Genomic DNA, 119,683 nt, shown 5'->3' with positions numbered 1-119,683 from the left:
CCTAACCTAACCCTAACCCTAACCCTAACCCTAACCCTAACCCTAACCCTAACCCTAACCCTAACCCTAACCCTAACCCTAACCCTAACCCTAACCCTAACCCTAATTTTTTATTCAAAATAGAATTAAATTGTATATTAATTATTATATAAATCCTATAAAACAAAGGAAAATAAGAAATATATTTTATATTATACATTTATATTATAATATAAAATTAATGCGATATTAGGGTTATTTTTCTATATAAAAAAAGGCTGTATACAGATTTTATAGCGTAAAACGCAACTCACATAAGAGGTAGGTCCCTATAGCCTAGCCGTTCTAAATAGTCATGGTCTGAAAAAGGATGTTAATAAAATCAATCAATTAATCAATCAATAAAGAATCCTTCAAGAACTCTTAGAGTTGCTTTCACATCAGTATTATTAAGTCGTGTAAGGTAGCTTGATATGAGATGTCAGCAAGTAGCTTTGAAGGAGATCGGTATGTATAAGCTACTTCTCCCAAAGTTTCCAGATCATGTTATAGCCACGTAATGTTGGAGGAACGAATAATAGTAGCGCTCTTTCAAAGTTCTCAGCTTCGAAATCTTCGAGTAGATCCTAGAGTGAAAGAGCGTGTGTCATTTTCACAATATCACTTGAGAAAGAGAAAAATAAAAATTATGGGAAATTTCGTCGAGAAGAATCAATGTGATGTTGTGATGTGATGAAAATTGTGAATTCGAAAATGAAAAGGGGGAAAGGGAAATCTTTAAATAAATATAGTATACGGGATAACATATTAAAAATTCCAATTTCCAATATGATTAGAATAGAAGGTAGTAGAAAGCATACTTGTGTAGACAAGGAAATTCACTTAAAGGAATTTACTTTAAGGGAATGACTTTTATATAATAATAATTATATTAAAGATATTTAGGCAAAAACGAAGGAGACTAGCTTTTTCAATAGTACCTATATAAGGTCTATTATTCTCTTTATTTAACTAGCTTTTTAGATTAAATACAAATAGATATTTAGAAGTCTATATATAATGGGAATTATATTTTCTATATTTTTTTCAAACTAATATTAATTAGTAATATTACAAATTATTTAATTTATTTATTCAAAATACCTTTTTATTTTTATTTCTTTTATTTTCTATTATTAATATTATAATATCCCAAGTAAATGCTAATACTGATTTTAAGCAAATCAATAAGAAATCCAATCCTAATAAGAAATCTGATATTAGTAAGAAACCGATTTCATTTAATAAATCTATTGGTATAGGAGGGTATATCGATATAACAATCAATAATACTGATTCTTTACAAACAGATTTCAGTACTTTTTATTATAAAGATCTAGATATAATTAATATTCTTTTTTATTCTCAATCTATTACTTCCTTTAATCCTTATATTCCTCTTAACAAAGCAATTAAAAAAAGAAAAACTTAGGAAATTATAAAGGAATTGGAATTCAAAAAAAAACTTTAGAATTATTCTTTTCCAAAAAATCTCAATAAAGTTAGACAGTTTTATAAAGAATATATATTCAAATTGGAAATAGAGTATTATATTAATAAATACTTTCTTTTTAGAAAGATTATATACTTGAATATAAGAATTATCAATATATCTTTTTAGAATATAGTTATATCTGATTTCGATTATATTTATAAAAGTATACTAAAGAATATTAACAAGTTGATATTATATAACTTTTATATAATTTTGTGATATTATAGAATTTATATTAATATCAATACAAATATCGAGAATACTCTTATAAAAGTATTTAATTATAATAAATATTATAATTAGATTATAAATCAATTTCTGGAATATTAGTCTAATGAAATACAACTATTCGTATTAACAAAATAGACTTACTTTCCTATTGGATTTGGTTTGAGATTATAAATCGAATTTCCTGAATCTCAAAATAATAATAAAACTAGTTAACTAACTTTATTAAAATTTAACAAAATTATAAGTAATTCAATAATAGAAGAACTAGCTTTATTTCAATCTTTATTTCAATCTGGGGATATACAAAATATATCTTTACCAGATTCTAGGGTTTTATTGATTGATATTCCTATAAAATTATCTAATAACGATAATAATTCAGATAATAATAATAATAATAATAGTCGAAATAATAAAAGCAATAAAGGTAGTAATAGAGATAAAAACAAAAGTAATAATAAAAATAATGGAAATAGAAATTATTATAATTATTCTAATTATTGAAAAAATAATTAATACAATCAGAATCATTATCTTATTAATCTCTTTAAGATTTATAAAAATAATAATAAATATAAAAGTATTAATAATTCTTTTTAATTAAAAATCTTCATTTTTGTAAAGTATTATTGTAGAGTATTTATATCAATCAAAATGATTTTGATAATCTTTTCAATTATATTTTCAAATATAATTAAAGACTTTTATTAAGCTAATTTCAATACTCTTTCTGAGATGTATGAGGGTGTATATAAGATAATAATCAACAATTTCGAAGAATCTAAATATTAATAAAATATACTTTTCAAATAAAACAAAATCATTTTCAAAAACTATATCGAAAAAAACCCAATTAAAAAATCTCAAAAAATATTTAATATAATAATTACGGATTTACACTTTATTTAATATACTATTCCCAGAAATATACACAATTTCTAATTATATTATATTAAAATCTTATCTATATATAATAGTATTTTGAAATACTATTCTGCAATATACAATCCTTATCCGACTATTATAGAGTTTATTAATTAAATTAAACAAGTTATCGATTTTTATCAAAAAGCATTTTCGAAACAGAATATATCATTTGAGATATTTCTTATAAATCGATATTTCTATAACAATAAATCTTTAGACTCCTTTTTCCGAAAACCTTATAATAAATATACCGAACAATAACCTTTTTCTATACCAACTGATAAGAATAAGAATAATTATTACTTCCCTAATTATAAGAAAAAGGGCTATAGATATTATAAGTATATATAGAAGAAAAAAAACCAATTTAAAACAGATTATTATATTAAATACAACAAATTCAATAATAAGAATTTTATAAAGCGATATAAGTAATTCATTATTAATATTAAATAAAAAGATAATTAAAATAACAATAATAATAATAATAATAATAATAGTAATAATTATCTTATTAATCAATATCTTACTAATACAAGCAGTTCTAAAAAAGTTTCCAGAACATTCTTTATTTTTATAAATACTTGTAATAGTTTTTTAGTAGTAATTAATTTCAATAATACTATAAGCACTTATAAATTAATAGTTGAGATATTTAATATAAACAATAAGCAATACAATATTGATATATTCTTTAATATTATAATCGATATGAGTACAACTAAGAGATTATTTATTGAATACAATTAATATTTAATATAGAAAAAGATCGAGGATATTGAATATAATATAGTTATTATTGAATAAGTAATAATTTAATATAGTATTAGAGTAATAATTTCTATCAATTCGTTTTATATTAAACTTTTATTTAAAAAGATAGAATAAAATATAATAAAAGCTAATCTTTCATTCTTACTCTCTTTAATCGATATAGATAAACTTAAATTCAAATATAACAATCTTAATGATATCATTATTACATCTAAAGGCATCTATTCTATATATTAATAATTTAATTATATATTTCTACTATAGAATATTAATATTAAAGAATTAATTAATTATTTTATTAATAATAATAATTACTATCTCACCGAAATTAAATTACAACAAATTCATTATCGATTCAGCTATCCATTTATATACAAGTTTTATAAAATACTCAAATATTTCAGATATAATAAGGACTTTGAAATAATCAAACAATTTATTAAGTTTTGTTATTATTATCAAGCCTATAATAAATCACCTAATAAATTCAAATTCTTTTTATTTAATAAGGATTTTGAGTTTAATTATACTATATTTATTGATATACTTTATATTAATAATAATCCGATCCTATATATTATTAATAAAGTTATATATTTTCAAGTTATTTGATAACTAAACAATATATCTACAAAATATATATAGAATAAACTCTATAAATACTAAATTAATACATATATTGATTCATCAAAATATATTACTTATAATATTAATATTAATTTTATCGGAAAAGAGTTTCAATAATATACTATATTAATATCTATTTAGATAAAGATAATCCCTATAAAGATATATTATTCGATTGATATTATTAAGAGATTTCATATATTATTATACAAATCTTACGAAATTATTTATAAAGAAATTCATAAATTCGATATTCGTAAGGCAGTTATACTCCAAATAACTATAAAAGCAATTAACGATATTATTAAATCTGATAGTTTAATACCTACCTTATTTGTTTTTGGAATATTTCCCTATATAATCGATACTAATTCTTTAATACCTATTATTCAACAATATATTATTGCAATCTTTAAAGCTATAATAAAGATTCATAGATTATATAGTTCTATATAAGTATAAAAGGTTTTAAATATATATAATAGATTCTTTATAACTATATTTTATGATTTATTATTAAACAATAAGGTTTTGATTTGAAAGAAGGGTAATGGAATAATTATTAGTAAATAGAAAGGATCTTTTTCATTTATTAATATAGAAGGAAAAATATATACTCTTGATTTATTTCATAAATCTATAAGATTTAGATCTACATCAATAAAGCTATATTATAAGCAATTAGAAACTAGATGTATTGAAAAGATTAAAGAAATTGATTATAATATTGATTTCGAAATAACTTTACTAAAATCTGGTAAAGTTATATTGCTTTTCTCAAAAACAATAGTTATATATACAACAAATCCAAAAAAACCCTTTTTAGATTTATCCAAAAATAATTAGATTTTTATTTCGATATCTTTTTTACAAGTGGTTATATTTTAGATTCGAGTTTATATACAAAATTACTATCCCAAATGTTTTGCTATTAATCCTAAGGATTCTATCCTGTATAAAGAATTCAGAAAAAAAGAGATTGATAGATTGATAATTAAAAATATATTCGAGATTATATTACTTTTGGATATTCTTTTTGATATACAAATTTTCAAATTACAGTTTATCAATAAGATTAAGAATAAGGAAATAGATATTAAATTCTGTAAATCAAGATTAATCATTTAAGTATATAATAATACTGATAAAATATTTATATTAATATAATCTCTAACAATTCAACAATTGTATTAATATATTTTAGTTTTACTAACTATAAATATTCGAAAAATAGGTATAGGAATATATATTCGAAATATTATTTAAACATATATTCAATTCATTTCGAATTTATATTACACCTTTTATATTTATACTCCAAAAGAGATGAATTTATTAATTAATATAATTTTATTAATTATTAAATTATTATATAATATTCTTAAAATAGAAAATTATTGGTTTTGAATATACTATACCTATTACTATAAGAAGCTTAAAATGTAGTAATCTATATATAACCCTTATTTATTGTATATTAGTAATAAGAAAACTGGATTTGGTATTATAGGATTTTAAATAGATAATATACTTATTATTGGGGATAATGTATTTATATAAATTGAAGACAAATAATTCAAATAAACTGGTTTTATAGCTAAAAATTACAAGAAATTCATTTATAACTATCTATTAAAGTTTAATAATATCATTCTTACTTTTAAAAGCAATAATATTCATCTCGACTAAAAGAAGTAATACAATAATTTACAGCTTATATCTACTAAAACTATGAATATATATAATATATATAGCAAGGTTTAGAAGTATACTTCTATATATGAATAATATATTATATAACAAGCTTATAGAGTATATATTATAATTATATATTAATCTAAAGCATTTTTCGATTTATCTATAACAATGTAAATAATTCAACCTAACAAGAATAATGTTATAGTATTAAACAAATATATTTAATAATAAAAAGAAAACTTTACTAAAAAACTCAAATGTATATTATTTAATCTAAATTCATTTAAGATTATTATCTTTACTGATATCTTTTTTATAAATAATAAGAATTATTTGTTTAAATAAATTATATAATTATAATAATAAATAAATATAATAATACTAATATTATTTATTAATTATCTATTAAATACAAAAAAGTTATATATAATATTTTAATATTCAAATTATATAGATTAGTTTAAAGATTTAATATTAATATAGCAATTACTTCTACAATTAATACTATTCTCGGTAAAGAGATTTTATTAGTTTTATATACTGATTTCAAGTTATTATATAACCTATTTATGAAATTAGGAATAATTAATGAAAAGAGATTAATAATTGATATTATAGCATTACATCAATTCTATAAACAAAAAAAGATTATTAAAATGATTTGAATTAATGGTTCAATCAATTTAATTAATATAATAACAAAAGAAAAGCTGTATTAAGCTTTTATTAATCTAATCAATATAAATAAGATTAATATTAAGGTAATAAAATAAATAGAATAGGATTAAGGGAAGGGATTGGTTTTGTTAATAAAAAGTTAGGGATTTTAACCAGCAGATAAAGGATATTTATAATTTTACAAATTTCTTTTCTGTTATTATATTTGAAATTATAAAAAAAAATTCCGAGTATATAGACAAGGAAATTTATTCAAAGAAATTCATTTTAAGAAAATGATTTCTATACAATAATAACTATATTAAAGATATTTAAACAAAAACGAAGGAGACTAGCTCTTTTAATAATGCCTATATAAAGCCTATTATTCCCTTTATTTAGCTAGCTTCTTAGATTGAATATAAATAAATATTTAGAGGCTTATATATAATAGGAACTACGTTTTTTATATCTCTCTCAAACTAACAATACTAAACGCATTAGACGTATTGAGTAATTATTTTGATTGATATACTCAACTAGATTGTATATAGCTTTTAATAAAATATATACTACACTTAATATTAATAAACCTATCTATTCTATATATATTTTCTACTACCTATTCGTTTTATATTCTACTGCATCGATTATTGCTCCAAGGCGTCAATTTTGTACTAATTATTACTTACAATTGACCCTAGTAGATTTCACGGATCTCGGCAAGTAAGGTTATGAGAGTGTTCGCATATAATTTTTAGTGGGAGAGTTATATCTAGGATCCTCGGTTATGTATGTTAACGTTTAAGTGTATTTCTAATCTTTACCATTTTTGAGGTGTGGTTGCTTGGATTAGAAAGGTTGCAGATATTTGTTAATTTAAAATTGATGGATGGACTGGTGGTAATTGTCTAGTGCAGAAGCGGACTCTGATGGTTGTATTTTTTTTACATGTGTGATTGATTAGTCCATAGAATTTCTAGAGTAATACTCGTATTAAGTACCTAGGTATCTAATGGTGATATGAAGCGGTCAGGAATGGTCGTGGAAGAGATGCCGTTGAAGAATGACGTTTCTTGTTTCACGCTTGATGTTCTACTACATCGATAATTGTTCCACTGCGTCAACGCTACCAAATTGTCCGGGACTCTGAGAAGTAGGGAATTATCTGCAGATGATTTTGACGAGGAGAATTCTATAGAGATTAGATTCTAAGAAATTCCTAAGATTGTTTTCTAAAGTTGAACTTTGAAATTCTCAAACAAGACGCAGTTGAACAATTGTGGGCATGGTGGTTCTCTGTCAGCGCAAATAAAGCTGACCTACGGCACAGTATGGTTTCTGACATCTCCTCATACTTCGTATGTTTTGAACTTATCTTGGTCACATATTTATTCTTTTAATCAGACTTTATTGTTATCACTGGTCAGTAGTTATGGCTGTCATTTTTATTTGTATGTTTCCTTGTCAATTAAAGGTTAAGGGTCGATATATGATCTATCAAAATATAATAACGAGATTAATGATTTACTTGTTTATTTATGTTCTAGGATGATTTGTATGAAATAAAAGATACAGGAACTGGACTGAAGAGTTCCGGCCGCTTAGCACAAGAATTTCCTGAATCCTCAGATGTAAAATGTTCTAATAATCCTTTTGATTTTTAATTGATTTAGACATTCTAGTATAGAATCAAAGGTAAAGGCTTAAAACATGATATTTCGTAGATTAATATGACTGAAAATAATAGAATTTTATAGTAAACACTTGTAATAGTACTTTTTTATATTATATGAGCTAAACTTCTTTATGATGGTGTAGTACTTAAAGAAGAAGAAGAAGCATTCGATACTTCTTCTTCTTCTTCTTCATATTTACGTTGATAAAAGCTTTACCCTGGTTTACCGTAAACTCTTATATCTAGCTGTAAAAAGACATCTAGTTGTGAAAACGTATCCTTGATTTATCGAATTATATTAGGATTAAACCTCTCCCCTGTAGTAGTAGATTCTATAGTCGATAAATCTACTAATTCATCAATCACTATAAATTCTTATGTATTTATTCATATATTAAGAAAATCGTTTTTAGAGTATTAATAAGATCAATAATTTCGTACTAAATAAATAAATTTTAGTCTAAAGAGATTTAATTAAGTTTTTGAATTTGAATTTGGAAAGTTAAAGTTTTAGCTTTAGATAATTCTTTGAGAGAGAATAATCTATATATATTCAAATTAGATTAATTTTTGTTACAGGGTATATATATAGTAGTAAGCTATCAGGACTTCGATCCCTGATACTGTGCCAGATACCAGAGTGAATACTACAGCCCCCTCTAGCGTGGTTTTACTAGCTTTCTAGCACCTTAAATAGCCTCAATCTTTTATAGGAATACAATTAAGCTTTTTACCCCCTTTAATATATATTTAACCTCTTTTCTGGTGATCTATGTAGGAACAAAATAGATATGGTTTTCAATCTTCTCTTGATTTCTTTCAAGTTATAAGGTATTAGTTCTGAAAGATATCTTTTTAAATATTATAAATTGCTTTATTTTTTTCAATATGATATATTATAATTCTTTACGATATCTTTATTGATGGTTTGTAAGCTGTAATATCTTTCAAAAAAAAAATTTTATTTCGATTTCTTTATTTCAATCTTTGAATAGTATTATTTTTCAAAATTTCTCAAACCTCTTTCAAAATTATCTTTTTGAAGATCTTATTCGAATTACTTTTCGAATCTCCTTTCTTTTTTCAACAATACGATATTCGATTTTTCAATTTATACTATAAGTCAATCTACAATTACTTTTTACGATATCATTTTAAGTTTATATTTTTGAGAACATTATTAAAGCTATTTAGAGGCTTTAGAGTAGCATTGTATAGTGGCTCAATATCAACTGGGGACTCTATCGTGGTATAGAATATCCAGATCATTTTAATGTTTCCTTTCGAATCCGAATAAGTTACCTTTCTATGCCTACCTTTAGTTCTTCGATTGTACGTCACATATAGTTCAGTTTCGACAGGGATATCGCATACAATATAACAATACAACAGGAAAGACAATTCAGGCTTCAATATGCTAGGAAGTTGGAGAGTGGATGGTGTATTACGGTTCTTAGCTTGAAAGCTAGTTCCATTTTCGAGGCAGTTGGCCTTACATTTCAGGGGATAACTGGATTTTCTATACGGGGGCGTATAGTTCTTTTTTAGGATGGACTAGATACCAGAGTGAATACTACAGCCCCCTCTAGCGTGGTTTTACTAGCTTTCTAGCACCTTAAATAGCCTCAACCTTTCATAGGAATACAATCAAGCTTTTCACCCCCTTCAATACGTATTTAGCCTCTTTTCTGTGCCTTTTGGACAGATTGCGTGCGTGGCGTAGTAGTAAAGCTTACAACTCCTATTGTGTCCGCTTACGTAACAATTTTCTATTTATTCAATATATTCTGTATTTTTTAGTATAATAATAAAACTTTTAATTGAAAAATAAATCGAAAATGAATAACAAGAATAGAAATCCCCTCCCCTTTAAGTTTTTGATTAAAGTCTTTAACTTATACTTATTCCCCTCCTCTTTTATTTGTTCCTCTTCTCCTTTTCTTAGCTCCTACACTTACTCCCTTACTCTTTTTAGCTCCTACGCTCATTCTCTTCCATTCACCTCCTCTAAATACTAAAACCTTAAAGCCTAAATTTTAACTTTATTTATTGAAATTCAATAATAAAAGGATTACAAAAAATACCGATTCCATTCATAACTAATAATATAATCTATTCGTGAATAACGAAAATATCATTAATATTGTAATATATATATGAAAAATTTATATAGGAATTTATATTGAATTTCTCTTCGATTCGAGTGACAGCTCTATATCACAGGGCTCTTTTGTTTTCTTTAAATCATGTTAGTAAATTTACAAAATTTATTAATAATAGATTCATTTATTTATAATGGCGGTTGAATTGTAAAGTTAGCGTCGGCTAAATCGCAGGGTTTCAATCTAGTTGCGGAACCGGTTGTATGTTTATATGTGCATCAAGCCTCCAAGTTGTAGGAAATAATACCTACTGTTACAATACATCGGCACTCACTAAATAATTAATCAACAGTTTGTGTCCCCTCTCCACTCGCCCCCCTCGGCTACTTGGAGACGCTATACAGCCAGACGGAGAGCGCAGCGCCGGCTCCTCCAAGAAGGTAAGGCAGCATGTTGCGCCCGGCCTGGAACACAATCCTCCCGAACTCACTCATCTTTCGGCGCTGCATCTCGCCACGTCATTGACACGGGGGAATGGCGCATCTGGGATGGGCTTATCGAGGAAGCGGCACAGTGGCTACCAGCCCTGGCTTAAACTATATTCGAGCCTCCGCTCCGCGGGCACCATCTGGCGGATGCGGCTGTAGTATGCGTCATAGAAGGCTCTCGCCTTCTCGGTGGTGATATCGCGGTACATCTGCGTGCCAAAGGCGCCGTTGACCATCTTTGAGACGGCGTCGAACACGCGCGTCCCGGCTGCCCGATAGAGGGCGTGGACCAGCGCCAAGGCGAGTGAGTTGCCCGGGATATCCTTTGATAGGACGGCGCTCGCGAAGCTGGCCCACCAGGCGTCAAAATCCCGCTGCACTACCACCACCTTGGCCTCGGGATACGTGCGGATCATCTCCTCGGCGAAAAGCGAGGCCAGGTCGGTGACGACGTCATAGTTGGGGAACAGCCGCTCCCAGTCGGCGCTGGTGAAGGGTGGGGGCACGGGCTTCCGCGCGCCAGGCACGCTCGGCCACGTGGCCTCGGCCGCGAGCTCTAGCCCCGCATAGTCATCCCACGAGTCCATCTCGAAGCCGTGATGCGCGCGCAGGCCGAGCATCTCGTAGGCGCGCTTCATTGATAGTGTACCGGTGCGCATGAGGCCCGCATGGATCACAGACAGCGGCCCGTGTCGCTGTTCGGCCATTTTGCGCTTTTATGCTTTGTGTCTTGTAGTATGCTGGAACTAGTAAAATTTCTACTCTCGGCGGATGGTGCTTAGGTAGGGCGGCAGTATTCGGCAACATGAAGAGGAAGTTCTTATACTTATTATATTAGCAATCTTCCTGGCATACTGCTAATTACATTATTCAGACCAGGTAAGCACCTATACGGGTGGAGGGCAGGAAGTATTCGCCCGGGTGGATCGCGCTTTTAGCTAATTAAATGCCTTATTCTTGTAACTTGCCCCATAGTAAGCAGCATAACAGTAGCTCGCAATCGACAGAAAAAACCGAATATTAATCCTGTAAAATAAACAAAAATTTGAAAATGATTCTTTTTCAAAATTTAGTATTAATTTGATTTTATATTTTAAATCTTTTTAAATTAATTTATAGAAGCTATAAGCTAATAAATAAGTGTTTTTTAAGATTTGAAAAGATTATATTAAATTGTTATTTATATATCAAATTTTGATTGAGGTGAAGATTTTTGATGTTCGGTTTTTTCTGTCGGTTGCGAGAGTGGGTACCTGCTAAGCTACAATCCTCCAGGATCCTATTATAGCCCCTGTATGGGCCTATGCACAGTCGTAACACTCAGCTTTAGTCAGCCTTCTTTGCTTGGCATGTAAGATCCCTAGGTTGTTGAATGTAGAGCGCGTCGACATATGCTCCGGACCCGAGGCCTTCTCTTTGCTCTGCAGCGGTGCCAAAAAACTACCATGGCAGTGGCGGTACTGTACAGATTATAATACTGGGCCGGAGTTTGTACCATTATCGGTATGGTACCATTGTCAATGCAGTACCGCAAACACGGGGATCTACGGCCGATGCGCGGCCGTAGATCTCCGACTCGGGAGTAGTCACGGGAGCGCTAGCACCCCCACCGGATATATAAGGAATCCTTCGGATCTTACTCTTTCATCAAATTAACCAATACAATGCTACCTTCCTATACTACTGCGATTTACAGGCCTTTGGGGTTGCTAACCAGAAGCTGCAAAACATGTCAATTTGGCCTCTGCTTTGTTTTGACTTCCATTTGAATAAGTACAATCTTAATCTGGCTTCTTCTTACTTTGACTTCCTCAATTTGACTTGTCTTGATTTGGCTCGAAGAAACCTCTCCAAAAGGATGTACTGAGCCAGTGACCCCCTGGCTGGTCGCGCATATTTGTATGCGGCTTCTCAGGAGGTCTTACCTGTCTGGCCCTGGTGGCTCACTGTGAATTTACAACCCCGGCCCATCCAAGAATTCAGTGTCAGCCAAAACTTCCGCCTTCCTGTGTACCCCCTCCCTTCTGCCATCTACCTAGAAAAGTGAAATCGCTCTCAGCTGCCACCACGATACTTATTCGACTCCGTCGTACCGCGATTTTAAGTCTGCATTTATCCACCGGCTTTCATCTGACTCCAATTGACACGAACCACAGTTCAATCTGGATCGTTTGTACTACAAATTAATGAGTGGGCGGAGGTAGCGATTCGGCCAGCGAAGGTCAATCTGGCGGACCTCTCGGGTTGACCGTGCCCTGCCCGCAACCTCACATACCCATGGCAACGCTTGCAAACGAGGGCGACCAGAGCGACGGCAGCCACGGAAACAAGTCTATCAACAAGACAAAACGGTCAAGATGGGCAACGCGCAAGCTGACGGTCAAGAGCAGCCAGGTCAAGCGGTTGTCGCTCCTGAGCCGCACGAACAATAAAAGACACTCCAACGAGAACAAGAAGGCGTCCGGAGGCTCCGAGTCACTACAACAGCCAAATCAAGGCGATGGCGGCCCAGAAGAAGAGGAGACCGAAAATTTCGGGCCCGGTCCCAGGACTCTATATTTCAACCTGCCGCTCCCTGACGACTTGAAGGACGAGGATGGTGAACCGGCGCAAAAATACGCGCGAAACAAGATACGCACGGCGAAATATACGCCGCTGTCCTTTTTACCCAAGAATCTTTACTTCCAATTCCACAACATAGCCAATATCTTCTTCTTGTTCATCACTGTACTTGCTGTAAGTTCGTTCTGACGTGAATGGGCCTCCCCATAAACAACGAGAAGCTCACAGTCTTGGATTAGTTCTTCTCTATATTTGGCGTTAACAATCCCGGCCTCAACTCTGCTCCTTTGATATTCATCATTGCAATCACAGCAGTCAGGGATGCTATTGAGGATCGGCGGCGGACCATCTCGGATAAACAGCTCAACAATTCCCCAGTATATCGGCTGTGCGGCTGGGATAATGTCAATGTGAAGGAAGACAACGTATCGAGTTGGAGAAAGACGAAGAAAGCTACCTCAAGATTTCTAGACATCATTTGGCATTCCGTCGAGAGCTTATGGAAGAGGAAAAACCAGGCGATGAGGGCTAGCGGCATCGGGCATGATCGTCCCCGCGCGTCGATCGAGACGAAAAGGACCCGTCCGGAATCTATCATATCCCCCTACACGAAGAGACCTTCGTTTGTTTCGACCCGTGAAGATATCCAGATGACGCCAGTTCCGTCTCCAGATCCTCGGCCGGACCAGCTTCAGCCGCAGCCTCGGCTCCAGGACCCCCGGGAGCAGCCAACCTCGGCCTTGTCCTTCCAGCCCAGCGAGGTCAACATACGAACAGCCAAGACAGACTTGATTAACTATGACATTCAAGCCCCAGGCAAAGCACGCTTCCATCGGAGTACGTGGAAAGAACTGCAAGTCGGTGACTTTGTGCGAATATATAATGATGACGAGTTCCCCGCCGATGTTATCATCCTGGCGAGCTCAGATCCTGAAGGCGTCTGCTACGTCGAGACCAAAAACCTGGATGGGGAGACCAACCTGAAGTACCGGCAGGCTCCTCGCTGCGGGCGATCTCTCAAGCATGCGAAGGATTGTGAAAGAGCACAGTTCCGGATCGAAAGTGAAGCACCAGAACCCAACCTCTACAAGTATAATGCCGCCATCAAGTGGAATCAGAAGATTGCAGGTCAATCGCATGAGATGTCAGAACCTGTCACGATCGATAACGTCCTCTTACGAGGCTGCAATCTGAGAAATACGGAATGGGCCCTCGGCATCGTCATATTCACTGGTCACGACACGAAGACCATGATGAACGCAGGGATAACCCCTAGTAAGCGGGCTCGCATCTCCAGGGAGCTAAACTTCAACATCATCTGTAACTTTGGCGTCTTGTTCATCATGTGCCTTATTGCCGGCATCGCTAACGGCGTCGCCTGGGGACAGAATGATGCATCACAGCATTATTTTGACTTCGGGTCTATTGGAGGATCACCAGGCATGAGTGGGTTTACCACGTTCTGGGCGTCCATTATCCTCTTCCAGAACTTGGTTCCATTATCGCTCTATATCTCGGTCGAGATCGTGCGAACTCTTCAGGCCGTTTTCATCTACAGCGATAGAGAGATGTGGTATGATCCGATCGAGCAGCCGTGCATACCGAAGTCATGGAATTTATCCGACGACTTGGGTCAAATCGAGTACATCTTTTCCGATAAGACAGGGACTCTGACCCAGAATGTCATGGAGTTCAAGAAAGCAACTATAAACGGGCGGCCCTATGGCGAGGCGTACACCGAGGCCCAGGCTGGAATGCAGAAGCGACTGGGAATCGACATGGAAAAGGAAGGTGAATTGGCAAGAGCTGAGATCGCCGAGGCTAAAGTAAAGGTGCTCAAGGATCTTCGGGAGCTTTACGCCAACCCTTATCTGCATGATAAAGATCTAACCTTTATTGCCCCGGACTTCGTGGAGGACCTCTCTGGAAAGTACGGGTCTGAACAACAGCATGCTACCGAACAATTCATGCTGGCACTTGCGCTCTGCCACACAGTCATCGCTGAGGAGGTCCCAGGAGACGTGATGACATTCAAGGCACAGTCACCGGACGAGGCCGCACTCGTCGCAACAGCTCGTGACATGGGCTTTACGGTTCTCGGAAACACTAGTGAGGGCATAAATCTGAACGTCATGGGCGAAGAGAAGCACTACCCCATCTTGAACGTAGTCGAGTTTAATTCGTCCCGTAAGCGTATGAGTGCTATTGTCAGGATGCCAGACGGTAAGATTGTACTCTTCTGCAAGGGTGCAGACAGCGTCATCTACTCACGGCTGAGGCGGGGAGAGCAAGCTGAGCTGCGTAAGAGAACCGCTGAGCATCTCGAAATATTTGCTAGGGAAGGTCTCCGGACCCTCTGTATTGCAGAGCGGGTATTGGACGAAGAAGAGTACTACGGCTGGCGTAAGATACACGATGCTGCCGCCACAGCACTTGAAGAGCGCGAGGAGAAAATGGAGCAGGCAGCCGACTTGATAGAACAAGAAATGACACTATTGGGTGGAACAGCCATTGAGGACCGACTACAAGACGGAGTTCCGGATACCATCGCACTATTAGGTGACGCAGGCATCAAACTCTGGGTGTTAACCGGCGACAAAGTGGAGACGGCAATTAACATTGGATTTTCGTGTAACCTCCTGAACAACAACATGGAGCTTATTCGTCTTCGGGTCGAAGAGGATGAAAACGGTAACACTCCGGACGAGGAATTCATTGGCCTGATACGGGCTGAGCTTGACAAGCATCTAGCGGTGTTCAACCTCACAGGGAGTGACCAAGACCTAGCGGAAGCCCGACATAATCACGAGCCACCAGGCCCAACGCATGGCTTGGTAATCGACGGTTTCACCCTTAGGTGGGCACTGGGTGACGAGCTGAAGCAGAAATTTCTCCTCCTCTGCAAGCAGTGCAAGTCGGTTCTGTGCTGCCGCGTCAGTCCGGCCCAGAAAGCCGCTGTTTGCGCCATGGTGAAGACAGGTTTTGACGTCATGACTCTATCGGTGGGAGATGGTGCAAACGACGTTGCAATGATTCAGGAGGCAGATGTGGGTGTCGGTATCGCGGGAGTCGAGGGTCGCCAGGCCGTCATGTCGTCCGACTACGCTATTGGCCAGTTCCGATTCCTCCAGAGGCTGATACTGGTTCACGGTAGATGGTCTTATCGAAGACTGGCCGAAGCTATCAGTAATTTCTTTTATAAAAATATTATTTGGGTGTTTACACTCTTTTGGTTTCAGGTCTACTGTAACTTTGACATCACCTATGTTTTCGACTACAGCTATATTATTCTCATTAATCTGCTCTTCACCTCAATCCCGGTCGTCCTTATGGGCGTTTTTGATCAGGACGTGTCGGACATTGTGTCGCTAGCCGTGCCTCAGCTATATCGTCGTGGCATCGAGAGGCTGGAGTGGACTCAAAGAAAATTCTGGTAAGCACCAACCCCGTGACTATTTGGTATATTTCAGTGCACTAATAATGGTGACAGGCTCTACATGGTTGACGGCTTCTACCAATCCATCATGTGCTTCTTTATTCCGTACCTTACCATCACTAATGGCCCGTTTGCTTCCCTCAACGGTTTGGATGTGTCAGAGCGAACACGCCTTGGCTGTTATATTGCGCACCCGACCGTGTTTACCATCAACCTGTACATACTCATCAACTTGTACCGGTGGGACTGGCTGATGCTTCTGGTCATCGCCGTCAGTGATCTGTTCATCTTCTTCTGGACGGCCGTCTACGGATCCAGCATATCTGCGGCAGCCTTTTATCAAGCGGCGCCACAAGTATACGGGCAGCTATCGTTCTGGGCAGTCATGCTCGTTACGCCAGTCGTATGTATACTCCCTCGATATGCGATCAAGGCGCTGCAGAAGGTGTATTGGCCGTACGATGTCGACATCATCAGGGAGCAGGTACAGCAAGGAAAATTCGATCATCTCCAACCGACCAAAGAAGCGGAGGAGAAGGGACCAAGGAATACAGCCTCGATATCATTGGATTCGTCGAATAAGGGCAAGCACGCGCAATATCCCAGCGTGGACGAAGACAGGCGACCGATCTATCCACCGTCAGTTACGACGCATAATACGCGGGCACAGAATGGCAGCGACGGAACCAACTCCACGGATCACAATGCACCGTCGGTGGAGATGCCGGTTCGAACGTCGATAGACAGAGCCAGACCTTCGTATGATAGAATTAGGGCCTCGATGGGTCAAGTGAGGGCGAGCTACGAAGCTAGCCACGACTTTACCACAGCGGCAGGACTCACCAGGATCGAGTCGTCGCACTCTGTGAACAACTCGCGCAATCTTGCGGCGGCCAACAGCAGTCGAGGTTTCATGCTGGGGCGACGTTGAGGCCTCTCCATTATATCCAACAAGAGCAGACACTGAGGATCGCGGCTACTACGAACACCATTCACAACTGCGCAGTTTCCTTAATCACTCCGTCACTGTACACGGGGAAGAACGATGTGGTGTTTGGAGATACCATTTCCGGGAGAAACGTGGTCGACCCGTCTATAAGCAGTATCGTTTTCGGCTGCTGTGCAACCAACGTCCCTATGCGCATCAGGTTTGCTGATAGCTCCGGCCAGCATTCGATCCTTCAACTGTTGAACCAAGTGCGAGATCAGCAGCGGAATCGCATTCCTCATGAGGGTGTTGGTTTCCGTTCAATGATCCGGGAGTGTATGGAGTGGTCCCCGGCTACTCGCCTTACCTCCGTCGTCAATCACCGACCAGCCAAGCCAGCGGCCAAGTCAGCCAGCGGACAAATCGATTTCCAAGTGAGCACAATCACCACTGAAATGAAACCACTCACGACTTGGTACGATCTCGCTGTCATCTCCCAGGAGAACGATGGCACTGTTGAGATGAGTCTGGGTTACTCGACAAGGGCATTCCACCTGGATACGGCTCAGGCGCTGCTGGAAGATCTTGCCGACACTGTTCACATTCTTTTGAATGCTGGGCCTTCTAAATCTGACCAAATCGCCCTTCTTGGCACAGAAATGATGCCAAGATCTTCCTTCAATTTCGCCTTGTTGCGACCGGTTAGGAGTTCTAAAGAGCAGAGTCCAACCCAAAGCAGATCAAGCAACGCCATTTCGACCAACAAACTCGACGATTCTAGTCTCAGTATTCTCGATACAATCTGGTTCTCCGTCTTTACTTCAAAATGAACAACAAGCGTGGGAACGTTACCGCCCGATGCGCCTACTCCAGACATATGTTACCTGCCGTTCTACCAACTAGGAGGCGACCTTCTCGATGCCGCCCATTTAATCGCCATAATACAACGCAGGATTAAGACCACCCCCGAAGCGGAAGTGAATGGGGACGCCATTTCAATTTCGCACGCTCAAGTGACAATCGATGATGTTCTTCATCATCCCAGTCTAATGGGATTTGCTAGCGTTTTGAGTCAAAAACAACTTCATTTAATTTAGTGTGCTTTCTGTTGACTATACACTAGATTAGCGTATATCCTCCCCATCCTGTATATAGTACATTAGTTCCCACTAGACTTTTAAAATCTAATCTTTTTTCTCCTCTTCTCTTCCTGACCCCAAAATCTACACTCTCTTTTGTTATAAAGCAAGTTTCTTCATCATCTATCAATATAAAACAAGTTTTAACCCCTTTCCTATGGTCAACTCACTGATCAAGCATTTGAATGGAGTGTTGTAAGGCTTATTAGTTGTAGTGAGACAAAACGTGCACACGATTGCCTCTTCTTGAAGGGGTATACTCGTATATTCCAGAAAACCGAAGGACTAAGAGTCGTATTGTGAGGTTGTGAATGTAGGTGATCTTCTTAAAAGCCAGGTTCTTACGAACTGGTTTTGTGCGCTCGTAAGAATATTCAGAATTGCTTATCGTACTCATATCGAAACAATCTGAAGAGGTTCTGTTGCAGCAGAACCTTTTAGAACCCTGGTGTGGCCGCTAGTGATCACCGCCTGGCAGAAAAATATAATTAGTGGAATTACTTCCGAAGTTAGCCCTTTTTTTTCTACAGACTTTTAATTTTCAGTTTAACTCATACCTCTCCTAAAACACATTTTGTCGGAATAGAGAACCATGAGTTATTAAGCACGTGATGAATTGGTTCATCTTCGTCACGTGTGTGGGTGTAACTTCCCCACGTTCGTTCTGAACCTTTATCTGTCTCTTCGTGAGAAGAAATGTGCTTGGACATTGTAGTTATGATATCTATAGCGTTGCTTTAATTGGTTTTGTTTGTTGTAAATCTCACATAGAAACATCTCGCTCTAATCACTTTAATTCATCCATCTATCATGATCAGCCTCGAATCCCACATGCGTTGGTCATTTATCAACAACGATCAACAATAAAACAAACCAACCAGTCCGATATCTACAGATAAGAAAATTCCAGCTCATCTATACAGTGGCAATGCTACGAACGTGGGGTCCCAACCCGCTCTCTTTCATCTCGTCATGGCATAAGAGGTCAAATCTGATGTTTGGCGTCCTATCGATACATTCCATTAATGAAGAAAAGAGGGTTCGAGCATTGTTCGTTACCTCTTGGTAACTTAAAACTTTTTCCCGACGTGGTCTCAAGTCATAGTTTCCGAGGGGATCTGCTACCCCTAAACAATGGGTCATGAATTCTCCTCTAAATGTGGATCCTGAACACGGAAAACATCCATTTTTGAAGGTTAGTTGAGTATAAAAATCTTATTTAATGTCTTCCATGAAGCTCAGTCTAGTAGTACAGAAGAACGATATCAACGAGGAAATTCTTACAACTTTACACCATACACTCATTTGCCATCGACTGGGAAAAACCACAGACCCACGAGATAAAGTTAACAGTCTGCTCGTAATGGTCTTCTCTGATGTAAAGATCCGAGTTCCTCATCATTACTCCCTTCAACCTCGCACTTTCTTCCGAAATTCTGACACATTCATCACTATCGAAGAAAAAGATCTCAGCTTCCTTGCCTTTAATAAAGCCCCACAATACCACAAGATCCTGCCCTCATAGGTTCCGACCGAGCAAACGAAGATATCACAGATACGATCCGAATGGACCGTTTTGATTGCCCCAGAGTACCTGCAACGCTTCAAGAATCAGCAGCGTCGTCGATGCCCGTGTACTCCCAAACCATGTGTTGGCGCCAAGAATATCCGCCTCGGGCTATCACCGGTGCCTTCCATGAAGTCTTCAACCTCGTCTTCAGATAAACTTAACTCCGTTACTTCTTTCGACAGCTTATAAGAACGATGACTGTTTTTCTACTCGTACACTGGCAGACATAGATATCACCCTCTCCATATGAAAGTCATGGAATCAGACTTTAGTCCCTTTTTCGGGAGATTTGGAAAATCCAGCCACCTATGGAGGTAAAATGAATGCCGAGGCGGACGTTTCGAATATACCACAGTGAAGGAACAAGAACTTTGTTATTGTTCTTGACAGGAAATGCGGGACTGGGCCTTAGGGATCGGAGGCTGGTGATTACATCACAGCTGTATTGGGATGTCGTGTGCCTTTTATTGTGAGGTATTGAAACGCAGACGATGGTGGTAAAAACATGGATGTGGGAGATGTATTCTGGCAAGGATACATGGGGTGAAAAGCTATCAAAGATGCTGAAGTTGGAGCAAGGGAATTTAGAAGCTTGATACCTGGAAATGGTACCTTATTACCGTTTCTTTAAATCGTGAACGTTCGGCTCTGCTTAAAACTTGCGCAATCATTGTTCCTCAGATAAATTTCAAACCCGTGATTGCTAGCCTGACCTCCGAAGTAATGTCGATCCATATGATTCTGCGTGTATTCCATGTTTAGAAACGAGCTCGAAAATGAATTGGCGCTAGTTTTTCACTCACTTTCATTTATTTAGCCTTTCTACTGTCTAGTTATTTCTAAATGCCTTGAGACTGACAGTTCATATAATAGCCCAGAGCAAACGACACTTTTCCGCTTATTTTTCGAGTGAATCTAGTTCGAGAATCGGGGATTGGTTGAACTCACAAAAATTGAGACCTCGGCCATCGATCCAGTAGTCTCTAACAGGTAATCCGTGTCGGAATCCAACATGGAACGACAATACTCTCTTACAAGGTAGCCCTACATTTGATATTTGTCGATGGTAATTAGGCTGTGCAATGGTACCTGCAGAGTAGTTGATTTGAAGGATACCTGTGGGTACACAAAATCTTTGCGCAACTTAATGATAATTTTACCATGGTCATCGCATTTATTTAATGGTGAGACCCAGCCAAACGGAAAAGGTCCTTTATCCAACTGACCCCAAGAACAATGAAACTTAACCCGCGGCCCTTGCCTCAGTAAACACATAATTTTGTAGACAAGCTTTTCCACATGACCTTGAGATCTCAGAAAATAGTGCGTCGCGAACGGGTTTGTATCATTCAGAGGTTTCTTCGTCTCTTTACCTGAATTTTGCGACGATTAGACTAAGAGTGGATTTGTATATCATTTCGAGGCTCGTATTTACACTGTGGATTTGGCCCTCAGTTCATTCAACACACCCACTTTTCACTCACAGCACTGCCATTCAACTTACATCGTCATCTCAGAAGGAAGACAATTTAGCCTAGAATTAAGGATTTTATGGTGATTTGACCCATGAAAAGTCGGTCGGTACTGGATTTGGACTCGCTTTTTCTTTCTTTGTCAATTCTGTCATGTTTCCTCCTCAAGACCTCCGCTATTCAATTACCCTCCCTGACTTGACTTCCTTTCACTCAGATTCCACATGCTATCCAACTAATGACTTTGCCTCGCCTCTGAGACACAAACCGAACTCAATCCAGCCATCCTCCACTCCTTCCGACCTTTCCGCTTTTTCAAGGTATTGGTCTAGATCCGCGTGCTCCCTCGCATCCCTTTCCAGCTCGGCAATGAATACCTCTAATTCATCGATGATATGCTGCTCTACTTCGGCCTGCTCTGTCTCCGCTTTTCGCAATTCATCGTCTAAGCCCCTGTCTGCTTCCTTGTCAACAGACGGTTTACATTCGATCAAAGGTATTTCGTCATTGATACCATCCGTGTCCAGTGTAATGGTCCATATCTTTGAGTAATCTTCAATCTCGTTCAGGCTGGATGAAGATTTCAACGAACGTAGTCTTCTCCATTCACCGTAAGCCATTGCTGTCTCCCATCTCCACCCTCTGTGTTCATATTTCGCAATAGTATTTTCAAGGTTACCATTAGGTATGGAATATAGATTACCGGTCCCCTTGAGTTCGTAGGTAGTTCTATCGATGAAGTTTGAACGAGGAAAGAACGAGTAAGCCAAGTTCCACGAGATAACGTTCACAACAACCGTATGGTTAAAGCCATTTATGATTGCATTCCAAGGAGTATCAGTTGTCAAGATCAATTGAATTTGAAGTGGCTTCTCCTCAGTGAGGCCCATCTTGAGGTATGTTTTGACCTATTTTCATGTAAGTATATGTTGAAAGTTTGTGGCGGAGATACTAAATACCTCTAAGATATCTGACAAGTGGCCTGCATAAGCATGCAAGTCATTACCTTCATCCTCTTTTGCGGGCTGTAACTTGTAGCCTTCACTGTTGACTAAGTACTCGTCGAGTCGATCGTGACTTTCTGAATCATCCGAGCCATTCACATAGATATCTAGATCGGATTCTTGCCAAAATCTCCTTTCAAAAAATTGTAAGGCAAAGCTTCCAGATATAAGGGCATTATATGTAGCCAACTTTGATCGAAATGTGATAGGGTCCTCAATAAATCGTTTGAGTTGAAGATTAACATTCCATTGAGTTTTAAAAAGTGATTCAAACAATGGAGAAAGCTGTTTAGTGGTCGCTCGGAGCAATAGTATTTCATTGGGATCCAAATGGGTACAAATGTTGTCGAAGATAGGATAACATAGAAAGATATCTTCCCAGCCAGGTGATGAATTAGATTCGAGCATTCCGTTTGTAGGTAGACTTTGATGAAAATCCATTCTTGGATCTTTGAACTTTTTGGTGGATGTTGAATATTTTTGAGCAACCATGATGACGGAATTTTTGATTCTTTATAACGAAATGTTAATGCAGAAACACGCTATACAAAAGTAAAAATTGCGCTAATGGACTGCCATTCGGCATAGAAGAAAAATGAATCCAAAAGAAATGGTGTAAAATGGAACAAATATTTATGAATGCCGTACATGATCTGTAACTTGCATATGTTCAAACATCTAACCTACCCCAACACAACACCACAAAGTGTGCGATAGCTTCTTATAGTATCGGGATCATGTGTAACACTACATGAAGAAAACCCATAACTAGCACTACCTCTCGGTATGTATGGCATTGATACGATACAATGAATTTATCTTGAGATGATGGAATGTGTCAAATACATACATGAACCAAGGCAGTGGACATGTGAGAAGTGATGCAAATTCGTCTCAACAACATTGACCGGTTGCCTAAACAGTACCAGATGATCGAAACGATTGATGAATGAAACCACGATTGATATTTGGATCGCAATATAGAAATGTTTGAGGAGCTGGAATTTTCAAAAGATGTAAATGTTAATCAAACATTTCTGTGGGAGCTGGGCTTGATTTGATACTGAAATAAGCCAGCGGAGGATCATCAATCATGTGACTGGTGGGTGGAGCAGTAGAGGCTGAGTGTCTCAACTGACAGGTGAAGCCTTGAAATCTTATAATATATTGAGAAACCATTAAAGCAGTTGAAGCAGTTGGAGAGACTGAAAATACATGAGATATTAAAAGCACCTGGAACTTTGAGATAATATAGAATATTGAAATCTCATAATATATTAAAACCCTTAAAGAAATTAAAGCAGTACAAAACATTAAAAACACTTAGAACTTTAAAATTATATAGAACATTGAAATCTTATAATATATCAAAACATTTAAAGAAATTAAAGCAATTAGAAACACTAAAATTATACAAAATATTGAAAGCACCTGGGACTTTGAAATCATATAGAATATTGAAATCATTTGAGGGTTTGAAACCGCGTGATGCATTCAGAGAAGGCGGGGCAGGGTAAGGATAAAAAGACTAAGACAGGGAGATAGATATAGGCAGAGCAAGAAGACAGGCGGGAATCAAGGACAAAAAGACGAGGTGGAGGGAGACAAGAGCGAGAACAAGGTCAAATGAGACTAGGTGGAGGGGTAGCAGGCAAGAAGGCAATTATAGACATGTCAAATTACACCGGTAGTATCACATAAGACAGAGCATTGGTTGTGGAAAGACTTTTCATATTCATTCAAAGTAATTAATCATCCATCGCATTCCATATTTCTTTTTTCCTCCATCAATCATATGAAGCAGACTTCTTTCTGCCGTACCTGCCAACTTTTTGGGTCTCAGTCTCAGCCTGAATGGACAGGAGCACTTCCGAATGCCATCAGCGTTATAGAGAACAAGCACCAACTCTTCCCTTAAATCTTTTTTAAGAAGAGAAATGCCTATTCTATGTTGTGCCACTGTCGTATATCGATTTGATCGTAAAAGACGCCCACTCGTAGATGATGTGAAAAATGAAAAAGTAAGAGGAAAGCCTTCAATTCAAGCTCTCAAATGGTATCCTCCCTTGCCATGTGTCTTATGAATAAAAGACAACGAAGAAGAAAATATCGAGAATATGAATCCCACTTTTTTTCTATCTAGAAATGCGAAATGCAGCAAAATGCAGTGTAAAGAAAAAAACGAAAAATTTTGCAAATCTTCCATAGTGGAGGACTCATGATCCATGGAAATGCTGAAAGCAGGACCAGTAAGGTTTTGGAGAACATGTCTATCGTAATGCGTTTCTTGGAAAACCTAGATGAAAGCTTATATAGCCCCCTAATCCAGGTAATAAAAAGCATCGTGACCGGTAAGCAGTAAAAGGATGACATCTCGTGTCAGCCGTCCAACTGCCTTTCTATAATGGGTATCGATGCGAGGCGACAGTCATAAACAAAAGACAGGTTCTATCGTATGCCGATCAATGGTCGAGCGAGACCACGTGTAAAAGCCCGACTCTATCGCTGAATGCAAGAGAAGACTTTAATCGTGGGTATTGCTACCAGAAAACAGAAAAGGCGCAGAATGATTCGTTGATGAGCAAATGTAAAGCTGAAGTGTAAGGAAAAGTCGACAGAGAAAAGCAAGTTTTTTTTGTGAGGATATCAATGAGAGGTACAATGACCATCAATATCCGCTAAACGCCTCCGTTCAAGTTCTAGAGTACCGAAATCGAAATACGAGTTCGAGCAAGGAACGAAAAGCGTTGGGTGTAGGTTTTTACCACCAGCTTTGGCCACCACCACCAGCAGACTGAGGAACCAGAAGTTAGTAATTGTTTTAATGCGTCTTGAGCATTGGAAATGATAATTGCGGAATTGAACTTACTGGATTGCCATAGCCTCCACCATTGCCGCCACCGTAACCACCACCACCATTATATTGTCCTGGAGGAGGACCGTAGCTAGCTGGAGCAGGTGGACCACCGAAGCCACCACCACCACCACCATATCCACCAGAGGCTGGAGGTCCACCGAATCCACCACCTCCGTTAAATCCACCACCGCCACCTCCGCCGAACTTACGGAAATCACGGTTGGCTCCACCACCACGTCCACGACCACCAGATCGACCTCCTCGTCCACCACCAAAGCCACCACCTTCACGAGCAATGTTCTCGAGGAATGATGGAATCTCTTGGTTGGCTTCCTTCAAGAGTTCAATAAGATCGCGACAGACACCACGGTTTCCACGGTTGAAGAATGCAGTCGAGATACCAGTGTTACCAGCACGACCTGTACGACCGATACGATGAACATAGTCATCAATGTCGGTGGGAAGGTCGTAGTTGACTACATGCTTTACATTGGGAATATCAAGTCCCAGAAGTAAGTTAGTATTGCCTGTTCAAAAGGAAGAAGGGCGTGGAGAATCGTGTGAAAGGGAAAGTAGGAGATCAAAATCAGAGGGAAAGACAGCAAAAATTGGGGGACATACCTCTGGCTGCGACAGCAGTAGCGACAAGAATTGGGCAACGGCCATTTCTGAACATCTCAAGAGCACGTTCACGCTCACGTTGAGTACGATCACCGTGAATAGAGGTGGCGGGGAAGTTTTGGTTGATCAAGAAGTCTGACAAGGAATCGGCCATACGCTTAGTCTCAACGAAGATGAGAGTAAGACCGGCACCGTGAGTGTGGAGGATGTCCAAAAGGACGGAACGCTTGTCAATGTCCTCGACGTATTCAACCTTTTGAGTAATGTTCTCAGAAGTAGAACCAACACGACCAACAGACAAGAAAACGTAATCCTTCAAGAAATCACGGGCAAGCATTTGGATATCGCGAGGGAAGGTGGCTGAAAACATGAGGGTTTGACGGTTTTGAACACCTGGCATGTCCTCACCCTCAACAATTCGTCGAATTTGTGGTTCGAAACCCATGTCCAACATACGATCAGCCTCATCAAGAACCAAGTACTTGATGTTTTGGAGAGAAATGCGGCCACGCTCAATCAAATCAACAAGACGACCTGGAGTAGCAACGAGGAGATCACAGCCACGTTCCATTTGGCGAAGTTGAGAACCAATATCGGCACCACCATAAACGACACAAGGGCGAACCCAGGATCTGTAGGCGAATTTGCGGGATTCATCGTAAATTTGGGAAACAAGCTCACGAGTTGGGGCGAGGATCAAAGAAGTTGGGTAAGCCTTGCGAGTGCGTCCGAAGCTTCCTGCAGCATTAGCTGGAACAGGAGATGGACCAGTTTGGAATGCTTGAGACAAAATGGGGAACAAGAAACCACCAGTCTTTCCGGAACCAGTTTGAGCACAAGCCATCAAATCACGTCCACCCATAACAATTGGGATGGAGTATTTTTGAACTGGGGTTGGGACTTTGTAATGTGCCAACTCAATGTTCTTGATGAGATGATCATCGAGAGGTGGGTTGGTGAACTTGAGGACTGGTTCTGGGACATCTTGACCAGATGCTTCAACTGGGATATCATCGTACTTTTCGAAGTTGATACCGGTTTGTTGCTTGGTTGGATCGTCGGCAACACCGAAGAGTTCACGTTCTAAACGAGCGTTGGCAGGTCCAGCAATGTGTTTTCCATCTCGCCATTGTCCATCTCCACCACCACGAGCTTGACCACCACCACCACCACCAGCGCCACCAGCACCTCCAGCACCTCCAGGACCGCCAGCACCAGCTGCAGGGTTTCCATAAGCGTTCTTGTTGAAAGATGGAGGACCAGATGGGTTCCAGTTGTTTCCACCTCGTGGTGCACCGTTTCCACGTGGGGTGAAATCAGGAGCGTTAGCCCAAGATTCACCTCCAGCTGGGCGTGGACCATTAGCGTAACCATTACTAAAAGGAGAAAACAAGTCAGCACATCTATCATTACGAATGCATCTGATGAAGATGGGGAGATAACTCACCCTTGAGGGGCCCAAGCACTACCATTCAAGTTTGCTGGTGGACCACTTGGAGCAGGGCCACCCATCTTGCCTCGCATGTGGGGAGGAATATATGATCGAGGTTCACCACCGTTAAGGTTGAGACCATTCATGTTGAGTTGATCCGCCATGTTGAATAAAATTCTAGAAGATCAAAGTGGTGTAAAAGTTGTGAGGTTATCGGGTATCGATTGATAAGGGTTCTTCGTAATTCGGCCGTAGTATTATCGAACAAATTAGATTTGACTTTGAAAAGTCTTTCTTGGTAACTTTTGAACGTCTCGTGTAAAAAGACAGTTGAGATGATAATCAGAAATCTAAGAAACCGAAACGCAATGGAAACGATTAAAAAGAAGAAAATTTGGATGAAGTTATTGCTTCCGTTCGTCTTTTATAAATAAGAAGAGTAAGGAAACGTGAATGTTGAGACAATCGTCAAACTCTTTTTAACTTGTTTTCTTAATAGCCTTCGAAAGAAACTTCAAAGACCGAAAGTAAGAAAAAAAGAAATAAATTGATCGTAAAAAAGAAGAAGCTGTTTGATGTTATCGGGGTTGAAGAAGGAAGAGATTTTATTTTATTTTGTGTGTTTGAAGAGGAAGAGGTGTCGAAGGAAAAGAGAAGAATTTTAGTAGAACCAGCTTAGTACTCCTCTCCTAGTAGAATTTTCGATTTTGGACCAAGTGCGTATTCAAATCGTGGTAACTGGGCAAGAGAGGCAAAAAAAAGAAAAAGACGTTAGTCTCGATTGGGGTAAGCGGACTGAGAGACCCTGAGCTAAACCCTTATGGACCATTTTTGTAATGATGAATAATGGTGAACCAATGAGAAATCAAGAATTTTAAAGTACTCAAGTTCCATCTGGAAAAAGTCCCTTAACTACTAGGTCCCCAGGCGAGCCTGATATCATCCCGCCGCTCGCATCGTGTTCCGTCCTGTACCTAGTAAAATGAATACCTGCTATACAGACACCCTACCTACCTAATCTTTTTATATACCTACCTGGGTAATACTTACTAAATGAACTACATCCGCACCTTTGTCGTATATCATCATACTTACTGTAGCTATTTCCAGCTGCCCACTCGACATCTACTACGGAGTAGATACCTACAACGTGCCGACGCATTTATTCAGTCTTATTATATATACACAGAGTGCACGTATCTATTACCTACCCTGAGCCTAGGTACTAGGTAGCTGGAGTATCAAGGTTTTAGCCACTGCAATTATCTTCACTTACGTATTCATTGGATGGATTTGTATGACGCTCCGCTGGGCCACTGCCGTGGAGGCTTCTTCGCTACGCTCCATCACTTCACTCCTAATCTACCATGTTGTTTGCATAATAAATCTTGATATATTTATGATATTTATCTGGTTGCTGCCTACTAGGTAGCTACCTATATGAGACGTTATTGCTAGAAATCACCTACGAAGTACTTCTCTTACCATTCTTCATCTCAATGATCTTGACTACTAGTGTCCTCCCCTCCCTGTCTGGTGTTGACACGAGTAGGTTCGTATCAAATGACGTCGCACAGTCATCAATTGTGTTTCAGTCGAACATCGGGGCGAGTATCGCAACCACCATGTTATCTTACCACATATTGTCACTAGAAAATGATATCGATACGTTCAATGATGGAGAAGGATCTAGATATAATTTAGATCAGTTTGTAGGTATAAGCTCTGGTTTGATAGACAGTACTGTATTTATACATATAACAGCACATGACACTCGTAAGATCAAGGTTTGAGAGTCCTCCTGTCAGTCTCAAATCTGCTTTCCCCTTCTAGACATCCACTGCATCTATACCCTCAAAGTTAAATAGACATTCTTTAATACCCATCTCAATATCGGTCACTATGCATGTCTACCTATCTTTTTGATGAAGTGAAAAGAAGCTTTCGCCATGTTAAAGATGCAGCCATGTTCTAGACCGTCGATCGATGTCCAACTTCCAGAATAATGATAGACATCTATGAATGTGACCTACATCTAGGTTTCGGCTATAAAAAGGAGAACCCGCCTGAGACCGTACTTCAAGAAAGAAGTCTTTGGAAAATTACATCTTCTTACTGGGGCATGTGAGGCTGGAGTCGTGTAAGTTGAACTTTACGCTCTTACCATGGTTGATCTTTGTCCAAACCATCTGGAAGATCAATACTAGTTGCACGCAGCAAGATACGGACGATGGAGAAAGAGGGTAGGCATCGATAACCCTTAGGCTTAAGACAATTCCTGCGTGTACCCGGCAAGAAGACTGGTAGGATTGAACCACAACGTTTGCGAATGTCGTGGATAAAAAAAAGGTAGCCACCATGGCAGTGGTCCCCTGGAAGGTCTAGCGGAGCGTCATTTCAAATATGCCAAAAATTTCTAGACGGATCAAATCACAATGCATTTCCAGTAATGAATCATCGAAATAGGTATCGCCAGTTTATGCCATTTGATGCCACGCTAATATACACCCATACCTTAATTCATAGTTTATCTCCTGTGTCATAAAGGGCCCCTCATAAGAAATCATCCTCGAATCAACCCTTTAAGGGCAGTCGATTCTCGCACTGTCATCATAATCAAGCTCCTTAATTCCCTCCTTCGTAATAACTTTAACAGTCATTCCCTTGAAATCAATCGGCAACCTCCTCTTCAACTCATCCGTACACATCCTCAAAACTTTCATTCCTTGTTCAAAATCAATATCTGGGTGATGGTGTTTATCAAGAATAGACAGGCAGTAGTATTGTGCATAGCCGTGAGCTGCATATGGAAGGGGTGCAAGTGACGCTAGGTAATCGAGCCAGTATAGGCTGGGCTTGTCGGTGATAGGATCAACACCGCCGAGGAGAAGGTTGACATTGTATGGTTTGCGGGAGCGAAGAGATTGTGCTAATTCACCACGGACAAAGTGAGCAACCGCGGATGGGGAGAGATCGATGTTATTGCGCATGGAGTAAAGTTGAGCGTTGGCTTGAATGTATTCTGCGAATTGAACTGTGAAGCGCTAATATTAGCATGTTATTTTGTTGCAGAAGACTGTGGACAGTTACTTGTATCTCCAGCCTCTCCGGAGAATGCCATCAAGGTATGTTGGTTTAATGCTCTTGTCTTGTCATCTGAAGCTTTGAGAATGGTTGCACCTCTCATGGCAGCTTTTGAAGCCGCAATGATGGTAAAGTCCTTGCCAGTTATTCCAAGTAAGACCTCCCTACGAAAATGATCTTGTCAGCGCAGTCATCCAAAGACATTTTTTTCATTCAAACTTACATATTGATAGTGATTTAAGTTGTAGGATGAAGCTTCAGATTGTATTAACTATTGAGACTTTGGAGCTCCAACGCGTGTAGCTCTCGCTGCCTCATTCAATTCGGCGCTAACATGCTTATGTCTTAGCGCCACAAGCTTGAACATTTGATTGTAAGAATGAATAAAATCCCGATTAATCAACTTTCAATTTGGTCATGATTTTCTTGCGAGATATAGATCCAGATAATCTATGAGTCTACAGCTACCTAGTATGTCATCTCTACGAACATGATCTGTAATTCTTTTGATGTATGAATCCATAACCTTTAATCTCGATAGATGTCACGTGCTACACTCTCCATTTTGGATCCACTCAATCCCTGTCTCGAAATTCTGCGGCAGAATAATTCTCCCCAAAAAATTATTTTGATAGGACGAACATTTTTCTGTATTTTCTATTGTGACCTTTCCTTTTCACAACCGCCACAATTATGTCTTCTTTCTTCACAATACCCAACTCCCAAAAGAAGAGGAAACGAAATGATGCCCCAGAATTACCCAAGAAAAGATTAGCTGCCTCATCAAAAGCTCCCGCGAAACAGCCAAAACCTGCGAAAAAACCCGAAAGAGATGAATCGATTTCTGGAAGCGACTCGGAGAGTGAAGGAGGTCAATTGGACGATGATGTTGCAGATCTCACCTCGGATGATGAATTAGAGGGAGAGGGAGAGGAAGAAACTGCGGCGGAGCGCAGGCTGAGATTAGCAGAAAGATATTTGCAAAATATCCGGGAGGAGGTAGCAGATGATGAAGTTGGATTCAACGCCGAGGACATTGATCGAGATTTGATCGCCGAACGCTTAGAAGAAGATGTTGCGGAATCGAAAGGAAAAATATACAAAACATTGGCAGACGAATTGGAATTTGGGGAAGCATCGAGTTGTCATTTTAAGAAGGATTCGCATTCATTTACGAGTGTAGCTACATGTGCGCCATATGTTTATACTGTGACCAAGGATATGTGGCTAGTCAAGTGGAAAATACAGGACTTACCAAGGGACCAATATCCGCAAAAGAAAGGCAAGAAGAAGAGCAAGAAACCTTCACCACCGCCGAAGAAAAAGCCTACCCTAGTAGCTTCAGTACGAGGGGATCAACGAAAGTCGAAAGTGACATCCTTCATGGGGCATACCGACGCAATTATTAGTGTGGCCGCCTCACAAGATGGTAAATTCGTTGTAACTGGTGGTGTGGATCGAAAGATTATTGTTTGGAATGCAGAGACTCTTCGACCCATTCGAGTTTTTTCGCAACATCGAGACGCAATCACAGGGTTAGCTTTCAGAAGAGGAACAAATCAATTATATTCCAGTTCAAAGGATCGAACAATTAAAATATGGAGTTTGGATGAAGGTGCATATGTGGAAACTTTGTTCGGTCATCAGGATGAAGTTGTGGATATCGCTTCTCTTGCCCAAGAACGCTGCATATCAGTAGGCGCTCGTGATCGTACAGCCCGTTTATGGAAAGTGGTGGAGGAAACACAACTTGTTTTCCGTGGCGGTGGAGGTGAGAAGAAATCTCGTCACAAGAACAATCCTAATGACCTCCGTACTCTTGAGGGTAGTATCGACCGTATAGCTATGGTTGATGAGGATATGTTCATTACTGGAGGTGACAACGGATCACTGTCTCTTTGGACCATTCACAAGAAAAAGCCAATCTACACATTGTCTCAAGCTCACGGAGCAGACGAGCCAATAAAACCCGAAGAAGCATCCGCAGAAACCGATCCCTCCAAAAGAATCGTACCTCGTCCCTCGCCCCGCTGGATTACAGCTTTAACCACAATTCCCTACTCCGACGTCGTACTCAGTGGTAGTTGGGATGGTGTAGTTCGAGCTTGGAGAGTCAGTGCCGACAGAAAAAGCCTTGAATCTATGGGTCCCGTTGGTCGAATCGCTGATACCACTATGAATGGTGCAAAAACCAAGAAACATGGATCCCAAGCACCAGCCCGCGGCATCATAAATGACATATCAGTCTTCGAACGCGGTGATAGGGGAAAGGATGGTGTATGTATCATTGCAGCTGTAGGAAAGGCCCACCGTTTAGGTAACTGGCAAAAGGCACCGGCGGGAAGAAATGGAGCAGTCATATTTGAAGTGTCGAGGAAACAGATAACTAATGGTGTTAATGGGCATGCGGATGAAAACGGGAAGGGGGCATGATATGCTTTGCAAACGTATAGTTGGGGATCAATTGGCCCGGGGGAGTTTTGTCATATAAGAGGCTGGATGCGTGATATCTTCATTTGTGATTACGTTTACTTGTATGTATGAAATCGAGGTAGATACATAGCTCAATAATGAGGTAGCTTCTGGCTCTTGAGAATTTTGCTGAAAATCTTATGCATGTGATGGTATTGTGTGTTATTTTTGGTATTCATGGTTGTGTTCCATGCATTTGAACATGTAGGTAGCATACCCCACCTCTTCCCCCACCCGTTTTCCCCTTTTGCCAACCGAGTAATGTCAAACCATGAGCCACGTGTCTCTGGACCCCTCACGCAACAGACAGATACGACGAATTCGGAGAATGATTGTCAAGAACGACACTTTCATGAGCGGATACACCCCAAGAAACCCCGTACAAAATAAAACACTTTGCGAAAAAGACGGGGAGATCATCTATAATGAATAGGTCTTCGCTGCCTTTATTTTATGATTTGTTAAATTTCCTGGTATCATTTCTTGACTATATCATACAACAAATTCATCTTGCATCTGGTATCTCCTCTCGACGTACTAATTAATCACCCGATATGTGTACACTTTGTCCGTGTCATAGCCCAAGAATACCTGGGCGATCAAATTTGCAAGTGATTTTGAGAGAGTGCAGTGGTTGCCAATGAAGAAAGCCGAAGTTGTATCACCAACTAAGTCTTGTTGAAGGAGGACCCTAATGGTATAAATTACGGCATTTTGAATCCCCATCAGTTAGCCTTGCTCTTCCCTTTCCCAACAACCTCTCTTCGCTTCTCCCAAACCTGCAAGTAACTCTCTCCTAAATGCAAAAATTCTCTTTGCCCTCCTTCCACAAATAGGTCCTGCACCACCTTCCACTCTCCCGTCGCCTTATCTCTCAGTTGCACTTTCCAGCTCCTCTTTTCCGATTCTCCTTCTACACTATCTTCTCGCCCTCTGACTGCTTCATGTACTATATTCGCAACTAAATCGTACCATATTGGTTCTCCAGGTCTAGCATGTTTCATGTCGGGTTCAATATATGGTGACATATCGAGATTGCGCGCGTCAAATGTGACAATTGTAGGATTACGTTCATCGACGAACTTGTTGTGTGAGAATCGTTTTATGTGAAAGAGGAGAAAGGGTGGTAGTGGATGAAGTAATCGGTAACGTTTGCGCATGTTGAGATGCTCTTGCGCTTTCAGACCATCGTATTTTGCGAGGATACTGGTCAGAGGAATTTGAGGAATGATGTTTCGTTCTAATTCGTCTTGAAATAATGGCGCTGGAGGTAAATCTAATGTGAGTAGCATGAACCTACTAACATCAGTTTTGACATCTGCATCTTCAAATCGTAGTCGATCACCAGCATCGGCTTTGGCGGTAATAGCTTGAGATTCGACTTTCAGCTTTCCTTGGAATATCTTCTGTATTATTGAAGAGCCAGGTTTAGTTTTGGAACCCCCGAGTGCGAGATGTAGGTTATTGAGGAACCAAGAAAGGAAATCGACAGGGTCGGACTGGGTGGTTAGATTGAACTTCTTGTTTGATTTGAGGGATATTTCTTGGAGAAGTTCGTGCGGAGAGACATGAGATTTGAAGGCTCTTGGATTCCAAATCTTTCGGAATAAAATCGATACTCGTTTGATGAGTTCCGCTTTGTTGTGAAAGTCCTCCAATAAAAAGAAATTTCGAAGAGGCGGCACATGAGAAAGTGCTTGTATTACCACATTGAAATAGTCGTTATCCTTGATGTTGTTCATACCGACAAAACCTGGTATATATTCTTTGCCAGATAGAGTCCAAGAAGATTTGGCCTCACGATCCATAGCCATAACCTGCTCTTTTGTGTATGTAGGGTCAGATACAAACTTTATGTCGTCCAGACTCTTATTTTTTACCTCGTATCCTTCTGGTAGAACGTAGACCTTTTGTGTTTGCATATTGATGAATACGTGATGCCCTACCTCAAGAGCATGGAAATAGGCATGAGACTTTGTCCCTCGACCCTGATAGTACTTCCCGCATACTAAACAAGCGTATACGTTGATATTTGAAAGGGAAATCGAACAAAGCTTTTCGAAATCGAAGTCTAAGACATTGCGATTGATGGTATCAAGGTAGAGATCGTCGTAACCTTCCATTGGTGCCTTTTCTCGAGGGACCATAAGTTGCGAATCTTCATCCTCAACTTCAAGATCTTCCATTCCATTTTTCAAATCCTCCTCATCCTCAATCTGCACCGGTCTAGGTTCTACCGTCCTCTGTCGTTTCGGGGTGGGTTCTGTTTCCAAATGCGCTCCATTGAACGAATCGTCGCCATCACTTTTTGCGCCGGCATTCGCAGAGTCGCCATCGCGTTCTTTACGCTTCCTAGTCGGGACATCCATATTTTTAGAACTTGGCATGTTGATATCGGACATAGCTGTAGAAGATACTTTAAGGCGAGGCAAATGGAGCTGGAAAGTTGACCTCGCTTGTTATTTATTTGTAGCCTTGCGCTAAATTTAATTTTGGGTATTGAAGCTGTCTCCGGCTACCTCCAGGCTAGCCTAGGTAGGTAGCTCCAGGGGCAATGACCACATCAAAGCCACACTCAAGCCACACTCAACATCAGCGAAATACCTAACAGGCGGAACCTTGGAACCTTGGAATTGACCACCATTCGAGAAAAAAAACTTCAACAACTAAAGACCTCCAGGTCTCTTCTCAATATAATATCAAATAATAAAAACACTTGATTTCAATACAAAGAAAACTCAAATTTTCGTTTGCTTTTTTCAAATTTCAGTATTCAATTTGAAATGAATTTATAATCTATTGAAAAAGTCCTTTGAAAGGGTACTCAATTTCCGCCTGTTTTTTTCGCTTACGTAGAGCTACACTACATATCTCCATGTCCCTCAAACCAACATCACATAAAAAACCTACTTCCAACCTGCGCCTTTTTTCTAATTCAAATCCACAACTACCAAAGCGAGGATGTTCTCTTAAGAGACTGATTCTGTGATATGGTTCATTCTCGACAATTCAAACTGAATGTAAAAGATATTCAAACTCTTCTACATTGGAGCGAAGCTTGCCATAAGGGTTTATGAGCTCGCCCTCATGATAATATCTCATTTCTTTGGATAGCATACCACCAGTACTCAACTAATCAATCAAGCTAGTTAATAGTTGAAATGGATTATCAGAAAAGGATGCTCCACTGATATTCGTATGATCATTACCCTGCCGTGGAGGCGAAACATACACCCCGAAGCAAGTACGAGCTCGTGTATTGAGCAGTAATCGGACATCAAAATAGGATCACAACTAAGAATGCCGACTACTATCCATTCTCCTCAATTTATACAGTAGAAACAGAATCATAAAATAACAATGGTGCGCCGTCGGAAGCATCATTTGGTATGACGTTACAGCTCTATCTCAATCACGATCATCTTTGTCCACCCTAGGGCTCAACGAACTTGACTGCTTTTTCCAGCGCATCTTCCGCTTCCTTCATGAAACCTAGAATTTTCACCGCACCTAAAATATCATGTGTTGCATTTTAGATTTTCGAAGTCCTATCAACCGTTTGGAAAACTCCACATGTTGATCGTAGAATACTTCCAAGGTGCCAATTGAAATGAAACGAGTATCTGGAATTTTGAACTTGTTTCCTGCTAGGAACTCATATAGATGGTTTCTGTTTTATCCTGGGGGTAAATATCGGCTTGCAATACATTCTAGAATCAACCCTAACATGTAACCTGTCTTGTCGTTTTGATGGCTGTTCAATATCATTCCGTTAGACACCAAATCTATTCATGGACTCCAGAAAACTCCGACTCTTGGTAAAGGCAACCTTCCTTTCTCCTCACTGCTAGTTAGATTGCGTGCTACTCCCAAGAAAACTTGAGCACTTGTAAATTTGCCAGATAAAACAATATCTTCGAGTCAAACATTGAGTCATTGTGAACGTAGGAGTATGCTGTCAAGCCATCCTGCAGAACAGCTGTAAAACACGCTATCTTATCAACTACAAAACGATATTGTATTATAGAACTGACAATTTAGATGCTTGAGAAGAACTCCAGGCTTCTACGTGCTATCTACGAATCGATAACTACTAAGAACATAGCCACCGTCTAAATGAATAGCTAGTCGCTCTGGCATGTCTTTCGCGGGAATGGAATTAATGGTGTGGGACACTAGGCTGCACTGATTGTGACGAGACTGACATTATGTTAATTAGCCAGTCCACTTTATGTCGAGGGCATTGTGAGAGTGGACTATATAATGACAAAAGAGTCTTACCGGAGTCACGGATCTGGTGGTGCGGTAAAAGACTCGCATAGGCCACCAAATGAGAGAAACATGCAAATCAACAGCTGAATCGTGGATTCAATCACGAATTTGGAGAGATGATCTTGGATTTAATAGAAAGAGAACCATGCCAGTTAAATCGGTAATGCAATGTCCAATAGTCAAAACGTGATAGAGAAGTTAGTATGCCTAAAGATGAAACAAGCTTAGATTGGATGCAGCGAGAATTACCACGCTTCAAGCCCTCAGCAACTGACAATTCGTGCTATTAGTCTATATAGATAGATGTTAGACATAGATCGTCTCCATGTGGTGAAGAAAAGCTAAAACGTATACGAGATCCTATGGTGACCTAACCATGGTGCCAAAATCTTAACTCCAAGGTTCAAGTAGGTGCTATCAAGCTTAATCTATTCTTCTGTGGAGTCACAGCCGGCTTGAATTCTTCTAGTTTCATGGTCTTTGGCTCAATATTTCGACTCAATGTCTGGCAGTAACCAGGTATCCGACAGTACCATTAATGTAATAGGCCCTTAATCAAGATATGCCCTCAAAAACGCTCTTATGATAAGATTGATCTTTAGCTGAATGTTTGTAGATTGAAATGAATCTATCAAAGCCAACGGCTCATTTTTGATTGTATGTTTGAATTTCTTTGCTTGCCTGAGGTAAAGTGTCGGATGTCCATTCGTAGCTCTCAGTGTGGGGTTCATTATCAAAGCTAGGTAGGTACTTGCACGAACACTTGGAGGTAGGGAAGCTGATTGGGGCTTTGGACGAAAGGGATTCTGTCTATCAATGGAGCCAAAATTTCTGGAATCTCTTATTTGGCTACCTAATCAAGGCTCATGCACCTAAGTTCAGATTGCTATAGATGACAGGCAGTAGTTACATGATCACATGTCACAGAACTTAAAGTATCCATGGATGTTTGAACAAGGCTCTGAAGAGAATACTCACATCCTTACGGATTTAAAAGTTAAAATGATCAATAATACTCGGTCTGAGTAGCTTGTGCCATTGAAATTGCTAATGCTACCTAGTGAATGCTAGTGACAATAGTCAAACTATTTGCACGAGCCAGTACATTTCAAAGGATTGAATTAATTAAGTTTAAAGATGTAATCATAACGGCGATTATCAAAATTGGAACCCGAATCTGACTTCCAGAAGAGCGGGGGACAAAGCGACATAGGTAGTTAATGATGATATTGATAATGATGTCAGGAATACCTGGGTAGTTGGCGAAATATTGTTTTGAAAGCACGCACACTTAAATCATTAGAATAATTTGAATCTTGATAAGAGCTATAGACTACCTACGAATCACTACTCAAAGACCGTTGGATTTTCATAGTACAGCGCGAAAAAAGGAATAACCCCCAAAAGCGGCCTCACTTTGGACATCTCCAAATCTGTGCATTGAAAGATCGAGAGATTCAACACTTTTTCGGCTTCTGCAGTCATTCATCGGCATTCACTAGATACCGAGGTAGCTAATCACAAATACCTAGGTAGTTCTTTTCAAGATGAAAGTTTCTTGATTTGTCACCTGAATATTGTCATTTTTCCAAGGAACAATTATAACCTTGGAACATCTGACTGCCGAGGTGTGCTCTCGCACCTGAAGAAATTCACCCTCAATTAATGACAAACTAGTATTGCCTTATCATCTGCGTTGGAATTGCTGTACGGCGAGAGGAAGCGTGATAAAGGGACATGAATTTGTTGAGTCTAAAGATGTATGAGGCTGTAGTGCCATAAATATAAGCAGTTTCTACCCTTATGGATGGACATGAAAGATGCAGACAGAATAGACCAACAGAGACCAGATTCAGTCGAAACAAAGAGACATATATGTCGGTTTGGTCGGCATCAACCTAACTCTCTTTACTTCCAAGCGAAACACGACGGATAAAGTCAATGTTACTACATGTCATATATATACACTTCCAGAAATTGTTTCCCTGCTATCAATCTGCTGGTGGTTAATTTAAATAGGTCGCATCTATTCGACTTTGATATCATTTCTAGTAGCATAGAATTGTGGGTCAAAAGATCTAGCAAACTTGGAACATTAAGCGAGTGTCCTACTAGACATTCGTCTAATCTCGCAAGATCATATGATGAATACAAACATAGAATGCACTGTCATCCGAAGCTCGCGATCTAAGTCCTTTTTATTTTCCTCTCCAAAAGTGAAATGAGTCAAGGCTGCCGTAATTGTAAGTGTTGTCATGGAAATGAGGTTGTCTGAGCCCCACATTGAAAAACATTCACCACGCGACGATGTCAATTAGATGAGCAAGTTTCTCCATTCACAGCCTTTCTAATTATACCTAGGTACCGTGATAAACCGTCAGTAACCCGTAATAATTCACCTACAATCTCACTAGCGCGCACAATCAAGATTGGAAATATACATTTAAGGATCTGCAAATTTCGACCTCTTCAACAACCCCACCACTCTTCCAACTGTACGAAACACGACCAAAACTTTCATATTCTCCAAAACTCTTTACACAAAGACCAAAACAATCTTTTTGCAAGTTATTGAAACTATTAAATCTTCAGAAACTTCATCAACAGAACAACAGAACGCCGTTACACGTAAGTCTCTCGATCTATCAACGGCCACAAATCATTCGTCGTGCGCTTTGCTAATTAATTCCATCAACAGAGAAACTTTACCAAGCACAAAGACTTTCAAACTTTCAACCTTTCAACCTTTACGGCTTTCATCTTCTTTACAGATACCCAAATATTCCAAGTTGAAGATCCAAGTGTAATTCTTCCAATCTCTCTTCGGCGCCCAAATGTTCTGCACCATTAGCTAACTGGTTCCACACACAGTCTCAAAATGTCCAAGAACAGCCTCGACAACCTCGCTCCAAGCGTCAAGCCAACTCTTTTCAATCCACGTAAGGGAAAGGCTCCACAACAGCCATTTACCCAAAGATCAGATTCCAATGAGGGAGCAGCTCAACCATCCGTTGACACGGAGATGGGAGACACCCTCGGCCCGGGTATGACATTCTATCTCAAACTTTCTACGTGAATTGCACTAATAAATTGCAGAGCCTGGTGTACTCGACCCTCAGCATGGTAGTGAAGGAGTTGTACCAGCTCAACCAGCGGAGAAGAAAGAAGCGGTGATCTTCGGCGCCGGAATGTACGGAACAGGTATGATATCTGGTACTTGAATCCTTTATGTGAGCTGTACTAATGGATTCCAGTCTCTGCAGATGGTAACCATAAGTTCCAGTCCTCCAAGATATTTGGAATTTCGTCCAATGGCGGCAAAAACGTCGAAGTAGACGCGCTTAAGCTTGAGCTCGGAGCTGTCAGGGATGAATTGAAAACCTATAAAAAGGATGTTAAGAAACAATTCGGCGCACTTGACATGGAAATCGTCGACCTCAAAACCGAAAACCGTCAATTAGAAAATAAGTGTATGGACAAAGGCATGCAGATCGATGAGCTTCTTGGTATAGGATCATCAGCAGATTGGAGGGATACAGCGTCTGAGAATGCCGCTGCGAGCAACTCCATTATCGAACGTCTGCGAAATGAGCAGGCTACATTGGCCAAGTACAATGGTCGAATTATTCGAGAAAAAGAGAACCTAGAGAAGAAAGTTGATGAACTTGAGGAGAAAATCAATGGTCTGGAGAGCGAAGATCAATTCAAGGGGCACAAGTTACAAGCTGCACAAGATGTGTTGGAAGCTGCGAGGACTTGTCACCAGATCGAGATGGACCAATTACGAACAAAAAACAACGAACTCAGCAACGCTCTTGAGGGACGTGAGAATGAGTGCAGGGAGTTGTACGTTCAGGTCAACGGACTAAAGGACACGGTGGCACGACTAAGGCAGGACATTGCCGATACCAAAGCACTGGACCTTTCTGATTTTATAATTGAGGAAGCCTACAAGGAGAGAGACGAAGCCAGAAGGGAAATTGATGAGGCTCGAGCACAGGGCATCACGAAGGAAAGAATTCAGTCACTCACCAATGAGCGGGACGAACTTGTGCAACAGCTGAACCTTACCAGACAAGAGCTCAATGATTCCGTGCAAAAAGAAAGCGATGCGCAGGTAAACCTTGCCTCCGTAATGGCGGAGGTCGAGAAAATGAGGCCAGAATTCCAGCGTGTTTCCGAAAGATCTGCCACCGTTGATGGTCTGAATCAAGCCATTCACGAACTCCAGGCAGAGCTTAACACAGCCAAGAATGACCTCAACAATGCCAATGCTGAACGCTCGCAAGCTATCGAAGCCAAAGAAAAGGCCACATTCGCTGCTAACCAAGCTTTATTCAAATTCAGTTCCACCAATTCTGCCAGTGTGATCCAACAGCTTCGCACATCAATCGAAAAGCATGAATCCGAGAAGACCATGCATCAAATGAAGATCAATACGCTTGAGGCTGAGATCACCAGCTCTGCCAATACGATCCAACAGCATCGCACATCAGTCGAAAATCTTGAATCCGAGAAGACCATGCAACAAACTAGGATCAACGCCCTTGAGGCTGATATCATCAAGATCCACAAAGACTACGAAAAAAACATGCTCGCTGTTCGACGAGGCCACCAACACATCGTCGAGAAGAAGGATGCGGAGATTGATGGTCACCATCATAGGCTGTCTTTGGTACAAAGACAAAAAGAGGAAATGGTCAAGGAGAATGATGAGATGATTCAGCAACTCAAAGCTGAAGTTTCTGCTGGTGAAGCTTCTGTCCAGAAACTTGTCTTGGAAACCAAACAATCTGCTAGTGTTTCTGAGTTGGAAAAGAACCAGATCAGAGGTGAACTTGTTGTTGCCAAAAACTCAGTCCTGGAAGTCCAATCTTCCAACAAACTAATTCGGGGAGGTCTCATCAAGCTTCAAACAGATATTGAATCGGCGAAGAATCTCATCGTGAAGACCGACACGAAGGCAAAGTTGGCAGAGAAAAAGTTAGCGGAGACAGTAAAGCTGCTTGTCAAAGAGCAAACTGCTCACAAAGAGTCGAAGAAACATCATGCTGTTGCTCTCAACGCTCATTTGGGCATGGGTAAAACTGCGATGCTCAAGGACTATTTTACTAAAAAGGCATCCTCAAATGCAACTGATCAAGACGACCTTTTTGAGGTAGAAGAGGAATTGGTAACTCCAGTCCGTACACGTACTATCGTACGTGACGCACCATCCAGACCCTCTTCATTTGTACCAGACGCGTCTGAAATTGCGCTCATGAAGGCGACCGCTCGAGCTGGGCTCGAAAACGCTAGAGCCGATGCCAAAGCCGAATTCACTGAAGATGTTAAGACCGAACTCCGAAAGGAATTGGCTGAGAGCATCAAGGTTGAACTCAGAGAAGAATTGGTTGAAAGCACCAAGGTCGAGCTCAGAGAAGAATTGGCTGAAAGCGTCAAGGCCGAAATTGAGGACGCACTTTTAACATCTTCCACAATTCTCGGTCAAGATGTTCAAACTACCCAGGAGTTGCCTTGGCTTTTGAGGGACAAGAGAACCGCCTCAATCTTGCGGGTATTGTCACATTCGATCCTGCAACTCCAACATTTGTACACGGGACCGCTAACCGTGATGGATCAGCCATGAATGGCGCATTACTTGATGAACAAACTCCAATCCCAGTGATTGTTAGGAAGGGAAAACCACTTTCTAGGTTTAAGGTTTACTCTTGGTCAATGGTTGTCCTCATGCTTTTGTTGACCCCTTTTCTTGTTGGCTACCTTGGAGGCCCTGCCATCTCCTCTGCCCCAGGGGTCGTCCAATTAATTGATGCACCGAGACCGGCAATTATCCCAGTTGCCACAATAAACGCATCTCATTTTGCGACGCGCACGACATCTCGATTAGCGGTGATACCAGCAACGGCTTCAGCTTTTGTACAAATCCCTCAGGTCACAACAGTTGCTGTTCTTCCTGAATATGATTATTACCTGACCCCGATTTTATACCGAAGTGGAATTTTCCACTTACACCGATTCGTCGTCAAGGTCAAGTCAGTCGTTGCTACCTGGGAAGCTCTTAAGACTTCTTTTGAACGTGTTGCCAGTTTTTTTTCCGGCAAGCATTAAATCTCAAGAGATTTCGACAAGTCCTTACTGTACCATACTTGCTTCAAGCTTATGGGCCGTCAGAGAAGTCTAATTTTCTGTATTATATGTTGCTCTGTTTTCCTCTTCTTCGGGCTTGATTGTATTCTTTGCGAGGGCGGCGACCCTTCCAAGTGGTCCTACCAACACTTCGAGTGACCCCAATCTAACGTTCTCCAAACAACTCAATGTTATGGGAATCATCTAATCATGAATACTTCACATCGGATTTGCAAAGAATTTTATGAAGAAGGCGGACGCGTCTTCAATAATGAGTTCTTTGTAGGTTATCTTTGCGAAGATTTTCATGACGGACCCTCCTGCTTCTAAATTTCAACGAGGAATCATTCTCACAACTTCTGTACACTGACAATTTTTTTCGATTTCCAGTTCTTTTCTTCCAGCACCTCAACACCGGCATTTGCACGACTACGCACCATGATTGGGATGAACTGAACCAGGTTTTACTCATCCCCTTAGGCAAGGGATAGTTTGACAGGTTTTGTTCTCCTTTCTTAAGGTCTATGATGAGAGGAAATGTGAAAGATGGATGCTTCCTTTGGCGAGGCTGCACTCATTCTGACATACCACTTTCTATCAAAAACTTTATCATGCGGAGGCAACATAGCATTTCATGCTTTCTTAGGCAATGATCTAATCTCGTGTGTATCGCAATCTTCAAATTAACAGAAACTATAGGAGAAGAAACCTGGAAGGTAGATATTTCCTTTGGCGAGGACTTATTTTCATACACGGGTTTTTTCTCCTATCAGCATCAATGAAAGCGGCGGCGGAATTGCAACGAGATGTTCCCTTAGGCAAGGAGCTACTCTTATGCAATGATCTAACCTGGAATGCTTATAACTTTATGGTGAAATAGAGGAATGAAGGAAAGAATCACTGGATGGGTCGAAATTTTGCAGAAATGATTGCTCTCGAGCTGGAGTTCTCCAATGGTTACTGAAATTGGTGGACGGCATTGTGGTGGAGTTATGGCGATGAAATTACTCGGAAAATGGGAAGGGCTTTGCGGTTTTGAAAGGGTTTTGAGATGGGGTGACTGAGAGGATAAATGGATGGATTTGATGTTAATGGGTCAAAAATGGTGTAAGTCCTGGCAGGAAGCAATGGCTCTGCAGGTACTGGAGGATTTATTCGAAATTCGAATGTTTTTTCTGGTCTAGCTTTTCGCAGATATTGGAGTTTCCGTATCTTGTTTGCAGCTGGGTTTCTTTGGTATGGTGTTAAAGTACTTGGGTTTTTCGGCAGTCTTGAAAGATGATGTAGGATCACGATCTTGATAACACCTTAGAGTTGAAGCTGCTGTCGCAGGACTCTAATGAAAAAAACCTCAAATACTTCGAAATTAACTTGTTGATCGTGACATGGTTCTGTTTTGGTGAAATTGAAATGAACGAGATATACGTAATGCAGTGATGCTTGTAGTGTTCCATGCTCGTCGATAAAAACGATGGTGCGACCATCTTCGTTGGCTCATCAGGGTCTGTTTGTGAAGGTAAGGTTAATGATCAATGAGTGCCCTGTTGTTCAATATCAAATAAGTAACTCGATCCGAGTGTCGTTCTTATTCAACAAGACTGGTGAGATAAAGAGCAAGTTGCACTCTTATCATAAGAGCATCCTATCCTCACTCTATATCTACTTCTTAGTAGGTGGGGTGGGCTGGTGGCCCTCAAATATGACATAATTACCGGGAATGTGAATTTTGCGAGCCGAAATTTAGCCTTGGTGGTCTTCCCTTCCCTTCCCTTCCCTTCCCCTCTCGATTTCCTCTCCATCTCCATCTCCATCTCGACCTTGACCTTTCTTCAATCAAACTCCGTCGGAATAGAGATACTTTCCAAGATCTCAAAGTTATGGGTTTATATGGCTTTGCTTACGAAGAGCATGGTATGGTATCTTCAGATCGGTAGAATTGACTCTCACCTTTACCCCACAAATTCCCAAGAACCAGAATACATGACCTTATACAAGCGGATGCATCATTCGAAAGAGGTGCTTTTACATATAAAGACAGCGTTACCGCGCATCAACGAAACAGAATCCCTCAGTCTTTTCACCCAAATTACAGGATTGCCATTGATATGTCACAGCATTCGCTTCATTGGCAAGATTGCAATCTTCATGGCCAAAATATTTGCCCATCATGCCGACTTACCTGTGCTTCTTCAGAGTGTAGAATTTAAGCCCATGACACCAAGTGATCAATCGCTGGTCCTTTCTCTTATATGCAATGTTGTTATTGTGAGTGCTGAACAAAGTCATCTACTGATTTTTGATGAGCTTCCCAAACGATTGGCCGCTTTTGAGTGTTTGCATCACTGCACAATGCTCTATGGATGCAAAAGTTGGTTAAGCAAGCGAAAGAGCAGTAAACTCGTGACAGAGTGGATATTCACAGCACGGAAAACATCTACTAATTCACATCAAATTCAAGCATTCAATGCCACCCTTTGAATTTGCCTAGGGACTTGACATTCGAGATAGCTCGGGGACCTGGTTCGTCATGGGTATTATCTTCAAAGATGAGGGAGTTATTGCGGATTAAGGAAGAGAGAAAAAGGTTGACAGAATCCTAATAGCTGGAAGGAATTTTTACATACCACGAATGAACACCTGTCCTGAAAATAAGGAAACACGAATTTCAAAAAGGAGTTTGAAGAACCGGTATATGACTCATGTGGAATTTATCTGGAGATCATTTGCTACTTTTTTATGAGGTGGACTACATCTAGTGATTTCAATACATCACAAGATTTCAATGTTCTATATGATCTCAAAGTCCCAGGTGCTTTCAATACCTCGTGTGGTTTCAGTATCTCCAACTGCTTCAACTCCTTCAAGGTTTTCAATACATCACAAGATGTCAATGTTTTCAGTGGTTTTGATATCTATAAAGGTTTCAATACTTCACACAGGTTCGATTCTACCAATGGTTTTATTGTCCCTAATGGTTGCAATGTTCCAAATGACTTGGATGTTTCAAAAGGTTGAATTGGTCCACGTGGAAAGACGCCTGCGTGTATCTGGCTAAAATACAGTAATATCCATCTCATAGCTAAAGGAGTGCTTAATAACGAAAAATAAAAAAGTCAATGGTAAGTGCATTCCAACATTTGGTTCATAGTCAAGTGATGACTTTTCACTCGTTCATAGCGCTTTATACTCATTCACATCCCACTGTATGCCACTTTGATATCCCGTCAATTGAAGAAAATAACTTTACCTAAAGAGTGTAAGAAATAAAAGATCCGATCCAAGATTTGTCCAGCATATATCATTTTCGTCCCTTTTATCTTCCTTCACGATTCAACCCCTTTCGCTCCATCTGACTTCAAAACAACAGGAAACCTCTTTCAACAATCCTTCTCAAGTCCTTCAAATGCTTTCCTTTGTCCGTCGCTGCATCACCATAGACTGAGGTGGATGCTCTAGGAGAGGTCGCTGTGCTTGTTGTCTCAACAGAGCAGGCAAAAATGCCACTTTCCACGTTAATGACAGTAGAAGTACAAAGGCCAATTGCTGCGACGCCACTAATGAAACCAGCATTGCATGATTTACCGAGGTCGGCCTTTACACAGGTTTGAACGAGGCTTGCTCTACTTCTAGTGGTGGTTGGAGCGGCTGTCGCAAGAGTGAGGAGAGGGACGAGGGTAAGGATTGAGAATTGCATTGTGTCTTTTGGTGATCTCGTGTTAGATTCTGAATGTATAGGTATGAAGAAAACTTTCGGAAACAGTAAAATAATTGCCTGGGAATATCAGTAAACATTCATGAAAGTAAATAAGGAATGAAAGCTTCTTACACTGCAAATGTAATATGAGAACTAGAATAAAACTCAAGGTCTGTAGAATGTAAAGGAATGAATCGTGGGGTTCTTGCCGCCATACGCTAAGTAAATAACTTGTAGAGAACGGGACATGAAATAACTTTATAATGCTGAGTGCCGGATCTTCGAAAGGACCTCAATATGTAGTGCCTTATCATCTCAAATCAATATATTCTGCTACCTACCGAATTGAAGTTGTCTCCGGAAAATCCTTACCTACCAGGGTGGTTTTTGCCCTGTCGCTAACCCCTGCGGCTTACTTCCATCCAGGCTTTAGCACTCTTTTCAATCACCCCCACGATATTTTTGCCCAATCGTAATTCAAGCACATGTACGGTTTGTATGCGGGATAATCTTGAAGGTCCAAGGGGAAATTGTGACCAGTAAAATCGCTAGATGCAGTGACTTGAGGTATGTTGTCCGAAATAATTCTCGGACGACATATATACATGAAACAACAAAAGAACGGCAAAATCGAACCGATAAGAATATGACTTTATCCAGAACCCTATACTCCAATGAATACCCATGATTTGATAAGTACATGCTTGTTAAGTTTCGTCCCTGACAGATCTTCAGATTGCGCCAGATTGTGGAGATGTTTGGACCTTTTGAGCATTTTTTTGTAGTAGTAGTGATCTTAGCAATTTTTGCCGAGGAACTTCACATGTTACACGACTGACCGACACCACAGCTCGAAACCCCAACGGACCTCCATGAAAACCCAATTCATCTAGATCAACAAGCATAGTTCGAGGTTTGTCAGGATAAATAATCTCCACCACACGGCAATTCAGATTAACGCGCGTCATTTTAAGAGTGTGGGGGATATTGATACTTCAATTAGATGTCCATCTCTATGACCTGATCTCGATTCTTGCGTATCTGAGCTGCCCATTAAGAATCAAGAAAAGTTTACCAAACTGACAAACTTAGTTGGCGCTTGAGTCTTGAATTCTGTAAAATAAAATAAAATTTGTGTTTGCAAGCCGGAAGCGTGGTGCATTTTCTTTATAGGGTTACATTCATCAATGCTAACTATTCCTATCCACTTGTTATCTAATCCTCAACGATTGATCTTCATTAGCGTATCAATGACGTTTTGAATGATTTGTATCGAGGAATTGAAACATGAGTCAGGCTGACGATGCAGAAGAGACTGGAGGATCCTTTTCCCGCAAGATCAGGCAATCAAAGTGCTTGTCCCTCGCTTCATTAAGCGAGCAGAAGAACTGTAGACATGTTGCCCAACAACAGATATAGAGAGGATACTCAACGATATCGCAAACTCTCTTGGAAGCAAAATAGAAATGGGATGCGGTAACGGATTTTCCTTGTATGGAGCACCTTACCTTATTGAGACTCGACCAATGAAATGGCTTCTGCCAGAAGATCAAACCGACAGCATTCCGAACCGGAGTGTCTGATAATCCGGGCTTAAGTCAAACAATCAAAGACTTTCAATGTTTGGAAGCAGTATATTATTCACAATGGAGTTGGTGTCTCAAGTCATTGAGAGCTTCTAGTGTAACGCAACCTGAAGTTCCACGGTGAATCGCAGATGGCAATGCTAGAATATGTTCAAAGATGCAAATGCAATGGTAAGAACTATCCGTTCGATGTTCTATTCCTCATATATTATAGTTAGCTAGAGAATTTAGGCCTATATCTCCTCATTGATGTTCCTTGACATCATTGCACTCTCCCGTGTTCAACCTTCCTCAACCCTTCGAAAAACTCCTCTTCGACGTCTAGGAATTTGCCCAGAATAGCGAGATTAATCAAATCTTCTTCGCCCACTCCTTCATCCTCTTCACCTTGGCCAGAGTCTGACCCTCCCTTCAAGATGTTCCTCCATATTACGATAAGATCCCAGATTATCTCCTTCCCTAATGCTGCTAATTCGGCATAACCCACTTTCTGTTTCGCCCAAGTGCCCTCAATCAGAGCGTCGATATATACGGTGAATTCGGTAAGATATGCCTTTTTAAGCTGGGTGATTCTTGGATTGTAACAGACTCCGTCCCATCTGTCATCGAGGAGTCTCTGGCGCTTGGCTTCCACGAGATGCTTGAAAGTAGTGGAGGAATTGAGAAGAAGCGCGACAGGCAAGCGTACGAATGGCGGCTGACAGTCACTGCCCAACGGAAATCCTTCATTCTCTCGACTTTTCAAGAGGAGAATATAGCTTTTGATACCAGGAGCTCTCGCTAGCTTTGCCCTCTTCTGCTTCTGGACTCTGTTGAAAGTATGTTTGGGTTTGACGAGGTCGAATATCTTGGTTCGAGCTCTAGCCGCAGTCGGCAGCGGCTGCTTGTCGTCTGCGGAAGTGAAGGATTGGAAGAATTGAAGGATATCCTCGGGCGGAGCTTTATCGAAAAACGGTGGTTTCGGTCGTGTGCCATCAACTGGTAGTTTGTTAGATGCCATAGGTAACTTTAGATGTAAATAAGAATCAGGTTTCCAATAGTCTAGACCGCAATGTAAGAACTCGGTTTCGAGATTTCGATGATGCCATTACCCAAACTCCATTTGATAAATTGAAGGACCTCGATATCTCAAAGATGTTGAATTTTCTAAGGATTTTGGTTGTTCGACTGCAGTCCAGACTATCTGATATCAGGAATTTGAACAAAACTTACCAGAGGTCGTGTATACACTCCTAAATCTTGGGATCTCCACGTTAAGGATGTACTCTAAAACAGATGCGTCTCCTGCCTCTATCTGAGGCTTTAAAATGCTTTGCACGTCCTGAAGAGCCAAAGTAAGAGTGTCCAAGCTTGCTTGAGCGCGCCACTTGAAAGATGGTGAGTCGGTTGTCATGATACAAGTAATTGAATGTTGTCAGTTCGATAGTACTTTGGGATGCAACGGCGGTTGCAAGGGTGAAGACAAAGACATGACCCGAATGTTCCTGTTGATGATAATTCTGTACAAGACCTTCGCCTGATTTAATCAATTTAAGGAGAGTGAATATCTTCAAATCTGCAAAACACACAGAATGCTCCACAAATTACTTCTCCAATACAGCACCCACCATAACCGTGGAAGTCTGAGATGTCCAAAAAAAAGTTTGAAGAAAAGAATTGAACAAATGGTAAAAAGAACAAAAGAATATGAACCCGCCATAAGGCATGGTAGTAAGGGGATCGTATACCGAGTGCGCCAGGAAACGCGACACACGACCTACCAGGCAAAGCTTGGGGAGCATATGTGGGTCCCAACCGGAGTTGCTACCACTGCGCCAACTCACTTCATACTCTCGAAGGAATGTGTCTATCTTAGATATATAAAGGACAGTCCTCTTCCTTAATGTCACCGTCGCTTTATTGGTGAAAAAGTGGAGCTGGCTGATTGGCAAGTCGATAAATTTCGAAAGTCAACCTTCATTCACAATGCAAATCTGGTGTACTTGACTTATCACGGTATTCTATTTAATCTTAGCGTACATCTTTAGACGTTTCTAAAGACGCCCTTCTCAACTTTTCAGAAATGTCAACGCGCCTGCAACCAAAGCTTCCACACCGGTCTTTAGTGTTGGCTGTATAACCGGCGTGAACAATGGACTATGATTGATTGGGACATCTTCCATCCTTCCCGCTTCCTTAGCTTTCCTGATGACTTCAGGATCTATGCCACCAAAGAGCCAATAACAGGAAGGTACACCTTTTCCACCCTCTTTGTTCGGTGCCTCTGTTGCCAAGGTCCCAAAATCTTCCGATCCACCCAAAGGTGCGCAATTCCGATTATGATTTTCCCCAAACACAACATCGAAAGTATCTGATAGCTTTTGTGTGGTGATATCATCATTGACCAAGAAGGGGAAGCTGCTCGTCGGTTCGAACAGGGGTTCCTTCGTAGCATTTGAAGCATCGCATTCTGCTTTCACGATTCTTCTGATCGATTTCAAAACCTTTTCCCTTGTCTCAGGATTAAAATTCCTCACATTGATCTTTAACACAGCTTCATCTGCAATAATGTTCTCCGTCATGCCCGCAACAACGCTCCCTACTGTTATTACAGCCGAGTCTTGGGGGTTTACTTCTCTGCTGATGATTCCTTGCAATCGTACCACAATATTAGCAGCCATAAAGACTGGATCAATCGTCATATGAGGCTGTGATGCATGACCACCCTTTCCATAAACCGTCACTCGGAAACTATCTGCAGCAGATCCAGAGATTCCTGTTCGCGTTCCCACTTGTCCGGCTGCAAGTGGCATTACATGCTGTCCTAATACCACATCCGGAATAGGACACGCGTGCCTTTCAGGATCATACAATCCATCTTCTATCATAGCTTTCGCTCCTGCACCTCGCTCCTCATTTGGTTGGAACAATATCACCAATGTACCTTTCCAAGTGGACTTTGCTTTTGATAATGTTTCTGCAGCGGCTAACATACATGCTATATGCATATCATGTCCACAAGCGTGCATTACATCCTTTTCAATGCCATCTGCACCATCAACTTCTCTTTTTGTGCTAGCATATGGTAGACCAGTCAATTCCTTGACGGGTAATGCATCAATATCTGCACGGAGGAGAACAGTAGGTCCAGAAGAGTTCTTCAGAATTCCAACGAGGCCAGTGCCTCCGATGTTTGTACGGACTTCAAAATCGGGGAGCTTTCGGAGTTCCTTTGCAGCAGTTTCCGAGGCTAGATGCTCTTGGAGTGACAGCCCGGGATTTTGATGAAGATTTTTGTAGACTGATTCGTAATAGCTCAGGTCAGGAATATGCTCCTGGAGAAGCGCTGGGATACTCATGCTTGCTGTTTGTCTCGTCAAGCTATCAGCAACAATTAACGATAATTGATGAGAAGAATTAACCCAAAGTTCGTATCGATATGGGAAACTGACGTGTTATCACCAATGGACAGTCTTGATATATTGAAGGGTCGAATGAAGAGAACTGATTGATAAGCTCCAGTGTAAAGACACGGGCGGGGTCTTGATTGATGCAGTGATGGCACGTGATAGACTGGGTTGAAGAGACCCCTAAGCCCCTACAAAACCACAAACCCTATTTTAATCAATTTATAGTATATCTTCATATTTTGGTGACAACAATGATATTTATCGAGCTCTTCCTGGTCCGGAAGAACTACTAATAAATAAAAAATATATAGAAGATTCAGTCGAAGGGGACTGTACTTGATCGTCCATATTCTATACAACACTGAGATCATCTTAGATCCGTTGAATATAAATCTAAATCCTGTATTCAAGAACTACATTTTACAGGTTTTATGGTTTTGTAGGGAAGCTTGCCCACATTTCCCCATCTTCGTCCAACGTTCCCCCGCTATATGCGGGGCAAGCGGCCTATCGAGTTCAGAACAACATCTCCAAATAATAAATAAAGCTCCAAGCAATCAAGCTCCCTTCTTAAATTCCAGACATTCACAACACAAAATGGCCGATAATAACTTGGTCGATCGACTGGCCCTTATCACGGGCGCATCTGGAGGGTAAGAAGCACCACTCTTTGTCACCGAAAACTATGAATAACAAGAGGATAGAATAGGATCAGCTTGTGCTCGTGCATTTGCAGCTGAAGGTGTTCATCTCGCACTCACATATTCTACTTCCAAAGATGCGATTGATAAACTCCTGGATGAATTACGTCAAACATCATCGGGGAAAGATCTTCGAATCTCTATTCATCAAGTGGATATGGGTTCACCAGAACAAATCTCGGGTCTCTTTGATGAGATCAAACGTGATCATGGGAGTCGCACGGTAGATATATTAATATCCAATGCCGGGTATGGAAAGAGAATTGTAGATATATCAGATATTCCATTAGAGGAATTCGACTACACTCTTAACATCAATTTGAGAGCATCGTTCTTATTAGTCAAAGGTGTGGTTGAGGGAATGAAGGCACAAAAGTGGGGGAGAATTATCTTTATATCGAGTATAGCTGCTTATGGAGCTGGGCTCAATGGTTGCCGTATGATATATACTCTCCATTTCTTTTCTTGGGTTCTTGACTGATGTGCACTTAGATTACGCTGCATCGAAAGGTGGTCTCACGTCTATGATGAAGAACCTATCACTTCACCTTGCCGAGTACAAAATTACAGTCAATGACGTGGCACCGGCGATGATTGGCAACACAGGTATGATTCCAAATGCCGATGTTGCTCCTGGTTTACTTGATGCAATTCCACTACATCGATTGGGCACTCCAGAAGAATGCTCGAATGCAGTTATGATGTTTGCAAAGACTGGTTACGCTACTGGTCAGAGCTTGTTGCTTGCAGGGGGGCTAAATCACAAGTAGATGGCCTTTGGTATGATGTTCAAAAGCTCGTTGCAATCTTATCATAAGATGGTACATATATGGATAGGGTCCCGTAGCAATGGTACTGTCAGATACCTGGATTGAGCTCGCTGGGCCCATCACAGAATAATAGCGAGGAAAATTGATCTCCTTACAATGTCGAAGCGAACATTGGACATTCACGATTCAGTACGTGTAAAATCTTTGTGCAAAATTGAATCACTTGAGTCTTGAGCCTTCAAAGACATTCTTGTATCCGATTATCCACTTTCAGTCTAGAATTTGGGAAGTATCATGAAGCATTCACGTTCATGAGAATTTGAACTCGTTACATTCTTAAATATTTGAAATAGCAAGGCAAAAAGGCAAGACGAAAAGAGGGTATCATCTCACATCCCATATCCCACAACGAAAAAGGCCATCAAAAGTACCACTTCAATATCCCATCGCCTATTATTGAAAAAAATCCCATCCTCATCGACTTCCTGGACGTATTTTCCCCCATGCATAATTATACAATACAAGCGATACTCCATTCCAAAAACAAAGACAGATGGGAAATATAAATTCAAAGGTACTTAGGCACCAGGGACTTTGACATCCGTTCTACCACTTCTGTGCCAAACCGCCAATAATGCACCACAATGCCCGCATTTATGTTCAACATCCTTGAGGCCAGAGATAAGGTAAGGTATACATCCTAGACAGGTGACTGCGCAGCAAAGAAGCGCGATGAGACTAGTAGAGGGTTAGTATATATTATATCGCCTCCGAAGAGGCGAAAGAGATACACTTACTGTGTAGTCATTCCACTATGGCTTTCAACAGCTGTCACCTCTCTTACACCGCAAACAGGACAGTCTACAGGAGTAGGGCCGGTTTGGAGTGCACGGATAGGCATAGCGGTGGCATAGTTATTCTTTCCTTGATTGATATTTGCTTGAGGTGGATGTTGCGCTGGATAATGATCTTGAGGAGGGTATTGACCTTGAGGAGGTGGAGCTTGATATTGACTCTTCTCATTTGTGAAACCCTCTTGCTGAGGTGGGATTTGTTGTGATGCCATTGTATTTTGATTAGGGCCGACGACTTCAATACCTTGATAAACGTCTGGTTGGATGTGTTGTTGAGTTTGATGTGATTGTGGAGGTAAATCAGGATGTGGTTGTTGTTGAATATCTGAAGTAGATGTGTTGGTGATACCAGTTAATTGTGGAGAAACGGAGGTGAGGTTATGACTGGTTGAACCTGTGATTTGAGGAGATGTAAGGGGAGAAACTCCTTCTTGATAGGTAGGTGGAGGTGGGTTATTATATTCGACCATTGTCAGACGTTGTTTCGTGAATTGATTTGACAACTTGAAAGGGGCTTGACAAAGGGCTGCGGAGGCGCGTGGAGGCTTGGAATGTATGATGTATGATGTATGATGTCCTTTCTTTCGAGCTAATTAAGGCTCATCGAATAACTTGATCTTATGGATTGAGCAAAGACTAATCATAAGGACATCAAATTTTCGCCGAGATTTCTGAATCTTGTTTAATAATGACTGTGGTTTGGAAATTGAAGCTTCGTGAAGTTTGATTGCACGTAGATGAAATGTTTAATGAAATTTCCGGGCGTGGTTCCGACGGTATTGCTGGATGCTACTAGATATTCACATCAATGGGATCTCAAAGCAAAGATGGTTTGTATTGTAGAGAGAGTGAAGGATGGAAGGATGGAAGGAAAGAATGAAAAGACGTTGTTGGCATCATCTCCCAGCTCCTCCCCAGCTCCCCAGCTCTCCCAGCTACCCACGCGTGCTGTGGTGGTAAGTTGTTAAGTTGTTACCTAGACCTTAGCACGTGCTTAGATCAACAGAAGGAGTTAAATGTTGCCGCAGCTGAACGGTTGAAATGGCACAGACCTAGATAAAGCTTACGCTAATGCAATGAATTATGTCAAATATGGATATATACCTAGGATGGTGCAGGATTATGAGGATATTTTAGCATCATATTACCTCAGATTACCTCGAGATTACATAGAGATTGTAAAATGTCTCCACTATTTTAAGTTGAGCTAATCAAATCACTCTATTGGAAATTACGGAGTAAAAAGGAGGAGGGAGGATGCCAGGATGGAGATGGAAATGGATCAACCCTGGATCAGCCCTGGATCAACCTTGGCTCAACAACTGAAACTGGAGAATCGAGAAAAACCCTTCGGTGGACGGGCTCGACGGGGTGAAGGCTCGTGTGGCTCGTGTGGCTCATTTTGGCACGTGTTGGGGCTGAGTCCAGGTTGATGATCCTGAAAGTCTACCTAGTACTCTGCTCTGTCCAACGGGAAAAAGGGCCAACTCTCCAAAATGATCCCTTCTGCAGTCTTCAATGAAATCTTCCCACAGTTCCCGAGCTCGCCACCGCGAGTTCTCTCCTTCATCCAACTCTCTTCAAAACTCTGGTATTCCAACTCTCTTGTGATAGCAATCCATGAAGATGGTTCTCGCAAATTCACCCTCTAATCATACACACCATGAAGGATAGTGTGGGTATGGCATTGCATAAGCCGGATATGTTGGAATTGGACTCGGACATTGTGAAGCGTAATCATACATGAACGCTTCGCTATGTTCATACTCGATTTGTTCTTGTTCTTGTTCGGATTGCTGGCAGGTTTCAAAGTAAGCATTTTGTCAAACTTGATGATTGGAAGCAACAGTATTGCTACTGTCACCCAATCGCATGTCATTAGACAGCTTATGTGCAACTTACAATGGGACAATCCACGTGAGCCAAACTTGTTTGTTTTCTTGGTCGAGATATACTGAATTCTCCACATCGTCTATGACTGACAATCTTCTTGTGGTTTCTTTGCCATCTCTTGAACCTCGAACAGATGTAAACGCTGGTACTCGATTCATTGCATCCTGTGCAACGAACTTCTTGCTCTACGCACATCTTATTATAGCGAGTGATCTCAAAAAGGCTTCAGTTATATTGGGAATTTGATTGAATGACTTCGTTGAATTGTTCGGGAGCAATTGTTACATTTGCGAGTGCCCGTCAGGAGTTCATGATCCGCATAGTAGGAATTGTCCAGATTTCAAAAGTTTGAAATCGGAGAGACAAACCACTTGTATTTAACTCCAAAGCTACCTGACAAACGTCCCATTTTATCTGGTAAAATCACACAAAATTTATACACGTATCGCTCATGAACCAAGTGGTCCATTTCTACTCGAGCGCAACAACGCACAAAAGAAAACAAGACATCTTAATGGCGGTTCGCACCCCACCCTTGATTTTATCGGCTAAATCATCATTCAAATTATTCAACACATGTTTGATCACTACTTACTACTCATGTAACCACAATAAATGATATCGAATAGGCTTCATCCTTCCCTCACCTCTTCACTAACATCTATACAATGCACTGGTCCACGAGAAAGACGAGGCAGATAATTGCTTCTTCCCAGTGGTGGGCGAATCCATGCAGTGAGAATACTATATATTCAGAATAGTTTAACCGGACCAGATTATTCAAAAGTTCGGGGCGGTTGACAGATTTGATGCAAGCTGTCAATGATTGATGCATATTTCACAAGGATATTTCTTGCTTGGATGATGGTTTTGCATAGGGTATGAGTGAGTGCCCCGGCAATTGGATTTCTCCTCGCATTGGTATCTTGCGCGGATGCATACATTCATGATTCTACTCTTGTCTAACAAAGTAGAATCCGCGAACTTATCTGTGGTTCGTGCGCTCTCACAGAATACTCCATCGATTGCAACTTGTGGTACCGGATGATCGCACACCTTCATTATTGCCAGTACTGCAGTGCGTCTGAAAGACCCGGTGCAAATGTTTCCCATAATTCGGATTGCAGTTTACATGAGATTCTACTTTCAAAATTTTCTATTGTTGAATCTGGACTATCGAACATCCTGCAAGGGTATCATTGAACACTTTTTGCCAGTGCGACCATTTCATCAACTGTCGATTAGTACCAGAGCAACCCGTACAATACTTGGATCGATTTACTTGAGCACCATTGTGACAGGCGCTCGTGTATTTACGCCCTTCTTCTCTCTTCTGCTCCACCCTTTCTGATGGAAGCGAGTGAAGTACATATGTGAATGGAACAAAGCACAGGACAGATATATACGCGAGAAGGCACGTAAGAACTGGGAGCTGTATAGCCGAATATAGAAACGATTCTCGAATTTGTGAAGAGTCGTATCAGGAGTGCGAGCCAGGTAGCGGCGTAGGCGGAAGTTTATGCATTGGGGAAGATTGAATCCTGAAGCTTGGTCGCGGGGAGAATGTATAGATTTTGAAGAGTAAGAGTAGTTGGTCTCAATGAATTAACGTCTATGATGGAGTTCTCTATGACTCTCACTATTCTTAATTCCCTTCCGCGACTAAGTTCATTCACGAATACTTGAAGTGATTGTGGTATGTCTCTACAGTGATTCGACACTTTTTTCTTTCGCCATAGAGAATGGGATGTCTATTTGAAGGCAGTCTTCCAACCCACTGCTCAGATCCTCTACAACTATCTGGGAGTCTGACACCTATCTATTCCTGCATAAATTCCGACACACAATACATCACTCATTCATACGCATCACGAACTCGCACCACCCTCGAAATGTGCAAAGAAACCGAAATTATTTGTCTCTCTTGCTCTTCAACCATTACGGTAATCGATACCTGTTCTCTTTACAACGTGAAATCAGCAGATGAGCACGGCATCTCACATCGAACTTGCCAACAGTTCAAGCCCAATGTTGAGAATGCAGAATATGTGCAGAAGACGGATAAAGAGTTTCACATGTGCGAAGATCGACGAGCGGGATCTGCATTTCCCTTTTCCTTCTTGGGAATGAGATCAGAAGACAAGTAGAAATCGGATTGGGAGGGGTGGCCCGGATGGGGAAGGGGTTCAGATGGGTGGAAAAGGGGAGAAATGATGGAAAGGGCCAAGACGCTAGAAGCTAGATGTTTCTGAGGATGGAAAGGTAGAATGAAGTGGAACAGGGGTGTATTAGAAACGGGCAGATCTTAGGACGGCGAAGTAGACTAGACATATAGGGAAGAGGGGAAAGAGCTTAAAGCTCTAGAGAGACTGGCTTGGGCAGATTATCTTTGTTTGTATTCTTAGACCATGGGCCTTTGAGGAATGCACATACACTATGCTTTTACGTAACATTATGGATGTAAAATCTAAAGCGATGAGTGCACGTTGTAACATTGTTTTAGAGCCCTTATGCCGCGGAGTGGGAGCGGAGTGGGAGCGCAGGCATAAAGAGGAAAACCCTTTTGTTCCCACTCCCCCCCCTCCGCCCCCGTTTCGAAAAGACTCATTGTCTAATCCTCTACCTACAAAGACGTAAAACGCGATACTTTCGATCACCCAATTAGAATCAGACATTGAAAACACCCGAGAGTGTTATTCACCTTGGGATCCGATCTCTCAATGAAAATAAAGTACCCGGGTGTACAGGCGCAGTTCGAGGTGCAGTCGGTATCTGTCAGTATTCCACGGGGTATGAGGGAACATTGAACCTTTGAAAATCAATTTAATAACAATTGTAAGAAAAACTCAAGATATATTCATGATAAAAATATCCGCAACTTGGTTGAGTTGAAAGGTGGAGAATTGATGAGATCAAGTCTCATCTATCAATTGATTAGAAATACAATTAAATATATGGTTAAACTTCCAAATTGAATCACTGCTGACATACCCCGTACAAAAATGTTTTGACCACATTGACGTAGAGCCGCAAACTGGGGCCTGGTTCGTTCGTTCTTGAGCCTGGGATTTTGGTTTTAGCCAGATCATATACTCATATTATCTTATCATATCGTATCATATCGTATCATATCATTCTATCATCCTGTGATCCTTTGATTCTTTGATTCTTTGACCCTTCTTCCTCTTCTTCTGCTTCTCTCTCTCTCCGTCCAAGACAAAACTCAATTGCCTTTGTTTCCGTTATTCGTATTGTCTCACCTTATTGTGATTTTGATATTCCTGTCGAGCTCACATGCCTTCTTCCATAACTAAGCATCGGTGATGCCACTGCGATGGCTACGAGGTTGGCTGGGCTTCCCTCCCAGTAATCAGTCAACATCTATCTTCAGAACAAGATGGTTCCTATTACTTCTTCTGGCAATATGGCTTCCTCTAAGCAATGCAATGACACCTGCGCGCATTGCAGAGTTGCGAAAAGAGACGGTGGAAATGTTTTATCATGGATTTGACAATTACATGGAACTTGCATTCCCGGAAGATGAGGTTCGATCACTGTTAAAGGCTCAAAGTATCTATAGCTAATCTTTCTTTTAGCTAAGACCAGTATCCTGTACACCACTCACTCGAGACGCCCAAAACCCTCGACATCTCGAATTAAACGATGTACTCGGAAATTATTCTCTTACTTTGATTGACAGTTTGTCGACTCTTGCAATTTTGGCATCTGCCCCTCCAGATGAAGAAGAAACCGGCGCAACAGCACTTCAAGAATTTCAAAATGGTGTCGCTTCTCTAGTATTACAATATGGTGATGGCACAAGCGGAGCATCCGGAAAGGGTCTACGTGCTCGAGGTTTTGACTTGGACAGTAAAGTCCAAATATTTGAGACAGTGATCAGAGGTGTGGGTGGGCTCCTCAGCGCTCATGAATTTGCCGCTGGAATTCTACCAATCAATGGATACAAACCACAATCTAGCAAGACCTCTGGAAAGACTTCGAAAACACATCAACCTGCGATTTTGTGGTCGAATGGGTTTAAATATGATGGACAACTTCTGCGCCTAGCTCTAGATTTGGCTGAACGTCTACTACCTGCTTTCTATACCGCGACCGGTATGCCATATCCAAGGGTCAATTTACGACACGGTATACCATTTTATGTGAATTCCCCTCTACATGAGGGATCTGGGCTTGGCGACTATGTGCAAGAGGACACTCCTGAAATTACCGAAACATGTAGCGCAGGAGCGGGTAGCTTGGTTTTGGAGTTTACTACTTTGAGTCGTCTTACCGGAGATCCAAGATTTGAGCAATTGGCGAAGCGAGCCTTCTGGGCGGTTTGGAATAGGCGGAGTAATATTGGACTCATTGGAGCAGGAATTGATGCAGAGAATGGCCAGTGGATTGGCTCATACGCCGGCATAGGTGCGGGTACAGACAGCTTTTTCGAATACGCATTCAAAACCCACATTCTGCTCTCCGGACAGAGCACTCCCAATATAACGACGCATAGACAACAACAGCATGAATCGTGGTTGGATCCAAATACAATATACAATGAATTGAGTGCCGAGGAGAATTCTCCAGAAGCGTTTCTTGCAGTATGGCACGAAGCTCATGCTGCAATCAGGAGGCATCTGTATAGTCCTACACACCATCCACATTACGTCAATGTTCACCTTGTCACCGGCTCTCCGCAGGCCTTCTGGATCGATAGTCTTGGGGCTTATTATCCCGGTTTATTGACTCTGGCTGGAGAGGTTGAGGAAGCCATTGAAACTAGTCTATTATACACCGCTTTATGGACGAGATATGCAGCCCTTCCTGAAAGATGGTCAGTACGCGATGGGCATGTAGAAGGAGGACTCGGTTGGTGGCCTGGCCGCCCTGAGTTCATTGAATCGAATTACCATCTTTACAGAGCGACGAAAGATCCTTGGTATCTTCATGTCGGAGAAATGGTTCTGGAAGATATTAAACGCAGATGTTGGGCAACATGTGGTTGGTCAGGTCTACAAGATGTGCGCACTGGAGAAAAGAGCGATCGTATGGAAAGCTTCTTTCTTGGAGAAACAGCCAAATATCTCTACCTACTTTTTGATCCAGATCATCCAATGAATGATCTCGATGCCGCTTATGTCTTTACGACTGAGGGACACCCTCTCGTGCTTCCTCGAGAAAAGTCGAAACCTCCAGTTACACCTCGTACACCGATAACAACTAAAGCAGTTCAGCCAACGTATAGGGCATCTCTTCGGGATACCTGCCCTGTACCCCCTCCACCAGTACCTTTTACTGTCTCCAGTACAGCTGCCAGAACGGACGTATTTCATGCTTCTAGTTTAATAGGTTTGCACATGATACCAAATCATCGTGCTACGATGGATGGTGAAAATATCAAGGTCAACAATCATACATACTTCCCATGGACTTTACCAATCTCAATGATTCCAAGTAATGGCACTTGCGATCGTCTTCCGATAACCACAACTTTCACAATTGAGTTTCCTAACAATAATCCTTTGAGCACTCAAAACGCCAAAAATGGTTTCAATATTATCTTTAATATCCCAACAAGTCTTGACCGTACAAGTGATGGTAGTATATTGGTCAAGAGTTTGTCTGGTTTGAAGATGGGCATGATACATGAAAGTCAATCATATTCTTCTGGAATCAATCAACAGCTCTCCGGATCTTGGAGAGTGGGTAGTATTGCCAATATACCGTTAGGACGAGATGAGCAGATATTGATACCACGAGATGTGATTGGAGATCTCACAGATCCTTCATTCTCACGTATTAGAAATCCAGTTATGCTTGACATAGTCATACAACTTGAACACGTTCATGATCACAATCAAAATATGTCGGAAAGTGTCGAGGAATTGTTCGAAGAGGAACCAATTTACGAAGATACCCCGGCTTTAGCATTGGAAGAATCGATTAGTAGTGCAGGATTAGCAGAATATAGAACTTTGCTAAGTTCTCTCCTTCAGCAAGTGACATCTGCCCTTCGCGATCCGGCTGCTACTCTACTTCCACAACCCCAGATTGCTCCGACGTATACCTACGCAACTCTCCCGGCTGTTTTACCAACTGGTAAAGGTGCACATCTCTTGATTAATGCACCGGAGGCTCCCGATCCTATGACCGCCAAGACTTCATCTGCCACTCTTTCCTTTGAAAGCATTTTCTTCGCAGGTGAAGCTTGTGATGGAAAACTCCCCGATGAGGCAGTGAAACAGCATCATGTTATAGTCATGAAACGTGGCGGCTGTACTTTCTCCGAGAAGCTGGCCAACATTCCCAGCTATACGCCCACATCTAAAGGTCTTAAATTGGTCATTATGGTTTCAGACGACAAGGACGATGTTGAATCAGGCGAGGAAGATATGGAGGATGAAGGGGCCTCGCGGAGAGGAGAGCAAAATCTCATCAGACCACTGTTAGACAAACCACAACTAACCCCAAGCGGCCTTTTGAGACATCATCAAATTAGTATGGTAATGATCGGAGGAGGCGATGAAGCCATCCAAGCTTTAAAACGTGCTAAAAGTGTCGGCATCCGTCGAAGATACCATGTGGAAAGTCAGGGACTAATGGTTAGCAACATTTTTGTGGTTTGATTTCACAAATGAATAACAGTAAATATATGAAGTACATGATCAAGAGCATTGTGGAAATCTGGCGTTAGGATATCTCATTGGGTTGGGTTGGTGCGCTGAAAAATCAAAAAGAATACCATTTCTTGGAACGATTGGGGTACCATTGTTTCATACCTTGGTATGTTGTAGATATCGTCGATGCTTGATTTTGCATATAAACGCAGTTACATACACATTTCGTGCTTTTGCACCAGTATCAGCCTTTCCCATAGTTCAGATTGCAGTCCGACAATCAAAAGCTTCGAAACTTGCAGAGATACATAGTACTCATTTTAGATCACATGATATATGAATTACTTATGATCTCTCCCCCTTTGAAGAAACTCCCATGAATTCGGGGGCATACTTCGATTCTACATACCCACCTAATAAGCAGTCATACTGTTGTTTAACTAGACTACACCCGGAACGAGAAACAAGTCATAGTCTCGCGTGTCTGTATTTGTGCGCGTGTATTTGCGTTGCAGCAGTCGAAATCCAAATTTATCATTGTAACTCATCAGATACCCAGTATGCCAATCGCCGCGTGGGCATAACTCCAAGAATTGCGAAATCGATAGGAATGGAATGGGTTAGGAGCAAAGCACGAGGATTGTGTCAATGATTATGAGGTTACTCGTCAGCAAAGTGCTTTGTCTACCCGCGCCGTTGTCAATGTAGTGCTAGATTCATATCATGATTTCTGAGGAGCGGAGAATAATCTTTCGATCAAACAAGTACCAGTCCAGTGTACCATTTAGGTGAAAGAAAAACAGCTATAGATAACCTCAAGATGCATTGCCAACGATACTACCTACTCTTCTTGGATGCTCAAGCATCGATACACTACCTGGTGAGTAAGTACGCCCTATAGTATAGAATTAAAACTCCCTCTATCCCTCACTCCCATAGGTAGGTATTCAAGAATCCCAATGCTAATCCCAATCCCAACACTACTTTAATCTCCCATCAAACTCAAGCTCAAACTCGATCAACAGCAGCCCGTCTCCTCAGCAGGACTAATCTAATCTCCATCCCTCATCACGAGAAGATCGGTTACTTTTTCATCTCCATCTTCATCTCCATCTTATCTCTCGCTGAGAATGACTAATTATGTGCTAGGGGTCCTTCAAAATTTTGGAACGTCATTGAGGACGATATGTACTGTACATAGGTACATACCTATAAATCACCATTTTCGATTTCCGCATCAGCTCCGACTTGGAAGTTGGAAACGTGCAGGTATGGTCTAGAAGAAGGCTAGTCATCAGTCTGGTGGTCTACATGGATTTGGATCTTGATCTAGGGAACGGACTTCAACCATGTCCTTCGACAAGGAATTGTATTCGGCGTGCTCTTAATCTACTCCTAATCTCCTACTTCTCAACCCTCCCTGTGAATTTGCCAACTACTTACTCGGATGCATGTATTCTGTCCCATCGGAAGACTCGCGGATATTTCAAATTTAAGTCTCAAGGTAAAAGAAATTCGTACAACAAAAGCATCATCCAGTTTCGAAATTCGTCTATTTGAACATTTCCGCTACGCTATCAAAATAAGCCTTCTTTTGAAGCCGAAAACCATCTATGCAAAGGTCACTCCCAAGAGGAAATATGAGAGATCCCCAAAGTAAAAACTCCGTACGCTATGCTATTTCTCCCAACCCTTAAACTCCATACATTTTAGTTGTCTCCCAACGCTTTAAAGTTCATCGAAATTTGGTCTCACAATCGTCCATTTTCTAGGACTGACTGGAAGTCCAATGTAATATTCCCAAAATCTTGAGATCTCGAGGACGAAAATCTCCCATCTATAAGCATATGTAAGCATTTGCATTGAGGAATGTAAGGAAAAAATAGCGGGAAACATACAAAGTGACAGGAGATCTAAACCATCCCCAAAGAACATATTTGGTGATGTTCCACGTCAATCTTAATTCTTTCCGGAACAGTTCCGAGACGGTAGGCTCCTTTTCCTGCAACTTCACCTCCTCATCATATTCCGCAAAATCTTTTGCTATTGGATCTTCATGGACCTCGTCAGGAATAACATGATGTGGTTTCGTCACACGATCTGTTAGCTTAACGGCCTCTTCAGGCTCATTCTCCTCTGCTTCCACCAGAGTTCGGAACTCATTGATAGCGCGGAGAGAATGGGAAATACGACCCAAAGTATTAAACAGAGCGACAAGTTCAGTTCGTTTCAATATCGGGACGTCCAAAGAATTATTATCGGTTTCAAATAAAACTTTTAGCGCTGCTCCGTAACCTGCGGTTTGGACTTTGCCCCAGAGCCGACATTTATCACAACCTACACAATCCATGATTCGACTGATATTTCTGAATCGATTGCGGAAATCTTCTTTCAAACTTGGACCTTCTCCATTAACAAACATCAAGCTTTCATCGAAAATTCGAGTCTCCTTGGATGCTTTTGACATTAGAGTTTGCACCTTGGATTGGGTAAGTTGATCTTGAGCTGGATCTCCAGAACAGAAAGTGTAGTCCTTAAGCGAAGGGCCAAGTTTTGTAACGGCTCGTAGAACAAGAGCGTAATTGAAGTAAAGATTCGATACACGTTCTGGAAAGCCATGTAGGCGGTCTTTGTAACACTCAACATTCATGCCCCATTCACCTGTAGTTTGATTCAAATACTCGTAGCAGAGATGCGTGCTAATGGAGGTGTGCATACCAGAAATGACTCTATAGAAGACACGTTTCTCCAAACACTCATCCTCCAATTCAAGACCAGTCTCTGCTACGAATGGGAGATTTGGGGAATGCTCTCGTTGTTCTTCCAGGATGTGTTGGCGACCATGTTGTTTGAGAACAGACTTGAGTTCATTTGCCGCGGGCTCTTTCAGAGATAATGGAGAGTGACCAAGGGATTCCGAATGTGGGAAGGATGCTTTTGAAAAGCAATTTTCTCGATAAATGGCATCCCAGACTTGTTTCGTACCCTCACCAGCATATCCGGTAAATCTCTCCGGGTTGTCCACCAAACTCACATAATCTCCTTTTGATCCTGCGCCTTCGTCGTCCGGTACACAGTAATCTCTCTCGTCACATTCGTCATCGTATTCTACCACACAACTCTCTCCCACATCCTCGCCGAGCTTTCCTTGAAGTGGTTTCTTTGGACGCTCTTGTTGTAATTTCTTGCCCGGATGACCGGCTTTTGGTCCTTCTAGTTTCCCCAATTCCTCTGCCCTCCATACCAGGGGTATATCTTCTTCATTGTCCAGTGTATTCACGGCGCAGGCAATGTTGCCACACATGCCATTCTCGTCGTTCCAAAATGGACATTCCTTACCGAACAAGTTCAGACGGTAATAGGCAAAGAAATCGGTGGTTCGTGTGAGGTCGTCTAAGGAAGGTGATATTTCTCGGTTCAGGTCATCGAGGGAGGCATATGTCGTACATGCATCCGAAACGATAGCTTTTGGGGAGATCTGAGTAATGGCATTAGACACATATGCCTGGTAAAAGAAAAGTAAAGCATACCGCGCAAACATCTGGACTTTGAATAGTCTTTGATTTGGATGAAGAATCAGAAGCTTCTACATGAGGAGTACAAGTACTCAAGAGAGTAAATAAACCCAGGTAGAATGCTCGAGCGGCGGTCTTCATGATGAGACTGACACTTGGCCTTTTGTTTGATATATTAGATGAATTTCATTCAGGCACAAGTGAAAAGCTTCGGAGTTTCCAAAGTAGGACGTTGAATTATACAGAAATATGATAGGGTGGGAATATGAGGAGGTTGATGTATTGAGAACCTATTTTGTCGATTTCTTGTAACTCTGAAAGGAAGGTCAAGATAAAAATAGTTTATATGAGATGGAAGAACAATGACAACCTTTCCGAGTAGATTCTTCTAGATGGTAGATTGTGAATTAAAGACACCTTTCAATAAACAAATGTAATGTAAAAGCATGAAACTTTTGTTCTTTTGGTTTTTGATTTTAATTTTGATATTCAATTAAATACACATAATCCGTCACTAGTTATATAAACATATATGATGATTTGAAAGCATATGATGATGCAGGTGTTTCGAGTGTTTTTACAATCTGTCCATTTTGAAGGAGCCGGAGTGGCTCGAGAGTGGTTCGTTATCATTCATTCATTCATTCATTCATCCATCCATCTACTCGTATCCATCTACTCGTATCGGATCTTCAGCCCGGAGATCAAACAGTGCCACTTAAAAAAAGCCATGGAATCCATATGTAAGGTTAATGGAACATCAACGGAATATCCAACCGAAGATTCAACGGGCCGGATCATGGTGTTGATGGCATAAATACCAAGTAGACTCCTCCAGCTATCTCGGGTTCCAAGGTTACCATTAATAGAATTGGCTTCTACAATGTCTTGTACTAGATTAGATCTACACTCGAAGGTGTCGCCATGCATCCTCCCGTTTCTTCTTCTATCCCTCCCATTTTACACATTCACGTTCAAAGGTTACTAGGTACCTACCTCGTATTTACCAAGCACCACATCAAAGGACATGCGTGAGAATCAAATGTTATCAAACATCATCATCACCTCATATCCACAACATACCAAGTTCAACGAGCGTGATGACCTGCTTATAGTCCTTCGCATCATACGACCATTTCCTCATACCATCTCACCAAGCACGGAACAACTGTCACACAATCACACTATATCAAAAACATACATGTAGATATGATTTATTGTTTTTTTGGTAAACCCTTGCCTTCGAATGAGAGTGCAATAACCTGAGAACCGTCGCCTCCCCTTGCAACCCCTTCATCGTCCTCCCGTTTTGCATGTACTTATGCTGAACCTGCCACCATACATCATCCGATCCTCAGTATTGGTTTCTTTTCTGCTTTTCTACACTCCCTAAATCCATTGCAACCAGCCCTAAAAAGCCTTGCTATCATTAACTTCCCAAGATGAACTAGGACCAGTATATAGCAGTGGAGATGATGTTAATTAATCCTGATCTAATACATCAAACGAATAATTGAGAACCATAAAGTGTAAGTCGTGTAAGTTAGGAGAGACATCAGACGTAACATCGTCAAAGCATATGTCCTCCTGTATAAGGTGTTATGCTGAATCAAAAGACTCGTTGAGATCGAGTTTGATTCAAAGCAGCATATTTACTGTTGTTGAGTTGGTGGTTGATAATTAATAGATCTCCTAAATAAATCCATTAGCGTTTGATGAAGGTTGAGGGGAATGTCCTAGTAACGTACTTGAAGAGTAGAATATGTGGTTCTGGTTCATGTACCTCATAATGTTCCCAACCAAGACTCTATTTTCACCTGATCAGTTCCATTTCTTTTGGAGGTCAACTTTTCTCTCTGCATACCTGTGTAATTCCCAATGCTCTCCATTCTTCCTCCCACAATAGCTTCAAGGTACCAGTTTGGGGATCATGGTATTCCTTTGGGATAACTTTCAGCATAGCTTTTGGTAGTTGAACATGTCGGTACTCGTATTGGTCGTCAGAGTATCTATAAGAACGGATAAGTGTTTGCGCGACGGAAGGAATTAGACCCAAGGTTTGCGCCATAGCTTGTACTGACCTTGCGGAATAATGAATTGCATCAATGAATTCATCCAAACGCTCCTTCTCGGCCTCGGAAAGTGGTCTCGCGTACTTGTTTCTTCTGGTATAGTCTATTTCGGCCATTGTGCTCTGAGTTCTATTCTATTCTTGTAGTCGCGATTGATGAATATTGTCAAACGTATAGGTGGGGCAACAACGCGACAGAGAGTATTTTGAAGGTTGAATCGACGGACTCGAAGGTTGGATGAATGTTCTGTGGTGTATGAGGTCTTGTCTTATCGAGACCGATGACGATTATATGATTGGCGCCGGCGCAAATGTATATGGTATTCGATGTAGGAAGGCGTCGAGGGGTTGATTGGCTTGAGATTGCGCTTCTTTTGCGGTGAAGAAAAGTATATGCGAAAGGCAAAGGGACGTAAGTATTGGAAAAAGTGATTGGAAAATTGTAATTGATTGAAGACAAAAGAATTCCTCAAGCAAATTGTAGTGACTGCAAATAACTTGTTGTATTTGTTTGTGTATTGTATGTGACTTGTTGTGAAATTGAGTTGATTGATTTAATGAGTTGCGAAAGTGTTTATTTTGTTATTGGGATATCAGAAGTGGACTCGGGAGGGGGGTGGTGGTGTAAACAAATAGAAAAGGTCTTGGGTGAAAAGCTCAGTGACCTTTTACTTGTTTGTGTCGGGAGGTAAAGTGGAGTCCAGCCTTGTTGAAAGGTTGAAGCACAGCCTTGTTGAAAAGTTTGAAGTGCAGCCTTGTTCCTTTCATTACGTGTGTCCAATCAAACCACCACTGCAGGTAGCATGGCATGGCATGACCAAGACTTTTTATGACAGCCTGAGGCATCATCACCTTCTCTCGAACCGTCATGTGATACAACCCTCCAATTCCAATTCATTGCCAGGACTGACACTGACTCTGAATGTTTTATCGCTTCAGTGGATGTTGGAAACTGTTGATTGATTGAGTTGAGTTGAGAATACAAATTGCAACTTTCCTTGATACAAATCTGGCCAACATTGAATTCCCAAGACATTCTCTGAAATTCCAGTTCTACATGATACTCATCCAATACTCCAATCCGAGGAAATTCATTGATCATTATCGTATCTTCATCCTTGTTGCGTGGTAAATCGGAGCAACCAAATCAAAAGATCATTACCCCTGCATATCTCCCCATCAGTACTTCGAAGTTTGTAAAGCTTCAGAACGCGCATATTCGGCTTTGACGCGTCCGCATTCTTCATTGGAATTTCGCATCAATTCGCAGATTCGCAGATTCGATTCAAGTACATCTGCGAAAAAGTACACGACGAGTCATCATCCGAAACCGTACCGTACGATACAATACAACACGACACGGCACAAGACGATAGATAACAAGATGGATCCAAAGAGAAAGGTTAATGGTGATAGCGCTGCGGATCAAGATGATGCGGATCGCGCTGCGAAGAGAAGAAAGCTTCCCATTGTAAGTTTGCGCCTATTTCGTGGTTGATATTGTTGCGATTCGATGTAAGACAGAAGATTCAAAAGTTTGGGTGCATTGCTCGTGGGGTTTAAATAACTACCAGCTCTTTCTCCATTGGCGGCCAGGGAAGTGAGCCGGCGCACAACCACTTCTTCTTATACTTTCTGTCAATCATCCTTCATAAATACAATGAATGCGAAAATGACAAGAGAACGAGACTAACAATGAATAGAATGGTGATCTAAGCCAAGGTCAGACACCAGAAACAACAACGTACTATGGATTGATACTTTTGAATCAACTGAGGGCGGGTCTGGATAAACAGTAGGTTAACCTCTCTCTAAATGATTTCTTTTCGCGATAGATCTGCTATCACCAATCTTGGGTATGCGATGGAGGGGTCGTCGTGTACGCACATTTGGCTACCACCACGATTATCACCTCCATTGCTCTAAATTCACAATTAATATAACTCCTTCAATTCTCAGTACAACCCACTAATAGCTTTATCTTTTTATAGGGGGCGACCTTTCGCGACCAATTTCCTCACCCTCCCCGATAGAAAAGAATTCGCCGCCTATTATGCCGTTACGAAGATGCCAATCGCCTTTGACACCATTCAAGAAAAGTTGGACAATTTTGCCTTTGCTACTTTATCTGAACTTGAGAGTTTCTTCAAGCGGTTGGTAAAAAACGCAAAGGATTACAATGAACGAGAATCTATAATCCATCGCGATGCTGAACGGATAAGAAAGGCAGTAGTCAAATTTATGACGGACAATAATCCAGAATATAAGACAAATCCAGGAATGAAGTTAGAGCCTACGCCTATTGAAGTTCTCGAACCGATCGAATATAATCCGGGTTCTAAACCTGCTGGGTCTATACCAGCACATCCTAAGCATGTTGAGCCCACGCCTGTACCGATTGTGCAAGATGATAGTGATATAGATGCGGAAGGAGAGCCAGAAGATTTTGAGGCGGAAGAAATAAAGATTGAGCCACAACCAGTCATAAAACGAAGAGGTCGACCCCCAAAGAATCCCTTGGCACCACGTAAGAGCACTACTCCCGCAGTGTCCGACTCACAATATGCTGGTATCAGCTTTGCGGGACTTAGTTTCCAACAAGCGCAAGAGAAGATTTTAGCAGATGTTCTCTCACATAAAGAAGACCCATCGTAAGTACACTGAATTACATTATTGACCTACGCTAATTATCAATTTAGTGATGATTTCTTTGAGTTTGAACCATTTGTTTCACTACCTCCACGTAGTCTGAAGGACTATTATCAAGTGATCCCAAACCCACACTGCTTGAAGGATTTGCAAAAGCGTGTTAAAGGAACTTTTGGGGGAAAGAATGCCACGGGTGTCAGCGATTTTAAGTCATGGGCTGCTCTTGAAGAAGATGCAAGTTTGATATGGAAGAATGCATATCACTACAATGAAGACGGAAGTGATATCTTCAACCTAGCAAGAGATCTTGAGGTACGTGACCGCCCTCTCATTTGCCACTTCTTTATTAACAATTTTGTCAGATCTTTTTCAAGAAAACTTTGGAAGAAGCTAAGAAAGTTGTGCCCGAGCCCGTGATTCCAAAGATAAAAATTAATGTTAAGGCTCCTGAACCTACTCCGAAGATCACTTTGAGAGTCGGAGTAGCTAGAGCAGCGGACTCACCGGCTCCATTGACTAGTGGTTCCAACGGAACTGTAGCTTCTACAGCCTCTTCCAACAGCGAGACCCGTAGAAACCCATTTGGTGGTTCCCACTCAGTTGCGACGCCTGCTCCAAGACTAGACCAATTAGAAAGAGCTAGGAGTATGTCAAATTCTGCAGCATCTCCAACCCTTTCTAAAAGTGTACTTGTAAAAGGCGAGGAAGCTTTGTGCAATTCGCCTGCCCCAATGCAATCCACTCCAAGGCTCATCAATCAAACCGGCTCGACGCCAACACCGGCTCCAAGTAACATGCTTCCACCAAATACACCCAGTGCATCTAATCAAAACTCATATAATCAAGGTGGCTATGCACAATCATTTAATCACCAACCCGCAAATCTTGGGTTTGATTCCAAATTCAGGGCACCAGGGAAAAGTTAGTATAATTTTTCTTGTACTCAGCTACAGTGCTAACAAAAATTAGATGCTTCTCATGCTATGATCACAAATCTGAGTATCGCAACTCATCCACGTCTTAATGTTTCTCGTCATTTCCATATGGATCTACCCCCATCCGCAACATTGGCGCAACAATCTATCACGATCAACCTCCCTTCGACGCATTATTATCTTCAAATCAAACCAACAATCGCTCAAGCTTTACTCGAGCGTCAATATAAGATCTTTGTTACGTCTGGAGTAACTAGATTGCATGCTATACCACTCATACCAAATCATGGAGTCGACCCCCGACAACCTCTTTTTGAAGCTCGGCTTGTTCCTGGTGTTAACAAGATTGAAGTTGAATTAATTGCAGCCCTTCCTAAGGGTACAGTAAAGCCTGCTGGTGGGCCTGAAGTTGAGATAGAAAAGGTCACAGTGTTTGCTAATTTGATGAGAAACTGACAAGAGTATTGTTTTGTAATCCAAGGCTATGAGACTAACCTACGGTAGCAATGGTAGGCGTTATTTTGGCATTCTGATTTTCTGAGTCTAAGATTAAATATTAGGGGGCGTCTAAGAGGCCTATAGCAATTTTGTGGTTTGGCAAATGGTGAGGTTTGGCATTGTACAAGTAATTTATGTATCATAAGAAAATGGGGACGGCCATGATATGATAATAGAGCTGTGTTAGATATCCAGTTCTGGAGTTTGAGAGGGGAGAAGAGGCACATGTCCTTGGCGCGCGCCATATAAGTACTTACAACATTCAGTAGAAATATGAACAGCGAAGAAGCCCAATTTCCTAATAATTAAGCCTGAGTTTCCAATACTTCACGTGAATCTATCCAAGCTATCAGATATGTGGTGGTCGGCCTTCGATAACTCGGTCAACTGGCTCCAGTTTGTTCGCTGGATGACCGACCATGAATTTGGTTACCTAAATATTGCACATGAACTTGGTTATTATCCTATCATTCAACTGGCCTTATGCAACTTTCGCCATATTCAAGCCCGTTGACACTTCTATCCCACACTAATTCTTAGAGCTTTCTTTCCATCGATCGTGTTTAGTGTGCCTGATATTCGGACCGCAATCGAATTTCATTCTCCAACGTCTAAAAGGATCAGAATTTTTCAAAGTTTGGTATTGTAAAAATACAAGCCGGGTAATTGGATATTCTGGCCATATGTCTACAGGCAACATCTCTGCTTTAATCCGCACGGAGGTAAACACATCATGAATTTCTCTTTCTTCTCGGATGTATGTAGTGATTGAGACTACGCACTTCGACGCTTCAATGAGTGTGAGTTCAGGAGTCGATTTGATTTGGAAATTTACGGGAAGAGATTGGGGAGCGAGGGAACGGTGGATTGCTTTGTATAGATGTAATGTCTGAGGTTAACTAAAATATTGGAGATACCCAGGTGGGATTCAACGTTGTTTTTGCTGCTAGACATAAACATTTGTTTTACGTGAGTAACTTTTGATGAGAATGGATATGCGACAGCAAGGAGAGCTCGGCTCAGAGAAAGGGGTCTGTTGCAACAGTATTTTACCACTTATATACTAATATCAAGAACGCTGGAATTCTATGCACCGATGAATCTTTGCTGTATCGCCATTCAAGCTGGTCAATATGATTTCCGTTCATGTAAACGATCAAACCCGAGGACCAACGTAAATGACAAATCGCACAGTGCAGTTTGGGAGGAAGCTGATAACTTGGTGTGGCCTTTATGGCCGGGGATCCAATTATGAAAAATGCTTTCTCGAAGAAGAACATCTTGCATATCACCCTCTATGAGAAGGATTTGAAGAAATCGAGACACCCCTATCGCGCTCGCTAACACATGAATACTTTGACTTAATTGCCAAGAATCGCGATTTACATATGATCCAGAAATCCAAGTTCAAGTTCGCCGGTTAAGGTGAAAGCAGCAGGAAGTTTACCTGTGGTCCTTTCCTGCACTACAGCATTGTAACAGAAAGATCAGGATATCAAGATCTAGCTTAATGAAGTGGCTTTCTTAGGCACGAAGGGGTCTCCTAATTCGATTCAAATGGTGTGATTGCATGATGATCTGCATAGGGCAATGAAATCATATTGTATTTCAGCAAACAACCTCCCAGGAGCTACCTTTGCACAATGGTTGTCTCCGAGTACTGTCAAAGGCTTGATTTTGTATGAAGAGGAAAAAACTTGATTTTCTGAAATGGTATATCCACAGAAGATTCAGAAGATAATTTTCTCGCTAGTTATGAAGTGCACCTCTTCAATCGCTAATAGTGTATCTTGGGCATATTTCCCACCCCTGACTATTCTTCTCCTGAACATGTACTGTTTCTAGCCTATGTCTACTTCTTTCTCTCATCCTAATTACCATCCTCTCATCGCTGACCGTTTCATCCCCGGCATTGGCCATTCTTCCCTTACTTACCTCCCGTGCATAAAACACCCCTCTGTCATTCTTGACTACCCCCCCTCAACTTCGACCATTCATCTCAAGCCCTAATTGTTTAACATTACTCGAAGTGTTACTACGGCAGTGTACATAGCAGGACCCTTAATTGGCGAAGCGATTTTGAAGCGAGAGGGGAGTGAAGACCAGGAAACATGTACCAGATTGTAGACCCATTTGCAGTTGCTATAATTATCGACCGTTTGAACATTAGCACCCTTTCAATTTCAGAAACTTTCCGTATTTGGGTATTAAAGTCTTGATTGTACGTTTTTAGATCTCATGGTTCCGTTGAAGGATTGAGGAAGCGAGGTGGACACACGGTTTGCTTCGATCGACCGAAATATTATGCTACCCTGATGAATTGTGCAGTCGATACTCACTGGAGATGCCTGTCACTAATAAGTAGAAGTCTTCTTTATCGTATTTCCACAGATTCGTAATATCAAGGTCTTATAAAGTTTGAACAATTGAATACTATTTAAAAGTCTAATTATAGTTACAAATCCAAATGAACTTATACATGCAGATTGCTCTCTTCTCGGTCTGCAGGATCATATACATGGTTCCAAAACCCTAGCCCTAAAGTATTACTAGGGGGATGATTATGCAGATCATCCAGATTCCAAGGAGATGTTTATCGATTGAATGCGAAAGAAAAGCAAGTCAACTTCGAGAATAATATGTAAAACGTTCAAGCAATCAGATGTATATACTACTTAGTATCTACCTGCGATTCTTTGCAAGATTCTTCTCCTTGCTCCTCCGTTATCACCCCGCTATCGCTATCGGCAAAGAGTGAATTTTTATAGGCAGGTCAACCATTCAGAAATTCTGAAGTTGATTGATGGTTCCACATTGTACAATTGAACATCAAGTATTGGGCACGGTAAATATGAGAATGGAGTCAAGGGATCTGAGTGATTCCTATAATAGCTTAGTAAAATGTAAATGCCTGGGTAATAAGAAGAGCTAGCAATTTTTTGCTTGTCGTGAAAATTTCTATTGCGAAAATCACGTGTATAGTGGGAGCGAGGCGAAAGGGCACGGACGAAGAAATTAGCTCAATGAAAAATCCCACTGGATTTTGGTAAATTTATCTTCTCTCTCCCCGCGATCAAATTTCAATCTTCTTCTTTTTTCCCTCCTTCCATACCGTCTTCTTTGAAGTATTTTATTACCATAAATTCTTCTTCTACCCCAATACATTCTTCAAGATGGCCGACGAAGTTTACGAGGGTGCCATTGGTATCGATCTTGGTAAGATACGATTTTCCTCCGAATTTTGAAGATTGTGGATGAGGGGCATGATTCTCTCTTTGTCAAAATCTTCAAAAATCTCGCAATACTTCTTCAATATCAATAAAGAATGCTAATCATCTACAACGCGCAGGAACCACATACTCCTGTGTTGCTGTTTACGAGGGTACCAATGTTGAGATCAGTACGTATTCCTCTTCTCCCGGAAAATCGATTTCGCAAATCGGGCTTCGACAACCGAGACTTAATACTGATCGATATCACCAGTTGCCAACGAGCAAGGTAGCTTCACCACCCCATCTTTCGTTTCCTTCACCGACAAGGAGCGTTTGATCGGTGAGTCTGCTAAGAACAATGCCGCCATGAACCCAAAGAACACCATCTTTGATATCAAGTCAGTATCTCGACTTTCGCGACTACAACAAGATGTTAATGGATATACAGGCGTTTGATCGGAAGAAGATTCGATGATCCCCACACCACAAAGGTATTTACTCAATTTTACTTCATTAAGATTCCCAGAAATTGAAATATGTCGGATTTTGCAACGAAAATTCTTCATTTTTCTCCCGAATGTCTTGATATCAACAAGCAGTCACTAACACATCTTCTAGGATATTCAATCATGGCCTTTCACCGTTGTTGACAAGGATGGATCCCCATTCGTTCAAGTTGAGTATCTCGGAGAGGAGAAGACCTTCTCCCCACAAGAGATCTCATCTATGGTTTTGACCAAGGCAAGTTTTTCACACCCCACTCCTCGGTAGCGGGTTTGCTAACAATACTTGAATTGCAGATGAAGGAAATCGCCGAAGTTAAGTTGGGCAAGAAGGTTGAGAAGGCCGTCATCACTGTTCCAGCTTACTTCAACGACAACCAACGTCAAGCTACCAAGGATGCTGGTGCCATCGCTGGTCTTAACGTTCTCCGTATCATCAACGAGCCTACTGCTGCTGCCATCGCTTACGGTCTCGGTGCTGGAAAGTCCAACAAGGAGCGTAACGTTCTCATCTATGATCTCGGTGGTGGAACTTTCGATGTTTCCCTCCTTAACATCCAAGGTGGTGTCTTCACTGTCAAGGCTACTGCCGGTGACACCCATTTGGGAGGTCAAGATTTCGATACCAACCTCCTTGACCACTTCAAGAAGGAGTTCACCAGAAAGACCAAGAAGGACTTGTCCAACGACCCCCGTGCTCTCCGTCGTCTCAGAACTGCTTGCGAACGTGCTAAGAGAACCCTCTCCAACGGTGCCTCCACCAACGTTGAGATCGACTCTTTGTTCGACGGTGAGGACTTCAATGCTCAAATCACCCGTGCTAGATTCGAGGACCTTAACGCCAAGGCTTTCTCCGGTACTTTGGACCCTGTTGCACAAGTTCTCAAGGATGCCAGCATTGATAAGAGCAAGGTTGACGAAATCGTTCTTGTCGGTGGTTCTACCCGTATCCCAAAGATCCAAAAGCTCTTGAGTGAGTTCTTTGACAACAAGAAGTTGGAGAAGAGCATCAACCCTGATGAGGCTGTTGCCTACGGTGCTGCTGTTCAAGCTGGTATCCTTTCCGGAAAGGCTACCTCTGCTGAGACTGCTGACCTCCTCCTTTTGGATGTCGTCCCACTTTCCCTCGGTGTTGCCATGGAGGGTAACATTTTCGCCCCTGTCGTTACCAGAGGTCAAACTGTCCCAGTATGTAAAATCTTCACAAAAAATTTCAGCGGCAATACTGACTCATTTAATCTAGACTATCAAGAAGAGAACCTTCACCACTGTAAGTTTATTCCCTCTACACATGCTTCCGATTCTTCAGTTTCGGCTCAACATTTGGCCCCGTTTCATTCTTCAACCTTGTCTGTTTATTTGAGCACCTTTGAATTTTTAACCCTGTCTGAATATCCGAACCTGTTTGAATATCTGACCTGGATTGAATATTCGAATTCGTTTGAATTCCTGACTTGGGCTGATTGTCTGACTCGGTCTGAATGACCGATCTGGTTTGAGTATCCCACGTGATTTGAACATTTCACGTGTCTTCAACCTTTGACTTCAAACATCAACCCCCTCTGTACTTCTTGTATGTTTAGACACTTGCTAATGCCCTCAAAGGTTAGTGACAACCAACAGACCGTTCAATTCCCTGTTTTCCAAGGAGAGCGTGTTAACTGCGAAGACAACACTTCCCTCGGAGAGTTCACCCTTGCTCCTATCCCACCAATGAAGGCAGGTGATGCAGTTCTCGAGGTCGTCTTCGAGGTCGATGTCAACGGTATCTTGAAGGTCACCGCTACCGAGAAGACCTCTGGACGTAGTGCCAACATCACAATTGCCAACTCCGTTGGTAAGCTCTCATCTTCCGAGATCGAGAAGATGGTTGCAGATGCTGCTGAGTTCAAGAGCAGTGATGATGCTTTCAGCAAGAGATTCGAGTCCAAGCAACAACTCGAGTCATACATTTCAAGAGTTGAGGAGATCATCTCCGACCCAACTATGTCCATCAAGTTCAAGCGTGGTAACAAGGAGAAGATTGAGTCTGCTTTGAGTGATGCTATGGCTCAACTCGAGATTGAGGATTCCACTTCTGATGACTTGAAGAAGAAGGAGCTCGCTTTGAAGAGAGCTGTCACCAAGGCCATGTCCACTCGTTAAAGCGTGATTTGAGTCATTGGGTGGTGGAGAGGAATGTGGAAGAAGTTATTGATGCATATGAGTTCATGACACGGATGAAATGGACTGGACCCTCTGGTCACAGGCTCATATTGGGTTTATAAAAAGTCACTTATCCGTTATTTGCATGGTCGTCTGGCTATTTTACGGTTCTGATATTTCTTTGATGTTTGTCTACAGGCATAAAAAGATTGCCCGTAGACCAAGGGGTGTTAATAAGCAAAAAAATATCAAATTGATCACGTTAAAAACTTTATATATGTTCCAACTATATGCTATGTTGTGTTGATGTTGAAAAAGCAAACCTGGAAAAGGTGATGACAAGGAAAGTTTTCCAATTCAATTTTCGAACGTCTGTCTTAAATTGAGACAATGCAAGCGCTTCGAACATGCGGTCTACATTACGAGAAGGTAAAGAGATAAGTTCAAATTCCACGATGATGGCGTAACACCGCTTCCTATTCGAAGATGCTAGAGTTTCTCTATTACATTAATACTATGAGAATTATCAAGATATAATCTAGAGTACACCAAATACGAACCATGAGACTACACGGTTCCAAACAAACGAGACTGTTCATGCATTCCAAAACCCAAATTCAAGATTGAAAAACGTGGCACAACGACCCATCAATACGCCTCTTCAAGTATTTAACAATATGATTTTCATATGTCTCAATAAACCAAGTACCCTCTGACCCATTTGATTTCCGTTCAAGCAACTAGCTCATATACGACGCTTGTTCTCTTCTCTAAACTCCTTCTGTTGCCCCGACCACCAAGCTTCTTTAACTCCATAATCTCGCCTATTCTAAAGTAGCATCCTCAAGAAGGTCCTACAAAGCAGGCCATGCTTCTAAGCATAGAGCATCAGGGGAATGATGACTAATTGGGTGGTGGTAACGAAAATATTCAATCCAACAATTGGAGGCACCTTCTGTTACTACCTCGAGAATGCGGAGGTATCCTTTGTGGATAAAGTCGGATGGTGTTTGGAATAGAATATCAAGTTTAAACCATTACAATATGGTGATTTCTAATGAGCGAATCGAATTCAGAACATGTGATAAAGATGGAGAGAAGATTCTCAAATGAAGAGTTCGAGATCGAGATCGAGAGTTTATTTTGAGGTATGCGGGGTGCATGACGAAGGAGAAGGAATGCAAGGCATAGTACAGGCCATGATCTTCGAAGGGATTATATCGATTAGCTAAGAGGAGAGAAGATGGAGGCGGCTGGTTATTGCCTCCTGCGTGGTTAAGGTAGCGTGGAGAGAGATGGTAGGTTTGAGAATGTGGTCTTCGAGGAGGGGGAAGGAGGCCCTGGTGGTTGGAGGGTGAACATGCTCATAATCTTTGTACCAAGACTGTTCATGAAAGGGCCGAAGTTCAAGAAGAGCGAGAAAGACTCGGGTGAGGATATCAATCGAGATTTCATAAGAGAGGCCGTCGAGGCTGTGGGTTCACGGTGGGTTGGATGTCGTAAAAATGCTGCCAATCACTTTTGCAGATTGGAGATAGGGATTATTGAAAAAGTTACAATAGATGCATTTGCCTTAGATATAAGAAAAGACATGTATATGTATTCTCACTTAATCAATCATAAAAGAACATGATGTTTGGGATAATAGTACACCTTGCTGTCGGCTAAACTAATCGAAACCCCTCACTCTGCATGAAACTAGACGAATGTAGCTGCACAACTTTATAGAGTTTTACCATCTTAACAAAAATGCATATATTCAACATGCATGCAAGTGTTTAGAAATCATACAATGAGCTCCTCCCCTGCTAGATATTTAGGAGCAGCATTCTATTCATTAGCTTATGTATGAATGAAGAGAACAATACATGTCACATCAGACAAACAATGCTTCAGAGTTGAGAATATCTGACGATCATGTGTGATCGACTCCAAATTGATATTATCATAAATGTCAATATATACTCAGATGTTCTCAAGATGTACACCATTCAAGGCCGTCTCGGGGTCAAGTGAAGCTCGCCTCGAGCTCGCTCAAACGCACGTACCAGTCCCCGCAATATGCAGATCCATTAAGGCTGAAATATTGTTTTCAAGACAGACGAGGCCTCAATCCCGCCTTGTCTAAAATTCTCACAATCACAATTCAATTCTCGATTGTTCCGCACATTCCTCACAAAATGCCACCTCGTATATCTCTGCGTTCTGCTCAGGCATTGAGACGTAACCTTCTAAGTTCCAATTCACAAAATGCATCAATTTTAGAGATACGACCCCTCCAATTGAGCCTACCCACTCGATATCAAAACACCCCTCACTACCGTTCCCTGAGCAGCAGCTCTTCTCTCCAATTCCACTCTACCCCAACATTTCTCAAGAAGAAAGATAAGAGCAATAAAAATTCTTCATCCGAATCAGATAATTCCTCCTCCACCTCTTCCTCGGCCGCAGCAGAAGACAATGATCCTTTTGATTTTTCCACACTACAAGCTGGAATTGACAAATCTCTCGAGAAACTCAAGAATGATTTAGGGAAATTACGAACTGGAGGAAGGTTCAATCCAGAGGTATTAGAAGGACTGCGAGTTAAGTTAGGGAAAGATGCAAAAGAAAGTTTTCGGTTAGGCGATTTGGCGCAGGTGTTGCCGAAAGGGGGACGAAGCGTCGTTGTGCTTGTTGGGGAGAAGGATGTATGTTGATTATTTCTTCTTTTTGTGTTCTACATACTTTCATTCCTATACTCTTCATCCACGTCCCATATTTTAAACAGCAAATACAAACTAACCCTCAAACCAGCACATCAAACCTATCCTCTCCACCATCCAATCCTCCACCCTTTCCCTCCAACCCACACCCGATCCACACAACCCTCTCGCGTTAAACATCCCCATACCGCCACCTACCAAAGAATCCCGCGATGCAGCACTGCAAGCAGCTTCAAAAGCAGGAGAAATGGCTAGTAATGGAGTTCGTAATGCAAGAGGAGCAATGCAGAAAAAGTTAAGAGCAATGGAGGTAAAGAAAACGGTTAGACCTGACGATTCAAAGAAGGCGCATAAGGAGATGGAGAAGGTTGTTGAGAAAGGGAATGGGGAAGTGAAGAAGATCGTTGATGCGGCAAGGAAGGGTATGGAGCAGGCTTAGAGTTAGGGGGGTGGGGTTGTTAGACGAGGGGAGGGGAATGGAGTTGTTAGAAGAAACAAAATAGTCTCGGAGGAGAGAGACGCATGGTCTAAAAGATCTTACAAGCTAGGACTGTGATGATATGGAGATTTAAAAGTTGAATTTTGACGGTGTATGATCTTTTGTACAATACCATTTTTATGTTTTTATGAATACACTGTATAGGACATAGAATTAACCTATATCGTAGGTCCCTTCGCTTTTTTTATATTGGCTACCTCATCAGCAGGTAACATGCTTTGTAGCTTTTCCGCAAATGACCTCGAGTCATCTTGCAAGAAAGTCTCGTTCTTCCTCGAGAGCCTTTCAATTTCACCAAAAATGTTTTTCTCAACATCTCCTGGTTTTGGGTACACACCTGCAACCATTTCCTTCAAAATTGCCTCTTTCTCTTCCTCCTTCAATCCCTCAACCTTATAATCTTTATGGACCTTCCACCTAACCTCATTTCTCCATGCCTCCTCCCCATCCCTCCATTTCTCTAATGTCTCCTTCTCCTCTTTGCTCTCAAATACCGTACCCATACCCCTTTCCAAATTCGCCAAATGTCTTTCCGGCGGGGTCGGTACATCTTTTTGTGCCAATGTTCCGCTCACAACTTGCATCTTATAGATTATCGATTCCTTCAATCCGTTTGTACTCGAACTTGTCGCAATTGCCGGGCCCCAACTCTCCAAATCAGACATTGAGGTGACTGGATTATAAAAGACGAACTCTCCTCCCTCTTGACTATCCAGGTATTGTTGTTCTTCAACTGTATATGGAGGATCATATTCATCTAATTCCACATCTGCGGGTTTAGGTCCTGCACGGAGACGAGATTTTCCTCCGCGTCCTCCACGCCCCCCTCGTCCTCCTCGTGCAGAAGCTCCTCCTGCACCACCGGGTCCACTTCTCATACCTCCTCTTCCAGCCCCGGCACCAAGTCTTCCAGTACCAGCTCCCCCAGAAAGCGCACCCCCTCGTCCGCGATAATTGGGACTATGACGGGCACCAGGTGCTAGAACTCGTGGGCCACTATCATCGATACGGCGGGAAATAGTAAAGGTTTGACCAGGAGGAGGACGTGCTGCTAGTGAGCGAGCGTCGATTCCGCGGGAGGGTTGTGATGCGAGTGAGGAAATGTCGGCTGTGGCAATGGAGCTGCGTTCTGCGCGAGTGGAACGTGGTTGACCTGGCTATTGTTAATTTATTATGGTTCTATCCATAAGCTGGGGTTCCAGGTTCACTGCTTCCTGATCATGCTGAACACTGAGTGAAGCTTGAACCCTCCAAAGAAAGATGAAAACTTACTATCATCATTACCCTTCCCCTCCTCACTCCTCCTGACAGAACTACTAAAAGCCCTCAAACTCGCCTTAATACCCTCCGACACCCTCGTCAAATCATGTCCCAAAGGTCTGGCACCTCCAATCGCTGATTGCACATGCCGTGTAAACATGATGTGTAGCGCTTCTTGTCACTTATCAAATCGTCCTCTCTCTCCCCTCTATCAATCTGGAGATTCTAAAAAAATATTATGTTTGCCTTAGGTATCAATGCATACCGATCAGTGAATTTAAACGCTAAAAGCATGAGGCTATCTGCACGGTTGTTCAGTGTAAACAAGGCAAAATAGTAGCCTCTCACAAATCCTGTAATACGCCCCGATCGATTGTTCAACAAAATTCCTATCACAATCCCCGAGATAGTTTTTTTCGAATTCATGAAGGTCTGAAGTTTTTGGAATTGCGAAGAAAATTATACATTCTGCAAAAGCCCCATATTTGTTAGCGCAAACAGAAGTGCAATAAAACTTTTGGAGAGACAGAGGGACCCCCACGTTTTCTCAGCCTTGGATTGTTAAGGATATCAACAACACACTATCACATTGGTATCCATTTTGAGAATATTGTTTGCGCATACGGCCTGCGACTTGCTACGAGTATAACGGAACTAGAAAAGTTCTTTTCTCTCAAAGAAGTAGACGAGGAACTATATATTTGCTATCGAACACCCATCAAACTCAACATCAAATCAATACCACAAAGCACGAGTTCATTTTATAACCGTTCTCCAACCATATCACCCTCACAATGCTCCGCCGCGCCCCAACAACCATTACTCTCACCACGGAAGATATAGCTATTTACGAAGACTCTCGGCAAGCTGAGCGTGATGAACAAGCAGAGAGAGAAGCCATGGCAGCAGCAGCACGCCACAGAAAAGCAAGACAAAGACAAGATTTTGGAGCTGTCAAAGGGGATAAATACAGGGAGTTGCAGGCGATAGCTGCGCAGAGGAGGGTTGATGCTGCGAGGGAAAGAGCTGCTGGGAGGGGACTGGATCTGGAAGGGGATGGCAATGCGGAAAATGAGAACGAAATAAGTGAGGATGAGGATAGACAGATATTGAGGGAGAGGGAGGAGAGGGCGATGAGGGAGAGACTTAGGGAGAGAGAAGGACAGAGACCCACTAGGGTGTTACAGAGAGCAAGGGAGGAGAGGGAGCAGAGGAGTAGAGAGGAGAGGTTGGGATTAGGCGGTGGGAACGGCAGTGCGTCGGGGAGATGATCTGTGGTGATCGAATGTGGTGGTTTTCTGTTCAATGATTTCATGGATACATTTGGGGAAAAGTATAGGTTGTGGATATATTTGAGTATATGGATACTGGAGTATATTTGGATTATATGGTTGGATGCAAAGGCGTAATGGAGTCACACATTCGATGAACAAAATAAATAATGCTCCCAAAAAGTATGCAATTCGAGATATGAACAAGGCGGCTTGCTGATCGAAATTTAATTGAAACATTAAGCTATCTTACGTTGGCTCAAGAAACCAACTGGTTGTTAAAAATCAACCTGAACACTGAAAAGTGCCACGTCCATTGTGTGATATCCTACCCGTCTGAAATTTTTCCATTGCCCAGCTATTCGCAATCTCCATCATCTCAACTCTCCCAAATCCCTCCCCATATGTGCATCACTAATCCTCCATCCTCATCTTAAACGGACCTTCACTCCTGCACCCTCATCAGCCCTTCTAATCATATATAGCTAATACCTCCGTTCATCCCCACCGGGCTTTGATATCTAAAAGCCCAAGACTACCTGCATCTTCAACTTGAAACTTGAAACGAAAATACACCTTTAGGATATGACATGTTTTTACATTGAAAGGGCTCATGATACAGATGGAGACTAGAATGTCAGACCATGGCAATGAGGGTGAAAAGGCTATGGCGAGGTTATATCAGATATAAAGAGCAAATCATTCGATCAGGACTCTTGATTTGAAGAATGGGCTGAGAAAGGCGTCTTATGTTATACTGTACACCCTGCAAACCTTCACCCCGTTGAAATTTCGAGGGAACCCGAGAAATCAAGCCGCGGAAGCACTCAACAAATATCTAAGCACATCATATACAGTTCACAAAACCAAAATGAAGATACTGATTCATCTGCATTTATTAACTAAGTAATATGGAGTATACGTTTACTCAGTCAGCATCTTATAATCCTCCCATCCTCCCTTTTAGAGAATCATTCAAAGGACAAAGGAAGCCCAAAATTTCTCCGTTCTCGTCATGATCGATTGCAATCATGTGGCAAAAACGTGCTCTCACAAAAACGCCTCCATTTTCTCCTTCCTTCCGGGTGTATACCTCTTGAGAAGAAGCCGGCCAATCCAGCCCCCCCTTATGTACAAATTTGCGAAATCATCCATAACCGAGACGCCTTTTCGCTAAATGCAGATCAATTAATGCCATAGAAAAAAATTGAGGTAAAAAATATAAAGAGAGAAGAAAGAAATTTGATCTTCAATTATATCAAGAGAATGAAGGTTTGGGTTTGGGTTTGAAGTTGAGCTTAATGGTTGTCTTCTTGGGTACTACCGGCGCATCAGCAGAAGTGGGAGGTGCCTGCGAAAGACCTTGTGCCGAATCCGGTAAAGGTTTTCTGCCTTCGGGGAGAGGTTTTCGAATAGTTGCTGCGCCCGGAATTGAACTTGTTGACTTTTTGAAGTTGGAAGAGGTGTGGGTTGACGAACTAGATGAAGTAGAAAGGGCAGGACTAGCCCTAACCGGTTGTGCGGATGAAGGTCTCGGGGAAGGTCTCGGAGATGGCCGTTTTGGGTTCGAAGTGGACTGGGATGAAGATTGAGATTGAGACGATAATGAAGCTTTTGCTGTAGGGTTGGGGGTGGACGCAAGAATTTCTTTCAACTTGGATGGAGGAATCTTCAGTTTAACCATCTTTCTCTGTTTCTTCTCCTTGTGTAGCGAGTTTGAAATCTCATAATGTTTTCTATCTTTATGCAACGAGCTAGAGCCCTCATATTGTTTCTTGTCCCTATGTAGAGAATTGGAACTCTCTGCAATATCAGCCGGAAGAGGTCGCTTAGGTGGCTTCATATCACCGGATGAACTAGAAAATTTGAGTGAACCAGAAGGTTTCGGTGCTACTGAGGGAGGGTGTGTAGAGGTAGAATATTTCGATCCACTTGAAGAGCTTGAAGAAGGCTTAGAAAGTCCAGATGACGATGTTGAGGAGCCTGAAAACTTAGAAATTGCGGATGATGATCCTGAAGAGGTTGAAGACTTGGGGATTCCAGATGATGATGACGATGATGCTACTGCTGAGCTGGAATGCTTAGGGACCCCAGAAGATGATGTGCCTATCTTGAGCCCACCGGATGAGCTGCCAAACTTAAGAGCAGGTGAGTTGTTAAGCTTGATAGCAGATGGTGACCCAAGCTTAATGGCAGATGATGGGGTGCCAAGTTTGATAGCAGATGGATTGTTGAGCTTGTGAGCAGATGAACTGCCAATTTTCAACTTGAGTGGCAGTGATGGTCTTTCTAGCGGTGGTGCTTGAACGGGTTGAGCGACGGTGGAGGTTTCTACTGGTGGATGAGGTGTAGGAACAGCGGCGGGTTTGATCTTGCGAACTTTAGTCCGAACTTTATCGGTATGTTTGAAGACCAATCGACCCTATGTATGATTAGTATAAAGAACGCTACCAGTAATAGTATCATAAAACATACCTTGCCACGATGCTCGACCTTCCAATAACGAGGTAACTTTAGCTTCAAGGTCAGAGACTCCTTGGGATAGCAGAACATTGTGCAGAGTTGAAGGAAATCCATTTGTTCTGCCACTGTGATCACAGGAGAGAGAACAGCTTTCCACAAGGCATTCTTCAAATCAGTATTTCCTCCGACTTCCAACTTGAGTGAAGCCAGTGCGCCAATTACGTTACTGCGCTCGGCTTGTTCCTGACGTGCAGTCGTGGAAGCTTCTTCGATAATCAAGCCATCCTTCGCTACAGGAGCGGCAACTCGTTTGTTTTTGTATTCGCCAAGTCCAAGGACTCCCAGTCCATAATAGAACACCTTTGTCAGTTCGCTTCGGACCCAGGGTGATGGATCTGTGCTCGCAGCAGTCACAAGTAGACACGCTACAGCAGTGCTCTTCAAAAACCCAAGGTCGGCAAGTGCCCAAGCAGCCTTAATTCGCACACGTTGAGCACTGCCATCGTGAAAGTACTGAGCAAAGTCAAGTGCATCCACTGGTATCACACCAGCGTTCATCAACTTCAGCTTACACTCTATGACTGTGACTGTGTAAATATTCTGGTAAGAATCTAGCCACTCATCCATCCTACTATATCTGTCCAGCTCTTCCAAAATTATCGTTCGATAATCTATAATTCCTGCCTTTCCTTCAGTTTCTTCAGCGTCGTCGAGTTGAAGCACGTCATTATTGACGCCCTTCGCACCAGGAATCAAAGAGTTTGCCAACGACTTTAAAATGTTCGCAATCTTGAAACAGTCTGAGTAGGGGTTGTTTCCGTTGTCGTTGAAGCGAAGAGCTTCAATTATGAACTTTTGCGCTGATGAGGGGCAAGTAGAATCGTACATGCTTCTGATCCTTGACACTGCCTCAATAATAGCGCATTCAATCCAGTAAGCTTGCTTGTCAGAAAAATCATTTGCCTTGGGCGTTTTTGCACCCGGAAAGTAAAAGAATTCATGGTAAGCTTTTTCGAGATGCTTAAGACCTATCCACTTTACATCTTTCTCTACTGCGTGCTTGGCAAGAGATTTTGCAGCCATTGCTCGAATGCCATAGAAATAACGCCTGTCCATTAATGTTCTAATCAGGAACGTAGCAACGAGTGGATGAGGAGGAGCATTGTCAAGGTATACCATGGATTCATATTGAGCCGAGATATCGCGATCTTGTTGAAGCTGGGAAACATACATGTATGCTTCCATGCCAGTGAACTTCTTGTCGCAAATCCATTCAAAGTCGGCGTCAACACGAATCCACTCATATGATTCAGCTTCCATCTTCGCTTCTGTGATCGGATCCCAATCTCGTAAACCCCACTCTTGCATATCTTGCGGTGATTGCAGTACATCCCCTAAACAGTAAATGAGAGCGTCGTCATGATTTTCGAGGCCATCCATAGCGGTTCCTGCATTTGCGCGTTCCTTCATACGCCGATTGCGCTTGAGACGTTTGTACTTTGTATTATACGGAATTTCAATTCTTGATGTCTTCTCTCTGATCATAACGATATGTTCATAGGGTGTACCATCAGCCTCATGAATTCGAATTGTCAACGGTCCAGTGAATGTACTTTGTGCTTTTGGTTGATTTACTCCACTATCCGACTCCTTAAAAGCCCTGTAGAAGCCATCCTTGTGCAATTTAGGTTCTGTCTCCAGGTGTGCCTGAGTCTGTGTAATTGTCATTTCCACACACAATCTCTTCTTGTTGAACTTTTGGGTGATAGTAAAGTGTGGACATCCTGAGCTATGAACCCATTGAGTGAAGAAGGAATCTGTATCTCTGTACTTGGTGATTTTCTCACAACTTTTGCGGAACCCTTCTGTCGATATTGTAGAATCGGTGCCTCCATTAGCATTTGCGTTAACAATCATCTTAGAAATGACTCTCGATATACCAGTGCCTCCTTGAGCTTTCGCGATACGCTTGTCCAGGATAAAAAGAACGAGAGGAGCTTTTAACTCCATAAATTCTCGGAAATCATCACATAGATCCACATTCTCACCAAGGGCGTGCAGGGACGGTCGGTCTATATCCAACTTGACAAGTCGTTCTGTATTCAGTTTTTGACGAAACATGAATTCGTTGTTTCCACAAAGATTTTTCATAAAAGTGTTTGTCATGAAATGAGAAATGCCGGCGATGAGCCATCTATCAGAACGACCGTCTGGCACAATGCCAACGCCAACGTATTGGCTAGCAATGGCGTGAACCAGTTTTCTGACAATGTCCATCTCTGGATCGATAATATCTTCCGGGAATAGAAGTCGATTACTGCAAATGGATAGAGATGCGGTGTGTTCCGTGTCATTTACCTGGTCATCAACAAAGACAAATTTTGACTCTGAAAATGGGAAACTGCCCAAACTAAGTACAAAGTGATCAATGGCATGAGCCAATGGTGCACAAGTATTCCTCAATTCTTCTGATCTTCTGGGTAGGCAGTAGCCATATATTGCAGTTGACTGACCTTGCCCAAGTCGTTCTTCATCTTCGCCCTCTCTATATTCTGACAAATCGACTTGTTCAAACGGACCAATGGAGAAACCTACATGTTTTGCAGCTATATCAGAAGTGCATTGAAACGACACAATCTTTTTGGAACTATCATCCAAATCAATCACTTCATCGACTTGTTCACCAGAACAGATCACTGCCATCTCAAGAAGCTTCTCTTCGTCGTTGAGGAAGACTTCATCAATATCTGTCTTCTGAGAAGCTGCATTTGTGTGTCCTGATTTGTGGTTGTGGATGTTGGGTCGTCGCTTGAGTGCATCTCCAAGTGTTCTTGAACACTTGATGGAAATATCCCACGAACATCTCATCGCTGAATCATCAACACAGGGGAAAATACTGCATGCCACGCCTCGCTCTATAGAATGTTTGGTATAAACATGAGGGAATCTCACATCCCCCTCCTCAACTCCTACGAACTGTAGGCCATCTCGAATTTGTGTAGTAACGAAAGGAATAGTGACAGTCAAAGGCTTGAATCTAGATGCCTGTTCTGCAGCCGTCTTCGCGGCAAAAACAGGAAGAGGAGCTGAACCTCCTTCAAGAGCAACTGACGAGTTGCGGGCTGCAGCGATACCACCAGCACGTTGAGTGACCGGGGTTGCTGCCTTTTCCGAGAATGAATCAATTTCTTCAATTTTCACACTATCCGGTAGCTCGATCTCTATCGTACCTTCTAGCTTGTTGTCCGAAGTCATGAACTTCACTCTTTCGCTTTGCATCTTATGCGATTCTGCATCCCATGAAAAATACTCGGGGACTTCCAATTTTTTGTGAGGATCTTCGTACGAGAAAGACGCAACCCGGCCATTCACCAAAACCTCTCTTTGTGGTATAGAGCATTGTCGTGCATGTATGTGTATGGTCTGAAGTTCTTTTGTCTGTGGAAGAATTTCAATGTGAGTTTTACCCCGCAGACTCTTCGTCGAAAAATCAATTTCGAGCTCGACCTTTTGATGTACTACTATGAAGCCATAATCCGCAGGATCTTCCTTCGCGGTTGGCGCACCTTCACGGCCGTCGTGATTCAGTAATAAAGCAGGCATTTTCGAAATGATCCTATCCTGTCGCCACGTATCTTATGGCGAGTTCGATTGTTCTGATTTGATTTGAACGAAGCACACCACTAATATGTGATTTATGCGACTAAGATCTTGCGCTGGCTGGTCTCCCGAAGGCGAGAGCCAGCAAGACTTGAAACCGTGCCGTGACAAACTACCTCCCGCGTATTTTATCCTCGCTATGCCTTATTGCTAATACCCTCGTTGTATTGTGGACAAGTCACGATAATGCGACGCAGAAACAAAGGGCGACGTCGTTCGTGGGTTCGAGAGAATCGCAAATCGTGGCTTATGAGATTGTCGATTAGGCAGTTGGACTTGGACTTCTTAAAGAGAAAAAATTGGTCTGCCAAGATCGTGGCCGTAAGAAAATTGGCAGAGAATTACAAGCCGTAAGAGGGGTGTTGGAAAGAAAGTGATCGTTATGACAATTATTAGACTCTAGGTAGTATGTAGCTATCGTGTCCCACCAATGACGAAGGTATCAAACTCTAGCTTGTGCGCGCATAAGAAATTTTGACGAAGAAAAGTTGCGACTACGTGCGCAAACAATTCTCAGAGGTAAAATACAGTGATATCGAAATCGTACGGACGTGAAAACGGCTGTCGCAGTTGTTGCGCATCGCCTTGATATTATTTATAAAGGTGTCGAGGAACGCGAGGCTGAGGGTGCTGTAGCTTTAACGCGCTAAGCGATATGCATCTGTAGAAGCGCCGCGGCTCCGCCTATTCATTGAACATCACAGGTGATTCATCTCTTTATTAGTTTGAATAGTATTTTTATATTGAGTATATATGTAGTAATCTGCCTACTTTTTTTTTCATTTCGTTACAAGTTGCCTTATTCACCTCGCATAGTAATCTTGACGCCAGATTATGTCGATTTTATATTGGTAGATCAACAATGATCCGATGATTCCACGATCATGATGTTCACTTCAAGTCAAAGGCTACTAGGTAGGTAGTGCATCTTGATTCTGCTCATTTTGTTCTCAAGACCAAACTACGTTCCTCAAATGTTTCCTTCAAAGCTTCCTTCTCACAGTCAACAAAATACTTCGTTGAATCCAAAACCCCATTCCAGTACCTGATTTCTTCCTTCTTATCAAGGTCCATAGGTAAATCAATCCCCAAATGCTTTCCCTTAGCAGCTAGGATCCATAAACCAACTCCCCGCCACTGTCGCTCTTCAGAAAGTCCTCTAGTTCTTTGATGTGTGACTTTTCGGCGACGAATCTGCAGTTCTGCAAAAATTCAGGGATATAGACAATGTTGTCCCGAATAAAAGTCTTCTGCTTTGCTGTTGCTTGATGGTGATATGTAATTTCGTCTTTAATGTCACCTCTATGTAATAAGTATATTAGGACTACTCATCGTTGCAAAATGTGATATCTTAGCACATCGGCATATAACGAAAGACTTTTACTTGTGAATGAGGGATGGTACTTTTCCAGGCGAACAATTTAAGCATAGTCCCAGAACATTTTTCCAACTGCTCGTGTGATATCTTGTGATACTGCGGCTGCCCAATTTTTTTCAACGATTTGTCTTCCATTTCTCTATAGCGTATCAGAAGAGTGTATGGAGCTCTTAGTCTTCAAAAATATATTCACATGTTAGTAGTCCATCATTCAAGTTTTATTCAATTGTGAGTGGTTGAGTAAAGAGGGAAGGTCATACCTCTTGTGCTACAGCTCACCTCCAAATCCACGTCCAGTCTTCGCAATCTCTTCTTTCTCATGTTCCGCCTTCGTAAGTCCAAGAGAAGCGCCAAAACTGTTTTCCTGTGGCCATGGATCATTAAGCACAACTGTGCGTGACTAGTTATTGAGTAAATCATTGACATTTTCTATATCACTGACCATATTGAACGTGTTCGAGGGGATTCAAATTATGGGCTGTAACTAAAAGAATTCGACTCGAGGTTTAATTTGAAAGTGATGCTAAACACCTGCTAGGTAGCAATTGCTGCTTTGCTTCACATCTGACATGGTGGATATCAATGTCTTGAGGCCACTGGGTCTCATTATTCGCGCATATATCAACACTGCCAGATGACCCCTTCAAAAAGTAATCATGCAATATAGACCAAAATAAATTCACTATCAAACTTCCACTTATTGGACAATAGAAAATTGTCTCAGTTGGAACCTCCTGTTCCAAGTATGAATTTAGTTGACATGTAAAATGATTTTAGATGATAGGGTGAGGAAAAAAGAGGTGGAAAAGCGAGGTAAGAAACGATGATAGATGCAGATCATACTCGAGAAGCCGGAGAGTCAAGGGCGACAGAATATTATACACAGCCGGGCATCTCACACAGACACCACTTTCATGGTTTGATAATGATCAGACATCTCGAAGACAGTAACGTAGTATTCATCTAACATAACTTTGTCTTTCATTAGTTCGATCGTATTGTACACATTATACAAGTAATGTTAGCAAAGGTCAACAAATATAACTCCTCAGGACCAATTTTCCCTGGTCATGCATACCCAAGCCACCCAAACCACCATATTGTACATCCCAAGTCAACTGAAGCACTTTCAAATTGACATTTCTCCTATACTCCCAAGCCCTAAAATTGCCCAGAACTGCATATTCAATCTTTTGCAATTCTCCTATCTCTTCTCTTCTTTCTCGCATGAGTTTTCAATGTTTCCTCATCAAGAAATTCCTCCGGCAAGTCAAATTCAGCTACTTCTGGAAGTTCAGGGACGGGATGTCCCCAGGCGGCAACGGTTCTACCACTACGCCTGTGCTTTCCAAGTGCTGCCTCCCGCAAATATGGTTTTGCGAAGAATGATTTGAATTCTCTCTCAACAGCAGGTGCACCAACAAGCACAGAGTTTGTTCTAGCCTTTGGTCGAGGAGTAGAACTGGCGATTGCCTCATCGTGCAGTTGTCTTGCTGCAGAAGCATCGATGTCACTAAGGTCAGGAGGATCACCGTTGCTTTCGAGATCATCCTCCGAGTCCTCACCTTCTTCTGATTCTGCCTCAGCTCTTGCTTGTGCTTCAGCTATGGCGCGTTCTTTCTTCAACTTTCTTTGCTTCTCGTCATCCTTCCAGATCCGGAATTTCTCAAGGATCGACTCGCACCCTTTAACGAAGTATTGTCGTGCCGATTCGAACTCCTTCTTCCTACCCTCAGTAATGCCACTAACTCCGAGGGTCTTCAGCCAGTCCGGCCCTTGTAGGCCTTCCATCAGTCGAATGACCGAATCTCTCTCATGTTGAGCTCGGCTCTTGTCTGCGTTCCGCACAGCCTTCTCTTGGCGTTCTGGTCGTTTGTGAAGTGTCTTGAAGTGCTCCTCCGACAGAGGGTCCTCATCGCAATCCATGGGAGTAAATTCGGAAAAGTCCACCTTGTGTGTACCATGGAGATTGGTGAAGAGAGAGGATGGGTATTCTTTGACCGCATATTCGGTGTTGGATTCCTTCTTCTTGGAGGTACGCAGAGGTTTGGAAGAAGGTTTGGAGCTATCGATGATTATGATGGGCGTATCGACATCTAGGAAATCTGGAAAGGGGAGTCAGCTACAATTTGAAGCACCGATTCTCACAATAATAATAAAAACTCACGTTCTTCCTTGGGAACATTCCCAATAACTTCATCGTACTCTGGGAAATATGCAGACAATTCACTCTTGAATTTTGTCCCTTCTTGCGATCGAAGCTTCCGCCTTTCATCCTTCAAATCGGCCTTGTCCGCCTGTAGAAGCTTGTCCTGTAATCTATCCAGCTCGTGTTTGATGCCATTGGCAACTTTATTCTGGTGTTTTGTAGGAGGAGGTGGTGGTTGTTGTTGTTGTGAATTCTGGGATGGCGGATGTGCTGTTCGTACATCTGCTGTTGTTGCTATTTGTGGATGTTGCACGGAGTTCGCAGAGTCGGGGTTCGCGTTCGATTTGATGACGCCTGATCGTTTTCTTGGTGGAAGCGATTTTAATTTTGGAGCTGGTATCTCGATGGCGAGCTTTGATTTCTTCGCTTTGGATAATAGATGATCGTCGCTATCAGCAGATTCTCGTGCCCGTTTCCTGCCATTGATATTGGACTGGGAGTATGTGTGTGTATACGATCCAAGGTTGTGGTTGACGCCTGGAGCCATCGCGATTGTGTTTCCAGATGAACTTGTGAGAGCTTCAGATTTCCTTGTAGTTCTTCTGCTTAAAGACATTGAAGAATATGATGGTCGCAGATCATATTATGTGATTGAAAATAAAATTCAATGTGACTTCAAGTAAATATTAGGGTCTGGAGATGTGATGTCTGGTACGGTATGGGCAATAGCAAGCGACCAGGTCAACTTTGGGGACTTCTTCACACGCGCAGGGAAGGTACAATGTTATTGTACGGCAGAAAATAAATTTTCTATTGATCGCGAAAATATTATTTTTCTATTGTCTGGTATCTGGACCCAAAGATTAAGGAAAGGAGTATTTGAAGATTTTGACTTGATAAGATTCAATTGTTTTGTTCAATTCAATTCTATTCAATGCAATTTTTGAAGATGAATTATTATATTATCGATCGTCATTTCATCATTATGGGTAACACAGATTTATTTATAATCCGTACAGTACAGTACGTATAACGTAGTACACACCACTAGCATTTACGCACGCTAAAATTGAACCACCGTACATACTGAGGTATTATATATGTAGGTAAGAGGCTGTTTTAGATATTCATCGATATCTTTTAAAATAGACAAAACAAGCAGAACAATTAACAAACGGACTGTGCGATTGTGCTATATCGTGATGGCGCTTGTCATTACAAACTAAAAAGGGGGAAGGGGGCTAATAATACTTCTGTCAAACATATCTTGTGCTCGTGAGAAAAATACATATTCTTGGAAGAGGACAGTTGAGATAGAAGACTTCACAGAATGGTACTTGATTGGGGTCTAGTATTTATGACTTCTTCTATACACACATGAGGGTTTCAAAGAACTCGATATGGGAAATCTCAGAGACAAAGAGTCATGCTTGGACAATGCTATTGTTCTTGTCCAGATAAGTTCAAGAATCTATAGTAGCAGTCGCGGTTACAACTCAGAATGAGAACAGGTTCAGATCTCTGAGCTCTGTAGCAAGTCTTTGCTTGTACGGTCTGAACTTAATTTCTCGTCGTTGTAAGGTTATAGTAAGTTGGTAGCTATAGCTCAATGCTGTGAGTTTCTCCCACTCTAAAATGTAGTGTGACGGCGAGAAGAGCTTTCGAATAATCTGCAATCTTTCTCCTCAGTAACGTTGCTGCGGTTTCTACACATCAACAATCGCAGGTAATCATCTGATGAGATTGAACAGTTGAGTAAGCACGAGAACATCACACCGTCGAAAGCCGTAGCGGTCACCATTATGTGCAACGCGCATCCAGAGCAGTTGAGATCACTCCACAAAAGCATGTTGAGAAGTGTCGTTCATTTCACAATTGCAAGATTGTTAGCGCTTGACTGCTCAAGCTAGATACTTATATACGGTTATCTGGGTATATGACCTTTCCATTGTGAACTGGTCAAGACGAGAAGGGTGCGCTCACAGTTATTTATACGGACTTGATGTCCACAGCATTTCCAGCCATCCTCACATACACTACCATCATTATTTATGAAAACAATATTCTATTCTCTTCTATACCTACATAGGTACTCAGCTCTGCGCATTCATACTTCAACCCAGGTATCCGCAATATCCCATCCACATATTTTCTTCTACATTTATCAACCTCTATTTCAAGGTGAATCGTTATGTACAATTAATGAAACCCAAGTGCATCTTTCCAGCTACTAGACCTCTCCTATTCTCCCATTGAACGAAAGAAAAGGTTATTTGAAGTTCGTGCTAACGTTCTGTAATCGTGTCAGTCATGTTGAGTCTTTGGTCAAATTCAAGAATCTAAATTCAGACGAGACCAACATACCTATTATTTAAAAAGAATGATCTTCCAAAGAAAGTAAATGGCCCACCAGAATTCCCGAAAGCGTAGTCTACATATCAAAAAATAGAGGATGTCAAACAATTTGAGCTGACTTTATGGAGGAACGAATCGAAACTCAAGGCTCCATTTAGAACTTGAAGTGCAGAATGCGCGAACGAAAGAAGGCCAACACAGCCAAGAGCTCCAGATCAGTCTGCACTGTTTGATGGGAGGAACGGCAGGTTCGCTAAATACATATGACATTAATTCAGCTGAGTGAATATGAATGATCATACATTTGAGTACTTGAAGGAGAACAACTGAGAAATTTCAAATCTTGCTTTGATCGTCGGAAGGTAGCAACACCATTTCGTTATTCATCGCATATGTACGGGTATCACATTAAACTGCCCATGATAAGTGTGCTTGGGAAACAAGTGTTCAGACCCTCGGGGACGGTATTGCTCGCAGCGGTTTGAGAAGAGGATTTTAGAGAAATAAATGATTGACCCAAGATGTGCAATGAAAATGTCTTCAGAGGAGCTACTTCCCTTCGCCATGGAGGTGAGATTATGTACAGAAACTATGTATAGAAATTGACATGTGGTCACTTCACTGAGGGTTATTTATGATGCTGACGAGCGGGGCAGGATTCTACATGTTCCTGTACGCCAACGTATATCACCAACGCCATGATCTCACTAGCACACTATTGCAGAATAAATCATTAAAACGAATGAACTTTCACTTTCCACGGCCCCTTTCCACATACCGAAGTCACAGCTAGGTGCCCTTGATTTTCCTCGTCTTTCAACCTTACTGTCGTCGGGTCGGACTAAACGTATGGATCATCCTACAATCATAGATTTTCAAGCATTGAGAACTTTCATGTCTAACCGGCTTAAAAGCCGACGTGAAAGCAGTAACTCAGCCGGCGGGCCTGACAGTGACAAATGATGATGCAAATCCAATAAATATTTGGCTAAAGTTATTAGGCCAACTATAGCCTCAAAAGAGAAAAAGACTGTGAAGCGAAATATAGGAGCAAATAAAAGAATCCTAGACTTGCGTGGACAATAGCTGGGTCTTGGAGAGTTGTCATTGAGCCTCAGAAGACCATTTGAAGCAAGCTACAAAGTGCAGTCGAAATATCGGATGATTGGCTCTCCCCTTTCAGTTCTAGGATAGTAGGATGAGTATTAACAACTTGTTATTTCTCGACCAACGAATATGGAAGGCCAAGCACTCAAAGACTTGATATCAATTGATGAAACCTCGACGTTTTCCGTTGTGGCGTTGGTAAGATTAATTGTTGTATACTCAACTGCTGCGCAGACACTCCCTACCTGCTTTGTAATTTTCTTGTTTGATCCAACGGAGGGGTAGGTGATCAAACAGACGCATTGTTCCAGATTATGTAGGAAAGAATGTTATGAACTTATAAGACATACATTAGTGTTTAGCGCCATTCATTTCCGTGGCAAGTGGGAAGACAAAACCAATTTGCTGAGGATTTGAAACGATACGGAAAAAGGCCCCGGTGATCAATCGATAGTGTACAGAGTCTAATCAACACTTTCTTTTGGATGATAAGATTATGGATATGGACTCGGATTTTGAGAGAATTACTTTTCTTCACGGACGGGAAAACATCAATGGAGTTGTCAATGTAACCTTGAGGATGGATGGATTATGTGCCCGAATCGATATCACAATTGGACGGCTAATTTTTTATTGATTCGCAAGCCTTTTGATATCTAGGCTAGGATGTCAATGCAGATGCAGCACACACACAACGACACCATGTACGTAGATGCCGGCAAGGATTACCGGGACCGCACCTATTTAAGATGTAAGAGTTATCGAACATACTCACCGCACAGCATGAGGTTTTGTGACATAATCCCTGCAAAATTCATGTTTTCTTATATAAACTAAAATTTTATATAATTCATACAATTATTGATATTAATTTATAAAAACTTTATAATTAATAATTTGAATTATTATTTATATATAAAAATTTCGAATTTATTTTTAAATATTTTTATTAAAAAATTACATAAGCTTTTAATTGAAAAAGTTTAGAATTTTTAATTTGTAATGCTTTTCTTATACAAAATAAGCGAATTTTTCGAATTTTTTTGAATTTTCAATTTTAATCTTTCAAAAACATTATTATAAAAATATTTAAAAATAAATGATATATTTTTTTGAGTAATTTGAGTAATTTTAAATCTTTCTATAATACTATATTCAATTTTATTTAATATATTCATAAATAAATCAGGGTATAAAAAGCTGAATAATTATATATTTTAGCCGGAAAAGCGTTACATGTGCGGTGAGTAGGTTCCAGAACTCTTAGAAATCTTAATTCATATACAAACTCGAGACAGAGTGGCTTCCAGAGGGAGTAGGTAACCTTATTTACCTACCTAGGTAGTTATATAGGAAATTTCATGAATTTGGCGAACTAGTCGAATATCTCCCAAGTACGTACACCACCCACCAGCTACCTAGGAAGTATAGACAGGGAAACAAGCAAGCATGACCTATCACACCATAACCAGAAACATTTGAACGCATTGACTTTGGAACATGGAGAAAGTTATAGACTTGAGCACACCAGGCATTGTGAGACGAGACGAGGTCCCTGTCCTGTCCTTTGTAGAAAGAGTCCGATAGACTAGCAGATTAGCAGACTCGAGACTCGAGACTCGAGAGACAACAGGACTTTCTGTAACTTGAACATCCAAATAATTAATTAAATCATGACTAAGAATTACTACTCGCAGTTGAAAAAGAGAAAAGAGAGAGAGAGAGAGAGGGTCACACAAGCCGGGACCTTTGTAACATCTTCGCTCCAAAAGTCCCTCGGTCCTACAAACACTTTGTCTTCTTCTTTTTTCCTTTGTAGCTCTGCCACTTTACATTTATTTCCTTCTCACATCTTGTCTTGATCCATTCATTCGTTTGTGAATATTGACTTCGAAGATATACTACCACAGATCTCTTCTTTTCCTGGGCATCAGCACTCCTTCCACAAATCGAACATCAGCCGCTTTCGGGCGTCACCAAAGTCAACACCTCCCGCACATTTCTAAGCAAACATTCGGCATTCTGACATGACGAAACCCACTCCAGACTGAACAAATAATCCATAACGGATTATCCCCGGCGGAAGCAGGCCTTCTGTTATTAACCTTCCTTCTTCAAATACTTGTTAATTTTTAAGTTTGTTCCCCATTAATCAACTTGCTCATTCGATAAAGACCCTTGTCCGATGCGACCACCCACGGTTGATACATGCAGCTGACGGAACGCATAGTAATACGGAGTGCACCGATTATTCCGATACGATATTGATACATAAGTCTACCTACCCTCCCTGCTCCCAGCTGCTCCCAGCTTGTACAGCTGTAAACTGTAGAAATGGCTCCAAAATATTTGAAGGTTTCTACGGGAAGCACAGGCTCGAAGAGTCTTGCGACACCAACCGCGCACATGGCAACAACAACTGTGAAGGTTGGTGGCATGACATGCGGGGCGTGCACATCTGCGGTAGAATCAGGATTCAATGGTGTGGATGGCATTGGAAATGTATCAGTGAGCTTGGTAATGGAGAGAGCTGTAATTATTCACGACCCAGAAAGAATACCGGCCGAGAAAATACAAGAAATCATTGAGGATCGCGGTTTCGATGCAGAAGTCCTGGCTACGGATTTACCATCTCCCATGTTCGATAGAGATGAACACGACGACGATACCAACGACAATTCTGACGATGACGAGTCAAATGATGCGCCTATAACTACAACAACGTTGGCCGTAGAGGGAATGACATGCGGGGCTTGCACCTCAGCAGTGGAGGGGGGATTTACGAATGTTCCGGGAGTGAAGACTTTCAGTATATCGTTACTTTCAGAAAGGGCAGTGGTCGAGCACGACACTACGATATTGACTGCGGAACAAATTGCAGAAATCATTGAGGATAGAGGGTTCGGAGCAACCATTGTCGAATCAAATACAGCTACCCCTCCTTCACGAACACGTAAGTCGCGCCGCGACAGTACTTCGAAGAGAGAAAAGGTCGCCACTACTACTATTGCTATTGAGGGAATGACTTGCGGTGCTTGCACATCCGCGATTGAAGGTGGATTTCAGGATCTCGAGGGTCTTGTGCAGTTCAATGTCAGTTTACTTGCAGAGCGGGCCGTAGTTATTCATGACCCCTCCAAACTATCTGCTGAGAAGATTGCCGAGATTATCGAAGATAGAGGGTTCGATGCCAAGATTATATCCACACAATTGGGTTCCAGTCAACAGTCGGCAGCTACCACATCACAGTTCAAGTTATTTGGAGTAGCATCGGCTGCTGATGCGACCGCTTTGGAAACCAAACTTTTATCACTACCCGGTGTTAATTCTGTAACAATAAGTCTCGCCAAGAATCGGCTAACTATTTCTCATCAACCAAATCTCGCTGGGCTGCGAGCTCTCGTCGACCTCATCGAGTCTCAAGGTTACAATGCTTTGGTCGCTGATAATGACGACAATAACGCCCAACTTGAATCTCTTGCGAAGACTAGAGAGATAACTGAATGGCGTACCGCCTTCAGGACTTCTCTGAGCTTTGCTATTCCAGTCTTTTTGATCAGCATGGTATTTCCTATGCTAATCCCGTTTTTGGATTTTGGTAGTTATATTGTATTCTTCCCTGGATTGTATCTCGGTGATATCGTTTGTTTAATTCTCACGATACCCGTTCAATTCGGCATTGGAAAGCGTTTTTATGTTTCTGCATATAAATCTATGAAGCATGGTTCACCTACGATGGACGTATTGGTTGTTCTTGGAACATCTGCTGCTTTCTTTTTCAGTGTTGCAGCTATGATAGTTTCTGTTCTTCTTCCCCCTCACACTCGGCCAAGCACTATTTTTGACACAAGCAGTATGCTTATTACTTTTATCACTCTGGGCCGATTTCTTGAAAACCGAGCAAAGGGCCAGACCTCGAAAGCACTTTCTCGCCTTATGTCTCTGGCTCCGTCTATGGCAACCATTTATGCCGATCCAATCGCTGCAGAGAAAGCAGCTGAGGATTGGGATACCAAAGAATCAAAAGCCGATCACGCTCAGGAAGGAAATGCTACAGAGGAAAAGGTCATCCCCACTGAACTTATACAAGTTGGCGATATTGTAATTTTACGACCCGGTGATAAGATTCCTGCTGATGGTACTGTCACCCGAGGTGAGACTTACGTTGATGAAAGTATGATTACCGGCGAGGCGATGCCAGTATTGAAAAAGAAGGGAAGTCTACTCATTGGTGGTACAGTCAATGGTGCTGGTAGAGTCGACTTCCGTGTTACACGTGCTGGTCGAGACACTCAATTGAGTCAAATTGTGAAGTTGGTTCAGGACGCACAAACTACTCGGGCCCCAATTCAACGACTGGCTGATACCATTGCTGGCTACTTTGTTCCATTCATCCTTTGTCTCGGATTTCTTACATTCTCAATTTGGATGATCCTTAGCCATGTCCTGTCGCATCCACCAAAGATTTTCGTGGATGAAAAAAGTGGTGGAAAATTCATGGTTTGTGTTAAACTTTGTATCTCGGTCATCGTTTTTGCCTGTCCATGCGCTTTAGGTCTTGCAACTCCCACTGCTGTGATGGTAGGGACCGGTGTGGGTGCAGAAAATGGAATTTTGGTCAAAGGTGGTGCTGCTCTCGAGACGGCTACTAAGATAACACAAGTTGTCCTTGACAAAACTGGCACAATTACAGAGGGTAAAATGAGCGTTGCAAAGATCAACTTGGTTTCCGCCTGGAAGAACAATGAATCACGTAAGAGACTATGGTGGACAATCGTTGGCCTTTCCGAAATGGGCAGTGAACATCCTATCGGTAAAGCTATTCTCGCTGCTGCCAAGGAAGAACTTGGAGTCGGCCCTGAAGGCACTATTGATGGGAGCATTGGCGATTTCGAAGCTGCCGTTGGTAATGGAATCAGCGCTTTAGTCGAGCCTGCTGTTAGCAATGAACGTACTCGTCACAGAATCTTAGTCGGCAATGTTCGCTACCTAACAAACAATAATGTATCTGTACCCCAAGATGCCATTGAGTCTTCTGAGGAAGCAAATGTCAAAGCTGCTGGATCATCTAAAACTTCATCAGCAGGTACAACCAATATCTTCATCGCTATTGACGGATCTTATTCTGGCCACTTGTGTCTTGCGGACACCGTGAAAGATAGCGCCGTCGCAGCTATCGCCGCACTTCATCGTATGGGTATCAAAACTGCAATTGTCACAGGTGATCAACGTCCAACCGCTCTTGCAGTTGCACGTATCGTCGGAATACCACCAAAAAATGTTCACGCTGGAGTTACCCCTGATCAAAAGCAGGATATCATTCGCAAGCTCCAATCTCGTGGAGAATGTGTTGCAATGGTAGGAGATGGAATCAACGATTCTCCTGCTCTTGCCACAGCAGATGTTGGCATTGCTATGGCAGGAGGTACTGATGTAGCTATGGAAGCAGCAGACGTTGTTCTCATGAGACCAAATGATCTTATGGATATTCCTGCGTCTATTCAACTTGCCAGATCGATTTTCAATCGTATCAAGCTTAATTTGGCTTGGGCATGCGGTTATAACATCGTTGGTCTTCCGTTTGCCATGGGCATCTTCCTTCCTTTCGGACTACATCTACACCCAATGGCAGCAGGTGCAGCAATGGCTTTCAGTAGTGTGAGTGTAGTATGCAGTAGTTTGCTATTGAAGACTTGGAAAAGACCTAGGTGGATGGAAGATGCTTTGTTGGAAGAAAAGGGACAACTGAGAAAGAGAGGTCAAGGTTGGGGTTTCGGAGGCTGGAGTGGAAAGGTTACGGATGCTTATAGAGCTGTTGTTGGAAGGGGCAGAGGTGATGAAGGGGGTTATGTTCCTTTAAATACTCTGGAACCTGTATAGGTTAGAGTTGGATATTGAATTGAATGGAAGAGTATTGGATTTAATTTGTTATTGCGAGATATCCTCTTTTGGTGTTGGGGCGTTATTACGAGTTTACCAGCGAAACGTATTCGTTATGAGTTATAGGATGGTTAAAGCGTTTCACTATTCTGTGTATAGTACAATTCTAGTTTCCTTCCTGGTCTAGACCTAGACGTGTCAAAAATATAAGAGAAACCCAATCAGCACAAGATAAGATCCGAAGTACTATGATAATAAAGACTGATTCCTCATTCTCTCACACACTTGCATGCTTCATCTAGCATTGATGAATATCGCAATGTGACCGTAGTTCCAAACGAAAAAGCAAAAATTTCCCAATCAAGATGTATTGCAATCTTGACCTCCATTCCACCATCTAAAAACAGGCAATAGCATCCAAGTTTTCATCCCGAATAGAGTATCATCGTGCTATGTATCACCCAGCAACTAGCAACTACGGACATCCGGATTCTCTCACATTGATTACCTTGATGGATTATCAATCCTCTCTATTGTAAATTTGTAAGATTAATTCTTTTCAAAAGCGAGATACGTAGTGTTAGGATATTAGTCTTATGCGTGTAAATATGGTACCCCATACAATTTGTATTTAGCTATTCAGATTCCCGAGGTTTGGTAGTGAGAAAATTGTACTTTGGGAGATAGAGGAGGTATGGGGCTCATAGCGGCTTCACCTATTTGTAATTGGTGAGTTGATACCTAGGTACTCACTTCTTATGTGTGTGTATTGGTGATGAGGTGTACGCACGAGAAGATTTTAGCGAGTCTCTCTGGAAGTTTGACGGTGCTCGATTGCATTTCCTCAATTTTATCTATGAGAAGCTTTGTTGTTATGGTAATTAGATGATTTACTTGACATTTCATAATACATATTTGCCAATTCGAAAGTTTGTAATTGGAGTTGAATTGGAAAGATTGAGTTACAGAATTTGCTAGCTATGCTATATAAATCTTTCGAGTTGCACCCTCGTATTTCCTCTCCCCTGATATATACCTCTTGTCTCTAGCTGCCTTATATACTACCAATACACAATCTTGGGATTCTCATCGAGAAATGCCTAATTCTGCGTCACCGGTTTCATTTATTTACTACCTTTCTCGACATCGATATCAACATTCTCTCGACTCCCCACTGCTTCAGGTGTAACCCCTCCACTAGCATTACTACCTACTGCTGTCTCTGCGTCAGCCTCCCCATCCTCAACTTTGATATTCCTCTCCGGAAATAACTCATCATCCCCTTCAACACTCCACTCTCTCCATTCCCCCTTGAAGCCCCTCATCCACTCCCACCTAACTTCTCCCGCACCTTCTTTACCTTTCAACGGCATCCCTCCCAACCCCCCTTTCCTGAAATCTCCCTGCATCTTTGTTCGGTTCGGAACGATAAACCTCCTATCCACCCTCATGACCGCAAATAAGAAAAGCACCACAATATCAATCCCAAAATCAAAGATATAAAAACATGCTTTACCATGATACCACGCGGGATCATCGATGGCTCTCGGTACATATGCCGTCCCTGCTCTGAAAGCCGCTCCGAGAGTAAGCAGGACCGATGTTCCCAGTACCAATCGAATTTTCGTTCTCAATTTCCCGGTCCCAAATTTTTCCACCTGGTTCCGAGGGAGAAGCAGCCGTAAGGCCAGGAGTGGAATTGGAGCGAATGCGAAGATGGCAAAATACGTATTAACAACCAATACTATAACCCGATCGGTCCACAAAATATGTGGATCTAGTGTAAAGAAATTCTCGACAAGAACCGATATATTTATGATCAATCCTGCGAACAGACTCACATACCCTACGCGAAAACAAGTCCGGACCGAATGTTTCCATGCCCACGGATGATATGCCCTCAATAATCGACTTGTGAAAATGATATTGATGAGGTATAACAATATTGTGCCTGCAGCGACGAAAACTTGAGCCGCGAGCGCGAGACGGATGTTGGAGGGGTAGGATGCCCAGATGATACGAAGAGCGCAGGTTATGACGCGGGAAAAGGAAAAGCCGAATGCCATGCCAGACATGAGGAATTTTTGGCCGCGGCGGAAGTTTATTTGGAGGAGGGACATGTGGATGATGGAGGAGAGGAGGAAGAGGAGCATAAATATTGTGGTGAGGGGTGTATCGATTGGGTGGGTGGGTGTGAGGCCTACGACGGCGGATTTTGGGGGGTAGGGTGGTGACATCTTGATGGTGTGTTAGTTTTGTATTTGGTGGTCAGAAGGGAGATTGTGTAGAAGTGGCAGGAGGAGGAGAGAAGGAGGATAACTTTGGGGGAAATGATTGATGAGAGGGACATATAAGGGTAAGAAGGGGAGTGAACTTACATTCATAGTATTTGAGGCAATTTGGCTTCTCAATTGACGAGGAAAGAAATCTCCACGTGGTTTACACAACGAGTCGATTCTTTCAGACCTCTTTCCTCAGAAACGTTCTGTCGGATTCTATCGTTCCGACGACACGACAATCACATACGCTCTTACAGCAATGGAAGTGAAATACGTTTTATGAGTCCAAGCTCATATTTCAAACTTCACCTTCACTTCACCGACAGACAAGATGATAAAAAAGCAGAGATGAAAGAAAACTTGCAGACTCTTTAATCTAAAGTAGCACAAGGTCGAAAGAATGTCATGAAGCGGAACTACCACATCTTATAAGATACGCCAGCTCCTGGATAAGATATTGAATCTGTCTGGTAGTAATCTTTGGTTGCCTTGCACCTCGATACACAACATTCGATATTTTTGTAGCCATCTTTCGTACCGTGTCAATCCTCCAACCAGGAAACGAAATTCAAGACTAAAGATACATCAGTCCGCAATTATAAATCTAATTGCCATTTCCACATTCACCTCCGCTGGAGTTCCCCTACCTAGATGCCGTCTGCAACTCGAGCTCAGCCTCGATCCTCACCATATAGCTGTTGCCATATAGCTGTTGGTCATATTATCATTCCCAACCAACAGTGAATACAACAAAGAAATCGGAATTTCGCTCTTACCGATGACCGATTTTCATATATATTTTTATACTTCACCACAGGACTGTTAGGTCTTGATTGGTTTGTCCCGTTTTCTCCACGAGACGATTTCATGTTGTCCATTTTCATCCTATTTCTTACAGCTAGAACCAGGGGTCAGGCGAAAAATAGATCCCGAGTACCGACACCTACTTCATACACTCTTCCCGATACCCCCGCTCACGCCGCTGAATATTAAGCATTGGGGCGTTCAAATTAAGCCATCATCTGAAAAATCAAAGATCTACGTAAAAAGCCCTGGCTGAATGAGCAAAAGCTTTAGTTACTAGGTATGCAGATTGATTTTCGTGAGGAGGCGTTCTTGTGCGAGGGTTGAAGCATTTGCCAGCTATCTTGTATCGTTTTGCATCTGCTGTGCTAAGGTTACATCGCTAATGTTGGGCTCCACTGATACGAATACCGAAATATCTTGGAAGTGGTAAGGTCAGGATTTGACGAAGTACAAAAGGGGGAATTTGGAGGTATCGGACACGGCTGTGACTGTATGTGGCATATTTAGCCCCAGGACCCAGAGGCCACCGAGTCCAGTTGGTGAGTATATAAGCCAACTAAGACTACAAACTAGAGAGGTATCCTTTACGATTTGGCCTATATCAGTAGATGAGGGTTGGAGATTTGGTCCTGAAATTCTTGAGCATTGAATCGGGAATAGAGAGACAATTTGCCCCAGATACTTGTTACTTGCTCAATCTCGCCGGTGATAAGTAGATATACGTTTAGTGCTGACTCCCAAACAATTGCGATATACCTCTGAATACCTGTGACTATGTATATTCAGACCCCGAGGCTAAACGTACTCACCTCCATGTGACTAAGGTTGGGTTTCATACCCAAAGGCCTACTAGACTGTGGTAGCTGTTGCAGAGAGTCAAATTCGCAGGCATACTTAGGTTTCTCGGCTAGAAATTGGTGTGATATTTGTAAATTGGCTATCCGACGGACTAGCAGACGACTAGCAGTCAAGGTTCGAGCTGGCTACCGGTTGAACCAATTCTGTTAGGGACATTTGCGATGAAGAACATAACAAGCATGTGGAAGCTGATTCTTTGAAAGGATAGTTGTTCTAAGTCCAAATGCTTCAAAGACTATTGATACCTATCGAGAGAGATATATGCTATATTGAGGCTGTTTGAAAAAGACAATGCTTTTGAGAAGGAAGCATATGCTTAGCGATATCTCCCCCTTAATCGATGATTTATGTTTGCCGATAAGGTTAAGATAAGATATCCTGACATCTCGGGACTAGATTGCTGTTTGGCTTGGACGTCGAGATTAGAAATCCAATCCGCGATTCAAGGGAAGTGAGGTGTATTGAGGACGCAGCGAAATGATAGTCTGGTAACTATGGCTACATTTTTGTTTGCCTACTGATAATCTCTAGATGAGGGAGCACACACCGGTATAATAATCAGGATCATTCCATGATTGAGAGGCACTCTTCTATTGATATAGAACATCCAATTTGGACCCAGAGACGATTTGGTTGAATGTCAAGAGTTCGATAGCCATGATAGAGAAGAAGTATGAAACTATAGAAGCTGAAATATGCTGTACGACTTTGGGTTGGTCGGCATCCCTTACTTCTTGAGCTTGGAGGGAATCTCGTGGGAGTGCTGGCTGATGGCAGAATAAAGGCGGTGTACGTTGCCGTTTTGACTTATGACGTTTTTAGCCTGTATCCTTGCACTATTTTATGCACCCAGGCGCTCCAAGCACAAACCAAAATGCGACAAGCTCCATCTACTACAGGACATGACTTCTAAACATCCGTACATGCGAATTTGATTGATATGATTATAAGTTTGAATATAACTTCACTCCTTTCGAAACCTCAATCGATCTACAATTCCGAGCAAAATGGCAAGTCCGGCTGGGAAACGCGGACCATCAGTCTTGGTATGAGCCAAACCAACACTAAATTCCAGTTGATAGTTGATGATTACATTTTTGCTAATTTTGTCTCAGGTTACTGATTCTCGGGAACGACAACGCCCTTCCACAGCACGAAATAATCCTCAACGACCAAATGCCAATGGCTCGAATGCGCCTAGACCAACAAGATTCATATCAGTAGATAATGTTTTACAATACGCTTCTCAAATCCCATCAGGTCAAGCTCGAGGGCCACCGGCCGGACGAAGACCTCAGGCTCTAGATCAACGTCGCGCAAATGGTCCCATATCTGCTCGCATTGCACAGCAGAATGTTCCAGGTCGGAGTACAAAAATTAGCGAGAAATTGGTATTGATTCCAGATACGGTGGATGAAAAGGATGATTCAGAAACGGAAGAGATTATTGGGGCCGGAAACCAACAGCGACTTGATGGTGGTGGGGGACCTCCCACAGATGCTGAAAGGGACATTTTGAAGAAAAGAGGTGGTATCAGAGGAAAGAGTTACGCGGAACGTTTACCCAAAGCGAGGAGAGCAAACGAATTGGCTAGAGTTACTGCGTATTGCACGGCACAAGCATATAAAACAAAGGCCACGGCAGCTTTCGTCAAGGAGCGACACGGAGCCAAGACAAAGTTATACGATGATTGTCTCTATACAGTTTACCATTTACCTTTATTACCAGGTACCGAAGGATTCAGAGTACGAAGTAGTCCGGTTTTGAAAAGTCCAGGTGGAAAAGCAGTACTAGATGAAGAGATAGAAAGGAGTGAGAATCGAGATTATCATGAAGGGTATTTCGAGGATACAGATACATACGGTGTAAGGGGGGGAGAAGATAGTCCACGAAATGAAACCGACGAAGAAAGAATCATAAGGGAAGAAGGAGCCCGAAGAGGCAGAGAGGAAACCCATATCTTTGAACAAGGCAAAAGAGCCGACAGTCCAAATCGAGTCGCGCCGGATGCGAAAACCTTTGCAGAAATGTTTGTCTTCTCGTATGGAGTGGTGGTATTTTGGAATTTCACCGAGCATCAGGAAAAGGATATCCTTGCAGACTTGACGTTTGCTGCACACAACACAGATGTATCACTTGTTGTCCGACCTCAAGAGGAAGAAGATCTCGAAACAGAGGAGCTTCACTTTGAGTACAATTCCTTCGTTGATAGACCACGAATCTTCAATGATATGATAACCTTAAGGAGTGGTGATCATATGATTAAGCTAGCAATGAGTCATGCTATTGCTCAAAGTACGAAATTGAGTTTCTTTGAGGAGCGAATGTCGCAGACTATGCTAAGCGCAGAACATATTCCTAAGCACTTGGCCTTGACGGGCCAACTTGGTATGTCACGTACGGAGATTCTCAAGATTCTTGGACGTCTCTTCAAAAGTAGGGTAGATGTCAATCTTTGTAAGTTATTGCATATGCTTTTCGCTTAGGTTCTTGCTAACATTCTCAAGCATCAAATATCCTCGACGTACCCAGTTTCTTTTGGGATTCCGAACCCACTTTACATCCACTTTACGAAGCCATTCGAGAGTATCTCGAAATCGGTCCCCGTATCACGACACTCAATGAGCGCTGTCGCGTTTTCTTGGACTTAGCAGAAGTTTTAAGTGACAGTATCGCAGATACAAAAATGAGCACAATCACATGGATTGTCATCATCTTGATCATCATTAGTATAGCAGTGACAGTCACAGAAGTAGGGTTAAGATTCATTATATTGGAAAAAGCGGGCGCAAGTGGTGGAAATTCTGCAGCGGGAATGGCTCTTATGGATAGAAATTGGTCGAGATTTGATTTTAGTAAGCCTCAGCTGGAAGCCATTTGTGGAGTGGGACACACGATTACGGAGCTTTGAACTGAGGACTCAGGAGATGTTAATATTGGATGTGGGGTAAATACTTTGTTCTTTTTGTATACTGGAAGGCTTGGCGCGGGTATTGGGAACGGTGTCAAGTGTGTATAGAGTAGCTGTATATAATGTGCTTGTAAATATTGCTTAATGACAGCCAGCGTTCATATTAATTATAATCGAGAAGACCAGATGGAATTTTGCTAAAAACTTTGCTATGAACTCTCGTAATGAGCATTCATTGCGTGATGTTTTTGGAAGCTCAAGTCTCGCTTATAAGTTGATTAGTTGCAAGTAGACAAGGTCGTTCTTGTTTGGTTAACTTATGATTTGAATGGACTCCTATCTTTGATGGTTAGATTTAATTGGATGCATGTTTTGATCGCTTAGTTCCCAAGCGGCGTTCCCAGAGACACTAGTCGTGAGTTTGTAGAAATTTTGGTCTTCATAAGGATCTCGATGGTATCCCGTCGTCGTTTTGTCGGTAATCAGTTTTCTCTCGCTGATTGTTGTTTTGTTCTATGGTAAATTACTCTCGTGGCACTAAAAGTCCAAAACAACACTCTCATACCACTAAGATTCATATATTTTTACTCTCATATCACTTAGATTCTAGCATCCATGTTAAACCTGATTCTATATAGATTCTATGCTTTCGATCCTAGCTTTCAACTATATATTCTAGCCCTCTTTTATAACTGCTAGCCTTTAATTATAAATTACAATTTAAACTAGAGATTCCAACTTTTAGATCACATATTCTAGTCTAAAAACTACAGAATCTAGCTATTGTAGAATCTTACTTGCGTGAGAGTAGATAAATTCACTTTTAGTGGCATGAGAGTAATTCACCGTTTATTCTATTACTGTATTTCTTTTCAAGAATACCATGTATTTGTAGGTCATATTGTCTAATTAGATAATGGGTGCTCTCTTGCTAGATCGCTCATCAATGATTGTGGTTCCCGTGAACTTTCAAAAGATTCAGTCCTTGTATGAACAAGGGTTGGATGAATGGGCTTAAGTCATTCATAGCCTACAACAAAGGAGCTAGTCTTATAGCAGGGCCTATTTAAGGGTTGCTTCTTCCTGTAATTAGAATACACATTGACAACCAGAGCCCACATCTTAGGTTCCACGCCATTCGTGTCCTTCTCAAACCAACAGTCCTCCATATCATTTAAGTGTCGAGGGGCCTTTGGAAAAATTAGTGATAGGGCTCTCATTCGTCGATCAGTTGCTGGATTGTGTGTAGCAGACATCCTTCCAAACATCCACAGTCATATCATTTTCCGGAAACACGTGGAGCTACTGGAGGATCTAAAAAGCTTACCTTTGGATTCTATCCATTTAGTACCTACAAAAATCACTTAAGATCTCAAATCACATCATATCGCAATCAAAAAGAGCTTCAGCAATAAGATGTAAAAACAGCAGATCAATTAGCTGAACCGACTTTCTGATATCCACGGAAATATGCCCGATATTCCCTACTCAAACCCGTAATCCTATAACGAAAAGACTCCATCATGTCCAATAAATGCTCATACCCAGAAATTCATTCATAAATCATAATCTCGTAAGTCATGAATTCATAAATACATGGGCTGCCATATCCATATCCATGCAAAGAGACGTCTCGGAGCACACAAGTATGCTGGCCCTCAGTTCAATGCCATTCCCGCAGATCGTAGCTCTGCATACCCTATTAACTAAAAAAGAAGAGTTGACAGTGTTGGTAGTCGATCCGCAAGGGCTGTCACAAAAAAAAATGTCCTGAATATCCATATAGTTGAATGGTGCCCTTCGACTGTTTGTCTAGATTGCGAAATACCGATTTTATAGCGAATATGAATCAACAATAAATGTCCAGATTCCGTAACATGATGGATGGTCTTCGTAAAGAGGGGCAAGATTGTCGCCGCCACTTTACCAGACTATGCCCTCTATCTGCCGCTTTTTCGGGCAGCTGCAGCTGCCTTCTGAGCAGCAACCTTGGCCTTACCATCCTCGGCCTTTGCCTTTACGGCAGCTTCCTTTGCCTTCTTCTCCGCATCCTGACGAGCTTTCACATTGTCCTTGTGATCTCGATGTTTGTATCCACATCCGCCTGTACAGATATCGGAAGCGCAAAGCATTACGTAGTCTTTATTGCCTGGACTAGCAGCGCAGACGGGGCAATAGTATTGGTGAGTGAGGCAGTACTTGAGTCTTGTGTTTGGTGCTCTTCCATCCATGCGACAGTTACCCATCATCGTCTTCATACCGGGGCAGTGGTGAGTCTTGGCGGAATGTCCGGCAGGCATGATGAATTCTTAGTGATATTGGAAAGTGGACGATTTGGTGTATGATTGTGTGTTAATCGTGTATTGGGAAATGATAACTTGAAGATGGATGCTAAGTTGATAGAAGAAGTTGAGTTTCGTTAATGAAGAATTCTAATATGTGGTTGATGACTTCAAGTTTATGGTGGAGGGAAGAAGAAGAAGCAGCCTCTGGGACAAGATATAGACATCTCGAATGAATTACTGTACAGCTCATATGAATTACAATCACATGTGGCAGTAATGGTAGTAGAAGCAATCTTAAATTGTTGTATTAAGATTACGCTGATGATGTGATTGATTAAGCGAGAATTGAATCAGGGGAGAGTTCAGATGATATAAACGGCTCATGCTGTATATGGAAGAAACAAACGCAAAAAGTAAGCTAGGGTAGATTATAATACAGGTATGATAACCGAGGGGAAACTGAACAATTCCAAAAGGAGCAACCATGCAGTATTTCCTCTACCGTTCAAAATCATTAACAAGAATGATGCTGTTGAGAAATGCACGCCTTTGTGAGCACCAATGACTAGATCTTTGAGGAATTAAGTTAAGGATTCACAATACCGTATTGAAGAATGGAATCCGTCATTTGTTAGCAATGATAGTGCGCTAAACAGTGCTACTCAAAGTCTGTCACCAAGTCGACATTCACACATACGGCAAGGTAATTCACTTGATCATTGCAATTTTAATATAGTTTGTATGGTTCTATTCACAGGAGAATCAACCGTAACGACGTAGCTAAAGGGCAAATAGGAACGTTCACGCAACTTATAAGCTCTAGTTAGGCCTTCCTGAATTCTTCTAAATCTTTTAATTTTAAGATTGATAAATTAATCTACTTTCACAACTTACCTTGTCAATAGTTCTCCAGGAATTCTTTACAGAACTCAAGAAATTTACCCAGTTCTCTACGAAAATCAAGACAATAGACCTACTTCCACTCATAGGGCCACTCTACTTCCCGTTCCTCGCTAGATTTTCTAGGTCATTAACAAAACAACACACACACTCGCGAGACTATAACCTACGTTCATCATGGTTACCAAAGATTCCACAATCCACCATTGCCCCAAGAAGTCAAAAGGTAACTGTCGCCGAGCCTATACCCCTGGCCCAAACTCAAGGCCTTATTGCTCGGCTCACATGACATACTGTAAGGAAGAGGGCTGCAGATTGCCATATCTTCTAGGCAAGCAGCGCTGTGAGCGTTGTGCTGCCACTGCCGAAAAAGAGGAGTTGCTAGCGAAGGAAACTGCTGAAAAGGAAGCAAAAGATAAAGAGAACGCTGGAAGTAATAATAACGGCAAAGAAAAGGACAAGAAACTTAAGCCAAAGACCGTCAATAAGAAACTCAAGGTATGTCAATTAGTTCTCTAATCCTAGGCTCTCGAGATCTCCCGAAATATGTACGAGCTTTTTTCTTCTCTTTCCAGTGTCATCTAGTCGCTGCGCAATGTAAGCTTTTGGTTCCCTCTTAAATTTCCTGTTTGATAGACAATTACTAACTTGTGACGATGTAGAGATAGAATGTTGTGTGAGATTAGTGAGCTTTCAATATCACAAGCCGCTGATATATATTGATCTGATACTAATAATCTTCTGGGAATCAATATGGACGAGGAAAAGGTCTGGGTTTACTGCCAAGTATCAATATCAGGATATTCATTAGTCTGGGTATTCAGGACCTTTCAAGCATTGAAAGAACTTCAGCTATCAATTCTATCTATCAAGAGATATGGTTCTTATGGTGCTGGAGGAGGGAGGGGATCTGGGATGGCTAGCGGCAATTAGTATTAGCAAGAACTCTTACCCTCATAGCTAGCTAGTACAACTTAACTCATTCAATCTCTGAACGCCCCCATACTCTAGCCTTTGATTCCCACTGACAATTCTCACAACAAGAGATAAAAGATCAATAAAGATATTCCCAGAATCTCAAGGACGGAATCTCGAGCGGAACTATTATCTGAATCATTGCAAATACTGTGAAACGATTATTAAAACAATTTAGGGAAATTATTTATGTGAACATCAATTAACAAACAAGACTTATACACTTTATCCTGCTTTATCCTGATATAATTGTTACAGGGTATATATATAGTAGTAAGCTATCAGGACTTCGATCCCTGATACTGTGCCTTTTGAACAGATTGCGTGCGTGGCGTAGTGGTAAAGCTTACAACTATTATTGTGTCCGCTTACGTAACAATAATGATAGTAGTAGTAGTAATATTTATTTTCATCCGAGGAGATCTCTCGAGAGATATCTAGATATATTAAGCTAAGAATTTAAAATAATATATCTCTTATTAGAGGGCTCAAAAACTTCAAAGGGAAAAAGGGATTCTTTAATAAACAATCTAGATCCCTAGTTCCATAATATTATAATTCTATATATTCTGAAAAGTATTTCGAGTTTTGCTATATACAGCTTTATAGTTATTCTCTACTCGTATATCCCTAGGATAGTAGAATTCGTAATTAACGAAGTGAATGCTTTGTTAAGTATAATAAAATCTTTAATATTTGATTCTGTATTGAAAAAATCATTTTTAAGATATTAAATAGATTAATTTTATTTTCATATTTGATGAAGTTAATTCTAATTAATAGGGTTTTAATGAATTTCAGAAATTTTGACTTTGAAAAGCTAATTTTAAGTTTTAGTCTAAGGCAATTATTTTTATATAATAAGGCTATTTAAATTGGATTCAATTAAAAACTAATTGAATATCAATATCAATATATATAATTATATAATACTTTCTCAAAAAGCAAGGAGTTCGAGAGCTCGCAGGCCCCTGATAGACTCTATTTATTTTAGATTAGATTTTATAATAAAGTGTAGATTCTAGTTATATTATTTTCTTTTCTTTAAATTTTTTTTATAATCTTTTACAATAAAATAGATTTTATTATATATTCTATACTATAGAATCTAAAGAGTATAAGAATAAATCATCTCTCAATTTTAGTTTATAAGAGTAATTGTCACGGATCAGCATCCAATCGCAGTTGCGATCGCTTATATGCGCATATACGTATATATATGATTACATATATATAATTGATATATAAGTATACTCAATAAACACTTTGCTCCCAATTTTATAATTATAGATTCTAAAAACAAATTATACTCTATTCTTATAGTTTTTTTAAAGTAAAGCATTATATTATTTATAATTTCTATATAATTGTACAGTTATTTAATAACTATTCAAATAATACCTTATAATTATAATACCTTTTTAAATAAATTGTATATCAATATTATTTATAGAAAAAAGATCTATTCTAATTAAAACTTAATAAAGATATTTTCTTTAAATATATCAAGTTATAAATATTATTATTATATTCAATCTATTTATTTCAAAAAGACTTTATTATTCTTCTTCTATAATCAGTCAAGCTCTTCTAGTTAATAATAGTTAATCTTAATAGAGTAATAAATATAATCTCTTTGATTTGAATATAAATATTAATAAATATAAAAAAGGTAAATAATCGAAAAACAATTTTTTGATTAAGAAATTAATTTTTGAGAATAGTATATTAATATATATTTATTTATTTTAGAAAGAATAAATACCGATTTTTGTAGATTATAAAGTTTTATAAAACAAAATAATAAAGCTTAAAAAAGAATTATTATAATATAATTCTAGTATTATTTATTTATTTTAATCTCTCCAATTCTGATAGTAATATTATATAGATTTCTTAAAGAATTATGGAATTTGAACTTCTAATATTTTAGTTATTTTTATTGAAAGAGTATTTTTTATTATTAGAAAAAAGAAAAATAAAAAAAATTCTGTTTGTAGAGTCAGTTTTTATAATAATTTTTTTTGAATGCTGATAATAGATTTTCTTTAATTCTGGTTACTTTATTAATTGATCTACAAATTTAATAAATATTTCTTTTTTATTTCCCTATTGTTGTAATAGAGTATTTATATATTCCAAAATCTATTAATTTCTTATTTAAATTTAAGAATAATGTGGAATTGAAAATAAATCTTTAGTAGCTATTAATTATAAAATAATTTGAACTTTATAAAAATTTGTTTATCTTAGAATTGTAATAATAATTCTATATAGTAGAATAGATTGAAGGAAAAGTGTAAAAATATGTATTCTTGTTATATATACAAATCCTTTACTTAATAGGTCAGTAATTAATCAATTAGCTTACGGCTATTTATAAAAATCTAATTAAGACTAATTATACCTATATTGAAAATAAATATTAGATTATACCCAATAATATGTAATATAGGAATTTTCTAATATAATATTATAAGTTTAGACTATTAGCTATATAAACGAAAATTATTAATTCAATAATTCTTTTTTATAATCTAAAAAAAAGATCTTTAATTTCCTTTAATAAGCTATTAGTCTTTATATTTAATAATATTATATTATAAAAAATCTAGTTAATAAACTTATTGAGATTAATAAACTCAAAATTATATTTTGGGAATGTAATTATAATAGAATAATTAAAAAAACTCCTTTTAGAAAGTTATTTAATGGGATTTCTTTATTAATTCCTTTTAAAATTACTTTTTGTTTATTGAATAATCCAAATCTATTTATTTAAATCTTATATCTCTCTTATATTCCTATTAATTATATAGAAATCTTTAAGTCTAATAGTATTCTATTTTTAGAAAACAATTTTAATTATAATATGTTTATTCCTATATCAGAAGCAAATTATAGTTTTATTTTATATATGGGTAATATAAATATTATAATTGAAATCTAAGAAATTAAAGAAAATAAAGAGTTTTATAATATAGAAGAAAATATCGAGGAGAATATTAATTTAAATATATAAACAAAAGCTATTGAATCTATTTGTATTACTGAAAATTAATATTTAAATCAAGATGTTTAAATAAAAATTCCTTTTTAAGTATAGTTTAGGATATAAGATTTTTTGATTTAATAAAACTAATAGAAAATAACTTTATAAATCTATTATATATATTTTCGAGAAATGGATATTTATATTATATTTAAATATTTATAGATTTCAAAATGAATAATTATGTTTTTATTAATAGGATACTTTTTTTATTATTATTTTCTATATTTAAACCCTGTTTTATATTGTTCGAATCACTAATTAAAATCAAAAGCTATAATAATACGAAAGGTAAAGCTATTATTTATTTAATCCTTTTTAATTTTATAATTGATATTTAATAATAGTTCTATTTACTATTTCTTATTACTAATTTGGGTTTATATAGCATAATCCTAGATTGCAAATAATTAATAAAAATCCGAGTCAAAGTCAATTATTTTAAATAATATTTTGAATAATCTTCTAAATATCCTTTTATTATTTCTTTATTAAAAAATATACTTTTAACTAAAAACAGTTTATAATAATCTAGAATCGATTATTTAAAGCAAAAAGATATTAATAATCAGAATATCTGATTAAAAAAGATGTATTACTATATTAACAACGAATAATAGAAGATAATATTAATTATATCTACAATATTTATTATGCCTTTTTAGAAGCCTAATACAGTAATCCCTGGTATAGTTAAACCCCCAATTTTAATCAATCTAGGAAAGAAATCTATTCTCGATTAAGTCTATATTCAATTTGTTTATAAATTTCTTTTATTATATATTTCTGATATATACAACATATATACATTCAAGTCGATTTAATTCTAGCTTATCTATAAAAGAAGTAAGAATTATAAGATCTTTACAGTTATTTATAAAAAAATCAATAATATTATCTTAAATTACAAATCTAGTTAGAATAATAATTATTAAATTATAATCATAATTATCTTTTTAAATAATTCCAAATCAGAAATTATTACTGCTTTTAATTATATTATTACTATTAGAATAGATAATAGCAATAAATCAACTAGGTGTAATATAGCACAAAGACTTTTTATTAATCCTTCTAAACTATGAAAATTCTACAATTTATAATTATGCGCGGGTTAGTATCAATCTGAAGTAACCCTGCAGGGACTACTTATATACCCTTATCAGCTTTTACACGAATTGATTATAATAAAGCTCCTTATATTGTACATTACATTTCGAGATGTGTATGTTTACCTCTCAAATTCGATTTGTGTAATATAAAAAAATGGGATATTGAATAATTGTGTTTGTGCTGTATACTAAAAGAAAATAAAAATATTATAAAGTTATAAACAATTAATAAATAATATTCCAATATATTCATTACTCTCACTGGCAGATTACTAGGGGTTTTATAAATTCTTTTCAATTTCCTAAATTCGTTTTTCCTTTTAACAAATTATTCTTTATTATCTTTTCATTAATCCTTATTTTATTATAACTGTTCTTTAATCTATCAGTTTTTAGGCAATTATAGCTCGATTTATAATAGGTTTTATTAATTTGATTATCCTTATATATCTTTGTTGTTTTAAATATATTATATTCTTTATTCTTAAAGATTTCTATTATTATGATAAGAATCCTTATACTAAGTGTAGTTATTGTTATACCCAAAAAAAGATCTGCCAGTCGGTATCTCCCTGATACATTTTCAATATCAATTTGTTATATCAAATCCAAGCTTTTTGGTAAACTACTCCTGTTAATAGTTAAAAGAAAGAGAATACCAAAATTGTAATAATATATCGAAATAAATACTACATTAGGAATATAAAGATCTTTTTATAAAAAAAGAATAAGCAGGGTAATACTAAAAAGCTAAAATTATTCAAGGTATTATCTCTATTTACCATAAAGAAATTGGATTGAATAAATAATCTTATAAAGCGCCTTATAGACTCTTATCAAACTATTATTGGTCACCCTTCATCTCCCCATAGTAATACTCAACTGACTTCTTTGGATTCTAAAATAATTTGCTTGCATTGAATATTATTATTTCAGACTTTATTATAAAACTAATAATCACAATAGATTCGAATAATGAGGGTAACTTTATAGCTCCAATTGTTCACCCCCATACTATCAACACCCTTGCCCTATCCCCCTGCTTTCCCAAAAGGTAAAGCTCTGAATG

General features: G+C 40.7%; 32 protein-coding genes across 32 annotated transcripts; 14 read left to right on the top strand and 18 right to left on the bottom strand.

The window, feature by feature from the left end:
* Positions 1–10,784: 10,784 nt before the first annotated feature.
* On the bottom strand, positions 10,785–11,402 carry EAE98_012202 (uncharacterized protein; the record flags this gene model as incomplete). The annotated part of the gene is made up of 1 exon (XM_038959827.1): positions 10,785–11,402. One exon carries the CDS (start codon positions 11,400–11,402, stop codon positions 10,785–10,787), a length of 618 nt encoding a protein of 205 aa, XP_038803862.1.
* Positions 11,403–12,379: 977 nt separating this feature from the next.
* Positions 12,380–17,781, top strand: EAE98_012201 (uncharacterized protein). Its single transcript, XM_038959826.1, has 3 exons — positions 12,380–13,431; positions 13,497–16,690; positions 16,748–17,781. Exons 1-3 carry the CDS (start codon positions 12,973–12,975, stop codon positions 17,622–17,624), a joined length of 4,530 nt encoding a protein of 1,509 aa, XP_038803861.1. The 5' UTR covers positions 12,380–12,972; the 3' UTR covers positions 17,625–17,781.
* A 438-nt stretch (positions 17,782–18,219) lies between these two features.
* Positions 18,220–18,498, bottom strand: EAE98_012200 (uncharacterized protein; the record flags this gene model as incomplete). Its single annotated transcript, XM_038959825.1, has 1 exon — positions 18,220–18,498. One exon carries the CDS (start codon positions 18,496–18,498, stop codon positions 18,220–18,222), a length of 279 nt encoding a protein of 92 aa, XP_038803860.1.
* A 3,419-nt stretch (positions 18,499–21,917) lies between these two features.
* Positions 21,918–23,298, bottom strand: EAE98_012199 (uncharacterized protein; the record flags this gene model as incomplete). Its single annotated transcript, XM_038959824.1, has 2 exons — positions 21,918–22,710; positions 22,762–23,298. 2 exons carry the CDS (start codon positions 23,296–23,298, stop codon positions 22,030–22,032), a joined length of 1,218 nt encoding a protein of 405 aa, XP_038803859.1. The 3' UTR covers positions 21,918–22,029.
* Positions 23,299–25,567: 2,269 nt separating this feature from the next.
* EAE98_012198 (uncharacterized protein) lies at positions 25,568–27,880 on the bottom strand (the record flags this gene model as incomplete). The annotated part of the gene is made up of 4 exons (XM_038959823.1): positions 25,568–25,600; positions 25,676–26,190; positions 26,285–27,660; positions 27,732–27,880. 4 exons carry the CDS (start codon positions 27,878–27,880, stop codon positions 25,568–25,570), a joined length of 2,073 nt encoding a protein of 690 aa, XP_038803858.1.
* Positions 27,881–30,162: 2,282 nt separating this feature from the next.
* On the bottom strand, positions 30,163–31,220 carry EAE98_012197 (uncharacterized protein). Its single transcript, XM_038959822.1, has 3 exons — positions 31,024–31,220; positions 30,807–30,964; positions 30,163–30,750 (listed from the first exon to the last, which is right to left on the bottom strand). Coding segments are annotated over exons 1-3 (612 nt in total). The 5' UTR covers positions 31,026–31,220; the 3' UTR covers positions 30,163–30,298.
* A 273-nt stretch (positions 31,221–31,493) lies between these two features.
* EAE98_012196 (uncharacterized protein) lies at positions 31,494–33,233 on the top strand (the record flags this gene model as incomplete). Its single annotated transcript, XM_038959821.1, has 1 exon — positions 31,494–33,233. The coding sequence occupies one exon, from the start codon at positions 31,494–31,496 to the stop codon at positions 33,231–33,233; it is 1,740 nt and encodes a 579-aa protein (XP_038803856.1).
* Positions 33,234–33,997: 764 nt separating this feature from the next.
* On the bottom strand, positions 33,998–35,659 carry EAE98_012195 (uncharacterized protein; the record flags this gene model as incomplete). Its single annotated transcript, XM_038959820.1, has 1 exon — positions 33,998–35,659. One exon carries the CDS (start codon positions 35,657–35,659, stop codon positions 33,998–34,000), a length of 1,662 nt encoding a protein of 553 aa, XP_038803855.1.
* Positions 35,660–40,422: 4,763 nt separating this feature from the next.
* Positions 40,423–43,173, top strand: EAE98_012194 (uncharacterized protein; the record flags this gene model as incomplete). The annotated part of the gene is made up of 3 exons (XM_038959819.1): positions 40,423–40,588; positions 40,641–40,745; positions 40,799–43,173. 3 exons carry the CDS (start codon positions 40,423–40,425, stop codon positions 43,171–43,173), a joined length of 2,646 nt encoding a protein of 881 aa, XP_038803854.1.
* An 89-nt stretch (positions 43,174–43,262) lies between these two features.
* On the top strand, positions 43,263–43,655 carry EAE98_012193 (uncharacterized protein; the record flags this gene model as incomplete). The annotated part of the gene is made up of 1 exon (XM_038959818.1): positions 43,263–43,655. One exon carries the CDS (start codon positions 43,263–43,265, stop codon positions 43,653–43,655), a length of 393 nt encoding a protein of 130 aa, XP_038803853.1.
* Positions 43,656–47,028: 3,373 nt separating this feature from the next.
* EAE98_012192 (uncharacterized protein) lies at positions 47,029–47,367 on the bottom strand (the record flags this gene model as incomplete). The annotated part of the gene is made up of 1 exon (XM_038959817.1): positions 47,029–47,367. One exon carries the CDS (start codon positions 47,365–47,367, stop codon positions 47,029–47,031), a length of 339 nt encoding a protein of 112 aa, XP_038803852.1.
* Positions 47,368–49,215: 1,848 nt separating this feature from the next.
* Positions 49,216–50,346, bottom strand: EAE98_012191 (uncharacterized protein; the record flags this gene model as incomplete). Its single annotated transcript, XM_038959816.1, has 2 exons — positions 49,216–49,931; positions 50,166–50,346. The coding sequence occupies 2 exons, from the start codon at positions 50,344–50,346 to the stop codon at positions 49,216–49,218; spliced, it is 897 nt and encodes a 298-aa protein (XP_038803851.1).
* Positions 50,347–51,001: 655 nt separating this feature from the next.
* Positions 51,002–52,291, bottom strand: EAE98_012190 (uncharacterized protein; the record flags this gene model as incomplete). Its single annotated transcript, XM_038959815.1, has 1 exon — positions 51,002–52,291. The coding sequence occupies one exon, from the start codon at positions 52,289–52,291 to the stop codon at positions 51,002–51,004; it is 1,290 nt and encodes a 429-aa protein (XP_038803850.1).
* Positions 52,292–52,633: 342 nt separating this feature from the next.
* On the top strand, positions 52,634–54,067 carry EAE98_012189 (uncharacterized protein). Its single transcript, XM_038959814.1, has 3 exons — positions 52,634–52,995; positions 53,047–53,480; positions 53,536–54,067. The coding sequence occupies exons 1-3, from the start codon at positions 52,940–52,942 to the stop codon at positions 53,811–53,813; spliced, it is 768 nt and encodes a 255-aa protein (XP_038803849.1). The 5' UTR covers positions 52,634–52,939; the 3' UTR covers positions 53,814–54,067.
* Positions 54,068–54,080: 13 nt separating this feature from the next.
* On the bottom strand, positions 54,081–55,718 carry EAE98_012188 (uncharacterized protein). Its single transcript, XM_038959813.1, has 2 exons — positions 54,611–55,718; positions 54,081–54,551 (listed from the first exon to the last, which is right to left on the bottom strand). Exons 1-2 carry the CDS (start codon positions 55,135–55,137, stop codon positions 54,392–54,394), a joined length of 687 nt encoding a protein of 228 aa, XP_038803848.1. The 5' UTR covers positions 55,138–55,718; the 3' UTR covers positions 54,081–54,391.
* A 44-nt stretch (positions 55,719–55,762) lies between these two features.
* On the bottom strand, positions 55,763–56,904 carry EAE98_012187 (uncharacterized protein). Its single transcript, XM_038959812.1, has 2 exons — positions 56,570–56,904; positions 55,763–56,463 (listed from the first exon to the last, which is right to left on the bottom strand). Exons 1-2 carry the CDS (start codon positions 56,753–56,755, stop codon positions 56,320–56,322), a joined length of 330 nt encoding a protein of 109 aa, XP_038803847.1. The 5' UTR covers positions 56,756–56,904; the 3' UTR covers positions 55,763–56,319.
* Positions 56,905–58,452: 1,548 nt separating this feature from the next.
* Positions 58,453–58,707, top strand: EAE98_012186 (uncharacterized protein; the record flags this gene model as incomplete). The annotated part of the gene is made up of 1 exon (XM_038959811.1): positions 58,453–58,707. One exon carries the CDS (start codon positions 58,453–58,455, stop codon positions 58,705–58,707), a length of 255 nt encoding a protein of 84 aa, XP_038803846.1.
* Positions 58,708–59,585: 878 nt separating this feature from the next.
* On the top strand, positions 59,586–64,480 carry EAE98_012185 (uncharacterized protein). Its single transcript, XM_038959810.1, has 2 exons — positions 59,586–60,105; positions 60,157–64,480. Exons 1-2 carry the CDS (start codon positions 59,884–59,886, stop codon positions 63,187–63,189), a joined length of 3,255 nt encoding a protein of 1,084 aa, XP_038803845.1. The 5' UTR covers positions 59,586–59,883; the 3' UTR covers positions 63,190–64,480.
* A 428-nt stretch (positions 64,481–64,908) lies between these two features.
* On the bottom strand, positions 64,909–66,836 carry EAE98_012184 (uncharacterized protein; the record flags this gene model as incomplete). Its single annotated transcript, XM_038959809.1, has 3 exons — positions 64,909–65,017; positions 65,079–66,658; positions 66,711–66,836. The coding sequence occupies 3 exons, from the start codon at positions 66,834–66,836 to the stop codon at positions 64,909–64,911; spliced, it is 1,815 nt and encodes a 604-aa protein (XP_038803844.1).
* Positions 66,837–67,893: 1,057 nt separating this feature from the next.
* On the bottom strand, positions 67,894–69,416 carry EAE98_012183 (uncharacterized protein). The gene is made up of 4 exons (XM_038959808.1): positions 68,777–69,416; positions 68,560–68,704; positions 68,444–68,502; positions 67,894–68,387 (listed from the first exon to the last, which is right to left on the bottom strand). Exons 1-4 carry the CDS (start codon positions 68,881–68,883, stop codon positions 68,348–68,350), a joined length of 351 nt encoding a protein of 116 aa, XP_038803843.1. The 5' UTR covers positions 68,884–69,416; the 3' UTR covers positions 67,894–68,347.
* Positions 69,417–69,713: 297 nt separating this feature from the next.
* Positions 69,714–73,154, top strand: EAE98_012182 (uncharacterized protein). Its single transcript, XM_038959807.1, has 6 exons — positions 69,714–70,237; positions 70,470–70,561; positions 70,758–71,417; positions 71,466–71,727; positions 71,778–72,336; positions 72,385–73,154. The coding sequence occupies exons 1-6, from the start codon at positions 70,151–70,153 to the stop codon at positions 72,804–72,806; spliced, it is 2,082 nt and encodes a 693-aa protein (XP_038803842.1). The 5' UTR covers positions 69,714–70,150; the 3' UTR covers positions 72,807–73,154.
* A 2,867-nt stretch (positions 73,155–76,021) lies between these two features.
* Positions 76,022–78,708, top strand: EAE98_012181 (uncharacterized protein; the record flags this gene model as incomplete). The annotated part of the gene is made up of 8 exons (XM_038959806.1): positions 76,022–76,064; positions 76,198–76,248; positions 76,332–76,458; positions 76,509–76,551; positions 76,679–76,801; positions 76,861–77,751; positions 77,807–77,833; positions 78,169–78,708. The coding sequence occupies 8 exons, from the start codon at positions 76,022–76,024 to the stop codon at positions 78,706–78,708; spliced, it is 1,845 nt and encodes a 614-aa protein (XP_038803841.1).
* A 2,180-nt stretch (positions 78,709–80,888) lies between these two features.
* EAE98_012180 (uncharacterized protein) lies at positions 80,889–81,852 on the top strand (the record flags this gene model as incomplete). Its single annotated transcript, XM_038959805.1, has 2 exons — positions 80,889–81,398; positions 81,505–81,852. 2 exons carry the CDS (start codon positions 80,889–80,891, stop codon positions 81,850–81,852), a joined length of 858 nt encoding a protein of 285 aa, XP_038803840.1.
* A 218-nt stretch (positions 81,853–82,070) lies between these two features.
* Positions 82,071–83,332, bottom strand: EAE98_012179 (uncharacterized protein; the record flags this gene model as incomplete). The annotated part of the gene is made up of 2 exons (XM_038959804.1): positions 82,071–83,065; positions 83,185–83,332. The coding sequence occupies 2 exons, from the start codon at positions 83,330–83,332 to the stop codon at positions 82,071–82,073; spliced, it is 1,143 nt and encodes a 380-aa protein (XP_038803839.1).
* Positions 83,333–83,966: 634 nt separating this feature from the next.
* EAE98_012178 (uncharacterized protein) lies at positions 83,967–84,443 on the top strand (the record flags this gene model as incomplete). Its single annotated transcript, XM_038959803.1, has 1 exon — positions 83,967–84,443. One exon carries the CDS (start codon positions 83,967–83,969, stop codon positions 84,441–84,443), a length of 477 nt encoding a protein of 158 aa, XP_038803838.1.
* An 841-nt stretch (positions 84,444–85,284) lies between these two features.
* EAE98_012177 (uncharacterized protein) lies at positions 85,285–91,135 on the bottom strand. The gene is made up of 2 exons (XM_038959802.1): positions 86,919–91,135; positions 85,285–86,865 (listed from the first exon to the last, which is right to left on the bottom strand). Exons 1-2 carry the CDS (start codon positions 90,507–90,509, stop codon positions 85,702–85,704), a joined length of 4,755 nt encoding a protein of 1,584 aa, XP_038803837.1. The 5' UTR covers positions 90,510–91,135; the 3' UTR covers positions 85,285–85,701.
* Positions 91,136–93,129: 1,994 nt separating this feature from the next.
* On the bottom strand, positions 93,130–94,709 carry EAE98_012176 (uncharacterized protein; the record flags this gene model as incomplete). Its single annotated transcript, XM_038959801.1, has 2 exons — positions 93,130–94,049; positions 94,112–94,709. The coding sequence occupies 2 exons, from the start codon at positions 94,707–94,709 to the stop codon at positions 93,130–93,132; spliced, it is 1,518 nt and encodes a 505-aa protein (XP_038803836.1).
* Positions 94,710–99,889: 5,180 nt separating this feature from the next.
* Positions 99,890–103,435, top strand: EAE98_012175 (uncharacterized protein; the record flags this gene model as incomplete). The annotated part of the gene is made up of 1 exon (XM_038959800.1): positions 99,890–103,435. The coding sequence occupies one exon, from the start codon at positions 99,890–99,892 to the stop codon at positions 103,433–103,435; it is 3,546 nt and encodes a 1,181-aa protein (XP_038803835.1).
* A 1,124-nt stretch (positions 103,436–104,559) lies between these two features.
* Positions 104,560–106,144, bottom strand: EAE98_012174 (uncharacterized protein; the record flags this gene model as incomplete). The annotated part of the gene is made up of 2 exons (XM_038959799.1): positions 105,814–106,144; positions 104,560–105,672 (listed from the first exon to the last, which is right to left on the bottom strand). Exons 1-2 carry the CDS (start codon positions 105,817–105,819, stop codon positions 104,560–104,562), a joined length of 1,119 nt encoding a protein of 372 aa, XP_038803834.1. The 5' UTR covers positions 105,820–106,144.
* Positions 106,145–108,386: 2,242 nt separating this feature from the next.
* EAE98_012173 (uncharacterized protein) lies at positions 108,387–110,290 on the top strand (the record flags this gene model as incomplete). Its single annotated transcript, XM_038959798.1, has 3 exons — positions 108,387–108,425; positions 108,495–109,836; positions 109,887–110,290. The coding sequence occupies 3 exons, from the start codon at positions 108,387–108,389 to the stop codon at positions 110,288–110,290; spliced, it is 1,785 nt and encodes a 594-aa protein (XP_038803833.1).
* Positions 110,291–112,230: 1,940 nt separating this feature from the next.
* EAE98_012172 (uncharacterized protein) lies at positions 112,231–112,590 on the bottom strand (the record flags this gene model as incomplete). Its single annotated transcript, XM_038959797.1, has 1 exon — positions 112,231–112,590. One exon carries the CDS (start codon positions 112,588–112,590, stop codon positions 112,231–112,233), a length of 360 nt encoding a protein of 119 aa, XP_038803832.1.
* Positions 112,591–113,652: 1,062 nt separating this feature from the next.
* EAE98_012171 (uncharacterized protein) lies at positions 113,653–113,994 on the top strand (the record flags this gene model as incomplete). Its single annotated transcript, XM_038959796.1, has 1 exon — positions 113,653–113,994. One exon carries the CDS (start codon positions 113,653–113,655, stop codon positions 113,992–113,994), a length of 342 nt encoding a protein of 113 aa, XP_038803831.1.
* Positions 113,995–119,683: the final 5,689 nt, after the last annotated feature.

This window comes from Botrytis deweyae (assembly GCF_014898535.1).
Source record: "Botrytis deweyae strain B1 chromosome Unknown BDEW_060, whole genome shotgun sequence".
NCBI classification, from domain to species: Eukaryota; Fungi; Ascomycota; class Leotiomycetes; order Helotiales; family Sclerotiniaceae; genus Botrytis; species Botrytis deweyae.
The sequence above is the reverse complement of the archived record's forward strand: the minus strand, read 5'-3'. Positions and strand labels throughout refer to the sequence as shown.

Excerpts from the sequence above, each read along its gene's own strand:
- EAE98_012201 (XM_038959826.1), top strand. The coding sequence starts at position 12,973 with ATGGCAACGCTTGCAAACGAGGGCGACCAGAGCGACGGCAGCCACGGA. Across the intron at positions 13,432-13,496 it reads TGTTCATCACTGTACTTGCT|TTCTTCTCTATATTTGGCGT; the intron begins GTAAGTTCGTTC and ends GTCTTGGATTAG. Across the intron at positions 16,691-16,747 it reads TGGACTCAAAGAAAATTCTG|GCTCTACATGGTTGACGGCT; the intron begins GTAAGCACCAAC and ends TAATGGTGACAG.
- EAE98_012197 (XM_038959822.1), bottom strand. Across the intron at positions 30,751-30,806 it reads CGGAGAGGCTGGAGATACAA|TTCAATTCGCAGAATACATT; the intron begins GTAACTGTCCAC and ends AGCGCTTCACAG.
- EAE98_012189 (XM_038959814.1), top strand. The coding sequence starts at position 52,940 with ATGGCCGATAATAACTTGGTCGATCGACTGGCCCTTATCACGGGCGCA. Across the intron at positions 52,996-53,046 it reads ATCACGGGCGCATCTGGAGG|AATAGGATCAGCTTGTGCTC; the intron begins GTAAGAAGCACC and ends ACAAGAGGATAG. Across the intron at positions 53,481-53,535 it reads AGCTGGGCTCAATGGTTGCC|ATTACGCTGCATCGAAAGGT; the intron begins GTATGATATATA and ends ATGTGCACTTAG.
- EAE98_012188 (XM_038959813.1), bottom strand. The coding sequence starts at position 55,137 with ATGGTCGAATATAATAACCCACCTCCACCTACCTATCAAGAAGGAGTT. Across the intron at positions 54,552-54,610 it reads CATAGTGGAATGACTACACA|TCTCATCGCGCTTCTTTGCT; the intron begins GTAAGTGTATCT and ends ACCCTCTACTAG.
- EAE98_012187 (XM_038959812.1), bottom strand. The coding sequence starts at position 56,755 with ATGTGCGTAGAGCAAGAAGTTCGTTGCACAGGATGCAATGAATCGAGT. Across the intron at positions 56,464-56,569 it reads CTCACGTGGATTGTCCCATT|CAATCCGAACAAGAACAAGA; the intron begins GTAAGTTGCACA and ends GAAACCTGCCAG.
- EAE98_012185 (XM_038959810.1), top strand. The coding sequence starts at position 59,884 with ATGCCACTGCGATGGCTACGAGGTTGGCTGGGCTTCCCTCCCAGTAAT. Across the intron at positions 60,106-60,156 it reads TTGCATTCCCGGAAGATGAG|CTAAGACCAGTATCCTGTAC; the intron begins GTTCGATCACTG and ends TCTTTCTTTTAG.
- EAE98_012183 (XM_038959808.1), bottom strand. The coding sequence starts at position 68,883 with ATGGCCGAAATAGACTATACCAGAAGAAACAAGTACGCGAGACCACTT. Across the intron at positions 68,503-68,559 it reads GAGCATTGGGAATTACACAG|AGTCTTGGTTGGGAACATTA; the intron begins GTATGCAGAGAG and ends AGGTGAAAATAG. Across the intron at positions 68,388-68,443 it reads CCACATATTCTACTCTTCAA|GAGATCTATTAATTATCAAC; the intron begins GTACGTTACTAG and ends GGATTTATTTAG.
- EAE98_012182 (XM_038959807.1), top strand. The coding sequence starts at position 70,151 with ATGGATCCAAAGAGAAAGGTTAATGGTGATAGCGCTGCGGATCAAGAT. Across the intron at positions 70,562-70,757 it reads AGGGCGGGTCTGGATAAACA|GGGGCGACCTTTCGCGACCA; the intron begins GTAGGTTAACCT and ends ATCTTTTTATAG. Across the intron at positions 71,728-71,777 it reads ACCTAGCAAGAGATCTTGAG|ATCTTTTTCAAGAAAACTTT; the intron begins GTACGTGACCGC and ends CAATTTTGTCAG.
- EAE98_012177 (XM_038959802.1), bottom strand. The coding sequence starts at position 90,509 with ATGCCTGCTTTATTACTGAATCACGACGGCCGTGAAGGTGCGCCAACC. Across the intron at positions 86,866-86,918 it reads AGGTCGAGCATCGTGGCAAG|GGTCGATTGGTCTTCAAACA; the intron begins GTATGTTTTATG and ends AATCATACATAG.